Here is a 144,179-nt window from a genome sequence, read left to right on the forward strand (position 1 = left end):
GGAATCCTGCCTTCTGCAGCCACCCTGCCCGCCAAAACCTGAGCCTCAGCCACCTCGTGCCTGACGGTAGAGGGGCGGGCCACCGCTGTTTCAGAATGATCCCCCGAAGAATGAGCCTGCTCTGATCCCAGGATGGGAATGAGTTCTGGCACTGCGCCTGTTGCTGGCATGCGGGGAAGCACTTTCGACCCCTTTGAGAGGTGTTTTGTTTTGTGTGTGGCTTTCCCCATAGCGGGCACACACTGCGGGACTTAAGGGGTTAATGAAAATGTGAATGGAAGGCTCCTGCTGGTAGTGACTGACAACGCTGTCTAATAAGCGGCTGGGCAAAGCAGGAAGATTAGAAGCGGTTGCCGCCGACCTGCTATGGCGTCTGCGCGTCTGCCCCCCCGCTATGGAGCAGGGAAAACGAAAGCCGCTTGAAAAGGGAGCGCGAAAATCCTAGGCGTGGGCCTGAGTTCCGAGCTCTGGTGAAAATCACCTCTAAGGCTAATGCTGCCGACGCTATGAGTTGATGACTAGAAGGAACGGTAGCGAATTCGGCCGGGAAGGGAGCCTGAAGAGGCCAGCGGTCCCAGGAGCCGTGGGGAGGGGCTGGATGCTCCTCGCCACTGAGAAAGATCAGGAGGAAAAGACACAAGGAGCTTTTTAAAAAAAAAAAAACTTTAAACTTTAAACAGCAGGGGAAGACAAAACATATACTGAGGGCAAGAAACAGCAATAACCAACGGGTAAGACTTAAAAGACAAACAATACAAGCCTGAACCCACGGAGACAGAGAGGAATCAACCAGATTCGGTGAAGGCAAAAGAGAAAACTGCGGACGGAGCAGGCGCAGACTAGGAACGGACCTACAGTAAAACGTCAGCAGTACTCTTTTGCCTTCAACCACTAGGTGGAGCTAGTTACCCACCTGATATCATCTTTCCACGCACAGGAGAAGAGTCTGGGCACATGTAGCAATCTGGGCTTTCACTTCCCAGTGCAAGTATCCAGAACAAAAACAGACAGTTGTTTACACACTGACAGAAAGAATAATGAACGAAGTGTGTTTCCAAACAGTCCGCTTATTTAGAATATAGGAATTTGAAATATTACTCACCCCCGTTTAGACATAGTTATGGCAATAGTCTGGAAGAAAAATAACCAACTTTCTTCCATTTACAGTGTCTTGCAAAAGTATTCAGACCCCTGACCAATGCCCTCATATTACTGAATTACAAACAGTACATTGTAATTTCATTTTCTGTATCTTATTTTGAAATACTGAAACTCAGAATCAATTATTGTAAGGTGACATTGGTTTTATGCTGGGAAAGGTTTGTAAGAAACATAAAAAACTGAAACATGTTGCTGGCATAAGTATTCAACCCCTGTGCTGTGGAAGCTCCCAGGTTACACAGATGAAAAAAATTGCCCTATCGAGGACACAATTACCTTACCATTGGCCTCCACCTGTGAACCATTAAAGTTGCTGTCACATTGCAGGATAAAAACCCCACTGTTGAAGGATCATTGGTCAGGCTGTGGATTGGAAGGAAAATGGAGACCAAAGAGCATTCTGCAGAAGTGAGAGAGAATGTAATACAAATGCATAGATTAGGAAAAGGGTACAAAATAATATCCAAGTGTTTGGATATCCCAGTGAATACAGCTGGATCAATAATCAGGAAGTGGAAGCTGCATCACACCACCCAGGCACTGCCAAGAAAAGGCTGTCCCTCAAAATTCAGCACTCGAACAGGAAGGAGCCTTGTGAGAGAAGCCAGAGAGGCCAACAATCACTTTGAAGGAGCTACACAGTTCAGTGGCTGGGACTGGAGTAATGGTGCACCAGTCACCATATAAAGAGCTCTGCAATAACACTGGCTTGTATGGGAGGGTGGCAAGAAAGAAGCTGAAAGTACCATCAGAAAGCATGTCTGGAGTTTGCCAGAAAGCATGAGAGCACCCCAGCTGCAATGTGGGAAAAGGTTTTGTGGTCTTATGAGACCAAGATAGAGCTTTTTGGCCAAAATGCAAAAGCACTATGTGTGGTGCAAACCTAACACCGCCCATCCTTCAAGACACACCATCCCTGCAGTGAAGTATGGTGGTGGCAGCATCATGCTGTGGGGATGCTTCTCATCAGCAGGGACTGGATATCTTGTTAAAACTGAAGGAACAACGGATGGAGCAAATACAGGGAAATACTGCAAGAGAACTTGCTGCACTCTACTAAAAGGTGAAGCATGGGAGGAAATTCACTTTTCAGCAGGACAATGATCCCAAGCACAAGGCCAAAGCAATATTAGAGTGGCTCAAGAACAAAAACGTGAATGTCCTACAGTGGCCCAGTCAAAGTCCTGATCTCAATCTCATTGAGAATCTTTGAAAATTGCAGTCCACAAGCGATGTCCAACAAACCTGAACGACCTGGAGTGAATTTGCCGAGAAGAATCAGCCAAAATCCCTCCGACACTGTGTGCAAAGCTGGTACATACCTACCCCAAGAGACTTAAAGCTGTTATTGCAGCAAAAGGTGGCTCTACCAAGTATTAATGTGTGTGAGTTGAATACTTATGCAAGCAACATTTCAGTTTTTTGTTTCTTACAAACATTTCCCCACATAAAACCAATGTCACCTTACAATAATTGATTTTGAGTTTTAGTGTTTCAAAATAAAATATCATACAGAACGAAATTACCATGTACCATTTGTAATTCAGTAATATGAGAGCATTGGTCAGGGGTCTGATTACTTTTGCAAGACACTGTATGTAGACTTCCCCTTCCGGAAACCATGTTTACTTCCTATAAGCAACTAGGGGATTACAAACCTGGGGTAAACATGACACAAATATTAAGAATAAAAATAAATAAAAATATAAAAGTATTTATTGAACACATATGTATTTACACTATTAAACATCCTCACATATCCAAGTCTTATATTACACAATCATAATTTGAAAAGGTCTTACTGACAAAGACAACACTACATACTGAACTGAGCTCATTAGTATGATAAATACTGCTTTAAAATGATTTTAGTAAGTTATATACAACAGAAATCGAAAGGAAAGAACATGACATGCACGTACAAAGTTTACACTAGAATGTACAGTCTTGAAAAGTTGTGGTTGCTGTGTTTAATCCAGTTTAAACTATTATTAATCACATGTACTAAGCAACAACTATTTGGAAATGAACTTTTCAGAAAGTGGATTCCACAAACATGATTTGTGTACTATTAATTTTACTTGTGATCCTGCTGTGAACACAGCAGCTCTGGACGCATAAACAAATTCACGCACAGGTGTATTCCATAACAAAGGTCCCATGGCGATCGGCGAATGGCGACGGGAGCAGAACTGTGAAATCCAGAAGCCCCTAGTCATGAACTGGTACATCGGCGGTGGATACAGATTCAGACAGATCCTTTGTAAAAGACTTTATTTTGGAAGACGATCTTACTCGGTCATGAGTGATCGCCAAGAAGAAGAAGAAGTCTGTGCTTACTTGGAGATTGGGATTGTGGCCCCTGACTAATCCAACATTAAATCCCATTTAAATTGATTAAATGCTTGCTTCAGGGCTAGATTTTAAGCCAGCCCTGTTGCAAGCACCAAATCCCATTGTTCAAATTTTGATATTTCATACTGTTTTCACAATGCTGACTAGCAGCTGCCTTGAGAATTATTGCCAGTCACATGTTCCTAAGGCAAGAAACTAGGCCCACTAAATCTGAGAAAGCAGTTCTTTTCACTTTGCAACTTAACTATCACACTCTGTTGAAATCCTTCCCTTACAAAGATTGACAAAGCACTTATAGCCAGTAGAGTTACAGTTACAAGCTTCTGGAGATCAGAATAATGTCAACCACAGAAAAGTCCAATTGCAAGATACTATACTAAGAACAGTCTATTTTAATTTTAAAAAACCTGTATGATATTCATCAAGACAAATTTAGCTATGAACATATTAAATATTCTGGCATGGCTTGGAATAAACTGTTGTAGCTACAAGCACGTAATGATTTTCAGTATGATACAATTCGTGCCCACTGGATGAAAATTTTTGTCTTAAAAGTCTTCCATGAGCACGTATATACTGGACTGCAGGTAAGCAAACCCTGAGTAATTTGTTCCACTCGGAGCCAATTAGTACAATGACTTACTGGCCTGAAACTTCCCAGCTCTGAAACTGGTATCTAAATCAGATTCCCAAAAGGGAAAAGCAGATCAGCTGGAGTGTAAAGCCAAGACCAATTTTAGCTGCCTAGATCACATGTAATATGATCTGACAGACAAACACAATTCAAAGTACTATCAGACTCTGGATGGTATTCAATGCTTGTCCTTCTCAGAATAGTCCAATTGAAGTTCACACAACCAATTTTGGTTCATTCACTTCAATTGAGTAGCACTTGGTTGAATACAACCCACAGTATGTAACTGAAAAGTATTTGGTACTGATTTTTTTGTAATTTAATCATTACCTCATTTTATATGTCCAGATTCAATTACTATTGTTCTTGTGTATGTATATACCTATGGGCATGGTACTCCTGATACTTTTATTTATGTGGAAGAGATGGCAGAATCACTGTGGAAACATATACGATGCTAATAAAAGTCATTTGTATTGTTGTGTAACTCAAGACTATTTGCATATGGAAACTGCACCACAACTGGTAAAGCAGAATTTTATTCAACTGTACAGGGGGAAATCTTATACAGGTACCTATAGAGACATCTCAATGATTCAACTCTAATCATTAAGACAGCTTGCACAGTTTTAGAGAATGGGCCCACACCTGCGGCTTTTTGGATTGGCTACAACATGTACTTCAAGGTCCTACCCTTCCCTGAATCAAGAGTAAGAAAAAGGGTTGCATGCCAGTGTCTTTAAGGGCTTCTGCTTGACTCTCCAAGTCACACTAGACTAGGATATAACTAGCAACATTTTGCGGTGGGGGGAGATTGTGAGTGGGGACTCCTGTACACTGCTGCTTGTACGCTACTTATTCCTGAAGAAATGCAAAGACCTTTCAGTGAACATGTATGGATTTTCTGTAGGCAAATAGAGCATATCAAATCCATTTTTTAAGTCATAAGTTGATCCAGAACAAAGTATCCATTTTCATATTCAATAAAAAGCACACTCTCTATAAATTCTTCTGCACTGTTTATATGTTCAAATTAATTTAACAAGCATTACAGGCCTTGAAGTAGCTGGATATATCAGACATCTTCAGCAATCATAGTATTAAAAATCCGATAGCAAAGTTGCTGCTCTCTTCCATCCTGGACATAGTAAGATTTGATAAAGCATTCCAACCACGGGAAGTTATCTACAAATCAAAAGCAAATGGTTAGTTTTCATATGCATTTCTATACGTCAGTGTCAAGAATTGTAACCATGACCAAAAAACCAAAACAGAAACACTTTTAAGGTCGGAAACATTAAGCACAACTCCAAATCCAAGGTGAGGGGACAGATACAGTAGTACATACCAAACAGCTATCGTCACAAGGGTATTTATGTCATGCTGATGCAATGCCCTAACCATTAAATGGACACTACTTAAGAAAGGTGATAATCCTGTTGAAATCACTTGAAAATAAGATGTAGTAGATGGGCAAGTGAGTATTACCTTTCTCAGGGTTAGAGATCGCTTTAGCTAGAGTTGCTTTGCTACTTCAAAAGCTAATGTATAGAATCAGAATAAGAGTTCCGGCAAATGTGAAGATACTGTAGTTCTGATCAGCAACTAGTGTTGCTGGAGTCACTTTCAGAAAGAAGTGAGAGAACATCTGCCAAGACCCCATTCCTTGACCTTCCACATGGCCTGCTGCCAAATACTGTAACTAGATAACTGCTAAACCACACTTCTTTTTCCTCTGAGATTAGAAATGGGGAGTGGGAGGGAATTGGCAACCTTCAGGCATTTGGATTTGGCTCAGGTGTTGCCTGTTGCTGACCCCTATAGCAGAGCCAATGAATTGTACAGCACATACTATTACCTTTTTAAAAAAGTACAAGGCAAGCTTAGCATTAAACACATACATATCTAAGATGCCAAAGAAAACATGTAATATTACTCAACTTGAAACAAAAACCTGTATTAGAAAAGTCTTTAAAAATTCAGCTTGTCTTGTCTTAAGCACTCTCCCCATCTAAAATGTCACTTACACATGAACCACTGCCAAGTGGAATCAATGTTTCTATGATTACTAGAATAGGAGATATTCCTTTTCTCTCATTTTTGCAAACTCAGCATCAAATCCATAAAGCTTCATGGTTGTTGCTGATCTGATCAGATATTTACATCATGTGCAGTTAACTTCTGAAGGGCAAGACCCATTTTCTGAATTCTATTAATGAGACATAATCTGAAAACAATCCAGTCATCCAGTAAATGTGGGCTCAGCAATACACAGGGACAAAAAGCTAGCATTTGTCTTTAACAAACCCAAACCGTTTTAATTCAGAAAAATATATAGGCAGTCATATTCTCATATCAGTAGAGGCCACTTTAAACTATTTGCACAGCAGATTTATTTATTTATAAAAATACGTGTATACCGCAATTTCATTTAAAAAAATTGTAGGGAAATGGCTTTGGGTCACCCTGTTGGATAACGCCCATCGGGAGACAAGATGGGGAGTGAGATGTTTAGATCGCTTGTCCAGGCTGAAAACTGGGGATAGTGCTCTGCCATGCTCTTCTGATACTTCCAGAAAATCTGTCTGGAGTTTTCTGCTCCACCTGACAGCAGCTGCTTTGTGAGGTTCCATAAGGTTTTCTACATGACAACCAGTGGGCAAACAAAGAACCTGAGCTGACAGTAGTTGAGGGGGGGCTTTTCCATTTATGAAAGCAGCATATGATATATAATCTCAGAGGAGCATTATTATCTACATCAGGAGTGGGGGACCTGAGGCCCTCCAGATGTTGCTGGACCACAGCTCCCATCATCCCTGACTGCTGGCTGATGAAAGTTGGAGTTCAACATCTGGAGGGCTACAGGTTCCCCACCCCTGCTCTACATAAACCCTGTAGTTCACTGTCAGAAACATTCATACAACAGATATATTATGCAGAGCTCCGTGCAAATTGTGTTGTTTCTGAGGTAAATAAGGATTCATGTCAGCCCACCATTTGGCTTACTGAAGATGAAAATAGCCACACCTGCATCATGTTCCTTCCAAAGCCGTGACTCTGATTGAGGGTGAGTGGCAATCAAAGGGCCCAATACTTCTTTTGCAAACTTGCACTTAGTCTCAATCCACAAGTAGTGTTTTCTGCATCCCTGTTTGGATGGAGGAACACCACCTAAGGATATGATTCCAAATTGGTTCCCAGTTCCTTCCCTCCCATTTTTCTTATGCTCTCTGTCTTCTTACTTCACACGAACATATTATTTGCCACTCATTTCATGTCTCCCCACCTCGATGAGCCAACCACAACCTCATATCTTTATGACAGTTCCTTCTGCCTAGATCCCAAACCAGTCGTACAATCATGAATAATAAAATCCACAGCTTTCTTCCCCCCCCCTCAAACTTCAGCTTCAAAGCCTTTCCTGCAGTTGCAACTGGAACCAGATTTTGCCTGCATTCTGACCAATGGCAGCAATCTGCAACTATCATAATCTCAGGCTGTACTTGGTCAGAAAGATATCTATTGGTGGCAAATTCCCCTATGGATTGCAATTAGCGGAAAAACTGGCATACAGAGGAGTTATCCTTTGCACAAAATTCTTACATGACTATTGCAGCCAATGGGGAAATGATACATGCAGGACTTTTTTGTTTTGTTTCACAGCTGGAAAATATGCAAATTAATTATCTTTCCTACAGATTGTAGAGTTAAAATGATAAATTATAATTATAATACATATGTGTGTGTGTATGTTTGTATACACACACAGAGAGAGTTATAATCAATGTATATTTATTCAACATATGCTCAAAACAAGTGTCTCACCTAGATTTTTTCCTGTAGGGCAAAGTTTATTCATGATCCTCTCCATGTTCTCTTGTAAAATATTACTGAGCAGGACTTCAGAAGCTGGAATTTGGAAGAAATCTTTCTGGAGATGGAAAATATAATGCAGAAATAATTACAGTGGCTGTAGACGTTTGGTAAAGAACTGAACATTTCAGGTAACAAAAGGGTCCATGTTTTTAACATAATGCAAATAAAGAAAAACCAAAGGAGGTAATATTGTGTATTTCACGGCTTTGAGTACATATTTAAAATGTAAATCTATTTTAGACATTCTGGTATAAAACAAAAAGGGAGATCCCTAAAAAAGCATCTTCACTTTTATCCAGTTCATAAGTGGATCTAAAGTTAATTAACCCTCTATGCTAGCTTTAGCCTTATTAAAATTCATAGCTAAAATAGAAATAATCTAACACCTTTGTACAGACATGAACTTAATAAGACATTAATGTATGCCTCAGGTGTATGATGAGCAATTTTTACCATCAATATGCAGTTAACTCACAAAAAACTCTCTAGTTTTCCTTTTTTGTTTAGAATGTAACTGGAATGTACATTTTGCCATTCCGCTGTGTGTGGGTTGGCTGTCTTTCTATCTCTCTTTATTTTAGCTTAACAAGAACAAATTTATCTCTCTTGTTTTTATGATTCAGCTTTGCTAAAGTTCTAATTTGTGATTGTATTCTTTTTTTAGGGAGAGTTTAAAATCATGGAATGTTGGTCACATATATTAAGTTGGCTTAAAATGTAATTTATTTTTCAGTTGAAGCCTTGGACAAAAATTGCTGCTCATACAAAAAAAAGCAAACACAACCTCACAGATTTTAAGGATTTAGGAACAGACGGGAAAGCGCACTGACTTTGCCAAACATAGAGAAAAAAGAGGAATTATATTGCCCCAAGGTTCACTGAAGAAGTTCTGGGGAACCCTCCAAAGCCAAAACACCAAAACAAGAGGTCCAGGCCCAAGCAGTCAAAGCCAGCATTTAGAGTTGGTAGCAGGCCCTTCCCTGACACCGGACCTGGTGCATCAGTGTACCATCTTTTTATCGTTTTAATGTAAAAGTCAAGGCTTGGAAATTGTTCTTTTCATCCAATTTTACATGTAGTTAGCCAATGCATTTTAATCTACTGCACAATTATTTCTCCTTAGAAAGCTGCTTTATACTGAGTCACGTCATTGGCCCATCAAGCTCAGTACTGTTGACACAGACTGGCACCGGCTCTTCAGGGTTTCAGGCACGAGTCTCTTTCAGCCCGACCTGGAACGAACCTGAGACCTTCTGCATGCAAAGCACATGTCCTGGCCCTTAGAGTTGTTCCCCAACTTCACCCCTGCCTTCTTCTCTTTGCCTGAGAGAACAGCTGTATACAAGCACAAATGTATATTCAAGCTACATATTTTCAGAATACAATAATCTCATCGCTTACACAGTCCATGAGATACACATCTAGTGTTCCGGTCCCATCATCCAGAGTAAACGTCATCACAAAGACGTATTGGAGGGGTACAATTCCTAATGCTAAGCAGGAGGAAAATAAGTAGTTCTATTTAAAGATTACTCAATACAAGAGCAATATAAAAGTTAAAACATAAAAAAGTTATAGGATGAGATACAGACAACACGAATATCACTTTACAGTGTTTTACTGCTACTGTAGCAGACTCCAATGTGAATGAACAGCCCCCCAACTAAATTGCTCTCTCAGTTAAAATGAAAGGGGTACTTGGCATGTGCAAAAGCCCATTTGCCCAGTGATGTGCACGCAAAACATCTATGTTGCACCATAGTTACAGTCAGTGCTTTTTTTTTTTGGTAAAATAAGGTGCCAGTGCTCATACTTTGTCAAAAGTACCATGGGTGCCAGCACAACATGGTTATCATTTGCTGCCCTGGGCTCCTTCTAGGAAGGGCAGGATATCATGGGCAGCAAAAAAACAGAACAAAAAAGGTGCTGGTGCTCTGTACTTCACACACATACAAAAGCCCTGGCTATACCATGAAAAGTTAGTATAACTTATACCAAACTCAAACGGCATTGCTGTAGATGATGCTCAAAAGCATTTACATACAGAATGACATCCAACAAAGTAATTTTAATTTAGTGTAGGTTTTAGGAGATATTGCCCAACAGCTATTTCTTATGCTGTAGAACTCCTGCCATTATTACTGTGGATTCATTTTGTTTAACCAGTTTTATTCCTAATGAAGTCTGCAGGGAAAATATGACTGGTTCTTTGGCAAAAGAATGGTCCCCTGCAGAGAATCCCTGCAGCATATACCACTGTAAAAAAACAACCCACCAATTTACTTTGCATAGCTTAAATTCTTAAAGTAGAGTCCAGTGAAGATACAAATAGTGTTAAAAGTGTTTTTTCTTATTAGTCAGCCTCTGAATTAGTTTTCTGGTTCCAGGTTAGTCACACATGCTTCTGGTTTCATTTTTGTTGCTGCTGCTGAGAAAGATGACAGAGGGGATGGGGAAATAGAAAGTTGCTGCCAGGACAAGATTCATGTAAGTGAACCCAGAGCAGGCACGGATTAAGAGTGGTAGAGCTTCTCTTGTCTGCTCAAATACATCTCTCTTGAAAGGTAAATGCTGTGCAAATAGAGAAAGCCAATATTTGTTCTCATTTACATAAAATCAAGATCAAGATCATTTCTCAAGGATGGAAGCGACCCTAAATAGAACCTGTAAAAATGTGTGAATAACTGCATAAATCAACAATCAAAATCAGATCTTCTCGCACATATTGTGCATGATAATGTCAATTAGGCTTTATTCTATTCCAGAAATCAGGGGATTCGCACCACACACATCCAAGAGAATGCAGTGACATGCACAAGAACAGCAGTACAAAATGCTAACTCCTCTTGAAACCGAGCTCTTCTTGGCAGTGCCCTTACAAAAAAATACTACTACTTACCATTTTGCTCTGGCTATGAGGATTGCAGAAAAGCCCTATTACTTCATTCAAATGATTCTAAAGGGGGCTTTTTGTGGTTTTTGGAGAATAAAACTGAACTTAGCTCTATATAACCTAAATGCTACATATTTATATTTCCTAACTGTCCTATGCATAAGATGTCAGACCAATACACATCAGATTTAGATTTAGCTGTTCTTTTCTATGAAATGGACCATTGGTCTCACCTGAAGGGTGATTTTCCTATGAGTCCGGACATCACAGCGGGTATTAGCTCCACCTATCGTGCGAAGGCAAGAATGTCTTTGAAGTCAAGACTAGGGGCGTCAGGCCCCTCCCACTCTCCAGTTCATTCGCAGCGAGTCTAAGGAGAGATATCTAAAAATACAAGAACAAGGCCAACAGGCCTGGCAGCAGGAAAATAACACAACAGTACCATGCATAGTAACATGACTCCAACATAGCGGTATAACAGAACTAGAAGTCTTGACTTCACTTTTAAATTTAAATATAATAGCATAACAGTAATATAGAACACATTAGAAAATATATAGTCATCCTCCAACTGGGAGGGTCGTGATGTCCGGACTCATAGGAAAATCACCCTTCAGGTGAGACCAATGGTCCATTTTCCCTATGAGTCCGGCCATCACAGCGGGATGTACCAAAGCAGCCCATACAGGGTGGGACCGGATGCTAATCCTCATTAAGAACCTGTTGCAACACTCATCTGCCAAAAGATACGTCAGCAGTGGCATAGCGATCAATTTTATAATGCCTTATAAACGAGTGTGGGGTAGACCAGACTGCAGCCCTACAAATATTGGCAACAGGACCATTAGTGGCAAAAGCAGCCGAAGTGGCAGCTGACCTGGCAGAATGAGCCGTTATACTAGCTGGAACTAACAGCTTCAGAGACTCATATGCTAAAGTAATACATGCCCTCTACCAACGGGATAAGGTAGGATTGGATACTTTATGCCCCATAAACCTTGGATGAAAGGATACAAACAGAGACTCCGTTCGTCGAATCTCTTGGGTCCTAGACAGGTAGGTCTTGAGAGCCCTCCAGACATCTAATGAATGCCAAGACTTCTCGAGAGGATGGGTAGGATTCGGGCAAAAGGAAGGCAAAACAATGTCCTGGTTGCAATGAAAAACTGAATCGACCTTGGGACGAAAGGAAGGATCAGTCTTCAGCACAACAGAGTCCTTATGGAAGACGCAGAGGTGTTGAGCAGAAGACAATGCGCCCAACTCCGAAACGCGTCTGGCAGATGTGATTGCGATCAGAAACAAGACCTTGAAGGACAGCATACGTAGGGGCACAGTCCTGATGGGTTCAAACGGAGGGCGTTGCAAAGCCTGCAGAACTTTCGGCAAACTCCATGAGGGAAACCGATGGACAAAAGCCGGAGAGCGAAGGGCGACTCCCCTCAAAAAACATTTGATGAACGGATGTGAGGAAATAGGAGCTCCAGGGGAGGACACTGAGAGAATGGACGACAGAGTGGACGCATGTCGACGTAGAGTGTTGGGTCGAAGTCCCATCATAAAGCTGCTATGGAGAAATTGCAGCACCTGATGCACAGTGGCCTGGGATGGATCATGGTGGTGGGACTGACACCACTTGGAGAAAGCCACCCAGGTATGTTGATAAATACGAGTAGTGGATGGTCTTCTCGAGGCCAAAATAATATCAATCACAGCGTCAGACAGTCCAGCTGACCTCAAATGTCCCCGTTGAAACGCCACGCTGTTAGATTGAGCCAAGTAGGGTCCTGGTGTAGTACTGGACCCTGGGATAGGAGGTCTGGCCTGATTGGAAGTGTCCAAGGATCCATCATCGACATTGCCAGAAGATCTGAGAACCACGGTCGGCGTGGCCAAAATGGTGCTATCAGAACCAGCTGTGCCCTCTCGGCTCACGCCTTCCTCAAGGTTTTGGCTAACAATGGTATGGGAGGAAAGGCGTACAAGAGACCGTCTGGCTACGGTATTGTCAGAGCATCCATTGCTTCCGCTGTTGAATCCAGGTATCGGGCAAGGTACCTGGGAAGCTGGCAATTGCGACTGGAGGCAAACAGGTCGATTGAGCATTCGCCGAACCGACTCTGAAGACGATGGAAAATGGCTGAGTGAAGTTTCCATTCCCCCGGAAACACCTGTTGTCTGCTGAGCCAGTCTGCTGTCACATTCCAAATCCGTCTGAGATGTTCTGCTTTCAGGGATTGTAGATGTTGTTCTGCACAGACGAAGGTGAGGGAGGGTAAGTCCTGCAGAGGACGAGACCTGGTGCCCCCCTGTCTGTTCAAATGTGATTTTACACGCGTGTTGTCCGTTCGAATGAGGACATGGTCCAAAGGGAACAGAGACTGAAAATGAATTAGAGCTAAATGTACAGCTTTTAGCTCCACCCAGTTGATGCTTTGAGTCTGCTCCGTGGTGGACCAAACCCCCTGAACGTACTGGGAGTTGCAGTGGGCTCCCCAGTCTATGAGGCTGGCATCTGTGGTTACAACAGATCTGTGTGGTTCTCTGAACGGCGTGCCCTTGGAGAGGTGTTGGGACCTCGTCCACCAGCGGAATGATAGGCGCAGTGCGGGGATCAAGCGAACTTTGCAATGGTTGGAGCTGGCAATGTCCTGTTGAAAGGGCAGTAAAGTCCATTGCAGATGCCGAGTGTGGGCTCGAGCCCATGGCACAATATGGATTGTAGAAATGAACATTCCGAGCGCCCTGGCTAGAAGCATGACGTCTGCTGATGTTTGTTACATCAGGGACCTTGCGATGCTTGTGATGGCAGTGATGCGATCTGGAGCCAGGAATACCATTGTCTGCAGGGTATCCAACATTGCCCCTAGATGTAGTAGGCGTTGGGTTGGTTAGAGATGGCTTTTGTCGACGTTGACAAGCCAGCCGTAGGTCTCTGCCCTGGAAGCGTCGGTTCCAGGAGCCCCTGGATGAATTGGGGTCATAGAATCTGACATTGTGGCCTCGTCCTCCTGGCCGCGTTCCTCGAAAGGGCTGGTTAGTACGGAAGGAAGGAAAGCGCCTGGAAGGCCTATGGTCGATGTTCTGGACAATGGCCAGAACCGGTTTGTGGGCGTCTTTGGGATCAACCAGCACTGCCTTTAGAGCTTCCTCGCCGAAGAGTAACGATCTGGAGTAAGGAGACCTGGCCAGATTCATTCTGGCCGCTGAATCAGCCTGCCAGTGGCGAAGCCAGAGGGTCCCTCGAGTGACTGTCTGAGCCGTCATGGCTCGTGCCCCCAAATGAGTGGCATCCAAGGTGGCATCGGGCACAAAAGCTGCTGTCTTACGCAACTGTACCAATGACCTTCTGAGGGCGACAGGATCAGGGTTAGTGTCCTCTAGAAGACCATCCAGCCACATCATAGCTGCTCTGTAGAAAATGGAGGCTGAAGCGGAGGCACGCGTGGATAGGGCAGTGGCCTCGTGGTTTTTGCGGAGGGTGAAGTCTATTCGACGCTCAGTAGTGTCCTTTAGTTGGGATTCCCCTTCCCTGGGCAAAAGGGATCGTGAAACGAGGCGAGCAATTGGTTTGTCTATGCCAGGGACGTGTAACTTGGTGGCAAAGTCCGGAGCTAGGGCGTAAAGCCTGTCAGCCAGGTTCTGGAAGTGGCGAGATTGAAATGGTTGAGCCCATTCTTCAGATACCAATTTGGCAATTGGGTCCGGCACCGGGATATAGTGTTCAATAAGTGCAGGAGATTTGAGAACCTTGGCCCCTTTGATGGCTGGTGCGGAAGAAGTTGAAGGCGCAGTCTGTAGACCAAGGGTATTAACTACCCTGCGTGCCAGGGGCTGATAGTCTGAGGCATTAAACAAGCGATACGATGTATCCTCCTCATGATCTGAATCGTCGTTCCAGTCACCTCCTTCAACGTGGTCAGTGAAGGTTGACTCCTCCGCATACGAGGCTTCGTCAATACATCTGCCTCTGGCTATATCGAAGGGATTTGGTGAGCAGGAAGGATGAGCTTCATGACACGCACGTTGGTCCATGTTGAGTTGAGGTATGGCCGGAACTTGTGGTAGTGACTGCATTTGGGTGATAAATGCCAGCATGGCTTGAAGTTGGGAGAAGAAATCAGGGGACAGCTGCAGCCCGGTTGTGGCAGATGTTTGTGCCTGAGCCGGTATTGGAGCAGATGTTTGGGGCGGTAAAACGGAGGGAAACTGGTTAGGTGAAAGCTGAGTGGAAAAGCCAGCAAAAACCTCCTCGTCAGAGAAAGCAGCAGGGGAATGAAGTATATCGTTTATGTGTGCCTGAGTTGCTGTGGTAGTGGTGGTGGTTGGCACAGAGGCATAGCGTGGCCGCTTTGGTTTGTTATGGCTGGAAATATGTTTTGTCTTAGCCATTACTTTAACATGCTTAGACTTAGTCACCTTGGAGTGTTGTGGCTGGGCTGTTTGTGACATGCCTGGCTGATCTGGCATCATATTGGCTGATTGCGACATGCCTGGCTGTTCTGCCATCTTATATTAACTTGGGTGCAGTACACTGCCACGGAGGGGGCAGGATGTAAAGACCCGAACTGGCACAGCGTACGACCACGGAGGGGGTAGAATACACTGGCAGATGGCTAAGTGCACTGCCACAGAGGGGGCAGAATGCACTGTGGTATCAGCGTTAGTATAATATAGGCTGTATTTTAGGTTTGGTACACGGCCACAGAGGGGGCAGGATGTACAAAATATAGTTCAGATAAGTGCTGTAGGCTGGATTTCAGGCGTGGTACACGCCAACAGAAGGAGCAGGATGTACTGAATATAATTCGGATTTAGTACAAGTCAGCACTGATATTAAGGCTCCAGCCTTGATGATACTGAATATAATTCAAATTTATTACCAGTCAGCCACTGATATTAAAGCTCCAGCCTTGATAATACTGAATATGATTCAGATTTAGTGCAAGTCAGCCACTGATATTAAAGCTCCAGCCTTGATAACACTGAATATAATTCAGATTTAGTACAGGTCAGCCACTGATATTAAAGCTCTAGCCTTGATAATACTGAATATAATTCAGTTAGTAGAAGTCAGCCACTGATATCAAAGCTCCAGCCTTGATGATATTGAATATAATTCAAATTTAGTACAAGTCAACCACTGATCTTAAAGCTCCAGCCTTGATAATACTGAATATAATTCAGATTTAGTACGAGTCAGCCACTGATATTAAAGCTCCAGTCTTGATAATACTGAATATAATTCAGATTTAGTACAGGTCAGCCACTGATTTAAAGCTCCAGCCTTGATGGTACTGAATATAATTCAAATTTAGTACAAGTCAGCCACTGTATTAAAACTCCAGCCTTGATGATACAGTCACAGTAATTTTGTGTGTGAGGAAGCCCTGTGTAACTCTGTCTACAACACACAGACAACACACATACAGATAGCTTGCAGGGAAGGTATCCGATGGTTAATAAAGGGGTAACAAAAAAGGCGGGAAATTTGAATTCAACAAAAATGGCGGGAAAAAATGATCTAAAAATGGAGGAGAAAGACAGAGCAATGGCGGCCGCCTGGTAACAAACTGGGGGAAGGGTAGCTCAGCACAGCCTCGCAGGGGGAGCCGCGGGGCCGATAGCCGCACTAGCGGCTCCAAGAAAACCCCCAAGAAGAAAGAGCAGATAGAAGCTTGTGCGGGATAAGGCAGCAGTAGGCAAGCCACTGCCGCCGCCGGGAGCAGGACTCTCCGCGGCGAAATCAAAGTGCCGAGAGAAGCCTGTGAGGGATGAGGCAGCAGGAGGCAAGCCGCTGCCGCCGCCGGGAGCAGGGCTCTCCGCGGCAAAATTAAAGTTGCGGAGAGAGAGCCGGATCACCAGGCTCTAGGGAGGCAGAACCCCGGCAGGTAAAAAAAGGTTGGAAAAAAGGCAGGGAGCCACAGCCGCAGGCTCCCGCCTGGGAGAGAACCACAGCCGCGGCCTCTCCAAGGGCTCCACAGAGCGCGGCTTGAGACAGGGAAAAACCGCTACGGGAGAGAAAGAGCTGCGATCTCCCGAAGCTCAAAACGGCCAGAAAACCACAGAACACCGCAGCCGTGGTCTCTGTGGGGGTCCTCAAACAAGCAAGAGAATAAACGAAAAATAAAAGGTTAAAGACCAATCAGGGAGAACCTCAGCCGCGGTCTCTGAGGAAAGAACCTCAAACAAGCAACAGAGATAAATGACATTTAAACACAAAGTAAACAAATACGAAAACAACTTAGCTAAATTCTACGCTATAGGATCTCAATGATAGGATTTCAATCTTGTTCGCAGGAAGGCAAGAATGAACTGGAGAGTGGGAGGTGCCTGACGCCCCTAGTCTTGACTTCAAAGACATTCTTGCCTTCGCACGATAGGTGGAGCTAATACCCGCTGTGATGGCCGGACTCATAGGGAAAAGCTCCATATGCTAAAGTCAATCTGCCTCTTGCATGCATGATGTCCTTATCCTTATAAACAAGAAGAGGGAGCCCTTGCACACAGGGGAACTTTGGACACTGTCCAATGTGCTGCTACAAGTACCTTTTGTCAACCTGATACTAGATTGTTTTTTTAGATGGCAGAATAGTTGCCTGGAATTTTTCTCAAATGATACAAAAAGGAACCACTATATAACTGGGTGATCAGTAAATCAACAGATGTCAGAGACCCTTTATGCAACCTGGCATGACTTTGTTCACATATGTGAACAATATACAAAACAACAAGAGAGGCTGCTTCACATTACACTTTTTTCCAAAGCAATTTATAAGTCTTCCTCTCTTTCATGGGTTTAATCGTAGAATCATGGAATAGTAGAGTTTGAAGGGGCCTACAAGACCACTGAGTCCAACCCCCAGCTCAATACAGGAATCCAAGTTAAAGCATATCCGGCAGGTGGCTGTCCAGCTGCCTCCTGAATGCCTCCAGTGTTGGAGAGCCCACCACCTCCCTTGATAAAAAAAAAAATCACTTTTTTTTGTTCTTCCGATGGTCTTCGAAAAGTGGCTCTTCTTATTGTAGTTTTGCCGTTTGGGTACTGCTTGGGCCCGTGCTATTTAGGTTAGCCCACTGACTAACAGAATTAGTCCAGGAGCTGCATTTCACACCCAAGTCATGTTCTGAGAACCTTCAGATTCACGCAACTTTCTCCATATGTGCACATACTACCACATTTGAGTGAAATTATTTGCTGGTTTCATTTACACTGAAGATTTATGAATAAAAATACTGCATCAGTGAATGGCAGAAGAGCATAATCTTACCTTGTGCTATTACGGCAGGCTCCCATGACGGATCTTCCTGTGCAGCAAGAGGACTCAGACTTGACATCACCTTTGAGTTTGAACAATGTTTACACCTAACATGAGAAACAAAAGAATGGGGTCAAACTTCTGAATATTTAGCTTTCCTCAAAATCAAACTTGTCAGTGGGACGTTTTCCTGCTGCTTTAGAGACAAAAGTAAACTTGTGATGCCTTTTATAAATCACTGTCAACAAAAATAAATTCCTTGGTCAGTCTAATTGCAGAGGAATGACACATAACTGCGCATCAATATATTCATAAATCTTATGAATATATGCTAAGCATATATTTTTGAAATACAACTTTTTGCTGTTTAATGATACAAAACTGCTTCACAATAGAAGAAATAAATCTGGCACTACAACAGGATGGAATTGATAATTTACCCATGCCCTAACACGTAAGTAATTTTATTTAGTTCTTCAGCGCTGTAAAAAAAGCACTCAGAGAACATTTCTGTTACAGTGAAAAGGATCAACATAAAATTGTGCTTGTAGGTCTAAAGAGAATATTGCAATAGAACTAAGTTTTCTGTTCAGAAAAATATGTAAATACTTGCATATCATATTTACAACATTAAAGACATCTGTAAAGTTTTTATGACTGTATAAAGTCAACCAAGTGTTGTTAGTGTAGAGAAAGTGATTAATATTGTGCAATATAATAGGCTATAATTCAAGATAAATTAGAATGGCAATTCTAAACTTGGTTTCGTTAGTTCCATTGATTTCCACAGTATGTAGTTATAAATGGGATCTTGCACTAAATTTGTGTGTCTGCGTATCTGTGTGAGCCTGTGGCCCACCAGAGGTTGTTGGACTCCAACGCCTATCAGTCCCAGCCAGCATGGCCAATGGCAAAGGATTATGGGAGCTGTAATCCAGCAACAGTAGTTACAAATTGTCAATGCAATTATTAGTTCATACTATTATTAAATCAGTGCAATTACCATGATTAGTTTATGCCATTATTACACCATAGATTTTTATCTCAATTGTATTGATTCAAGTTGCTTTATTTTCTGCAAATTTCATAATACACCAATAAACAGATTGATTGATTTCATGCAGAAACTGTTTTTTTTAAATCACTGGTTATGGTTTGCTATCTGTCTCACTGGGTTCCTACTGAGTAAATTCAACCTGATTGGAGGACTTAATCAGCTTTGGTGCATTGGCCAGGAATTGACATAGTATGCACTAGCATTGACTGGCTCCCCAAATTAATGCAGCATAGCTCTGGACTAGGGGGAAATATTACCATTCAGGTAAACCATTTTTTTTTAGGTTGAACAACCTGAACAGAAAAAATATAAGTGTGGGGTAGCAGTTAGAAGTGCTGCATCTGAATTTGTACTAGGAAGATTGGTTGGTGTGGAACTCACTGAGTGACCCTGGGCCAGATGGATTTTCCTAAGATCTACAGAGCTGTTGAGATAAAATGTGACTCCCATGTATGCCACACTGAATCATAGTTTTCATAATAATGCTACTTCTATCTGTGTACACACACCCTAAAAATGGAGATATACACTAGCATATAGCTACTGTTTGATTCCCATTCACATTACTGTCTTATCTTCTTGTTTTATGTAACTTTAATCCTGCTACAGGGACTGATAATGTAATTTTCCAAAGATCTAACTACCCATCAAAGGTTTCAGCATCAGAATCTGAGCAAAGGAAAGAAATCAGATTTACTATGCATTCATTGCAATCTATTCTTTTTTCTTTGTTAGATTTACCCATAGTACTGCATATTCCCTTGCCAAAGAAACGGAGCTGAAAGGTCCAGCAACACAAGATTGTCTTCTGTGGATCTCACGGGTATAATTCCTTTAAATTTTTTTGAGAGCTTCAAAATTTCCTGCAGCATCCCTCCTATTGATAAAAAAGGAAGACAGTTAAGATAAGTTAATACTCTGATAACTTGGCTCAACAGGTTATTTATTGGGCTATCAGGTATATATATATATAGATATAGATATAGATAGATAGATAGATTCAGGAGACAGTGGGAGGTAACCTGGCAGGCAAAGACCACCTGAAAGTCTGCTCCAGCTGGACTTTCGCCTCTCCACCTGGTGCCATCTATCACCAAACGCCCTGTGGGAAGGTTTTCAGTAGAGACAAGGAACCACATGACGAAGACATCAGGGCCTGCTCAGCTGGTCCATGACCCCCCTACTACTACCGGGCCTTCTACCACCACCTGCCCTGAAGAAAGAAACTGCCCTGATGAAATTGCTATATTTTAATATAGTTACTGTGGTATTATTAATTTAGCTTTGTTACTTGTAAGCTGCCTTCGAAGGATTTGTTGCCTGAAAGGTGGGATTTAAAAATTGTAATAAAAATATACTTCACACTATGCATAGAATACAAGGCTAACAATGCATAAACTTCAGAAGAGGCTCATAGGACTTTATAAACCAGCAAAAACGTTAAAACGTTTTTCATGGAAGATACCAGTGGGTTGTATGTTGCCTGTTTATTATTTATTTATTATTTATATTAGTTAGTTGCTTTTCTCACCAAGGTGACCCAAAGCAACTTAAACTGTTTTAAGACTCAACAACCCAACGTCTGTAATATCATTTTAACCAAAGAAGACTGACCAATTAATTATTACTGTTAATATTAAGGGATACAGTTAGCCTTATCTTTGCCTGTGTATAAAGCAATCCCAACAGGGTACAAAGTTCTGTAATGTCAGTTTCAGCAAGGTTTCAGCATCAGAATCTGAGCAATCAAAAGCCAAATGTTCACTGCAAATATTCACTGCAATCTATTCATGTTTTCAGCAGAAATAATAAAGTGGCAAAACAAGCAAAGCCAAAGATGCCCTTTCTCAAGGTGCAGAAAGAAAACTTGAGAAACAGTTGCCTAAGCAAGGTTGGTTTAGCTGCTTGCTGCCTAAATTTGCAAAAGGGGAGGGGTTGTGGATCTTCCAGGGAAGGGACTTCCACAATATGAGCACTGTTGTGAAAAAGGCCCAGTTTGTCACTGTGTTTGTCACCTCACAGGGCAGTGGGACAAGCAGCAATAACACCTAGCACCATAAACTGAGCCAGGGAGCCAACTCACTCAATACAGTATTGGTGTTGTATAGTCAAAGGACTGAGTTTCCATCAGCCGCTGCATTTTGCAGCAATGAAGCTTTTAGACACTTGTCAAGGGCAGTCTCATGTCAAGAGCATTATTGTAATCTAATCTTGACATGGTCAAGACATGTGTAGCTGTGGCAAGAACAGCCTTCTATAGAAAAGGTCACAGCTGGCACACCAGATTAAGTTGGGCAAAACATCTCACAGTTATAGCCACTATCTATTTATCCAGGGTAAAGCTAGATCCAGGAGAAGAAAATGCACCTCTGTTCTTTCAGGAAAAGTACAACCCTATCAAAAACATGCTTCACACCTGTACTCAGGTCTGCCTTTCCTATTGTTAGCACTTCCATCTTGTCCAGATTACCCTTTGGTTAATTAGTCCACATCCAGTCCTTCAATGACCTGAGAACCAATTCAGAACTTCCACAGATTCCCTGTAGAATATAGCTGTGTACATACTAGTGACACTGCACCTCTAAAAATTTAATGACCTCTCCCAGCAGAACACCACCAGAGGTAAGATGGAATCTTGTGGGACCCCAAACACAAGGAGACAAACAGTGCCTCATTCCCACCTTCTGAGATGAGTCCTTCAGGAACCATCACACACACCATGACATTGCACTTCCAATACCCACAGCTGTCAGGTAGCCTAGAAAGATTCCACAGGTGATGGCATCAACAGTTGCTGACAGATCCAACAGAACCAGTAGGAACACACTGTCTCTGTCTAGCTTCAAGCATATATCAATATGCTTGTCCACGTACAAGCAAGCCCACAGAGTTGTTTTAAAGTGTAAAGCGGTTTTAACCTGATGATTTTGTATATTATGCTTTTATGGTATTTTTGAATGCCACCTTGGAAGGGTGATTGTGCCCTGAAATGTGATTTATAAATTATTACAGCAGCCTTTCCCAACCAGTGTGCCTCCAGATGTTGTTGGACCACAACTCCCATCAGCCTCAGCCAGCATTGCCAATGGTCAGGAAAGATGGGAGTTGTGGTCCAACAACATCTGGAGGCACACTGGTTGGGAAAGGCTGTATTACAGGAATAAAAAGCAAATCTGTTTCAAACATTATTACTTGTATTTTCCACAAACATACAGCTTCTGGACCAAAAATTTGTTGTTTAAAAAGCTAAAACAGAAGCAGATAGGCATAGTCCACCAAGAGGTTCTCTTGCAAAAACCCACAAAATGAACGGGAGCTGAGCAATCCATTGTCTTGGGGCAATGCCACTTATTTCAGACACTTGTGACCAAGCCACAAAAGATACATGGCTCTTTAAAGAAAAAATAAAACAAAACATGACTAGCCTACTGCTTTTTTACACTAACACAGTTTTATCTATGTGAAAACACTGACATCCAGAGGATGGCTAAGTTAAAAGTACATTTGCAGCAAGAGACATTTGCCACCCTATATTTTATCCAGCTAGAAGAAAAGCAAGACTTTTTAGAGGACAGAATATGAATTCCAATTACAAATGGAGCCAAAGACAGGTTGTACAAGATTTGTAAAACAACAAAGCCTCCAATTTATTATTTAGTGCCTCATTCACATTTACTAATCCTCTTCTCATGTTTAAATGTATTTCCCAGATTCACATCAAGGAGACCAATGTCTGAGTGCTACCTAAATTTCCTTCTTATTTTTCCCTTTTATATTTTCCCAGACAAAGCACTAAGCATTTTGCAGGACAGTAAGAAGGATATGGAGGATGCAGTGTTAATTCTGGAGCAAAATCCAAGCTAAGATTCTGAAGCAGAGACTTCTTGGGCATGGTCCGGAGCCCTGTTGTTTCTGCATGGGGATGGCTATGTGTACAGGGGCTTGTCAATTTCCAACTATTCCACAATTCACAGAAATGACCAAAGGCCAGGGATGATGTGCACTGTAGTTCAGCAACATCTGGAGGGCAAAAGGTTCCCCACACCTGCATGGAATTTCCAAACAGAAGGAAAAAATGGTCCCAAATGTGTACATGGATTTGAAAACAGAACATGCAGAGATGCTCCACACATTTTCATCTCGTGAAGATTTTCTTGTTTAGTGCCATCACATGAGGGTAACAGTTGGAGGCAGTCAGATCGGAAAGTTGGGACTTACCATGAAGTGTCATGGTCAGTGGAGAGTGGAGCAGACAGGAATGGGTTAACTCTTCTGGAGGCAGGGTCAGCACTATAACACCAGTTTAGCTGGTGGTGTGCTGGAAGGGGAGGAACAGGTTCAGAGGAGGGCAACAAGGATGATCAGGGGACTAGAAACAAAGCCCTATGAGGAGAGACTGAAAGAACTGGGCATGTTTAGCCTGGAGAAGACTGAGGGGATATATGATAGCACTCTTCAAGTACATGAAAGGTTGTCACACAGCAGCCATGTGACAATGGAAAAACTCTCAAGAGATGAGCCAGTGCATTTTGTAAAAAAGAAGAACAGAGATATGATTTTACAACAATATTTCAGCAACTTATTCAGAATCGATGGCAAGAAAATATTTGGGATAGAGGAAATTCCCATCAGACTCTTATTATATGACTATGGCAATGACAGCAAGATTATTATGGAATACTGATAATGGAAGATTGGACACTGAAATTACTGGACTTAACAGGACTATTGAAGATGGAAGATGGAATTAATATTGATAATGGAATAATGGCTATTGAAATTATTGGACCTAACAGATTTGATGAGATGGGTTAATCGATACGTTTATTTGGACTATGGTTATGACAACAAGATTGTTATTATTATTAACGAGATGGATTAATCGACGTGTTCATTTGGAGAAAAATTGATAGATATATTTCTTAAAGAATTGAAACCTCTCTTTGACTTTTTGTGGAAAGAATAAAGTAATGTTTATGAGATTTGATGATTAATTAAGATAACTACTGGAGGAAAGTGATTTTATAATATAATTTAAGAGACAGGATTGTTATATATTGTAGACCTATAACTGATCTGCGACAAATGGGAAGTCAACATTTTATTTTTTTGTTTAATCATTTTTGTTTTGTTTTGTTTTTTTGTCTTGGAATGTTTTATGACTTTGTTTTGTTTGTTTTATGAAAATTTGAATAAAAATTATTGTAAAAAAAAGAAGAAGAAAGGTTGTCACACAGAGGAGGGCTGGGATTTCTTCTCGATCGTCCCAGAGTGGAGGACACGGAATAATGGGCTCAAGCTGCAGGAAGCCAGATTTCGACTGGACATCAGGAAAAACTTCCTGACTGTTAGAGCCATACGACAATGGAACCAATTACCTAGAGAGGTAGTGGGCTCTCTGACACTGGAGACATTCAAGAGGCAGCTGGACAGCCGTCTGTTGGGAATGCTTTGATTTGGATTCCTGCATTGAGCAGGGGGTTGGACTTTATGGCCTTATAGGCCCCTTCCAACTCTACTATTCTATGATTCCCGTTCTCGTTTGTGACACAGCTGTAAAAACCCAAGTACTGAGCAGCCGGCCACTCCACCTACATGAACTTGAAATTTGAACAGAGGACAGAACAAGAACAAGCGTTAACAAATCAGCACACAGTGCCAGGAAGGGATGAAGGGAGCTCTTACTACTTTATCCAGAGGGTGAGCGTTCAATAAGGGACAGCAGGGGGAGGCACGAGACAGATCCCGGCCTCCGCTGCTTCCAGCGCCTCTTCAGAAAGAACAATTCCTCTCTTCCTCCCTCCAATCTGGCTATTCAGTGAGGGCGGGAAGTGAAAGAAGAGAAGCAGAAGTCTGTGCGCTTCGACTGCAGTTGATAAACTCTCTGAGAAGAGCAGAGAAAATAGCTAACTGTTCTTGAATCCCTTATGGGGACCCAGGAGGAATAGGCTGACTCTGTTGCCCGCTGAAGGCAGAGTCAAAAACTGGAGAATGGGAGAAGGTTCCTCCCCTTCCAGCCGGCCACCAGCTAAACCTCTGTGTTATAGTGCTGACCCTGCCTCCAGGAAAGTTAACCCATTCCTGTCTACTCCACTCCTCTGCTGACCGAGAAAAATGTTTTCAGGATTAAAGCCTATTTTTACAGCATGGCATCAGATATATTATGTACAATTCTATTAACCAACCTTCTATCAAAACCAAACTGTGTTCTGGAACTTGAAGCAGTTCATTATGCTGTACAAAATGAATAACTACATGTCGGTCTCCTTGGTTTTCAGTATCCCACACCACAGATTCGCAGAAGGATGCACTTTGAAAATCTGGGCTTGGACAAGTAGCTGAAGCCTCTCGTATGACTAAATCAAGCTCGGTCCTATCTGGAACTTCTTGCCTGAAAATGATGACAGCCTGAAGTGAACAGAAGCTTGACCAAAACAATATGGTGGACTATATTAAGTATGTCAACAAAACATGGAAATCAGGAGCAGCTTGCCCACTGGGCAGAAGGCAGCAATAGCTGCCCAGCAGTGGAGTCACTGCCTTTTACCAGTAAGGGCGAGGTGAGGTCAGAGACATGTGGGTGCACAAGATGGAGTGCTGGATTTGCTCTGCTGGCATTCATGCAACCCTAATCTTGCCGCCACCTCACCCGTCCTTGTAAGGGCTAGCGACTTTGCTGCCAAGAGGATACTGCTGTGGCTCCACACCTCTGGGCATGCCACTCCCGATAAATCCTGTAACTATGGTTGCTAGACTTTTCCACATCCATGTTTGACACAAGGTAATTGACAAAAACAGGCTGCAGCCATTTAAGAAAGAGAACAGGCTTAGGAATAACCTTGTTCTAAACATTTGAACTTAAAAACTACTTTTAAACAAGTTGTAAGAGCCAATTTTATGCTCTTCTCGTCTCTACAATGAATAGGCAAGGTGACACTCCCTCAATATGTACAAGGCTACCAATAGTAGGTAAGCTAGTAGTCCAGATTTTCAGAACAAGGTGTTTCTGAATGTAGAGAATCTGCAAGCTTTTAAAGCTCCTGAAGAAGGAAGATTTCAGTCCAAAATGTACCATTGGTCTCACCTGAAAGGTGATTTTCATAGGAAGGGGCCATCACCGTGGGGATAGTTCCACCTATCGTGCGAAGGCAAGAATGTTTTTGAAGTCAAGACTAGGGGCGTCATGCCCCTCCCACTCTCCAGTTCATTCGTAGCGAGTCTAAAAGAGATATCTAAAAATACAAGAACAAGGCCAACAGGCCCGCCAGGAAAATAACATAATAGTTACATGCATAACAACATGACTCTAACCTAACTTCATAAGATAACAGAACTAAAGGTCTTGACTTCACTCTTACATTTAAATATAATATGGAAAAAATAACATGTAACCCATTGATAAAATCACTAGTCATCCTCCAACTGGGAGGGTCGTGATGGCCCCTTCCTATGAAAATCACCTTTCAGGTGAGACCAATGGTACATTTTCCATAGGAAGTGGGCCATCACCGTGGGATGTACCAAAGCAACCCATATAGGGAGGGACCACCCACATGTTAATCCTCATTAAGAACCTGTTGCAACACTCGTCTGCCAAAAGAAGCATCAGCAGAGGCATAACGATCAATTTTATAATGTCTTATAAACGAGTGTGGGGAAGACCAGACTGCGGCCCTACAAATATCGGCAACAGGAACATTAGTAGCAAAAGCAGCCGAAGTGGCAGCTGACCTAGTAGAATGAGCTGTTATACTAGCAGGAACTGGCAGCTTCAGGGACTCATATGCTAAGGTAATGCATGCCCTTAACCAACGGGATAAGGTAGGATTGGATACTTTATGCCCCATAGACCCTGGATGAAAGGATACAAACAGAGACTCCGTTCGTCGAATCTCTTGGGTCCTAGACAGGTAGGTCTTGAGAGCCCTCCGGACATCCAACGAATGCCAAGCCTTCTCGAGAGGATGGGTAGGATTCGGGCAAAAGGAAGGCAAAACAATGTCCTGGTTGCAATGAAAAACTGAATCGACCTTGGGACGAAAGGAAGGGTCAGTCTTCAGCACAACAGAGTCCTTATGGAAGACGCAGAGGTGTCTAGCGGAAGACAATGCGCCCAACTCCGAAACGCGTCTGGCAGATGTGATTGCAATCAGAAACAGGACCTTGAAGGACAGAATACGTAGGGGCACAGTTCTGATGGGTTCAAACGGAGGGCGTTGCAAAGCCTGCAGAACTTTCGGCAAACTCCATGAGGGGAACCGATGGACAACAGCCGGAGAGCGTAGGGCGACTCCCCTCAAAAAACGTTTGATGAACGGATGTGAGGAAATATGATCTCCAGGAGAGGACACTGAGAGAATGGATGACAGAGTAGACGCATGTCGACGTAGGGTGTTGGGTCGAAGTCCCATCATAAAGCCACTATGGAGAAATTGGAGCACCTGGTGCACATTGGCCTGGGATGGATCGTGGTGGTGGGACTGACACCACTTGGAGAAAGCCACCCAGGTATGTTGATAAATGCGAGTGGTAGATGGTCTTCTCGAGGCCAAAATAATATCAATCACAGCGTCAGACAGTCCAGCTGACCTCAAGTGTCTCCGTTCAAACGCCACGCTGTTAGATTGAGCCAAGTAGGGTCCTGGTGCAGTACTGGACCCTGGGATAAGAGGTCTGGCGTTACTGGAAGTGTCCAAGGGTCCATCATTGACATTGCCAGAAGATCTGAGAACCACGGACGGCGTGGCCAAAATGGTGCTATCAGAACCAGCTGTGCCCTTTCGGTTCGCGCCTTCCTCAAGGTTTTGGCTAACAATGGTATGGGAGGAAAGGCGTACAATAGACCGTCTGGCCACGGTGTTGTCAGAGCATCCACTGCTTCTGCTGTTGAGTCCAGGTATCGGGCAAAGTACCTGGGAAGCTGGCAATTGTGACTGGAAGCAAACAGGTCGACTGAGAGGGCGCCGAACCGACACTGGAGACGATGGAAAATGGCAGGATGAAGTTTCCATTCTCCCGGGAAGACCTGTTGTCTGCTGAGCCAGTCTGCTGTCACATTCAAAATCCCTTTGAGGTGCTCTGCTTTCAGGGATTGTAGATGTTGTTCTGCCCAGACAAAGATGAGGGAGGCTAAGTCCTGCAGAGGACGAGACCTGGTGCCCCCTTGTCTGTTCAAATGTGATTTTACACACGTGTTGTCTGTTCGAATGAGCACATGATGCAAAGGGAACAGAGACTGAAAATGACATAGAGCCAAGTGGACAGCCTTTAGTTCCAGCCAGTTGATGCTTCGAGCTCGCTCTGCGTTGGGCCAAACCCCCTGAACATATTGGGAGTTGCAGTGGGCTCCCCAACCTATGAGGCTGGCGTCTGTGGTCACGACGGTTCTGCGGGGTTCTCTGAACGACGTGCCCTTGGAGAGGTGTTGAACCTTGGTCCACCAGAGGAAGGAGAGGCGCAGAGCGGGGCTCAAACGAACTTTGCGATGGTTGGAGCTGGCAATGTCTTTTTGAAAAGGCAACAGAGTCCACTGAAGGGGCCGAGTGTGAGCTCGAGCCCAGGGTACAATGTGGATTGTGGAGATAAACATCCCGAGTGCTCTGGCGAGAAGCATGACGTCTGCGGATGTTTGTTGCATCAGGGACCTTGCGATGCTTGTGATGGCAGTGATGCGATCTGGAGACAGGAAGGCCATTGCCTGCAGGGTGTCCAACATTGCCCCAAGATGTAGTAGGCGTTGGGTTGGTTGGAGATGGCTTTTGTCGAAGTTGACCAGCCAGCCGTAGGTCTGCAAAACATTGAGGGTGATCATTAAATGATGATGAGCCAGCTCTTCAGATTTGGCCCGTATAAGCAGATCGTCCAAATATGGGTAGATATGAACCCCTTGGGTCCGAAGGTAAGCCACTAGGATGAGTAGCACCTTGGAAAATACTCTTGGAGCAGAGGAGAGGCCAAATGGCATCGCTCTGTATTGAAAATGTTGGTGGCCGAAGGCAAACCGAAGAAACTTTCTGTGGGCTATGCAAATGGGTACATGGAGATACGCTTCCTTAAGGTCGATGGAAGCCAGGAAGTCTCCTTCATGCAGACTCTCGGTAATGGAATGGAGAGATTCCATTTTGAACCTGCGGTATGTTACAAAACGGTTGACAAACTTGAGGTCCAATACCGCCCTCCAAGATAAATCTCGTTTTGGCACAGCAAATAGGAGGGAGTACACCCCTTCCGATCTCTCAGTTGTGGGAACTGGCTCTATTGCCGCTATGTGCAAGAGGTGATGTATAGCTGTCTGCATGATGTTGTGCCTGGCTGGTGCCCTTGGGCAAGGAGACGGGTGGAATCTGTCTGACGGGGTTGCCCAGAACTCTATGGTATAGCCATAAGTGAAGAGGTCCCTGATCCAGGGGACCGTAGTAAGGCGCAGCCATCGATCTCCAAAATTAAGTAATCTGCCACCTATGGGGATGGCGTTAATACTACTTGTGTAGGCGAGGACCTCCCCTATATGAGGACGATGAGTTGCCCCTGCGCCCTTGGTACTGACCTCTGCCCTGGGGGCGTCGGTTCCAGGAGCCCCTGAATGCGTTGGAATCATAGGGTCTGAAATCGCGGCCTCGTCCTCCTGGTCGCGTTCCTCGAAAGGGCTGGTTAGAACGAAAGGATGGAAATCGCCTGAAGGGCCTGTGGTCGATGTTCTTGACTGTGGCTAGAACCGGTTTGTGGGCGTCTTTTGGGTCAACCAGAACTGCCTTTAGAGCTTCCTCACCGAAGAGAAGAGATCCGGAGTAAGGAGCCTTGGACAGGTTCAATCTGGCCGCTGAATCAGCTTGCCAGTGACGAAGCCAGAGGGTGCGACGAGCGACTATTTGAGTCGTCATGGCTCGTGCCCCTAATTGGGTGGCATCCAAAGTGGCGTCGGCCACAAAGGCTGCTGTCTTACGTAGTTTCAATAGTGCTCTTTTAAAGGCGACAGGATCAGGGTTATCATCCTCTAGAAGGTCATCCAGCCACATCATAGATGCTCTGGAGAAAATGGAGGCTGAAGCGGAGGCACGCATGGATAGGGCAGTGGCCTCGTGGTTCTTGCGGAGGGCGAAGTCTATTCGACGTTCAGTAGTATCTTTTAGGTGGGATTCCCCTTCCCTGGGCAAGATAGATCGCGAAACGAGGCGAGCGATCGGTTCGTCTATGCCAGGGACATCTAACTTGGTGGCGAAGTCTGGGGCTAGGGCGTAAAGTCTGTCAGCCGTGTTCTTGAAGCGTCGAGCTTTGAGTGGGTGGGCCCATTCTTCGGAAGCTAATTTGGCAATTGGGTCCGGCACCGGGATGTAGTGTTCAGTAGGTGCAGGGGATTTGAGGACCTTGGCCCCTTTGAGAGTTGGGGCGGACGAAGTTGAAGGCGCAGTCTGGAGACCAAGGGTATGAAGTACCCTACGTGCGAGCGGTTGGTAATCTGAGGTATTGAACAAGCGATACGATGTATCCTCCTCATGATCTGAATAGTCGCTCCAGTCGTCTCCTTCAACATGGTCAGTGAAAGTTAACTCCTCCGCATACGAGGCTTCATCCGTACATCTGCCTCTGGCTACATCGAAAGGATCTGGTGAGCAGGAAGGATGAGCAGCATGGGACGCACGTTGGTCCATGTTGAGTGGGGGTATGGCAGGAACCTGTGGTAGTGACTGCATTCGTGTGAAATAAGCCAGCATGGCTTGGAGTTGAGAGAGGAAATCAGGAGACAGCTGCAGACCAGATGTGTGAGATGTATGTGCCTGGTGGGCTATTGGAACAGATGTCTGAGGCGGTAAGCCAGAGGTAGGTTCGTTAGGCGAACCGTGAGGGGGAAAGCCAACAAACTCTTCCTCGTCAGAGGCAGTAGCAGGAGAATGGAAAATATCACTTATGTGTGTCTGTGCTGTGTTGGTTGTTGGCACAGAAACATAACGAGGGCGCTTTGGTTTACTATGGCTGGAAAGATGTTTTGTCTTAGCCAGTGCTTTGGCATGTCTGGTCTTAGACGTGTTAGTATGTTGTGGCTTGGCTGATTGTGGCATGTCTGGCTGATCTGGCACCATGTGTGTTGATGGTGACATGCCTGGCTGTTCTGCCATCTTATATGAACCTGGGTGCAGTACACTGCCACGGAGGGGGCAGGATGTAAAGACCCGAACTGGCACAGCGTACTACCACGGAGGGGGTAGAATACACTGGCAGATGGCGAATGCACTGCCACGGAGGGGGCAGAATGCACAGAGGTATCAGCGTTAATATAATATAGGCTGTTTAGAGTAGGCACACTCAGATTAGTGCTGTAGGCTGGGTTTTTTGGCTTGTTCACGGCCCCATAGGGGGTAGGATACTTAATGTAAATCAGATTTAATACAAATCAGCCACTGATATTAAAGCTCCAGCCTTGATAATGTAATCCAGCCACTAGGATTAAAGTTCCAGCCTTGATAATGTAATCCAGCCACTAGGATTAAAACTCCAGCCTTGATAATGTAATCCAGCCACTAGGATTAAAGCTCCAGCCTTAATAATACAATCCAGCCCACTAGGATTGGAGCTCCAGCCTTGATAGTACAATTCAGCCACTATGATTACAGCCACAGTAATGTGTGTAAATCAGTCGTGTGTAAATTAGTCAGCAGCACATATACACACACGTACGGATAGATAGTCTGCAGGGGAGGTATCCGATAATAAGGGGAACAAAAAGGGCGGGAAATTCGAATTCTGAAAGAAAAAATGGCGCCCGGAAAAAAGGAGCGGGAAAAAAAATGACAGAGAGGGAAGAAGCAATGGCGGCCGTCGGAGGCGAACTGGGGGAAGGGCTGCCCAGCACGATCTCGCCCAAAACCGCAGTAGCGGCTCCAAAAAATCCCTGGAGAAAACAGGTAGGGGAAAACGGCCGCCAAAACCCGCAGTAGCGGCTCCAAAAAAAATCCGTGGAGAAAACAGGAAGGGGAAAACGGCCGCCACCGCAGAGAGAGCCGCGGTCGCGGTCTGAAAAGCCCTCAGTGGGATTTAAGCCACGTTGCAAGGGCGATCTGAGGCAGAGGGTTAACGGCGGGAGCCGCAGCTGCGAGCTCCCGCTGAGATCGGATAAGCCGCAGCCGCGGCAACCGATCAGGGGGGGGAGGTTAACGCGATCAGAAGCGATCAAAAGGGGAGAACCGCAGCCGCGGTCCTTGAGGAAGCCCCCTGGCTAGAGAGACAACTGAGCGGGGGTGGGGTGGGGGCTAGAAACTACCAAAAAGAAGAGAGCCGCAGCCGCGGTCTCAGAGGGAGCCCCCAATCAAGTTAATAAAATGGATTGAATAGCTCTGAGGGAAGGGTGAGGAAGCCGCAGCCGCGGTTCCTGAGGGAACCCTCAGAGGCTAAACACACACAGAAAAAGAGAAAAGATTTAAGGACAAATACGGGACTTAGCTAAATGCTATGTGAAATTCCAATCTTGTTCGTACGAAGGCAAGAATGAACTGGAGAGTGGGAGGGGCATGACGCCCCTAGTCTTGACTTCAAAAACATTCTTGCCTTCGCACGATAGGTGGAACTATCCCCACGGTGATGGCCCACTTCCTATGGAAAATGTGTAGAACCAAAATAAAAGCCTTGCACCATTAAGTACCAGAGCCTGTTCTCCTTTTTGTTTTGATTCTTTGTCGTGCTTCCCCTCGCCCTAATTTTGCATGCTGCTTGCAATTTAAAGCCTTGATGTTACTCAGTACTGGGGCATATTAATTTTTTTCTAAAAAAGGAAGCAAGGACTAGACAGGCTTTCCATGAGCACACAAATCGATCACCCCGGCTTCATCTGCATTTGGTTAAAAGTGATAGAAAAGAATATTATAAAACATTCAACTATCAATCTCCTTTGTTATCACTTAAGCTTATTAATACAGGTAGAGTAATTAAGAAGTCAAGTCTATATTAGGGATTGAGGAATCAGTCTATTTCCCACCCAGGGCACTGGCTCTCAGCACCTAGCTTGTGGCTCCAGCAGGGGTGACGTCCACCTTTCTTTCTACCACCCACTGCTGCCATGAGGCTCTGTCTGGCATTGCTATTGCCAAGGCTGCCCCTTCCTGGACCCCTCAGCAGCCAGGTACTCCTCCTGCATGATCTCACACAGTGGTATCTCTGGAGGGGACCTAACTGGCTGCTGAGGTCCAACCTGCATTGGGCAGCCACCATCTTATATATCCCAAAATACAATGCTCATCGGGCAGATAACTAAGTTCCGATCCACACATGAATCCAGGAGGTGCAGATCAGGTCAGTTCATAATTGGAATTTGCTGGGATTGCATTCCTCAAGTGTTCCTCGTCCATTATCCCTCTTTTTCTCATATATGTACATAAAGCATCTTGAAATGCTTGTCAGCTTCGCCTGTCTGGTTGATTTTGTAAAGGTTACCTACTACACAATCAAGCAAACATTCCTCACTGAGTAAAAGCAGAGTACAGTATAACATGAGCCATTTCTGCAAGGGCATAATTAAACATGGGTTAATAATGAACAAACCTATATTGTCCACATTCCATTTTAGCAGTAATGACTTTTCAAGGTGCTGATGTGCTGTTCTTTATTCAGACAGGCACTTCAATAGTTTTAGGGTGGAATATAAAACAGTATAAAAATAGGCACTGAACATTACAGCACATTTTTTTAAAGGTGTCTTGAAAGCTTTTTTAAAAAACATGTTTTTAAAGATGTTTTGTTTTAATGTATTTTAAAATCTGTTTTTATGATGTTTTAAACTGTTTTTAGTGCTTTTGCTTGCTGCCCTGGGCTCCTGCTGGAGGAAGGGTGGGATATAAATCAAATAATAAATAAATAAATACAGCCTTAAATTGCACTGAGACAAAAATCTAGTTTAACTTAAACTACGCTCTGCAAGAAACATCTCCAAAACAGCACAAGCAGCTTATAAGAAAAAAAAAGTATCAGGGTACTTACAACAAATTGCACTGAGGACAATGAAGTTTAACAGACTGATGAAGCTTCTCAGGTTCAAATTGCCTCAGTTTAGCTCTGATGCGATATGGCTGAGGAATCCTGCTGTTCAAAATAGTACTCAGTGCTGTTATATCCAAATGCTGGTGATCTGTTAGCACTGCAAAACATGAAAATATCAAGATTTGGATTGAAAGGAACATATGTAAGGTGAGTGGAAAGATCCACACAGATATAAATTTAAACAATGGTTTGTTAGTTTGTTCAAATTTCTCAATTCATTCCATGGTCTTTAAATGGCAATTTTAAATATATACGTATGTGAATATCCACTTCATATTTTGAAGTTGTATGTTTTAAATCTGTATCTACGTGTCTTGTTCTTTGCCAAATTATCAGTAAGCAGATTTTAAAACACTTGCCCACCCCAACTGATGGCCTGACAAGCAGAAATATGAAGGGCTTGGACAAGTAATAGATGAACAAATTAATTTCAGTCCTGTGTCACTTTTGCATGTGTTCCCTCATAAGTCCATATCTGCATTTATCTGTGATTTTTAATCCCCCCCAAAACTGCATTTAAGTATTTCAAACTTTTTTCTCTCAGAATATGCATTTTTAAAATATATTTTGATACATGCTTTGAAAAGAGAACTGTGTTGGAATATTTGGAAAGTGCAAAATTCAGTGGATAATTTTGATCTGCATGTTTGTCTGGGAGATGTGGAGCAGGTCACTACATATCAGAATTCATGAAGATTGAATTTCTCAAGCTTTCCTAAAATGAATACACAGGTGCGTTAGCTAAGCAGAAAGTTAGTTCTGCTAGTTTTGTGTCCCGCTGCAGCATCCGATGCCACACTCCATGCCATTTCACAGGGCCCCAACCTGAAAAAGTGGTCCTGGGTGGGACATAGAAGACTGCAGTGAAGAAGATAGTGCAAGAAATCCCACTCTGCAGCAGAGCTTCTTTGGATCATAGATATATTACCCCCGAGATACCTACCTGTAACAGATAACTGCTGACATCTTTCTAAACAGGATCCTACTTAAAAAAGAAAAAGGGGAATTAATCCTGCTTCAGTTTTCACATATTTCTACGAACTGCAAAAAAGATAACAATATGCCATCATGAATTTTAAAATAAAGACTGAAATATCTTGTTTTAAGATGGCAAGAAGTTGTATGTGTGAGCAATAACACCCATGAGCTTTGACTACCTATGGAGTTTTCACAATTGTTATTGTTATTGAAATTAATAAATTTCCAATTTGAACATATCATAAAACAATCACCAAATAACCTTTTTATATATGATTGGTCACACCTCATATGTAGATTACATTTTATACCAACTGGCATAGGTTTCCCAAATAACACGGTCTGAGGTATAAAATTTTACCAATCTACCTTGACTGTCACTTCATCTACCTATAATCTTAGGATACTTTTTCTTACTTGAGAAGGCAGAGCAAGCAATATTGTGCATAAATGAAGAGAACAAAATAGTTTTGCCTAATACAGCCATTTTTTTAATCTGCTATGAGACCAAAGAGGTCAACAACTGATTGTGGCTCATGTTTACATTTTTTAGGATCTCCTCAATATTTTTAGCTTGCTTTAAAAAGAAACTGTAATACCCCCATAAAAATAACACAAAGAGCCATATCATGAAGTGAAAAGGACAGGTGTAGGTATGGTTGTTTTCAGGTTCTTACATGTAAAGTAAGCACTGCTGTCATGTTCTGGAGAAGAAGGTCTTTCTGAACACTCATCTTCTGTCAAGTCTACAGAGTTCAGGAATCTGAAATTGAAAAAGCTTTTTAAAAAATGAGCAAAACACTGACGTAAATGAATAAATGGCCTTGTGGGCAATTAAAATGGCAGATGGGATTTTGGCTAACCCAAATGAAATCCATTGCTTGTGCTTCTCACTAACTCTATTGTGATGGGGCAACATTAAATAACTACAGGATTTGACCACGCTGCAGTGACTACTTTATCCCTGAATTCACATGCTAATACTGCCAGTGAATTAGGGTTGCTGGGCCTACATTGTAACAATACAAAATATTTTGGTACTAGCATGTGTTGTATACAAGAATGTGAAAGAAATAAAGAGAACTTAATTTTTAGAGATGTAATGTGGAATAAGCATTGTCAAAATGTAAATGTACTGTCTTCAAGTCGATTCCAATTGATGGCGACCCTACGAATAGGGTTTTCATGAGGCTGAGAGGCAGTGACTGGCCCAAGGTCACCCAGTGAGCTTCATGGCTATGTGGGGTTTCGAACCCTGGTCTCCCAAGTTGTAGTCCAACACCTTAACCACTACACCACACTGGCTCTCGTTGTCAAATATCTTTTATGTTAAGACAATCTCATACACGATATATCTGGATTATTGAAATGGATGTTAATATCTCGCTTTGAGCCAAGGTTGAGTTATACTCTTTCTGTAGAAATACAAGAAATATAGTGCTAAGTACAGCTTGCAAATTTAATTATAGTTAAGGCCTCCTTAAGTCTATGGCTAACATTAAATAAAAGTATTTACAGAGCAATGTTTACTTAGAAGTACATCCCATTGTGCTCAGCAGAATTTACTCAGCAGTAAGCATGTTTAGGATTGCACCCTTAATGTTTCAAATAAATGTTCTGGAGATGCAATATTTCCAGAATATTTGTCTGAAGTGTTTCACTGTAACATTATCAGCCTTTGAACACATTCTAGTTCAGCTTCTAGCAAGCTGAGCTGCATGGAAGGCACGATCAAGTATTCTATCAGGCATTTGTGATCGCTGAAATTATGTTGTGTTTATATAGTCTAAAATGCTAGCATCCCCCTAACAGACAGTGCCTCTAAACACTATTAAGTTTCTGGGCTGAACCATAGTCTGAAACGTTGCATGATTCCCATTCTATGCATGGACATCCATCATGGTGGTACTTATGCCTATTGGTTCATTAGAACAACATTTAGCATATATATAGCATTTTGAAGACACCATCATTCCAGGAACTGGCTGACCATTTGTACTATGGAGGAACTGTCTCATTCCCCATTTCAAGAGACAGTTTTAATTTTTTTTACTCACGCCTTTAGATCCTCAACATCGGTGTGGTTTTCTGGCAGGACAGTAATCCCACGGCCATATATGGTGCCACCATGAAGATGAAACTGTATATATGCAACATCAGGCTTGCCTTCGGGACTTTGGGTTTTTGCATGCAAACTGTATAATCTAATAAAGTTTCCAACCTAAAAACATGTAAATGTATAAAACAGTCATTTCAGAAAGCAAAACAGGACTCCTTTGGTTTCACCTATAGAAGAGAGGTAAGGGTTGTAGGAGAGAGGTAAGAGAGACAGTACAGTGCAACTAACCCATACTGGTTCATAGACAACCACTCTCCCAGAGAACGGTGGCTGTATTAACCTGCTGCAGATAACACAACAAACAGTCTTGTGGCACCTCAGAGACTAACAAATCTATTGTGGCATTAGCTTTTCTTAACTAAAGTCCACTTCATCAAACACATGAAATGTAATCCTCAGTTGGAAAACACACACACACACGTTTAAGGGAAAAATACCATAGAAGTTGGAATTAAATGACAACAAAATGCAAAAAAGTACAGCCTCTGACAATTAAATTATAGCTTAAACGTATGTAAGATAGGCAAAGTACCCTTCACAACAGCAGTAACTGGTGAGAACACAATTATCTAAAGAGATCATGAGGACTCTCATCTCTTGAAAGGTTCTTGTAGCAAATTATTGTTGTAGCTTAGACACAGAACTTTATTATACTTCTGATGTATTCCTTGTCACTTGCAGTTAATTAGAGCTTGCTGGATGGGTACAGGATGTGGTGAGACTGCATCATTCAGGAAGGATGAGGACTTGCTGCCTTAAGGAGATGGTGGTCTTCCTGCTTCTAAAGAAGTCCACCTTGTACCTGGATGATTATAAGAACTACTGCCTGTTCACTAACATCCCATTATTAGGGAAGGTGCTTGAGAAGGTGGTGGCTGTGTAGCTCCAGGCATTTTTGAAGGAAACCGATTATTCAGACCCTTTCTAATCTGGACCCAAGTCTGGTTATGGGACTGAATCATGCTACCAGATTATTTTTATTGAGAAAAAAGGCAGGAAGAATGCAACCTTGGTCATTCTTGATCTCTCTGCAGCTTTTGATACCATTGACCATAGTATCCTCCTGCATGTTGGGAGTTGGAGGCAGATAATAGCACTGGGTGATGTTAGCACCATGGCAGTAGTGCTGTGGAATGCCACAAGGTTCTGCCCCTAATGCTATTGATCATCTATATGAAGCCACAGGGTGTGGTCACTTGGAGATTTGGAGTGAAGCATCATCAGTATGCTGATGATACATAACTCATTTTTCTGTGACATCAAAGTCAGGAGAGGCTGTGCAGGTCCTTGAACAGTACCGGGATTCAGTGGCAAGCTAGCTGAGAGCCAATAAACTGAGACTGAATCCTCACAGGCAGAGGTACTGAGAGGGGGCAGTTCCTATGTCTGGGAATTGGGTAGGTGGCTTGCTCTGGATAGAGTTACGCTCCCCCTTAAGGAGCAGGTACATAGTCTGGAGGTAGTCCTAGATTCAATATTGTTAGTAGAAGCACAACTTGCCTCCAAGGTGAAGAATATCTTTTATCAGTTCACCTGGACAGGACAACTTGGTCATAGTGGTCCATGCACTGGGAACTTCACAAGTGGATGACTGCACTGTGCTTTATGTGGGATGGTCTTTGGGCTTGGTTCAGAAGCTGCAGCTGGTTGCAAAGTTCATGAGCAGGATGGCTAGCTATGAACTGGTAACAAAACTTGCAAAGGTACTGCACTGGCTGCCAGGTAGTTACTGACCCAGGTTCAAGGTGCTGATGTTGACATACTGTATAAAGCCCTATACAGCTTAAGATCTTGAATTTGTTGGACTGCCTATACTTCTATATACCAGTCTGACCCTTGAGATTAAGTGGAAACACTCTCTTAACGTTGTTGGACTTCTTCTTTTTTTTTCAATTAATTTTTATTCAAATTTTCAAAACCAAAACAATACAAAAAGAAAAAACACAAATAAATAACTAATACAATAAAAAAAAAGAAAAAGAAAAAAAGAAAACAAAACCTATTGACTTCCGATTTGTCGTAGTTCAGCTATAAGTCTATAATATATAACGTTGTTGGACTTCTTGATGGTGCAATATGCAGTATCATGGGAGAGAGTGTTCTTACAGTGGTGACCTGATTGTGGAATGCTCTTTCCACACTAAATGGGTTGATAGCAACCCTCATGTTTTTTAGATATTGTGCAAAGGCATATCTGTTTATGTTAGCTGATCTGAAATGTTTTGTTACCCTGGTGATGCTGTGATGCAATGTTGATTTATTGTTGGTTTGTTTTTTAGACTACTTAATGTTGTTATAGATCCTCCGTGGTGCAGAGTGGTAAGTGGCGGTAACGCAGCCGAAGCTCTGCTCACGGCCGGAGTTCGATTCCAATGGAAGGAGGAAGTCGAATCTCCGGTAAAAGGGGTTGAGGTCCACTCAGCCTTCCATCCATCCGTGGTCGGTAAAATGAGTACCCGGCGTATGCTGGGGGGTAAAGAAAGGCCGGGGACGGAACTGGCAATCCCAACCCATATATATGGTCTGCCTAGTAAACATCGCAAGACGTCACCCTAAGAGTCGGAAACGACTCGCACTACAAGTGCGTGGACACCTTTACCTTTTTTTAATGTTGTTATGCAATATTTATTTATTTATTGTTGTACCCTTCTCTGAGATTGATTTTAATGAAGAGTTGGTTATAAGTAATCCAACTAAATATATAATGCAGAAGATTCCTAGTTTCTATCAGCCAAGGGAATTCTCTCTCTAAAAGCTATTGCTCTTCCTTTAATATCCATTAGATGGTGTTAATATATCACAGACCCTTCCTTCATTTTAGTGAGAGTATAAACCCTTGCCTTGCAGAGATAAAGCCACATAAAAATAAGGACTGTTGTCTTTTAAGCAACTCATCTATCATATAAAAATCCTATTTGATGGAAAATTTCCTCAGCAAAACAGAAGGAACAGTCTTAAAGGACAATCTTTATAACAACTGGGCAGGCTTTCAAAAATGTAAATTGATACCGTGAATTTCTATTAGCAGATTAGGTTGGAGGACGTTCAGTTGAAAGGATGATGCTTCCCTCTGGACATGATAGGCAGGGGTTTTAGAGCTTTTTGCCTCCTCTTTGCTTTTTGTCATCCTGCCCTCCAATACTAATTGACAGAGCAAAGAACCACTCCTTGACCCCAAAAAGAAAGGAAACATAGATCAATCAGATGCACGGGAAAAAATGAAAAATAAACCAACAACACAACTATAAAGAAGCGGGAAGACAAGGACACCAATCATGTGCGGTATGTAAGGGGCAGGAAGAAGATGGGAAACCCAACTGTGTTGTTCCCTTCCGGAACACTTGAGGGTTGAGTTGCCATTCCACCTCCTTGACTGACATACAGCTGAGCCAGTCCGCCATCATGTTGTTGACACCTGCCAGATGTTCCGCCTTGAGCGAAGCTACATGTCTCTCTGCCCAACCAAACAACATGCTCGCCTTGGCTATCAGTGCTTTTGACCAACTGCCACTCTGCTTGTTGACATACGATTTGGCCGATATGTTGTCTGTTCTGATCAGTAGGTGCGCCCTCTGAAGGTCTGAAGCAAATGCCTTCAGTGCCAACCCATGTGGGCTCCCCATCTGCAGAGGCTCACGTCCGTGGTCACAACTACCTGATGAGGCTCCTCTAGAGGCATCCCCTCTAAGAGCCATTGGGGATCTGCCCATCACCGGAGTGCCTTCTTCAGGGAATGGGGGACCTTGGCCAACAGTCGTTTCCAAAGATTATCAGATTTTGGAGAGGCAGCAGAAAATATTGTAGCTTTCGAGAATCAAATTGTGCCCAGTCAATGACATCATAGGTGGAGACCCAGACCCTCCAGATATGCCAGCAGCATCAGTTCTGCCACTTCCACACTCTGTATGTGAGACAGCATATCCTGAATGGAAGAGACCCTCTCTGGTGTGAGATACACTTGAAATGGTGCCATATCCAGGAGAACTCCCAGATGAGTAATCACCTGCGAGGGGGAAAGAGAGCTCTTGTCCTGATTGATAACAACCCCAGTTTCGGAAAGCAGGCCAGGGTGGTGCTTGTGTCCCTTTGACAGCTATCCTCTGATGGAGCCCGCATGAAGATGTTGTCCAATAGGAATGGATCCAAATGCTCCTGGTGCAGGGGTGAGCTATGATCACCACCAGAACCTTGGTGAAGACCCTCAGCACCAAAGAGAGGCCAAAGGGCAACGCACTGTACTGTAGTTATTGCCGTTGTAATTGAACTGGAGAAATCTCCAGTGGGCCTGCCGAACTGGGATGTGGAGATATGCCTTGGAGAGATCTATTGAGGGCATCCAATCTCCCTCAGTGCCACCTCATTAGACCATAGGCTCTCCATCTTGAAGTGTTTTTTCATGACCCATTGGCAGAGCCATTTTAGGTCTAAAATGGCCTGAATAACATTGTTATTTTTGGGCACCAAGAAAAAAATTGAATAAACCCCTGATCTCTGCATTGAGGGTGGCACAGGTTCTATGACCTTCATCTACAATAGGTGTTGAATGGCCCACAAGTAATTTTGGTGCTTGTCTGATTTCCTTGACCAAGAGGTAGGTACAAACAAGTTGTGTGGTATTTTGGAGAATTCCAGGGCGTAACCCCAAGACACGGTCTCCAGAACTGACCTGTCCATGGTGATTCCCCACTACAGGTGAGCATAGTGCAACAGTCTTGCCCCTACTGGAAACCACCTCAGACTCCTGGAGTAGTTAAGCTGATGGTTGTTTCTTCCTCCTCCCCCCCCCGGAACTTGGAGGATCCAAAGGAAGAGTGCCGCCCCCCTTCTGTGGCTGGCCCTCCCCAGCGAGGCCTGTAGGATACGAAAGCCCTGCCACCAAAAAACTGCTTGGGGGAATGAGAAAACTGGGACTGTTTTACCCTTCTAATTATCCTTTTTGGCTGTCGGAAGTGCCTTTTTTTTGTCTCTGGTTTCAATGAGATGAGCTTCGAGAGGCTCTCCAAAGAGTTTCGCCCCAGAGAAAGGAAGAATGACTAGCTGAACTTGGGACCCAGAGTCCATCTCCTACTGTTTTAGCCAAATGTTCCCACATGCCACAGTGGTGGGGGCCATACAGTATGCCCCATACTGGAAACCATCAAAAGACGCGTCGGCTGCAAGGGCCACAGCGTGGAAAATTTTCTTGAGACTGTCCTTTACCTCCTTAGGGAGATCTCCCCTAGTGCCCAGTTGTTCTGCTGACATGAATGCTGCTCATGAAAACACTGAAGCCTGCACAGAACACCACTGCACGCACTGCAAAACTTCTCTGGACAGCCCCCTTAACCTTTTTATCACAGGGGTCCTTAGGGCTTCCCTCCCCTTCCCAAGAAATAACTGCTGGGCAGACCAAGGCCACAACAGGCAGGTCAATGACAGGAAAACTCAGCTGCTGCATTATGCTATCCAAAAGTGTGTAGTGCTTTCTTGCTAGCTTGGAAACCAACTTTGCCTTGCTCAGATTGGCCCATCCAGCCTTCCAAGCTGCCTCAAATTACTTTGGAAAGGGTACGTTGAGTGGTGTAGAAACCATAGTAGGGAAGGCCTTCTTAGCCCCCACAGCACCAGAGAGAGAAGGGGGAAGAGGAGAGGACTCCCCCTCCTCTGTCAGCTGTAAAATTCTGTGTGCCTTCACCAGGAAGGGGTGGAATATCTCAGGGGGAAAAAGATTGATTGAGTTTATTTATATGCCACCGTTCCACGGCAAGCTGTGCCCAAAGTGGCTTACAACAAAGAGAAGTCAGTTTACAAAACATAATAAAATCCAAGCAGGACAAAACCCAACAATGTAAAAAGATAAAATAAATTCAGTATTGGGGATGCGATTGTGCTGCCTCAGCTCCTTGTCCAATAACATCCCTTCCTCTGAAACCAACTTTGAGATCCAGAGTCCCCCCACTCCAAGTTCCCCCACATGAGCAGCATTAGGGTTACTGACCATGGGTGTAGCTCCTGGAGAGACAGGGTATGACATAAGTGAAGAAGCCAGTGTTGGCTCTGGCTTTGGTTGCGTGGCCAAAGTTGGCAGGCCTTGAGGCAAAGGAGCCAAATGAGTAGCATGCACCTGTGCTTTGGTCACCACCTGGCTCTGCGTAGCTTGCGCATCCATCCTGGACGGTTTTGCAACAGGAGAGTGACTGCCATAGGAATAAGGCCTGTCAAGAGTGGGCCGAAGGGTGGGCCGAGTGAGACCCGTCAGAGCCACTAGAAGGACTGTAGCGCCTCCCCCTCTCTTGCCTCTTAGATTCATGTTTCTTTGAGCCATGTTTGCATTTGGTTTGTTTCTTGTGATGTCTTCTGGAGAAGGACCGCCTGTCCCTGCCCCCATGACCAGACCCAAGGGCACCATGGACGTCCAGAGAAACAGAAGATGTAATCTAGCCAAGAAATTCAGGGAACTCATCCCTGCTGGAAAAGCCCCCAATAGACTGAAGAAAGGTTGGATTATTCACCTCCTCATCTATCACACTGGGTGAGGGCAATATATTATGCTCCTGTTGCCTGAGATCCTCCAGGGCAGAATCCTCTAACTCTGAATAGTGCCTCAAGTGAGAGATAGATGGATGAGAGGCTATAGATGAGGCAGGGGAAACCATGGTAAGAAAAAAGCTGCTCTCCTCACCACTACGGTAACAAAAAAGGGCACGAAACAACGCCCCCACTGGCATGCTTCGCTAGACATTAGGAGCAAGGCCACTGCAGTTCTCCCAGGCCATTGCACACCCAATATCCATGGAAGCAATACAGTCCATAACGCACCAACCCCGCCAAAAGAGGGCGCTAGGGAGGGGCCAGGGAGTGACAATAGAGGCGATACCACTTGGAACAGAGCAGTTGCAGGATCTCGCCTCAAAAGGACCTAACAACCATGCGGGAATGGTGCTGAGCACCCAAATAAATTGGCGGTCCTGCCTGATGGTGTTTGCAGGACCCACCAACGTTCCAAGGGTAGCCGGCAAAAGGGCGCTCATACAAGTAGGCAATCCTGCCTGATGGTGTTTGCAGGACTCGTCAAAGTTGCGGAGCCAGACAGGAAAATGGTGCTAGGTGCCTGAATGGGCAGTCCTGTCTGATGGTGACTGCAGGACCCGCCAAACCCCAAGGCCAACAGATAAATGGGGCTGGTTGCCCAAAAAGTGGTCCCACCTGATGTTGTTTGTGGGGCCCTCCTTGGCTCTGATGCTGACACAAACCCTGAGCCAAACTGCGGGGATGAACTGGTGCTCAGAATGGAGCAGCAAACCTGCCTAATGCTGGAACCCGCCAAACCCTTCTCCCAGGTACCCCACAAGGGCATCTGGATACCATTAGGCAACGGGGATCTGAAAAACTTCCCCTCCATGCTGCCCTGACAAACCCAGGGGAAGGGGAAAGCGTTCAAAGAAAACTTTTTTTTAAAAATATAAAGGTTAGACAAATAGGAAGGAAGAGCAGAGGAGAGAGATCAAACTCACAAAAGAAGGCTCAGACACAGGATTTTCTCCTGAGAAGACCCTACTACACACCACCGTAGGCAGGGTAGAACTGGCGGATGGGACGACTCCTCCCCTGGAAGAGGAGGCAAAAGGCTCTAAAGACCCTGCCTATCATGTCCAGAGGGAGGCATCATCCTCTCAGTTGAATGTCCTCCAACTTAATCTGGCAAATGTCTCTTGAAACCAAGATTTCAAAAGCAATGTGGCATGGGTTTCTGCCACTCAAAAAGGAAAAAAAAAGAGATGCCCTCCTGGTCCCTGGATAGTGAGGATAACTTCCCTGACTCTGAAGGGGTAACCCTCAGGAGTTGCAGGCCAACAAAATCTGATCAGTCTCAGACAACGTGACTAATGGTCAGGGTTGGAGTTGTAATCCATCAACATTGGGGGACATCATTTTGGCTGCCCCTGGCAAAAATAATCCTTTGGATGCTCACTTGTAGAAACACATCGGTCAATATATAAAGAGCTTAACCACATCCAGTAGGCCTTTTTAACTTGCTCCTTTTAAATGGCGGAATCTCCGCAATACAAACAGCTTTTGAAACTCCACCCATGCAACACTGGAGACAGGGAGAGACGCAAGGTCCCTTGAGAATCAACAGTTATTAGGGATAACATTTCAACTATTAAATTATATTTTATTTTTTAACCAAGCTTTGTTTCATAACTATTAATTTTTTGGCTAGGAGTTGTTTAAGTAAACAAAGCTGATGCAATCAGATTTAAAAAGATGTACACAATCTCCTACCACCTAACACTGCAACCCAATATTGCAGCCATGAAGCAATATGTGTGATATCTGATCTTTTCCTTTAGAGGGCAGCATTGTATGCTGTTATTTTCTGGCTTGCGAAGAACAAATTCTAATGTTCTTCACAATATGCACGCACATAAAAATCAAAATACTTTTATGTTTAAAAAATCCATTTAAAAATTGGGTTGGTTATGAAGAAAAGAACCACTAGCACTATTCCACAAATGCGTGCATAAATGCTAGGCAAAAGTTAGCTCTGAATGTCACTACAGTTAAACAAATGAGACGTCAGACAAAACGTTACGGTGTGACGTGAGCCTGTTCGCTATTCTAGTCATCCAGCTATGTTCTCCTCCAGGATTCTCTATTCTATTTCCCCTCTACCTGCTTTTCTGTCCCCAAACCCAAAAGTCAGCCCAATAAGCACGTTCTACCCCAAATGGTCTGTTTTTGGAATCCCCCCCCCCTTCCTGGGGTTTGTTTTAAGTTTTTTGTACTTCTGCAAACTTTGAATCCCTCCCCTCACCCTTCCCAGCCTGTCAATACCTCCCTGTTGTACATTAATAGTGCTGTTTTGGCTGAGTTTGCTAGTAGTATATATGATGAAAGGGAACATGATTTTTAGTTTTCACAACAGAGTACCTACCACTTTTTTTAAAAAATGCCAAAACATACTGATATTAGAACAGAACAAAATAAACTCATACCAATCCACTGCTTATTCTGTAGAAACATTTTTTTAAAATATCCAACATGGAACACATGTATGTGTGTATGTTGTATTTCTGCAAATCTGTGTGTTTGCAGAAGTAAAAGCCCCAAAGAGAACTCATGCACACAAAGCAGCCAAAGGAGCACTGAGCGTGTCAGCAGGAATGGAATGCTGACCGACTGTGGGGTCGGGAGTGGTGGAATGGAATAGGCGGAATGCTGAGCAAGAGCACCACACACTGCAACATTTAGTTGCAGAGTTTACTCATAAAACATAGTTACAGTGCCTGGACCCGGTGAAGCAAATAAATGCTAAAACACTGGCTCACAAATTATCACTGAGGCATGCCACAACTGTCACCAGTGTTCTTCTCATCTCAACTCCATGTAATCCTCTTCACACTATTGTGTGAAGTCTGAAAGATGTATTTACCTTGGGAGGAAGGCACAGATATTTTCAAGACCCCTTTATTTAAAATCCTTGGCAAACCTGTGCAGCTCGTGTATCTTACACTGTCTTGTGTTATGGGTCAAGAGCAGACATGCAGAAACACTTGAGTTTCAAGTATGTGCAATATGGAAAGCAGCTACCAGGGCTAAAGTTCAAAAAAAAGATGTCTTGGTGTAACCCAAGAATCGCCAACCTGGCACCAGCAGGCACCAGTGGTGCCTGCAAAGCCATTCACCTCTGGGATGAACCATAATCCCCAGATTCTGCGATTTCATCTTAAAAATCTAAGTGAGAGAGGGAGGTGTGCATGAAAGTAAAGTCTGTTTGCGAGAGAAGGAGAGATGTTCTTGGGCAGAAAAAGAGGGAGATGTATATGCGAAGTGTGAAAGTGACTGAAAGAGATACATGCGTATCTGTGGTCTGTATGTGTATGAAGGGTTTATGCATGTGTGTGAGTGCAGTGTGACCACCTTATATATTTTTCCGGATACTGGGGAATGGTCCCTATTGTTATTAGTCAGCATCACCATGTGAAAAATCAATATTGTGTGATCTCGACATTCAGGACCAGAAGGACACAGCTAAATTCCTATGGTAACCCTGAGGCTGTACTGGGTAGGGTGGGGAAATTAGCAATGAGTGTACTCTCTCTAAGTTTGTGTTATGCTATGTCCCCCATGGCAGTTTGTGATTGGTGCCCACAGCACTTACTGAAATTATGAAATGTGCCCACTGGTCCAAAAAGGTTGGTGATCCCTGGTCTAACCATTTGCTTCTGCCTATACTGGGGTAGGCAATTTGGTGCCATCCAACTGTTATAGACAGCAAGTCTCATCATTCCTGACCACTGGCCATGCCGACTGTGGCTGATGGGAGTTGGGAGTCCAAAACACTTGGACAGCACCACATCGGCTAACTCTGGCCTGTACCAGAGATGCATAAATGCCAACATCTACACACATCACCTACGCATATGCCTACAAATTCTATAAAAAAACAAATAGATATTGTGATGCACAGAATATACAGGCACCATGCAACACACAGTTGGAAAACATACGATAAGACCTGAAATGTAAATATAGTCATCAATACAACACAATAGATTACCAAACCTATTTTTATCAGTAGCAAATAAAAGGCAGCACCATAATTTACTATTCAAGTAGCATGTAATTTAGTGAAATTGAAGTTTTATATTGCATTCAAGGGAAAAATATACAGTGTTTTAAGACAAACTGCTGTTGGCAGGAGTGCAGCAATATAAATTTCACACTGTGCTCTTCTTAAGTGAAACATAATGTACTTCTACAACCCAGTTTCCCAATATATTCTACTTCCTATATGCATTCACACTGAGCGCCATGTGTTCAAATATGTGTAATTTAAAAATAAAATTAAACTTGTCATTTTCATACAGACTTTGCTATTGAATTTTGTGGCAGCAAGACAGCACAAAGGAGATTTATACATTAAACCACCATTTTCAAACGCCAGCTGTTACTGTAAAAATGAACATAATGCTATTGAAGAGGAACTTGCCATTTCACCAGCCATTTACATGGCAACACAATCTGAAGAAATTTCAAAAGCAGGTTAAAATCACCCCTATAGCTCTGGCCTTTATCCAGGAAAATAGCTTAACGGTCATATGCCAGTTTGGAAACTCACTACAAAAGCACGACAGAGCCTTCCTTCAAAGCAATCCCACCATGCAAGAACTACGCCCCACCCCTGCAATAAACAGAAAAGGCTGGAGGGGACAGAAACATGCTGCTTCCCAAGTCCTAGGCAGCTATGTATAACAACAAGCAGCGATGTAAGGCTGGTATTAGTATCAGGCATGGCGTGGTAGACGTTGAGGCCCACTGGGGTTGATGCTGACATCCTGCGTGCACGAGTGTTTAACTTTAGACCCTGGCACCCAAACAGGAAGTGCTGAGCTTGGCGGCTGCAAGAGTTTATGTCCACCAACAAAGTGACATTGTGCCGGTGCCCAGAGTTGTGGGGGAACGAAGATGGTGGTGCCTGCAGTCACCTGTCTCTAATGTTTTATTTTTTAAAAAACTGCTACCACTCAATGTTGCCTGGTCCTGCACAGTAGCCTACTGAGGGGAGGGGGAATGCAGCTGCTAGACTGATGTCGGGACTTGCCAGAGTGGCACTGTCGGAGCCACCTGGGCAACTCGCCTAAGGCCCCCTCAAACCTGAGAGAAGACGAGTGGCTAGAGAAAGGCAGCCAGTGGCTTCTTTCACTGTGTGTATAATTTCTCTCTCTTCCAGCATTCTCCGCCTGTGTTCAGAATTCTTAACACAGAGCTCTCACATGGTGAGCGTAATGTGCAGAGGGCAAGCAGCTTACATAAATCATAAGGAAAATCTATACATAGGATATAGTTATATGGAATAATGAGTTAGGTAAGACTGCAACAAAATAAAGAGGATCTTAGTCATCGGCCCAGCTAAGATTAGAATCATTTTTCCTGGTTTAAAATTAGCCTTGGTAAAAGTGCCCTTAAGAGTGAGGGTTGACAATCTACCAAGCTGTCAATGTGATGTTAGGTTTACAAGAATCAGAGAAGTTCTTTATAAGCAGAATTTATGTATTTTTGTTTATAAAATGTGTACCTGTTTTTCATATGTAACCCCCCCACCCTTGGCTACACATTTGTTCCTTCGGAGGCAGTGCAACCCTGCCTGGAATAGGCAACTTCCTAATTCCCAGACAAGGAATTGTCTATCTGTCTTGGTCAGGATTCAGCTTCCGCTTATTGGTCCTCATCCATCCTATCACTGTGTTCAGATACCAGTCCAGGGCATGCACAGTCTCTTCTGACACAGATGATTCAAAGAAACAGAGTTGGGTATCATCAGTGTACTAATGGCACTTCTCTCCAAATCTCCTAACGAGTGCGCCAATAGCTGCATATAGATGAATAGCCCTTGGGGGCAGAATGGATTCCTATGGAACCTCACGGTTTATATGCCATGGAGCAGGGGTGTAGTCACTCAATCTACCCTCTGCAAATGACCTTGTACTTATGATGGCATAATGTGGGGGGTTTCAATACAAAACTAGCTAGCTTCACTATAGCAAAATACAATTTAATCCACTTGACCCACCAATAATGTAACCTAGTCTAGCAGGCAGGGGCAGGGTCTAGTTCTCTTTTCATTACCTATTAATAAAATCTACAAGCTTTTACCTACCATCTCTTTATAATCTGCCAAGCATTTATCAGTGAAGTGTGATTTTTATAGTGAGGTTTAAGATTTAATATGGCTAGGTAAATACACATCTAACAGCTTATTTGCCTGATTATTCTGATTACAAAGATTTTTATATGGGAGCAACAGTAGATAACAACCTTAGTTAAAACCGTTCTCTCTTACCATGAGAATTATCAACACTGCACAGCAACCAGAGAAATAGAATGGATTGCACAACAAAACAGCCGTTAATGGCAGCTTTCGCAGGCAATACCCTTCTAAAGAGTATACAAAATTGCTTATAATGGGGACTACAAGTTAAACTTTAATGTATCTCATTTACAAGAAAGAATTTGAAGTCACAGACATCAGCTATTTTGCGTATGTTCTCACAATTGCATGATACCATAGTATCCGGAATAAGGTTGCTTGGTTAGGAGACCACTTATACATGGCATATTAAAGCAATTAGTCTTGTTCAGTTGTTTAGAAGATTTGGTTAGCCAAGAGGTTTAAATAGGATAATCATGGGAAAGTACACAATTTAAATAAATGCAGACCTGGGCAGCTAGCTTTTGGTGACATCACAAATATAAAGTAAAACAAAACTTGCAAGAAGAGCCATATTAGAATTGCAGAGAAGTTTAATTACCTTCAGTGATTTTGCCAACCGGACATGATTATCGTAAACTACAACATCCACTGACAGTTGTTTTAGTTGACAGATGAGAACACTATCCCCTTCAAGGTCATCTTCTTTAACGAGCACCTTCCAAGAGGGGAAAGGACATTTTGTGCCATCCCACACCTGTCGTGAAACAAAGCATCATTCCCCCTTTAAAAATTGGCAATATAAGATTGTACAAATTTATTATTCCAGATGAAATGTGGAATTCTAAGAACATTTGCTAAAACGTTTGACTAAAGCCAATTCTATTATAATCTACAGCACCTCTGCATCTTCAGAGTCATAAAGACCAAGAATCCAAATACATGAAATATAGGACATAAGCCCGCCAGGTGCTAATGTGAACATTGTGCCTGCCCAAGGACCAAAATGTGTGCACATAGACTTAAAGTGCTTCCGTGCACATGTGGGAAATTTCCCTTTGTTCATCTTCTGATTGTAGGCCCTGGGCAGTTCCCGAGGATCTTCTTTCATGATCCAAGGTGGTCCTACAGGAAAGAGGGGTCATGGTGGTGGTGAGAAGTCCCAGGGAACACATGGAAGCAAACATATGGCCCTGTGAATCTCATCCTGAAAAGGAAGCCTAAGTGGTAACTAGAACATGCAGGAAAAAAACGGGGGGAAAGTATTTCAAACTATTTTTTAAATCTTGCTACTGATAATAGTAGTTTTTAATAAGTTCCATTTTCAAAGGAAAGGGAAGGTTATTATCTCACTGAGCATTACAATATTTCAATTTACCAGTTCAAGCAAAGTACAATAGGACTATCCAGCACTGTGATGGGAATGAACCGACATAAGCTTTTAATCACATTACCTTTAGTTTGTGAAAAATTAACTAATCAGGTTTCACGGGTTGCTCTCCCCTGCCCCCCTTTATTACCTCTTTGAGATACCATTAGTATTTATAAATTTTCTGCTGTTTGTTCCATAGCAGTTCACTTGGAACAAGCAGCTGCTTGTTTGATCTCCTTTCTATTTTTTCCACATTCACTAGAATGGTAACTTGTTTCAGAATAAAAACATCTGTGCACACAAATGGTATAAAACTCTAATAGCAATCTAAATAGTTCCTCTGTTAACAATGCAGCATTTGGGACATGACAGCTTTTAGTTTTAAGAGCCCAGCAATGTATTCCTTTCCTATTAATAATTAAGGTGTCCTTGCTTTGGTGAACCCAGGTGTGCAGAAGTATGTAACTTGTTTTAACACACACACCCCAAAACCCCCCCGAAGAGCTCAGTGAAGACTGAGCGTTCAAGAGCCTCAGAATGTTGAGGGTCAGTTGGAAAAGAAAAACAGAAAACTGAGAGGGTGGGTGGGTGAATTGGTCTAATCAAATACCTTACACACAACTTTAGGGAGGACTATAGCTTAGTGGCAGACCATATGCATTCCAAGCCGAAGATCCTAGGTTCAACCCTTGGCATCTCTAGATAGCACTGAGAAGACTCCCTGACTGAAACTGCCAATCAGGGTAGACAATACTGAGCTAGATGGACTCACTATAAGGCAGCTTATTTATTTTTATTTTATTTGTTAAATTTCTATACTGCCCGACTAGCATAGCTCTCTGGGCGGTGTACAACAAAGAAATAATACAACATATAAATATACACAGTATATAAGTAGCCAAACAATAATAATAAACAAACTAATGAAAACATATCAATAAATATACAATTAAGCAATCCCCACACACTTCACAACAGTGTCTAACAAAAATATGCTGTAGTCCAAATAACAGCAAAAATGAATCTCCAAAATTAAATCTTGACCCCAAAAACAACTAAAAAACAACTAACCCCAGTAGTCTATAGACATCCCAAGCAGCAGGTTCACGCGCACATACACACACACGGTCTCTGGCCCCTTCAGCAGTTGCTGCTTTTGTAGCTGGAGAGAGACAGGGCCCCACCCTTCCAGGCCAGGTGGAAATCAGCCGGAAATGCAGGGAGCAGGTCTTGCAGAAACTCACACAGGTAGATGGTCTGTGGCCCCTTCAGCAGTTGCTGCTTTTGTAGCTGGAGAGAGACAGCTTCATATGTCCCTATGTAAGGCATGGTTGGCTGGCTGAATAGGAGCATTCCAGGGGTGGGAAACCTTTTTGTTACCCAAGGGTCAGATGAAGAACTGGCCCACCCTCTGTGAAATATTTTTGACAGGTGAGGAGGAGCCACCCATTTATCCATTGTTTGACGCTATTATGATGTCAGGTGACAACTTCGAAAGAGGCTTGCTGTCAGAGCCAATCAGCTGATTGGCACCGACAGCAAGCCCCTTTGAAGTTGTGCGGTATGGATTCGAACCATGGCAGCAAATGTACATTTTTCCTTTACAATGATATCAGGGATGGAGCACATGGACGAAACATGGCTTTGCAGACCAAATTAGGACCACTGGCCATAGGTTCTCCATTGCTGCCTCAGCGGATAAGAAGGCGCTGCAACATTTTCTTACATGTCCCACTTGTGGTCAGCTGAATCTCCATGCTCTTTCCCTACTCTGTCACTCTGCTCCTTGCCAAACCCTCCCCAAATTATTTGAATATATGAACTTGGAAGTTAAATATGCAAAATGCAGCACATACGTACAAATTTATCTCACCAATCTAATCACAGTGTTTGAATTTCAAGATTAGGATTCAAGAGCTCTAGCAGTACAAAGTAAGATTCGTCTGGTTCTTGGCAGCGTTGATGAAATAAGGAGAAGAGAGAAAGCCTATTGTGCATTGAATATGGCGCACTGTCTCAATACTAACATGCAACAGCTTGTGCATTAAAACATTACTGAGGGTGTGGGGAGAGCAGCGTACCTTGAGGAGATAGGAAGATCCATCCACTTTTGCTTTCCCTACTAGCTGGCAAGTGAGATCAAAAAACACAGGTGGCTGGATGCCACACAATTTTGCTGCCAGTGCAGAGTTTGAAAGATTAGTTGCCACCCAAACGCGCAAGTCTTCGACTGTTTTTTTGTCTTCATCTGTAAATGTGAATAATTTGCTAGATGTTCGGGGAACCACTGGTGCTCCTACAGTGCCATCAAATGTAAGGGATGCAAACCCACTATTGGTAATCCCTTGCAACTGGCCACCGAATTCTTTGATCTAGAAAACAAGGACAAAAAGGCAATACCGAAAAGGAAAAATAAGTGTACTAGTTTTTGAACTCATCCAAAAAAAGACAATATATAGCATATCTATCCTATACATCTGAAGAGATCACAAATTACAAAATGAAACAAACGTAATGGCTTAAGGAAACAATCAAATGCCAGTCAATTATTTGAATTCATTGTTTTATAACATGCATGAACTTGAAAAGGCTGACTCTCGACATTCAACAGATGGGACTGACAAGGGTGAGGGTGATGGGGTGTATCGACTGGAATCCAACCATACAAGCCAGAGGTTAATCTCAACCGTAAAATGAACACATATGACCCTAATTAAAAACACTGTTATCTTATTTGGTGTGGAGCTCTTGCCATTTCTTCAAGATCCAGACACATGGCATGGGCTACTTAGGAGAAATAAAAAGATCCTTTGCCAGGCAGTACAGAATGCTAGGATGAGCTGGCCCCAAGCAGATGAGTGCCAACACAAAGGGCTAGCCAGACTTCAGAAGGTGGGTATTCCTGAATTAAACATGAACAATAAACATTTGTTCAGAACATTTTAATTTTGCAACTTGATGCTAAAACAACAACAAAGCATCAAAGGTGTTACTTGAGGAAACACAGCAGTTTCAAAATTAAATACAGTACTTCCTAGGCAAAATAAACTTTCTCCCCTACTCCCAATCTCTGACGTAGTAAAAAAAAATCAGCTTCTCTAACAAATACCATGAAGCTGTGATAAATAGGTAGCTTTCGGATCTTCAGTTGACTTCAGCAACATATTCTGTTACAGCTCAGGAGTGCATACTAACCAAGGAGAAGCAAAGTCTTATTTCATCAGCTTTACATATTTATTTGTGACAATCAGGTTTCAAATACATTGCCATGTACTGTACTTTGTCTCCTTCCAATGATTCCCCCTTGCTGCCTCATGTTTTGAACTGTTTCCCCAGCGTAGTGCCACATCTCTCTCAAAATTCTTGTCAAATGTCAAAACTCACACCTTTGGCACAATCCCCTATGGAAATTAATAAGCATGTTATAAGAAGGGCTGCAAGTCAGTGGTAGAGCATCTGCTGCGTATGCAGAAGGTCCCCGGCTCAATCCCCGGCATCTCCAAGTAGGGCTGAGAGAGACCCCTCTGAAATCTTGAAGAGCTGCTGCCAGTCAGTGAAGACCATACTGAGCTAGATGGACCAACAGTCTGCCTCAATGTACAGCAGTGTAAGAAATTTCTTAGTTACATTCTTAAAATTAGAAAGGAGGAACACAGGTTCAGGCTCGACAGTTAACACCCCAGCAGTGACACTTCTGAAGTCCTTACCCCACCCCACAGATCAGGCAAACATAATTCTCTTCTGATCCAAGAAGGAACACCAAATTGGTTTTAGGTTTTACTTCATTTTCTCAGACCATAATTTTAGCATTTATTTTCTTTTTACACCAATTTCTTTTTATAGTGCCAATTTAATCTTAGGGTCTGGGTCCAATAAAATTTCAAAATTACTTCAGCTGAACATAAAAAATACATTGTACTGCAGGTGTGGTACATTTAGCCCTCCAGACAATGCTGAACTACAACTCCCATCAACCCCTGGAAACATGGCCAATGGCCAAGGATGAAGGGAGTTTTAGATCAGCAATATCTAAAAGGCCAAAGGTTCCTCACACCTGTTTTACTGGTATCACATTCCAACAACACTGTCTAACACAAAAGCGTATGGGGTTACAACTGGATCCCACAATGTTAATTTGAATTTCTCACTGGAAAATCCTGGAGAATACAGAAGAGGTAAAATATGAAGCTCATAATAGAAAACAAAACAGAAACCAAAAATGTCTTGACAAAATACTGGGCTCATAGTAAGTAAAGGGGCTGAATGTAATCAATACCCCCCCCAATACAGCACATGGAGAAATCAGTGCTGCAAATGTGCTCTAGTATAGAAGGGCCAGAACTCAGTGGTGGAGCATCTGCCTTGCCTGCAGAAGGTCACAGGTTCAAGCCCCAGCATCTCCAGGAAGGGCTGGGAGAGACCTCTGCCTGAAACCCCAGAGAGCTGCTACCAGTCAGTTTTGACAATACTGAGCTAGATGAACCAATGGGTCTGACTCAGTATAAGGCAGCTTCCTATGTTCCTAGCATGAACACATGAACTACATGACACCACCTCCATTACTTATGCTTTATGAACACACTTAAAACAAAGGAGGAAAACTGAATGACAGGATACCAGCTTTACATGCAGATGGCCCCAGCATTAATCCTTGGCATATCTCCAGGTAGGGGCTGGAAAAGATTCTTATCTGAAACCATGCAAAGCTGTTGTCAGTCAGTGTGGACAGTACTGAGCTAGATGGACCAACGACCTCACTTGGTATAAGGCAGCTTCCTATGTTGCTACTGTAAAGTATTTGCTAGAATTTTCTAATGTGCAGGAACAACTCTCATAGTCAAATCAGGGCAACCAAAACAGTATAACTAAGATGGGCTTTTAAAAAAATAAATAAATCGTAAAACATTACAAAATATATGCCCTAGAAGACAACGTACACTTATTATTTTTCACACAAAGAAAAATGTTATGAATAAATTGGATGCAACTTTATAATGAGATTAGGATTAACATATTTAAATCTATATATCTGAAAACTATATAGCACTCCAATTTATGCACCTTTAAAACACAGTATTTTACTCTAATTACAATTAATTGTCTTAATTTCATTTATGATCATGCAGGAGTACTTAAAATCCTCTCCTTTTATAAACTTTATATATTCTCATTTTATCATAATTGAATTTTTTGCAAGAGAATGTGTGATAATAGGATAAGAAGATATTCTATTACAGAAAAAGTTTTGGAAGTACATGAATTAACTGAAATAATGGGTGCACATTCCACATGTAACTTTCAAGCACTGAAAAGCAGGAAAATTATAATAATTTAGGCAGCTTAAAACTATAATGTTTAAGTAGCTTAATTAAACTTTTACTATTCTAAATTTGCTTGCCAGTTGAACCCTGACCATAGCTAAATTGGATTCTCAGATAAATGGCTGCAAGTTACTTACCCAACTGTAAGATCCCTGAAGTGACCAAAGCCACACATTCAGAAACATAGGAGAGCGCTGGCAAATGCTTTTATTTTCTCCACATACTCTTAATGGAACAAATACATTCCTTGAGGTAATGCGTGGATCACTATTTATTTTGTAAAAAGATTGCTGCCAGCAGATTTCTTATAAAGAATACGCACATGCGAATAGGAATAGCAACTTGATAAAAAAGTCAAATTTGCACAGAGACTTCACTGTTCCATTGTGCCTTAAAGCATATCACAGCTTCTAAAACAGGACACCAATAATGATGCCCGATATTTTCACTCTGATTTCAAGTTTTGTGTGTTTCCTTCCACTTGAGGAACAGTAAAAAATTGTGGGTCTTCCCGTTCCTTCCTCTTGCGGCTCCAAGAAGTACTGGGAGGGGGGTACTGAATATTGTGGGCTGTGTCTTATAGGGCTGCAGGGGGTGAGAAGATTGACCAAAATCAGGCGGAGAAACCTTATGCTCAGCTGGCACAGCCCACAATGTGTATTACTTCTCTGACCAACTGGACAAGCTTTTCAGCGGGTAAGAAGAGAAAGCTCTGTTGTACCAGCTGCCTTCTGCTTCCACAGTGTTGGATACAACCCTCTAGGGCAGAAGCGGGAAACCTCAGGCCTAGGTCCAGGCCTTCCAGTTTGGCTCCCCTGATTGCCCCCAGGCCAGACCTTCTTTACTTGTGTCTGGCTGGAATGCGTCTTTAAACTGGGATAATGCTCATCTGGAAGGAGGATGAAAGACAGGGGTGTGTGTTTGTGTAAGTCTCTGATTTATGCATGGCTGGGATGCAATCTAATGTACCAAGGTAAGAGTTACATCCATTGCTCTGCCCACTTTTGCATCTGGTCCCACTCAGCAGCCCCTGGAAGGTTGCCCATAAAAGAATGTGTCCTTGGGCTGAAAAAAATCATCCACCTGCTGCTCTAGGATGCTCAAGACTGAAAAATCCATCATAAAGAGGGACTCTGTGGAGGGGAAACACACACTTAGCATACACCAAAACCTTAATTGCTGTACGGAAAGCATGATTTGCGGATCTCAACCTTACTTCTTTTGGATGGGTGTCCACATCAGTAACAAATAGGACATTTGCCTTTAGGAGGGTTTTGACAGGCTCTCTGTATTTCAATGAAAGAGGAAGTGTTGCTGACTGCAACTTGGCACCCACTGCCTGGAGTCAAGGAAGCCTGGAAAACTTGGCTCAGGATTTCACTAATGGAGATGAGCATGGTGGATCTAAGGAGAACAGAAGTTCTGCATTCTACAGAAATTTCGTAAAGGGATAGATTTATCTTAAGAGCCCTGAAGAGACTTAGGGTGCCATCCTAACTCTGTCGCCTGAAAATACTCAACAGAGCAGTGGGGCCACTACCACATCCTCAGCCCTGCCAGTCACAGTGGCTGGGTCAGAAGCCTGGAGCTGGTGCAATGTTCAGGCCTGATGCCATCAAACGGCAGGAGCAGGGGCAGTTCAGGATCCAGCGCAACCCAAGCCAGCTCAGCTCTTTCCTGGAGCAGGCTTTTTGCTGACTGCTCTTAGCAGGAAGCTACCAGTGGCATTTCCACCTGCCCGCCTGTTCAGCAGGCAGAAGGGGGAGCTGCGAACTGCTGGAGTGACACTGTTGACACTCTGCAGGTGGAAGTCGGGAGGGCTGTGCAGAGGAACACTTGCACCCAATCCAACCCACCACCCCAGTGCAAAGTGGGTTTCGGTTGCATCTGGGAGTATCAATTTGAGCAAAGGGGGACTGATGTCTGAACACACATGCACAGGTTGTACTGAAAACTCTACTCTGCAACCACTCCAGCTGCAAAAATGTCAACACTGGATGAATAAATGTTAAACAGTGGGGAAAGACTGAGAAGAGTTACGAGGTTCTGGGACTGTGGAAGATCTGCCCAGATAACAGCAGGAAAAAAGGGCTCTACTAATGAAGGAGGAAAGGTGGGGCAGAGCAGACCAGTGGCCAAGAAAAGGGGCAGCTGAAGATAATCTCTAGATGAATTTTGTGAAGGTCTGTACTTCTTTAACGAGGTAAAATCTTTTATAGAGAAAAGCCTGGAAAGGGAATGCTCAACAGGAACAACAGGTAACCTGCGACGGTCTTTGAACAATTGTAACAGACCACACAAAAATGCACATGACAGGACTTTACTCAAAGGCTCTTCTAATGAGGCTTCAGCATAGCTGGGCTCAAGAACTACAGGGAAATTTCTCTTTACTGACAACCATACAGGAAAGAGACACATGCCTCTTTCTCTCCCATGAGCAACAGTGGTCTACACATGGAAGTCTATCTCACCAAGGTGAAGAATGGACAGTTTTGTTTACTTCGAGTGCCCTTCAGCTCAGCTTCCTCCCCACAATTAATGGTAAATACAGTAAAATTACCTTTATTCTGTGAAACCGAACAATGTCACCATTTTTGTAGATTTTTGGAAGTGCATCTCTGTTTGCATTAAAAAGTGAGCATATCAGCTTGGTGTTCGATTGGTCCACAATGGTTATCACTGAACAATAATCTGTAAAGGATAAAACATAGATGTGAAAAAGAGAACACCAGCTTGCCAAAGATATGAATTAATACACAAAGGATCATATTCTCTCTATATATAGTGACTAGATTATAGGATTCCACATGACTTTAGGAAAACACAATTTCCTGAGGAGAGCTGCAAGTCAGAAATTTTACATCTACCTCCATTAAAAAAAATAATCATGAGTTCTCAGTCATCTGTGACACATAGACAGATGTGAACCGGACTGAGACTGCTATAAAATTACTAACAGGAAACTTTAACTTTGAAGAGGAAGCTGTTTTTTTGTTGTTGTTTTGAAGTATTCAAAGGTCCAATAGCAAGCAGAATGGTCAGCCACCCTATTATCAACCAACACTGACATTGCCACTCTGTTCTCAGAAGAATGATGGTGTAGCGTGCAGAAACGAAGTCTAATTTTCATTCAGTATTTCTCTGTTTTGTCGCATCTGCTTTACGTTTTAACCTCTACTGGAAAAGTCTGCAGAGCTAATAAATGTCAGTTGTGTGATCAGCCTTGCTCTTACTTAAACAGCTTAAACAATCAGATTGAAAGGAAAAGTGGCTAAAGCCATTTCCCACCCACACAGAGGACGAAGAGCAAGAAGCAACAGACTGTAAACATTAGACAGAAGTTGCAAATAAAAAACCCAACTTAATTGGAAACACCCAATGACTGCGATTATGAACTAGCAGCACCCAAATCTAGAACACGTTTGAAGTACAAGGTCGTTGATGCACATTTTCAGCCCCCTTAAGGCGGCCAGTAAGAAGCCACATGTATATTCTGTGAATTATTAAATAAATAAATAAATACAATTTATATCCCACCCTTCCACCCAAAGAAGCCCAGGGTGACAAACACATCAGTGATAAAACTATACAATTAATGATAAAATAAGGCCTATTTCAAAAATCTAAAAGCACATTATAACATTTATATCCCACCTTTCCCCCAAGGAGCTCAAGGTGATATACATGGTTCTCCCCTTCCCCATTTTATTCTTACAACAGCCCTGGGAGGTGGGTTAGGCTGAGAGATAGTGACTGGACCAAGATTACCCAGTGATCTTCATAGCAGAGTGGAGGTTTGAACCCTGATCTCTCAGGTTCTAGTCCAATACTCTAACCAGTACACCACACTGGAACTAATGGCCAGTTTATATTAGCCTAAGCTACCTGTTACCAAAACTGGACAACCTCTCCCCTCCCCCACATGATCTCTTTAATACAACTGCTCACTCACACTGCCGCCAAATTGGTTACATATATTGAGGATTGCATGGGTAGAATTAACAATGGATTTCTGCAAGTTTGGTAGACTCTGTTGTGTTTCATCAGCACTCCCTGTTGTGTCAGCTCTTATCGGCAACTCATGCCCAAGCTATGGTACTTATTTCCAGAGGATGTTGTGGATCAGAACAATGCTGTTTTCTGGTACACATCAGGACTAGACACTTCTACAGAGGCTACACCACACTGAAAGCTATGACATTCAGAAGGATCAAAAAATTGAAAAAATCGTAAGACATAGTGAAATATCAAAGGATAATCTATTTTTTAAATTCTGTAATAGTGTTGAGTATCAATGCCAATTTTGATACTCAGGACATGATCTTGAAAAATAGTGAATTTCCAATGCAAAGGACAAATATGTTCTGTTTATAGGTGTTAGGAAAAAATAGATAGCAAATGACAGGCAGAAAAAACATAGCATTTGGTCTAACACACAATCATGGTTCAATGTAATTTGCTAGATTTGCCCATCAGAGTGGAAATCATTTACATTTTTAGATTAAATAGTGCTAATTTGATTTTAACACATAACAGATGAAAACTTAAACTCCCTGTTAGGCATTAAAAACAATACTGAGCAATTCACCTTTACTGTATGATTAAGTGCAAATTGCCTTGGAGTTTTATTGTAAGGCCTTGCTAGTGTTTCCAAGACAAGCCTTTAATTAAAGAAGCCTTGAATATAACAGTATATCGTATCTGTTATAAATACTTAAACATGATTTTCTGACACTGTTGCAGAATGCCCTCTTTAGATTATGGTTTAAATTAGTTAACTTTGAAGCAGAAATGACATGTTCAACAAACAGTTGGGGAATTGTCCCAGTCAGATGTTTTAAACCAATAGCTGAGGATACAGAACTATTCTTAGTTAACCAAGTTATAAAGATGATTTTCAAGATACTTTCAATGTAATGCCAGGCGCCTCTCATGATCTCTATCTATGACATTTCAGAAGAGTCCCAGTACTGCACCCTTAATGGAATGAATCAGAATAAGCTCGGCTTTCAGAGATACTGTATAGGTGAACATGATTGTAGCAAATAGCAAAGTCCTGAAAAGCAGCTGTAAGTCACACCTCTGTCACTATGGACCTCCTACAGAACAGTAGAAGAACAGCTAACATCTGCTGATACAAGCAAGACTGCATCATAGACTTGTAAAAGGAACTAGGAGACAGTTCTAACTTATTTGTGAGCAACCCTTTAAAACGCCAATTGCAGCATGGGCTGATTTTCATTGTCATCATGGCTGGGGAGGGATCCTCCCCATGTGCTGCAGTCCCGATGAACATAATCTGCTGTCCAATTAAACAAACGAGACACAGTGATGGCCAGCAACGCCTTTAGCCTCATGTCTAGTAATAGAGGTGTGTCTACAATTTCCAGCAAAAGATGTGGCAAGACCCCATCCATTGCTATCACTAGTTGCAAGAAGCTTGCTTAGCATGTAGCATTTTGAAAAGAGCAACCTGCATTCTGCATATTCTAACAATTCAGTTTCGCGCAATAAGGGCATCATCCAAAGCACTTGTTCCATCAGTGCAAGGCATTATGCATGCACAACAGAATTTCCCCCTCCTGTCCCTGTGCACTCCCCAAGTCTTCTCCAGAAGGTTGACAGATTTAGAGGTCAAGCAGGGGAAATGCTGTTGTGCAAGTGTAAATCCTCGTGCTAATGGAACAAGTGACTTAGCTCTAGTTTGGATAAAAGCTAATGAGAGCAGTCGCCCCACGGGAATGGGAAGGCCTGCCCAGAGCTTGCTGTTTATAGGTCTGCTTTGATACCACAACACTGAAAATTCTGTGTGCTTTAAAACTCTGGTTATAAAGAACAATTTGAACAGGTTATCCTACTAAAGTAAATGTCCATGGCTACAGCCCTATACCCATGTACCTGGGAGAAAGTTCCACTAAATTCAAGGGAACTTACTTCTGAGTAGCCCTGCGTAAGATTTATTTATTAAGGTTTCTTACCCACCCTTTACCATAAGGTCCTAGGTGTGTCACAACAATAAAATATACCAGAATAAAAACAAATAAAACAATTATAAAACTAAAAAGTGTAAACACAATTAAAAACATATTGAAAATATATTCCATATACAAAAACAGTTAAAAATAGTTCCAATGCAGATGCAGACTGGGATAAAGATGTCCACTTAAAAGGCTTGTTGAAAGAGGAAGGTCTTTAGTAGGTGACAAAGACAAGAGAGACAGCACCTGTCTAATATGTAATGGTAGGGAATTCCAAAGGGTGAGTGCCACACATTAAAGGACCGATTCAGTTATTGTACAGAAAGGTCCTCCCGATAAGATGGGTGAGATGTTCTTTCAGGTATCCTGGTCTCAAGCTGTATAGGGCTTTGTACACCAATATAGCAACTTGAACTTAGCTCAGAAACTAATTGGCAGCCAGTGCAATTCTTTCAACAGTGGCATAACATAGTGGTGGTATCCTGGCCCAGTGAGCAGTCGAGATGTCACTTTTTGCACTAGCTTCAACTTCCGGGCCAACTTCAAGGGCAGCCCCACACTGTAATCATCCAACTCTTACAATAATCCAATCTGGAGTTTATCAGCATATGAATGAAAATGGTCAGGGCTATTCCGGTCCAGAAATGGTCATAGTTGTCCCAAAGTTGGTAAAAGGAATTTTGAGCCACTTAGACCTACTCTAGTGACAAAGATGGATCATGAAGCACCCCCAGACTACTAACCTGCTCCTTCAGGGGGAGTCCAACTCTACCCAAAATTGCATTGTAAAGTTCTTAAATTCCAGTAATTTTTTTTTTTTTTACTTACTGAAGAATTTAAAATACAACATTTAATTTTTTTTTTAATTTTCAGCTGGGGCAGGCAATGTGTTTAATAAAAAAAGTACTTTATAACTATTTAACTACTTCAGAAGTTGTTACAGAAGGAGGTCTAATTATCTTTACTAAAGCACAGTTAACTAGCAACTTAAAAACTTTACAAGTAGTATAGATAAACTACTTCTAAAATAATGACTAGTGTGAAGAAATTACTTTTCAGTCATTAAAGTTTTCTCAAAGAAATAATCCTGAGAAATATGGCCTAATAAGCATGATGCTGTAAATTAGCCAATCGTTTAACTTTGTGAAATGATAATCAAATAGCATAAAATGACATTAGTTTTGAAGAGGTGGTAATTTTTCCATTGGCTTCAAAACTATTTTCATGAAGAGATATCACTATTTTTTTCCCTGTGGCTGGAACCTGCTGTTTGGAAATGGGGATAAAGTTGAGGACTTTTTAATTTCCATTTTTGTGAAATTAATGAGAACTTTAATTTGATAACTATGGAATTATGGAACAATCTCCCTATGGAGGTACGCCTGGCGCCAACATTATTATCTTTTCAATGCCAGGTAAAAACATTCCTTTTCTCCCAGGCATTTTAATAATTTTAATTCTAATTTTTAACAATATTTTAACATCTCAATTTATTTTTAGCATTTTAGTATGCTAGTATATTTGTATTTTAGTGTGTTTAAATTGTTCTATAAGTGGTTTTAATTGTATTTTGATGTCTTGCTTGTTGTGAACCGCCCAGAGAGCTTCGGCTATGGGGCGGTATAGAAATTTAATAAATAAATAAATAATAATAAATAAATTAAAGTACAGTATTTATTTATTACATTTATATACCGCCCCATAGCTGAAGCTCTCTGGGCAGTTTACAGCAATTAAGTCTGCCGTAGAGGAGGTGTAAAAAGCAGATAGGAAAAATACATTTTGATTTCTCTATATGCATTTCTAAACAGCTTAATATTAGATAGATAGATAGTTTATTACAACCATATGGTCAGCAAAGCTTAATATTAAAAAAAAATCTTTAAGTGGTATTTGTTATGTGCCTTCAAGTTGATCACGACTTATGGTGACCCTATGAATCAGAGACCTCTAATAGCATATGTCGTGAATCACCCTGTTCAGATCTTGTAAGTTTAAGTGGTATATACTATGTACAATATAAAAATATCCATTAAAACAAAAATTTTGGGGCACCACCCTGTGATATTTTGTAGGCTGTGCTGCCACAAATAGGATTTCTCCAGATGATCTACGTAATCTTACAGGTCTCTACAGAAGCAGGAGGTCTTTCAGATAACCTGGTACCAAGTTGTTCAGGGCTCTATGTGTGAACACCAAGACCTTGAATATAGCCTGGTAGCTAACTGACAGCCACTGCTGTTCTCTTCCCTCAACACAGGTGTAATACGTGCACATCCAGGTGCTCCACCCAACAATTCTATCCTACTTGCAGCTTCCAGACCAGGCCCAAGGGAAGCCCCACACAGAACGTATTACAGTAGTCCAATAGTGACAATAACAACCTCATCAAAATCTGACAGCTGAAAAGTTCTAAGGTAACTCAAATTTAATTTTCATATTTTCAAAATTAGAAAAAAATATTGGCTGCTTAAATTTACAGCTCTACGGGGTTATCTCAGTTCAAGCAAGCAATACCGTACACACAGTGTAAAACACTGATGAAATATGAGATCACACACTGCTTAAGGACAGAGGTTCTGCCAGTTCAACAGTGCAAAACTAATGCTAATACATCCTCATGGATTATCAGAGCCTGCCATTGAAGTACAACCAATGCTTATAAAAATCCACGGTACCATAATAACATGTTGGGCAGAATGCTTTTCTCCAAGGTGACTTTCTTTCTACGGCCTGAAGGCTGTTCCTAGCACTCTATTGCAAATATAAACTTTAAACAAAGTGCCTGTATGGCTCACAGACCTGAAACTGAATTAAAAAACCCCACAAATTTATATTGTTCTCAAACTTTTAACTGTTGGTTAAAAAATTTGTCTTGAGTGGTATGTGCTGTTTTATACTGTACTGTTATTTGTATACCAAAAATGAAATAAAACATTTTTGGGGTGGGGGAGAAGAACCTGTCTCATGATTTTGCATATAGGGAGTTAGCCTGACAGAGGTACTTGATCATACCAGTTGGTTGGAATATTAAGATGATATGAAGGGTTTTGGTACTGTTATCAATTTTCTAGAACTCTTATTGCACATTAAATGGTACTGACTCCCCCTTCTATGATGATATGCTGAATGTTAAAAGTATCTTGACCCATACCAAATTACTGCAATTTAAAGGGAAAGTAAGCAAAATATACTAACAGCAGTCCGCTTCACTTAGAGTGCAATCCTATATATCTCTACTCAGAAGAATGTTCAATTATGTTCAATGGAGCTTACTCCCAGGTAAATGGGTACAGGATTGCAGCCTGAATGGAAAAGTGCCTTCATACGTGTGGAGGAAAATCTGATCCACTGCCTTGTTACAGAAATTTGATGCATTGGCTATGTGCTTGATGCTTGCATATAGAGCTCTTTACAATGTGTAATATGAACATAATACAGTTTACTTAATTACTTTATTTTACTATCAGGGGTTGGCAGCCTTTGGGGACCAAGGGACACATTTAGAATTTTGAGGGCTTGCTGAGGGTACCAGTCACAAAATGGCTGCCATGGGGTACACAAAATGTGTGTGTGTGTGAGGGAGGCAGGGAGAAAGAGTACAGGCACTGCTGGGTGGAGCAATATGGAGCTACTATGCAAGCTTCCCTAAGATCCTCCATGGCACAGAGTGGTAAGTGGCGGTAACGCATCCGAAGCTCTGCTCAAGCCGGAGTTCAATTCCAATGGAAGGAGTGTGATGTTCCTGTATTAATGTATATATGGTAAGTGCTGTTTGTATAGAAGATATGTGGTAAGTGGAATGAAAGAGGAAGGGGGAGTAAATGAGCAGTAGAATGCTGGATGATTGGCTGAGTGTTTGGATGGCTGAGAGTATAAATGGAAGGATGACAGTTGAATCTGGGTGGACGTGAGTGGGTTGTTTTGGTGGAGTTTGGAGGTGGGTGTGAGTTGGTGTATGTCAGGAGAGTGTGGAGAAAGAGGGAGGTGGAGTTCGGATTAGTAATAAGTCAAATATCACAGTAATAGATGAAACCATAAGCTTGTAGATCATTATCAAAGTTATCTTGTTATTAATGTTATTTAATAAATACTATTTTGGTTTACCGAAGGCCTGATCCTTGGCTGGGGTTTCACAGACCAGAAGGGAGGGTAAGGTAATAACCAAGGCTGAAGGGAAACAGTAACAAATGGTGGCAGCGGTGAAGAGGAGAAGATAACATTATAAGTATCCAGAGCAACCCCGAGTTATGAGTTATCTGCATTGATACAAGGGGGTTGAGAACAGCATAGGCACGCAGTCACGAATGTAACCGGATAGAGAGACTCAGGCAAGGTCTCTGGGAACATTGGTTGTAGAACGTGACTGGTGGTGCTGCCTAGCAGGGGGATCTATTGAGATCTGTGCTAGAGCGGAGAGAGAAACCATAAAAAAGGACAGTCCGGACTGGTGGAGTCCCTGGTGGTGCCTAGTGAAAGGCAGTAGCCACGAGCAGGTAGGAACCTGACAGGGAGAGCCAGGGAAGGGCGTCACAAGGAGGAAGTCAAATCTCCAGTAAAAGGGGTAGAGGTCCACTCAGCCTTCAATCCATCCATGGTCGGTAAAATGAGTACCCGGCCTATGCTGGGGGGTAAAGAAAGGCCGGGGATGGAACTGGTAATCCCACCCCATATATACGGTCTGCCTAACGTCACAAGACATCACCCTAAGAGTCGGAAACAACTCGCACTATAAGTGCAGGGACACCTTCACCTTCATGCAAGCTTCCCAAGTGGGTCACTGCTGTTTACTGGGGTGGGAATGGGGGGAAACAGTGGGATGGGCAAGGTGGTGAGAGGTTGGAGAGGTGCAAATGCACCGGCAGGAGGCCCAGATTGGCTCTGCTAGTGTATTTGCACCATGCTAACTTCCCATCGCCTCACCCTCCTGGTACGCAATAGCAAACCACCTACTGGGAAATCATCAGATCAGGCCCAGCCCCTCCGGTGAGCCACTTCTGATGTACCTATTTTTACCAATCAATCAGAGAGAAGTGAGTGTTCATCTCTATTATTTATCTCAGCTTTCTGCTTGGGTCACTGAAACCCTTTTATTTAGAGCTGTACACTTTGTACACATAACAGGTGTGGAGTTCCAGGTTATACATTGGTGACTTAGCTTAATGGAGTTAGGTTAGCTGATTTTGTAATAAGTTTGCAAACGTATGACACCATGAAATAATGCAACTGTATGACTTTTGTTTCAGAATAGCAAAAAACATTGGCATGATACCAAGCAGCAAGTTGTAACACCTGACAAAATTTGAAAGTCTGAGCAACATGAATTCACATGCATTTTTTTAAGTGTCCTCCACACTTGAGAGCACATAACACACTACTTAATAGCTACTATGAGCTTGCTTGGCTTAACAGCAAAAAAGGTAACAGGGAAATGTTAAACCCACAGCAGTAGTTGGATCCACAGCTACTTCTGTGTCATTAGAGACCCTAGCCTGCATCCAATTGCCATTTCATGGGTTACATTTTCTATCATCAGCTGTAAAGTCTTCAGATATCTTAATAGGGGTTTGCTAGGCTTAAATTTCCATTTGATATCTTCAGATGAGAAGTGCCCTTTCTTCAAGTGCTTCACTGTCTATATGCCCTTTGGGTTTTGACCAATTTTTTAAAGCTATAACCAGTATGGGAAGAGAAATAAGAGAATATCTCCCTCTCTAGAAATAACATTTTAAAAATCAGTAACACACCTCCTGCAACATCTTTAAGGATAGAAAAATCAATCTTTTGGGCTCTCTACAGCTCTCCAGAAGGAGAAAAAATTATCCCTATTAAAATTAAGGGATGAAAATCTCACAGTGAATGCAGTTTTCTCAACCATACAGACCCAGCACAACTAAGCATCAAAAGATGCTGAAGCATAAGAATCTAAAAGTTTCATCTTAGCTACAGGAAGAAGATATCTGCATAGAAAGAAGTAGAAAATATTAGCAAATATTAAAATAACTTATATCAAAATTATATTTGGTTTCACATGCAAGAACTCATTTATCATCATTTTACTTTCCTGTTACAATAAGTCAATAATGGTCAAATTTAAGATGTTTGTAAAACACATACTCTACACAAGTGGTGCTGTTGATCCATAACATCCTGGCAAAGGTAGTAACACATTACTGACATAAACATTAGCATGAAATACATGCTAGACATATGACATTCCACAGAACAGAAAGAAATTAGTTTGTATCAATTCCATTTTTAAAATCGTATTGCATGAATATGAAAATCTGCACCAGCCTTGCACAATATTAGTGTATGCATAGAAATAAAACCTTCCAAAGATGGCTTCTGAATCCTCACAAACGATATTCTCTCTTAGCCCAGGTCCTCATGATCACTTTTCTCTCTTCATTCCTATTTACCCAGGTTTGCTCCACCATTTTTATGCTCCTTCCTCTATCTATTCTGAAGGCTACTTGCCCGGCATCGGTCTCTGTTCTCTTTCAACACTTTTCACACACTAATCACTTTCAGGGACATGGAGGTGTTTTCCCAATACTACAGAAAACATTTCAAAACTTTACATAAGACTGACTAGAAAAGCTAGCAGGGTGCCACTGCTATAGGTGTAGCTGGTGGGGCTCATACACATCTGGAGTAGCTCTTGGGGTCAGATGCTCTACAGTCTAAACCAGACAGAATTCTACTTTTGTTTAAGAAGAATGTCTTTTCAGATTCATGGTTCAGGAATGTTATCAGTTAAATGTTTTTAAGGCTGCAATCCAATATATGTCTACTCAGAAGTCAGTTCCAATGAGTTCAGTAGGACTTACTCCCAGGTAAGTGTGTACCGAATTGCAACCTAAATGTCTAGGAATGTTTGATCAGATAAAAGAGTAAGTATTTCATAAACATATGCTCTTTCCCTGCTTCTCTCTCATACACAGAAAGACAGACACTGTCCTCCAGATGTTTCAAATTACAACTCTCCTCAGCCCCAGCCAGCATGGCCAGGGATCAGGGATGATGCAAGTTGTAGACCATAATATCTGGAGATCACCAGGCTGGGAGAACCTGCTCTAGATGTTTATCCCAGAAGGTTTCACTTTTTTAAAAAAACATTTAGGCTTTCTGAGGACTGTGGATAACGTTTAATTTGGACTGACAGACTGTTTACAGAAGGCTTTCCTTCATAGAAAGAAAATGGTCAACTTCTTTCTTAATGCTATAAAATGATGATCCTGATGACGCCAGGCTGTAGCAGTAATAAAAATTATTTCTCACAAAAATGATAACCAATAGGCAAACTGCTCCATTTCAATCAAAGGTACCAAAATATATATACACACACAGAGAGGGAGAGAGACAGACAGACAGACATTTTCCTGGTTCATGCCTACAATATAATTTTAGTTTATAAGTGAATATAAGATGAAACTAATGATATTCATTTTAATTTCATTTTGCGGAATAGACAAAGCATATGGCATAATATCTATAATAACAGATGGACCATTACAAGCTCTTGATACCAAATTTAATTACCCACATCCATTTTTTAAAGGTTTGACATATAAATAATTGTACGTCATGGTGCTTTATTCATAATTTTTCTTAACTGAGATGTGAAAACACTTACCTTTCAATACTTCAACAGCTTTCTCTTTAAGAGCCATTACCACAGACTATCTTGAGTTTGAGTACTTATGTTTAAAGTCTTTTGCAATCTTAAACAAAATAATTGAAGGAAGCAGACCCATTTTCAAACTCTGTTTACCATGAACAAGGACTGTGTTCCTCTATTTGTCCATCCCAGATAGAGAAAATCCACTTGAGTTTCTCATTGTTGCATCAAATTACATGTATAATGCAGCGGTCACTCAAAACCTATTCACCCAATTAATTGTAATGTCTAAATCGCTTCCAATCACGCTGAATAAAGCAGCAGTATATAGGGTAGGTAGCTGGCATATCAGAGAAAAAGAAGGAATTAATAAGCTAAAAACAGGCCAGACTGAAGAGCTAGGCAGGAAAAACAAACTGACACTCCTAGGGGGAGGTATTGGAAAACTTCCTTTGGAGTGTTAACTCTTTCATGCCTTAAACAATGAGGAACATATTACTCACTTGGGGGTGTCCCAGTGCCCACTAGAGAAAAGGAGATTTCCAAGGCTATGCCACATCAATAAAAAAAGTATGGCTGATGAAGACTATGGGTATTCAATGCCAGTCCTACTCAGAGTAGACCCAATGAAGTTAACAGACATGGCTAGCTTAGGTCCATTAATTTCAATGGGCCTACTCTCAAGTAAGACTTGAATATAACCCATTATGTGGCCTCTCCTAACCAGGTGAGCCTTCTTTTTCATCTTTCATGTGTGAATTTCTTTCATTTTCACAGCTCACCATGGTCAGAGTTACATCTGCAGTAACCACATATGGTTGCCAGGTTCATGGCCTGAGACTGATCCTGTATCTTTAGGAGAAGAGAAAGTCAGCCAAGTACAGGTGTTCTTGCAACTCTGTAATGGGAAAACCCACAAGGTGGAATTGTCCCTTCCCCCTGCACAACTTTTAAAGATACAGAAGACCTCTTGGTTGCCAGGCCCGGCCTCCAAGAGGTCTTCTGTATCTTTAAAAGTTGTGCAGGGGGAAGGGACAATTCCACCTTGTGGGTTTTCCCATTACAGAGTTGCAAGAACACCTGCACTTGGCTGACTTTCTCTTCTCCTAAAGATACAGGATCAGTCTTAGGCCCTGAGCCTGGCAACCCTAAACCACTATTAAGTTCCAAATCACAGTACCACAAGCTCACTTTAATCATATTTGGAGCTGGGGTTGATGCTGACCGCTACGGGCTCATCCCGCTGCTCCTTCCCCCTCACACCAATCCCCTACTTTCCTTTTTGGACCTTACCACAGTTAGGGTTACAACAGCAGTGGGATTATCATTAACCATGGTAAGCTCAAAGCCAGAGTTTTAGAAATACTTTAAAAATAATTTAAAATACCTTAAATAACAAAATCTTTCCAGAAGACATTGGAATGAAGGCAGCTGCCTTATATCATCAAGCTATCAGTTCAGTATTGTTTCCTGACTAGACTCAACTGTCCAGGGTTTCAAAAAGAAATCTTTTCTGGCTCTACTTGGAAATGCTGTGGACTGAACCTGGGGCCTTTTCCCAGTGAGCTATGGGCCTTCCCCACAATTAATATGTGCTGATTGTTCCCAACTATGCATACTTGTTTAAGAATTTTTAAAACACTTTGGTGGATCACATGAACTGCCATCTAGTCCAGCATTCTTTGCAGGAATCCAAGCAACCAGGGGGCACTGGGTTAATCAGAAATCAGGCAATGGCCCTGGTCTATAATCTACTCTTGCTCACATTGGCTAAAAATAAATTGTTTTAAAAGCTGAATACTTTTTGTGAATTTTGTATCTTCAATCATACATACCAGTTCCTTTGCACATATATGGAGGCTTGAAGAATTTCACAGCACCATAGAGATTGACAACAGTCCCATCTTTAAGATGATTCAGAAGGGTATATGTGTACTTCGGAGCAACAGGCTAGCAAGACACAACAGAGAAGGATCACATGAGCAAAAAGTTCTGTGGAAAGCTATTTTAAAGGAGGGGGTTGGTCAAAACCGTTCTTTCTTTACCAGGCTTTATAAACAGGACATGGATATCTGATCCATTATGAACATCAGACAAATCCTTTTTCTTTGCCACTCAAAGTTGGTTTGGACACAGGTGTTCCTTCCTTCTATCAAAATACTGCTTCCACCTTTGGAAGATTACATTTGGGGCTTTTTAACTGAGGAAAAAAGGTGAGTAATGGGGGAGACATGACAGAGGTTGCTCCCTCTCTCATAGTAGAAACTGGGGCCATCCAATGAAACTGATTGTTATAAAATCCAGGACAGATAAAAGAAAGGACTGCTTTACACAGTGCACAATTAAACTATGGGATTTGGTCCCACAAGACAAAATGATAGCCACCACTTCGGATGGCTTTAGAAGGTTGTTAGTCAAATTTATGGAGAATAAGGCTATCAATGGCTATGAGCCATGACTGTTACATACTACCTCTGCGTTTTTGGTCTGATCCAGCAGGGCTCTTCTTATCAGGAAGGAAACCTTTGGATCCAGACCCCTACTCTGCTTACAACAAGTGGCATTTCTTGGCAAAGGGCATGAATGCATTTTGCCCGTTAGCTGAAATGGTCATGGACAATTAGTATTTGATTATTCTGGGAACACCAGTTATTTCTTTTTCTTCTATATTTTAAACAGAACATCTGCAGAATTAAAATTATACAATGTATGCAAGACCAAATACAAACTTGCATTTTATTTCAAAAAGGAGTAGCAAAAGGGAAAAAGGGGGGGAAAAGGCAACAATCTACATAATAAACATTGTTAAATTTAAATCCTAATTCCTATTCTTCCTCCCAAAGGAATCCATGACAGCCTGTGAAAATAGAACGTCATAATTTAACCATCCTCGCTAAACCCAACTTCAAAACAGTGTAAAACCACAATATATTTTGATTAACCCTAAGCCCTTGCCATATTTAATCAATGCCTGTAAATTTGTTGCAATTTTATCTCATGTTTGTTCTCTTTAAATCTGACATAATGAGTTAGTCTGGCCATTGAAGCAAATTTCCACACTTTTTCTCTCCATTGATTAATAGTTGATATTGTTGCTGAACTCCTCTATTTTTGCAAACAGAATTCTTCCTGCCAGCACCATAAAAACCCCATTGTATCTAATGGTATCCTAAACATAGAGTATAAACTTGCTACAATGTGGGGGTCAGGGGAGAAAGGATGCCCTCGTGTTTATAGGGCTTCCATGTTATAATGAAAACTGCTCTGCATGGGTTAAAGCTGGCAAGTACTGGTTCCTAGAGAGGCAAAAAAACCCTGCTGCAACTGAGCAGGAAGGAAAAGGCAGAGTGGGAAAAAAGTTTAAAAGTTTAAGTTTAAAAAAACCTCCTCAGACAGTACCCTAAAACCTGAAGAAGGCTTGAGAGATAAGCATTACTTAGGAGAATAACCACTAGGATGGAAAAGAGCACGAGGGAGGGGACGTTAGGAAACAGGTTTTTAACAATACTGAGAGGAAAAAAGACTCAGAAACACCCAGGGGAAGCAAATGGAATGTTCACCAAGGAGAAGGAGCACAGACGGCGAAAAAAGGGTCTACAGTATTGTACTCGGGGGACATGGTTACACCTACAATGTATCCAATTCTGCAATACACTGAGGTACATTATACAGGCATACCCCGCTTTAACGTACGCAATGGGATCGGAGCGTGTATGTAAAGTGAAAATGTACTTAAAGTGAAGCAATTATCTATGCATGTACTGCACTGCAATCGCCACTAGATGGCAGTGGCGTCATGCTATTAAGTGCCCGTACTTGCGAAGCGCATACGTTAAAGTGGGGTATGGTGGCATATGGAGCATGTCCGTTATAGCGAGGCGACGTTAAGCGGGGTATGCCTGTAGTGAGGTTCTACTGTATCTAATATTTGAATCTTGATTAATTTTCAGATTTTTCCATCAGCATTGATCCCCACCAACCATTTCACAGAATGTTTTTTAAAAACTCCATTTGCAGGACATATTCTATGGTTGGACTAAGTGTGTAAGATACTTGCATGAGCAAAGAAAACACATGGTTCCAATATGTGAGAAAGAAAATCCACCCCAAATGATTTTTAACAATCTGGCGGCCCTTTGCAGTATATAATCTTGCCAACCAGTTGAATGCATGTCAGAAAATCTGCATTGTTTGCCCTCTCTTGATATGGCAAATTTGCTTTAATAAAGTTTTGGAAAAGCTGCTGGGACATAAATATTTGTACTTTTCCCAGCAATGAGCAGATGGTGCCACAGGCGTTCTAATTATTTCTGTCATCACCTTGTTCTGCTGGCTAGCCTAATAACAGCCATAATACTTCCAGGCCACCTCCAACAATTTAACGTGTTCAGGAAAATAGCACACTTGCCAGAGTTTCTGAGCCTGCACAGTTTAATTTACTAGGGTTGCTTTAAAAAGGAATTTTCTATATTATTAGAAAAATTAAAATAGCGGGAAAGCACATTATAAAGCATTCCTGGCCCTCATTGTAGAAAGTGATGTCCAAAGGAGAAAATATAGCATGTCTTTGGATTTGCTCAAAATTCATCAACAACCATTCTTGGCCTTATTTATTTTATTTTATTTATTATTACTTATTATTTTATTTATTTATTATTTATTTATTTCATTCCATTTCTATACCGCCCTTAGCCAATGGCTCTCTGGGCGGTTCACAGCAAGGAATAAAATACAATACAGTAAAAATCAGATAAAATCCCTAAAACAGACAACTTAAGCATTTAACAACATGAAATAAAGTAACTAACATAACACAATTAAAATGCCTGGGAGAATAAAAAGGGTTTGACCTGGTGCCGAAAAGACAGAAGAGTAGGCGCCAGGCGCACCTCATCGGGGAGACTATTCCATAATTCGGGAGCCACTACTGAAAAGGCCCTAGATCTAGTAACAGCCCTCCGAGCTTCCGCATGGGACGGGACTCGGAGGAGGGCCTTAGATGTTGATAGTAGTGAGTGGGTAGGTTCATAGCGAGAGAGGCGTTCTGCAAGGTATTGTGGTCCCGCACCGTGTAAGGCTTTATAAGTCAAAACTAGCACTTTGAATCTGGCCCGGAAACAAATAGGTAGCCAGTGCAAACGTGCCAAGACAGGTGTTATATGTGCTGACTGTCTGGTCCTCGTCAGCAGTCTAGCTGCTGCGTTTTGCACTAGCTGTAGTTTCCGAATCGTCTTCAAAGGCAGCCCCAGGTACTCTTTTTCTCACTTGCCATGTTCCTGGTCTGGACAACGGCATGGCTGATGCCCAGTTTCACAATCAGATGTCACATTTTCGGGAGTTGGCCCCTTTGGCCAGGCTTCAACCAGAGCTGATGCCAGTGACATTGTGGGAACTTGGCAGCTTGAAGCTGAGAAGGCCATAATGCAGTCCCTTGCCACCAGCACAAGAAATTCCTATTTGAGAGCAGGTAGGGAGTTTCATAGTTTTTGTTTTAGCAAAAGGTATTCTTTTACCTGGCCCATACCAGTGGACCGGTTGATGGAATTTTGCGTGGCTCTGCACCGCCAAGGGCTCTCAGTGAAGACCATTAGGGGTAAGTTGGCGGGAATGGGATTTCTGGCTAAAATGAGGGATGTGGTTGATTCATCCACGGACTTTCGGATAAGGAAGATGCTGGAAGGGTGGTCTAGGGTCTACCCTCCTGCACCGGACACTTGTAGCCCCATCACACCTGATATTTTGTTGGGTTTTCATGGGCTTTGACCATACTTGTGTAGTTCTAGTTATGAGGCAGCTTTGTTTCATGCAGTTGCTGTTTTAGCATTTTGGGGGGCTTTTCGTATGGGAGAATTGCTTGCTTCCGCAAGGACCAACAGGTCCAGTTGAGTGATGGAGGTAGGAGATTTGATGGTGGAGGATGATAGTGTGCCGATTCATCTACACAGGTCAAAGACTGACCAGAGGGGGTGAGGAGCTGTTATTATGTTGGTCTCTTATGTTATTATGTTGCGGGCTTCCCCCAGGCACCTGGTTGGCCACTGTGAGAACAGGATGCTGGACTAGATGGGCCACTGGCCTGATCCAGAAGTCTCTTCTTATGTTCTTATGTTCTTCCTCGGTAGGTGGGCTGTGTCCAGGCCAAACTTTGGGTTTGTTTTTGCGAGTCAGGGGTAAGGCTGGGGGCATCCTGTTTTGTCATCAGGATGGTCAGTTTTTGACTAAGTTTCAGTTCTGGTCCATCACCAGAAGAGCCTTGTTAGGTTTGGGTCTGGATTTTTATATCCTGCTCTTCCTCCCAGGAGGAGCCCAGGACTGCAAACAAAAGCACTAAAAACACTCTAAAACATCATAAAAACAGACTTCTAAAAACATATTAAAACAAAACATCTTTAAAACCATCTTTTTTTAAAAAAGCTTCAAAATCATATTAAAAAGCAATTCCAACACAGATGCAGACTATATTTCTTTTACAATGATGTTTCCTTACAGAAGCTACCCAATGCAGAACAATTATAAGATCTATAGCTCTTTCTATCCATCTTAAAGGTGTTGTAAAACTGGTTTCAGACGTTGATCTTGCAACACCTTCTTTATTTTCAAAATCCAAAACAAACAAACTTACCATGGCCACAGTTTCTGAAGCAGTCATTGTCCGGGGTGACCTAGTACAAACCTGAAGAGGAAGACTGTTAGCACTGTAAGACAACAGGGGAGATTTCAATCTTCTTAATCCAATTTTTAAAATGGACTTAAACAATAAATTAAATACCATGCCTAGTTTTCAAACAGCCCACTTTAAACTAGTGTAATAAATAGTACTGTGACTGTATGAATTACTTTAAAAATAACAGTTGTGCTAATAGTCATACTTATAAGCTAGTATGATATACTTAGGTCTTTAAGTCTAAACCACATTTTTCCTTAGCAGTAGCAACCAACATATGTGCTTTCTTCAGGCTGCTTATTGGCTATATTTCTGGACAAGTCTTTAAAAAAAAGCTCATGAAGACTCCCATATTAAAGAAGAATGACGACAGCCTTCCCTAACCTAGTGCCCTCAAAATGTTCTGGACTACAAATCCCATCATCCTTGACCATTGGCTATGCTGGCTGTGGATGTTGAGAGTTGTAGTCCAAAACATCTGGAGGGCACCAGGCTGGGAAGTAGAGTTTCCACTCATTTCTCTGACAATAGCAGCATGTTTCCCCTAAATTCAACAGGTGATGCTTTTGCACCATGGTTATGAAATGTTGAGGGAGTTTCGCCAGTTGACATTCTGACTGTCACATACCTCATAAAGGCACGTGGTAACCATATAATAATTACAGTTAGCTGGCTAACACATTGTTCATGATAACCACATCATAATTAACTAGACAACAAACAGTTTGAGAGAATGTGTGAAAATAGTAAGAGAATTACGCAGGCTTCCAATGCAGAACTAGTTGCATAGCTGTCACATATGAGTTGCCTTTCAATCTGGTAAATATTCTACGGAAATGACAAATCCTGTCCTTCACATGCTACAAGGAAAGTTTATGCTAGCATGACTTTTTGAGACCAGAGAGAAAATCTCTCCACTCTAGAAATATCTGCTCTCTTATCTGTCCTCCAGAATAAGGCTATAACTATGTAAATAGATTTACAGCATATTTACTATCCCAGAGAAATGACAGGATGTATCAAAAGATATGCTTCACTCTGTCTGTTTAGCAAGAACTTCCAACTTTCCAGGCCAGTGTCAATTCAGTACTAATATTATTGGAAATTTGGCCTTTGCCCCTTAAATAAAGTAGCAATGATGTAGATTACTACTACTTTAATGCAGAACGCTTCGATTTATGGGCTTCGGACATAACAGTAAGGAGTTGCATCCAACCTAGTACCAAGCTACAGTCCCTCAGTGCAAGCATTTGTCTTTGCACAGCAGGACTTCCTCCCCCCACGTGTCCCCTAATCTATTCTAGGGGTTCCCCCAACCCTCTAGGGCAGATTTGGGGAGGGTGCAGGGCGTATGCAGGGAGGACAGAGGGGAAGTCCCACTGCACAAGTGGAAATACTTGAGCTGACAGGACATCTTAGTTGAATACTGCCCTAGGATTCCAACAGCAATATCCAATACAGTCAGAGGTTTGTGTGTATGTATTAGTGTGCTTCGGTGGATACCTAAAGTAGTAAAAGGAGTTGACGCATTTCCAAAAAACCCGTACAGACACTGCTGAAGAGATAGAGTGGTTAGGTTTAAAAGCATTTTGAATAGCACTGAATTTTCTTCCCCTTGGGCAGCAGCCCACATGGTCTATCAAAGTGCTATGAAAGCCTGCTCAGTAAGTACCAACGATGGTTTTCCACATGCTATGGAGGGCTGCTTTTTGAACACACGCTCACACACTTAAGACCAACCCCCCCTTAAGCCTGCAGCATTACTCGAATGGTTTATTTGGATCCTAGTTGAAGGGACCGTTCTTAAATGTGCAGACACGTCAAGGTTCTCTATCTTTATCCAACATTCTCTGTCCATTAGCACAAGCAGAGAGAGGAGCTTTAATGTTGCACAACAGAGGAATCCAATGGAACTGCTGAGCTAGTGGAAACATGTTGTGCAACCGATTGCACAATCTATTCTACAACTAAGTTACCAGCACCCTGCTTATGCATTGTCGCATAGTGGAGAGGAGAGTCCAGAGTCTCTGAGTTCAAATCCCCACTCGTGTCTCCTGGGTGTAAAGGGCCAACTAAAGATCACCCCCACAGTGAGTGGCTCAGGGGTTACGTGCCCTGCCACCTGTGGGCAAACTGCATAGTGCCAAGGAGCCCAGTTGCCCCCCAGCTGATAGTTGCGGACAAGGAAGAGGCTGGCTTGTGCAGCTGTGGCAAGCTGAGCAGGCCCTAGCCAGCTGGGGAGGACTAGCCTCAGAGGGAGGCAATGGTAACCCCCTCTGGATATCGCTTACCATGAACACCCTATTCATAGGGTAGCCATAAGTCAGGATCGACTTGAAGGAAGTCCATTTCCATTTTGCGCAATAACATTTTGCTGGTGCAAAACATTTCGTTAGTGGAACAAGTATACCGCTTAACTTAGCACTACACTGGATACAATCCTAAGTAGCCCTCATTTTTTAAAAAAATTAACAGCCTTTCAATCTCTCTTACACTTATATTCTTATCATGTAATTCCACTACAGATTTTGGGGGCGAGAGAAGAAAAATTTGCACAACTTACATAAATAGTTGACCCAGCTTCATCAGACACCTCTAGCCGACAGCAACGTTCATCATCTTCATTGGTGGACTTAGCCACACTGAATCCAGCTACCACCATAATGTCCTATTGGAAGCAAAAATGCATCATTAATCTTATCCGTTATTTATTTATTACATTTAAAACCCACCTTTCTTTCATCACAGAACCCAAGGCGGCACACATGTAGTTCCCATGCAGTCTCTCATCTAGATCCTGACCAGACCCAGACCTGCTTAGCTTCAGCAAAGTGTTGGCCTCATGTGCCATCAGACCATAGCCTGGGACTGATATTTTTGCCTACAGCAGTCCTTAGAGATTACATCATTTTTCACAAAGAAACATTTTCCAAGATGTTCAGGAAATACGACAAATCCCTGCTCATTAGGCCTCTTAAAAAACCAATTCAAAACACGAAGGCATGATGCAACCAAAATTTCAATATGAAAAATTTATGTACATATTTTAACAGTTCGACTGAAATGTGTTTTTAAGTTTGACTGGATATTGTTTAGGATAGATAAAGGCCTTTAGTGATCTCTGTCTAAATAATTGAATTAAAGAATGACACTGGGTGATATCTAATATTGGTCATATTAAAATCAATATGAAGGAAGGGTGGGATATAAATACAATAATAAATAAAGAAAATATTGGATGGCATTAAAAATAAATTCTTGGTACTACAGATTTTAGCATATATAGGTGTTCCAGCAATCTGCAGTTCATCAGTGGACTGAGTGCTGCTGGAAGTTCTTGAGTGTGTTTTAGATGTTGCATTATGAAAACTTACAACGCATCTTTCCAATGACTGGAGCAAAGGTGCAACCATCAGAGTAGTTAAATGTTTGTAACAGATAAAACAAAAAGTCAAGAATGGAACTCACAACTAAAAAATGGCACTTTTTGAAAAATGCACTGAAAACCGTTTTTTCAGATAGATTTCTGACTACTGGGTTGAGCAAAATAGCCTTTTCAGGACTGTGAAGATAAAGGCAGAAAAACAGCTCCACTAACACAACAAGAGTAGCAAGGTGAAGAATTCAAAGACTGAAATGTGCAAGTATCAATGTGATGAACAATATAAGTCATTTATATATAGTATTTGGTATATTTTTTAGATGAGTGCAGAATTCAATTCTAAAAGGTCTCATTACCATTTTGTGTGCATAAATCAGAAAGAAAAATAAGTTACTGCAGTCTCTCTGCTTGATCCTATACAAATAAGGCACATACTTAACAGTCAAACTGACATAATGTCAAAGATGCCATTTTATGAAGATTGAGTTTTGCAGTGGCACTTTCTATTACATGATTTTTAAATAGTTCATCTAAAAAAAAAGTCAGTGATTTGAAATCTGCACTGAAGCAATGGAATAATACTTGCATGAAACAGTCCCAGTTGGGGGGTGGTGATGTACTGACTGCTGGCTTGTCAAAATAAGAAGCATAGAAAGTTATTAATCAAACAGGAAAAGTTAAAAAAAGATTTCTGCAGGAAAGTGACAGAAGATAAACTATTTCTGTGGTTGTTTTAACTTACACAATGTTTGAGGCAAATGTCGAAAGGGGATGTAAGCGACAATACATTAGGTATAGGAACCCCACTGAAGTTAATAGAATTTAACATGCACAGTTAAATATTCAAGTCTGACTGATTTCAGTACAATGTAGTCAAAATTCACTTTCTCCCATTTGTGCCCTGAATTAGGAAGAACAGTTGATAAATCACTTTTCCTTAGCTTGTGATTTTTTGAGTTCCATCCCAAACCCACTAAACATAGTTAAGGAATCAGGAGTGTTGCACACACTGGAAGTTGTGGATTTTTAGTTTAAAACAAAAAGACAAGAGGGAGTATGATAGAGGTTCATGAAATGATGCAAGGAGTGGAGAAAGTGGATATAGGCAAGTTTTTCCTCCATCTTAACACGAGAATTCAGGGTTCATCCAGTGAAATTGCTAGATTGTAGATTTAAATGAGAATTTTTTTTTAATGGGATTAGGCAAATTCATGGAGAATAAGTAGATCAATGGCAACTAGACATAATAGCTAGATGGAATCTTCAGGTTCAGAAGCATGACACTGAATTAGCAACATGCTACTGGACAAACTTCCATTTATATAAGGGTCTTGTTTCAATTTACAAGTTTCAGCTGCACGGCTCATATCCGCCAGGAGCCATTCATTCAGCATTGTGGGCCCAATTTCATGGAACTCCCTTCCAGTTGAGGTCAGACAGGCCCCCTCCCTATTGAACTTCCAGCACCAACTGAAGAATTGTTTTATTCCAGCAGGCATTTTAAATGAAGTCTGATTTTATAGTTTTAACCAATTTTTACTTCCTTTGTATTGTATTCCTCATACACCACTTAGAGAGAATTGTAGTTAAGACCTATAGAAATCGGAAGACCAGGCAGTGCCTGAGGAGAGAGGGAGAACACTACTGGATCAGACCAAAGATTCATCTATCCATTATGCTGCTTTCCAGAGTGGCCAAGCCTTCAGGAAGCCCACAAACAGAGCTTGCATCCCATGCTAAGTATGTACATTACTCCATTTCCATTTTTTTCCAAACACTGAACAACAGAAGGCTTTTGATGAAACTAAAGATAACTAAATGATTTTGATATTAAAACTTCACTCTGTGTAAAAAAAAAAGGGGGGAGGGAGAACTCTAGCAGTTTGTGCCTTTTTGAAATGCCCAAGTTAGTTTATATGTATTCATTAAGACACCTCATGAAATAAATTGTCAATGAGTTGTACAGAAAAAAGAAACAAAGCCATGAAACAATGTTATAGTAAAAATCTACAATAAGCTTAAAAATCCATTCAACATAAAAGCCAAATACAAAAGAACAGCAGAATAAAATACAATAAAGTGCACAGAAGCTAAAGCCACAATGCAACATAGGAGCTAAAAAATCACCAGCTATACCATAGAGACTGAAAAAACAAGGTATTTCAAGGGCTGGGAGTACAAAAGTCTTGGTCTGGTGTTAAAAAGGTCAACAATGTTGACCTACAAATTTCCACAGTAAGAACATTCCACAGCATTGGGCGGGCACCACTAGAGATGTGAAGGCCCGGAAAAAACCCAGAAAAATTCAGAAAAACACCATTTTTTTCTGAAGCCTTTTTTGTTTTGTTTTTCTGAAAAATTGGAGAAATTAAAAAAATAAATAAATAAAAAATTGATTATGGAGTGTTTTATTTTAGCATGATGAATAAAATGTTCCATTGAATCTTGGTGTCCCCCTTTTTTCCTCAGTTCATTTTATGGGAATGGATGCTTTATGTCTGCTTGACACTGTGGAGGACTAGCGCAGACAAATAATTTTGTTATTAATGTTGATGGTTTCTTCTATTTTTTAAATTTTTTTTGCCTGCTCCTCATAAACTGGCAAAACGAAAGAGGTTCCTTACAGTCCAGGATCTTGTAGATCCATTTGTTACAAAAAAGGGGAAAACATTTAAAAAAGTAAATTCAATTTGTAATAATTGTTTGAATAAAATGTACTTTTAATATACCAAATGTGATAATTTTATGCCAAACCAACTTGTACATAATTACATTTGATGAGTAACAAAGTGACTTTCTATCTGTAAAAAGTGCTAATACATTTTTTTCAATTTTTCCAAAAATTTGTTTTTTAAAAAATGGTTTTTTCCCATGGCTTCAAAATATCCAGAAATTTTACATCTTTAGCCACCACAAAAAAGGGCTTCTCTCATGGCCACAGTCCAAACTTCAGATTGGGGAGTACATATTATTATTTATATATAGATGTTGACCTGGTGTTTGATGGGGTGAAACTGCCCCTACAGGACTAGGTCCGCAGCCTCAGGGTTGTTCTTGATTCCAGGCTGTCCATGGAGGCTCAGATTTCGGCTGTGAGCCGGGCAGCTTGGTATCAATTACACCTTATACATAGGCTGCAACCCTACCTCCCTGTTCAACAGCTTCCACTCGTGGTGCATGCCCTGGTCACCTCTCGTCTGGACTACTGTAATGCGCTCTACGTGGGGTTACGCTTGAAAACGACCCGGAAATTACAACTTGTACAGAATGCAGCGGCGCGCTTACTTACCAACAGCCGCTGCCGGGACCACATAACGCCAGTATTATTTGATCTACACTGGCTACCGGTTGCTTTCCGGGCCCGATTCAAGGTGTTGGTTTTAACCTTTAAAACCCTGTACGGTTTCGGCCCAGCTTACCTGAAAGAGCGCCTCCACCGCCACCAACTATGCCGCCCAACTAGATCAGCCACACAAGGCCTTCTCTCAATCCCGCCAACCAAAATAGTTAGGTTGGTGGGTACTAGGGAAAGAGCCTTTTCCGTGGTGGCCCCCACTCTCTGGAACTCCCTCCCATGTGATCTTCGACATGCCCCTTCCCTAGAGGTATTCCGCAAGGCCCTGAAGACGTGGCTATTCCAACAGGCCTTTGAGGTCCTTGGGAAGGGTAAATCTCCATCTATTGTATGCTGATAATATAACTGTTTTTAAGTATTGATGACTGTTCAGTATTTTATTATTGTTATTAATATGACTGCATTTGTTATTGTTGTATTTTATCTCATTTTAATGTACGTCGCCTAGAGTGGCTATTTGCCAGATAGGCGACAAACAAATTAAATATATTATTATTATTATATTATTATAAGGGTGTTAATAAACCACCAACTTATAAGATACTATGGCAGCTTACACCAAACTAAATGGTATTTACTTACACCATAGGAATTTTTTTTTTATCATACTTCACATTTATTTTTCCGGGGAAAAAAAAATGAAAATCTCTCTCATGGGATTCAGCTGGTATTTTGCCATAACTTGGTATTTCAGAGTCACTTTTTTTTTTGCTATAAAGCATTTTGAATAAGCTTTACTTTCAAACGATGTGGTGCAAACAAAGTTTGGAAAAGTTACTTTTTAAAACTACAACTCCCATCAGCCCCAGCCAACATGGCCACTGGATTGGGCTGGTGGGAGTTGTAGTTCAAAAAAGTAACTTTTCCAAACTCTGGGTGCAAACTATGAGTCCTGATGTCAAGTGAAGTCATGATTTTTTTAAGGTGGAAATCTGGACTATGGGGATCTAAAACAAAAATGACCTCCACATTGCTTTCTGCCAGTAATTCCACTCAATTTATAAGCAGAACATACAAAGAACAGATCACATCTGCTATGTTAAAATGAACAACATTAAGCAGCCATCTTACTAAGATATTTCTTGACTAATTTTTACAAGAATAAGAAAGGAAAATATCCACCCACTATCTAAAGCAAGGGCGGACACCTTGTGCTCTCCAGATCTTGCTGGACTCTGTCAGACCAGCCAGTATCCTCTTGACAAGTATTATCAATATAGCACTCTCAAAGATTGAAGTGCTGGAACAATTAAAAACTGATGTAGTAGTGTATATCATTTATATCAATGATATTGGGAATTAATAAATAATAAACTGCAAATTATTAAACCAAAACATCATTTAAATAGACTTGACTATGAAGATCAGGATGAGGAACTTGTCCTCCAAATGTTCTTGGACTCCAACTCCCATCAGCCCCAGGCAACAATGTTCAGGGATGATGGGAATTGTAGTCCGCTAATGTCCAGAAGGCCACAGGTGATCTAAAACAGAATGTGTAGAGAATAAAATATATATTTATAGTCCTTGTCCTAAGAAACAGGTACATAATGTTCAAAAGGAACTCCCAAAAACTTGATTATTGCAGAAAGATCTTGGTTTCTTGGCACAAAATCTATTAGAAAATTATCTTGCACAAACACCCACTGCAAGTTTTGCAGCAGGACACTACATTCATTTTAGCTTAGCTTGCACAAGAGAAATTCCTGACAGGGCAGGCATTTGGTCCTTGCTACATTTATGACACTGTATGTGAACTACACCTTTTTTGGTGTCTGCCTTCTTTGCTAGAAAAGCAATTATACAGCAGGGTATCAAACTGCTGAAATACTGTTTCATTGCCTGCTTGTTCTGTCCAAACACACTGCTTTATTAATCCCTTTTGCTTCAAAAGAGAATCGTAGCAACAATGTCATTTGTAGCCAACTCAAGCCAGGCTACGTGAAGAACCTCTCTAGTTAGTAGCTGGATATAGGCATATCCCTCGCCTCTTGCACAGTCAAATGTAAGATGCTCCAGTTTCACAACATCTTCAGTGCTGGCTGAGATCCAGCTGCTTGCTCTGAGTGAGCAGCTGGATATGTCTCAGTTCTGAAGATGTTAGGTATTGGATTTTTCAACACAAAGCACTTGCCATCAAAGATAACAGATGTCAGCAGCTATCAGACAGTTAGAAGCCAGGTTAAAGAGAACAAGTAAAAGGTAACTATCCACATTGCCTCGTGTCCCACAGTTTATTACCCAGCAAGCTCCTAAGGAAACAGGGAGGGAAAAAAGAAAAGGTTGATAGACTGCACTACTGACAGGCAGGGAAACTAAACGAGATAGCTGAGAAAATGAAATTGCGCACAGGGAATTGCAATGTAAGTTAAAGGCTCATTTGCTTTAGTTAATTCTGGCATTGTCTGAATTTTAAAGCACCATCTCAATTTTGCTCATGCCCTCTAAGTACCTTCAGATGGATGTGCTCTTACCGAGAAGCATTTTAGCCTCAGAACCTCTTCCTCTGCATTCAATCTTATACCAACAACACACCCATTAGCTTTTACTGCATGCCTTTTGTTCATGTGTTTATTTGATTACACTAAATAAAAGAGCTTTCTGATTAAAGTGGACAGTTTTTAGCAAAATGCGGCAGTATGATTGCTCTTTTTGCTACTTCAGCAGTCTCTGACAATATTCTTCTAAATGACTGAAAATCCCAAATCTTAATGTTTTCGGGGGGGGAGGGGGAGAAGACTGCTAACTTAAGTGATACAGACAGATTCAATTGTTTTAGAAAAAGGATGAAAACAAGGTTTAATGCACAAAGGAATTACCAGGGAGTGATTAATGATGCTCTGTACCACAACTGGGGAATATGTTAGTTATGCCACTGCTCCATCTTTCTTTCTCAATAAAAATTGAGAAATAACCCTACTGATAAAATAAAACAATTAAAATATTGACAGGTAAAATTTCTTGACATGAAACATAAGGTGCTTTTAAGACATGGAGAGGAAAAACCTTAAGCACCTATGGATGGCTTTCATTAAAGTTCTCAAAAGGCACCTAACTCAACCACAATTTCCCTGATTGTCAATAAAACTATTGTAAGTTGTCTTCTGCTTAACAATATCCTACCAGATCAGATTACGGCTGCAACCCTGTACCCATTTACCCTGGAAAAATCTCCAACAAACTCAATAGGACTTACTTCTGAGCAGCCTCACATAGGATTGCACTTGAAGCTCGCGGTTCTAAAATTGCAGTAAAATAAGCCATAAAATGCAAAACAAAAAGACAAACAAGAGAGCTATGCTCCTGGATATTTTAGTTCTGTTTCGATATTGTACGAGATTACTGAATGCACAAGTGATTTTGGAGCTTGGTTGCCAAGCCAGGGTTAGACTTACAACTAACTGAACATTCTTAATCTCTTTACTGGGAAGAAATTTTAGACTAGTGCAGACTCAAGAAGGTAAGCTAATCACAACTTGTCCTTACAATTTAAGCAGAAAAGGGATATTTTTAAGCACTACATTATGAATGGCACAAATCACTCCTATTACAAAAATTCTTCTACATATGCCTAATATGCAAGCATCAAGCAAATTTGGCACTATATAAGTTTTAGAAAACAGCAGTATTTTTAGTAGTAGCAATAGTATACATATACTCTTTCTGTTATAGTTTATGTCTCCTGTTGAGAAACCCCAGTTCCTTAAATCTCCATTTACTATTTACATCCATAACTTTTTTCAAAAAAAGAAAAAGAAAAAAAGAATTTTTTTTAAATAGGCTTGCTAAAATGACCAGATCATACAAAGTTAAAAGAAAATAACTGCTATCATATTCACAGTAAGCTTTCTGAAAATCACACACACGCCTAAGTCCATATAACCACATCCCACGTCACAAGAGAGGTTTGAACACTCTGATGCTAGTTCAACTCTGTTTGAAGTTTCCCGCTCAAGGGCTGTAGTTTCTAGCTCAGGTCCTCAGTACTGATGTCAGTGAAATCCTAATTGACACTTCAGGCCTTGTTTTACCACGTCTCTTTTTATGAAGAAGGGCACAAGCCGCTAATTAAATTTCAGACCCTTTAAATAATATGGTAGAAGAGCTGATATAGTAAACTGAAATAATTTCTCATTGCTCAGTCTATACTATAATACTGGAATGCAGACCACCATGTGGACTTTTTTACACATCTTCTGATGTGCAGGGAAAGAAGAAAGCCAGCAAACAAATCTGCTCATTTCAAATGGAATGAAACTTGCTGAGCTTTTTGAGAGACAAAGGATGGCAGGCAATTACCATATGTTACAAGTGGGCATATAACTGTACCCTTAAGATGTTTATCTATATAGGACATTTAGGAACATGGCTCATACCAGAAAAAAAGACAAAATAGATATCCAGCCAATTAAATTTATAGCTGGAGAATAGCTTTAAAGGAACATCTGGCAAACAATGCAAAAGCTATTTTTGTATCATATGGTACAGCCTACCTAAAAAGGTTTCAACTTATTCTCTATAATAAGGGGCAGCAAAGGCTCTGGTCTAACTCCAAAATGTTTAGAATTGTTTACAAATCAGTCCATAAAACAGACCATAAAAAAGAGTTCTCCAACACTGCAAGCAGCAAGACAAACTCATAACAACATACTTTAAAAGCAGGTAATCATTATTAATTTGACTGTACTTCCCAAATTAATATCTAGTCCAGTTAACACAATGGCTATTTTTATTGGTCATAGAGCCAGTGTGGTATAGTGGTTAAGGTGTTGTACTATGACCTGGGAGACCAGGGTTTGAATCTCCACACAGCCATGAAGCTCACTGGGTGACCTTGGGCCAGTCACTCCCTCTCAGCCTTGGAGGAAGGCAATGGTAAAACCACCTCTGAACATAGCTTACCATGAAAACCCTATTCATAGGGTCACCCATAAGTCAGAATTGACCTGAAGGCAGTCCATTTCATTTTCATGCATTCTTAGCTTTACAGCAATTTCTTGAACAGAAGGGAGAGGAAGGCCTAACTCAAATACTTTCATTTCCTCCCTATTTGTACCTACTGCATTTTTCAATAACGTGTAAGCAAGCTGAGCCTCGAGCCCTTCCGTTTAGATCTGCTAAGTCAAGCTGTCTGTAATGCAATGAACAGCCTACTCACAGAGCTGACTGCCTGGGTATTATTCTGTGTAAGTAACTTATGTTTGCTCATAACACATATACCAAATGAAGCCATTTTACATTTAGAAGATTACTACTAGAAGTCTGGTGTGAGAAAAGTATTATTTCACTTATATCATGACTCAGCTTACACTCATAGTAGAGAGAGCCATTTAGGCTGCAACTGTAGTCATTTACCAGGGAGTAAGTGTCGTTGAAAGCAATTGGGCTTAATTTACTTGAGCTATTTAAAATTGTCCGAGGGCTTTTACACTCTAGTCCTCAGGACATTATAGAACCGTCGGAAACCCGCTGTAACGAGTTCGCTGGGCACTTCCAAGATAAAATCTCATGCATCCGCCAGGACTTAGACTCCAGTATTATGGCAGCTGAACCTAATGAGGTATCCGGAGCACGGTCTTGTCCTCATTTATTGGATGAGTTTCAGTTGGTACAGCTCGAGGACGTTGGCAAGGTGCTTGGACTGGTGCATGCAACCACTTCTGTACTGGATCCTTGCCCCTCTTGGCTAGTGAAAGCTGGCAGGGTTGGAACAGCCGGCTGGGCCAGGGAAGTGATAAATGCCTCCTTGAGAGAGGGAGTGGTCCCTAGTCGCTTAAAAGAGTCGGTAGTGAGACCACTCCTGAAGAAACCTTCCCTGGACCCAGATAATTTGAACAACTATAGACCGGTAGCGAACGTCCCATTCCTGGGCAAGGTCTTAGAACGGGTGGTTGCCAGCCAGCTCCAGGTGCTCTTGGATGAAACCGATTATCTAGATCCGCTTCAATCCGATTTTAGGCCCGGTTTTGGCACAGAAACAGCCTTGGTCGCCCTGTATGTCGGGAGAGGGACAGAGGGAGTGTTACTCTGTTGATTCTCCTTGATCTCTCAGCTGCTTTTGATACCATCGACCATGGTATCCTTCTGGGGAGACTCACGGAGTTGGGAGTTGGTGGTACTGCTTGGCAGTGGCTCCGCTCCTACGTGGTGGACCGTCTCCAGAAGGTAGGGCTTGGGGAACATTGTTCGATACCCTGGACTCTCCATTGTGGAGTTCCGCAGGGATCGGTTCTGTCCCCTATGCTTTTTAACATCTACATGAAGCCGCTGGGTGCGGTCATCAGGAGCTTTGGAGTGCGTTGTCACCAGTATGCTGATGACACGCAACTCTATTTCTCCTTCTCATCTTCTTCAGGTGAGGCTGCTGATGTGCTGAACCGTTGCCTGGCCGCGATAATGGACTGAATGAGAGCTAATAAACTGAGGCTCAATCCTGACAAGACTGAGACGCTGTTGGTGAGTGCCTTCTCTGCCCAGATGGTGGATGTTCAACCTGTTCTAGATGGGGTTACACTCCCCCTGAAGGAACAGGTTCGTAGCTTGGGGGTTCTTTTCGATCCATTCCTGTCTCTCGAGGCTCAGGTGGCCTCGGTGGCACGGAATGCGTTCTATCACCTTTGGTTGGTAGCCCAGCTACGTCCCTATCTGGAAAGCGACGACCTCGCTTCAGTTGTGCATGCTCTGGTAACCTCTAGATTGGATTACTGCAATGCGCTGTACATGGGGCTGCCTTTGAAGACAGTTCGGAAACTACAGCTAGTGCAAAACACAGCAGCTAGACTGTTGACAAGGACAGTTCCTGTCTTTAAAAACACGCACACTAAATTCACCCATCCATATTCATAGGATTGGATCCAGGGAAGCGGAACAGAGTTTTGGAAGAGGGCTTTCCTGCCTCTTCTCCTTACTGCAGCTCCTTTGTGCCCCAAGAATATGATCAATGGTTGAGAGATCCTCCAGAATGGCACAGAATGTGGCTGCAGCGGTAGGGGGAATTAGTGGAATTTGAGAGCCACCGCATATTATAAAGCATGGGTTCCTAAACTGTGGTCCCTGTACCACCAGTGGTCCACAAGCTTCATTCAGGTGCTCTGAGACATCTCCACATTAAATATTCACATTGATTCTAATTGTACTTTTATTGCTTCTTTAAGTTCTTATATTGTATTTTATTCTATGTAATTCAACTGTAGTACAATAAAATACAGAAACTATTAAAATTCAGTTAAGATTATACCAGACAGTACATTGCAATTGCCACAACAGGCAGAACAATGATCAAGTGGTCCGCCAAGACCCTCAGAAATGTTCAAGTAGTGTGCAGGAAAAAAGTTGGGGAACCACTGCTATAGAGCAAGGATGGGGAACCTGTAGCCCTCCGGATGTTGTTGGACTACAACTCTCACCATCCCTGATCATCAACCAAGCTGGCTGGGGTTGATGGGAGCTGGAGTCCCAACAGCCTTCGCATCCCTGCATGAGGGGAAACGCCTTTCCAGTTTCAGAAGGCACCTCTGGACCTATCCCACTGAAAAGTAACTGAAGATGCCGACATAGCATAAATTATCAAACTATTTTTTTGTTTTAAAATTAAAATGTTTTGAGTCTCTTCCAAAAAGAGGCTATTTTCAAGAGGTGTTTCTTTATATTTTGCCATTAGGTGATGCCATAGTGCTGCCTGAGCAAATAGTACTATTGTAGATTCCAGTGAAGGAAAAGAAACATAAATACAACAAAAGAATACATCCTCAAATACATGGGTGAATAGTACACAAGGGTTTCAGCCCAGAGAGGCTAGTCGTTTAAATGCTAGTCAGCATCCTAACCCAGTCAGAAAGGCAACCACATGCACTGATTGTGTAAACACACTTAGGTCAAGAAGATCAGTAGAAAAACAGTTCACAAGAAGAAAAACATCTAAGAATGAGAGAAATAAAAGCATTTACCCCTTGATGGATGACTCCGGCACAATCCTCTGCCAGCTTCCCAAGCACTGAAGTATTGATAGTGTCAGACTTGGAACATAGGCTTTCTGATTCTGGAAAGACACACAGGAACAGTGGTACTGCAACATTTATCTAAATATACTAAAGGAAAGCCTCGCAGCGGTGAGTTGACTGGAGTATCACGAATGCTGACAGGCCAGGGACATTAAAATCCACTCACCCCTGTGAGCAATGAAACAAAGAAAAACACACATCTCTGTGCATTGTAAGGCTCCCAATAAGCCAGAGTAGGATTCATGGAATAAGCTCTATTCTGTCAGGCCATAAGGGAAGCTCTCGGCAGTACAATGTATCATGCAAGTCTAGGTAACCCTGCTGATGATTGGGACTGCACAATTTTAATAAGTGTAGGGTTGTTGTGTTGTTTTTGTTTGTTTCTTGCAGAAGAAGACAGAATACCTATTTGACTTTACAATTCCAGATAATGTCTTCTCAAATAAATTTCTCTTCCATTTTCCCACTTCACTTTAGATCTTGCACTATTGTCTGTTCTCATCCCTCTTTATTTCCCTCCCACAGTGTTTGCCTTCGGCACATGGCTAGTACAACTGAGAACGTTATGCTTAAATACCTTGAAGTACAATCTTCAAGAAAGATGTCCCATTTCCCAATCTACTTAATGGATAGGAAGTAACAACCGTTCCCTGAAATGGGAGGAAGAAAAAAATCTAATTAATGACTTAGAAACTTTTTCAATAAACATTATCAATCATATACAATACATAACCCAAACCTTTCATATATGTGTCATCATTATCTTGCCTTACATTATCTCTGTAACAGCAGCATTGTATCAGGTTTTATAGTGGCAGAACAACTAACAAAGCACTTCTAAACACATACAAACAAATAATCTGTATCTATCAACCTATTAGTAATCTTGAGGAGCAGTCAATCATCATTCTGATTTTACAAACAGGGAGACAGGATGAAAGCGCCTCCTCCTCAAGCCTATGTTGACATCCAAGGCTCCTACCTGAATGTTGTAACAAAACTGTTGTTGCAAACCAGAGAGCCCTGCGGCACTCAAGAACTACCAAATTAATTGCAATATTCACTTTTATGGTCTTAAGATGACCAATTAGAAGCTAAGCTTCCAGATGCATATTGGTCACTCTTACTCCAACTAGATCTTATATTCATTTATGCTCTTCAGGTATTCAGCCTAAACATGTGAGAGCAAAAAGTATGTAGGGGCTGGAAGTATTCTTCCTACCTCAGCCCCAATGTTGTAGTGCATACTGGCCCCGCCCCCTCCACTCTCAACCTATGTGCCAGACCCATGCCCCTACATCCCTGGGAGGAAGTCTGAAGCGGTCTTCTATGCACATTTGCTTGCATATGCTTAGAAAAGAGGTGAGGAACCTGTGGCCCTCCAGATGTTGATGAACAGTTGCCGTCAGTCCCAATCAATGACCAAGGATAACAGGAGCTGTAGTTCGGCAATATCTGGAGGGCCATAAGTTCCCCACACCTGGCTTAGAAGCTTCTCCACCACTAGGGATTCTGTATTAACAGAGTTATTGATTGTGAACAAGCTTCTAAACCTACTTAGCAGATGTGCTTTGAAGCCCACTTCACACCTTCCCACTGAGAGCAGGATGGTTTGAGTGGCAGGGGCACACTCTGGGATGTTAGGCTGTGGAGCTGTTGCATGAGTCTTCAGCAGTCTACACTTTTGACCCTAGCATTTTCAGGCTGAATGCCTGAAGAGGGCTCTACTGCCTCACTCTCTCAGGATAATCTCATGCATATAAAAAAATATGATCCAACTGATCAAAAGCTAAGCCACAATGAATCTGGTAGTGTTTAAGGTGCAACTATTAAAGATTCTGACATTTTTAATTCAGCAAATATTTATTTACATGAACTTTACATAGGTTCTAATGCACCCAAACATTTTCTCAAACTGTGAAACAATATAGTGTTTCAATATTGCTACAGCAAAAATCTTCCCACTGTGTTGGACCTAGAGTTGCTGTTCCATGAATGGAAAGCCTCCTTCCGTTTGCGGAAGGAACTTTGATCCAGCAGATCTCACCAGAGGAAGTCAAGGGGAGGAAGGTTTTTTGCAATTCCCTATGCAGCCCTTAACACAACTTAACATGCTGTTCTAGAGGGTCCCCAACCCTCCAGAGCTGTTTTTTGGACCAGGAAGGAAAAACTGGCAAAAATCACATCCCCTTTCTCTAGCAGATCATCACATGAATGCAGCTCCTCAAAGTTTGGGGCCAAACCTTTACATTTTACATTTCTGGGAGGAAGGGTGGGATATAAATTTAATAAATAATAAATAAAATTTCTCAGGATGCAGAAACTGAGATCCATACTATCAAGCTTGCCATGGTGAGTGATAAACTGCCCTCTGAGGAGCCCCAGCCTTTCTCCCAATCTTAGAACAGCAGAGGGGGCAGAGACTGCCCCTGCAGCTGAGCCGCACTTTGCATTTGGGAGTATTTCCAAAGCACAATGCACCTGTGGGAATGATCCTTGGCTCTTCCCAGCTCCAAAGCTGGGAGGAAGGCTAGGGCTTCTCTTGTGCTGCATTCCCGAGGTGCTTCAAGCTACCTAATTTAGAATGTGTCCCACGTATGGAAACAATTCTTCCATATGGTTTGCCTCTCTCAAGAAGAAACAGTGGAACTTCTTGAACACTGAATGTTAGGCACAGCTGGAGGAGTCAGGTGTAGCTAACAACCTGGCATGTTAAACTGCCTGAATTGCAACTTGTCTTTCTCCTCTAGCATCTCTGCTTGTACACTGATATATTTGTCTGTTCTGAGCCTATGTATTACAGCAATCACACTTGAACAACAGTAAATATGCAGTACAACAACTACTGTGATCATAATAATGTATTTGAAAGTTGCTTCTAGGTGGAAAGCAGATGTGGATCCTCCAGAGCAATCCCTGGCACACTGGCAGATGCCCCAATAACAGCTTCTGTCAAATTAACAAGAGCTAGTTTCCTTGTTAACAGCGTTTTTTTTTGTGCCAGCCTTTCAGTCACCTGGTTTGTTTGCTTCTTCAGGCTGTACTAAATTCTCTCCTCACTATGAGGCAAGTTTCCTCTGAGGAAATTATCTATCACAATAGAATGGAATGCTGAACATTCATTTTACACTGATACCATAACACAGGAAATGCTCCCTTTGTATAAAAACAGATTGTGGCAATGATCTTTAACAGTTTAAAAACCATTTTCCCCACACTCTGCCTTCATGTTCATTTGAGGAATCAGTAGCAGATCAGATTCCTGTGTCACATTGGACATCAACTGATGGGTCAGAACCCACTACTGGGTCATGGCCTGATCTATGGAGGGTTGCAACCACATTACTAATACCATATAAACATATGGTAAAAAAGTAAGAAACAGGTCTCCAAATGCATGTTTGACTTGAAGGCGAGTCCTGAGTCTGAAAAGACTGAAGACCACTGCTTACCACAATGGCTTTGGTAACACTACAACTCCTGAGAGAAAGTATAAAGCCTTAAAACAGGAATGGGGAAACTGTAGTGGTCTAATTGTTAGGCTACTATGGCTATCATGCCTGACCATTGGTCAGGCTGGCTGGGGCTGATAGAAGTCCAACGGCATCTGGAGGGCCATACTTTCCATCAGTGCCTTAAATGGAAGCTGGGTGACAAAATCTGTTTCTCTACATGTAAATGCCAGGGATGGGTGGGTGGCACACATTTCTGAAACATTTCCTTACACGTGATCTGACAGGGAGTGAAGAACTTGCTTCGCCTCCGCTCACTGTCAGATCAAGCTGCAAGGCAAGCTGGTTTGCGTGGTGTGGACTGTTCATATATGAAATGGGTCGTCACACCCAATTTTTCTGCACACTCTTTTACTTTGGACACACACCCTCTGCTGGCGTGTGACACACCCCTCCCTCAGGTGGCTAAGAGCAAATATGGCTCTTGGGCCAAGAAAGGGTACCCCCTCCTGCAATACAGGCTCACGCGAAAGTAAGCCCTATTGAACTCTATGGAACTGCAACGGAAGCTGGTTTGTGGTGTGGATTGCACATGTGTGAAATGGGTGGCACTGTTAGCAGAATCTATGGGTAGAAGGCGCACTGTGCACCCCGCCACCATTCTCCATGCCCTCCTGCATTCTTCCCTTGGAGCAGGGAACCAAGAACCTCATCCCAGCTTTAGTCCCTTGGACAACTGCCACTTCCAGAGCATTCAGCAATGATCTCCAGCACTCAGGGATGCGTGCTGTCGGAAACTGCCATGTGCTCTGGAAGCATTCATACAATTCCCAAGGAAGCATTCAGGAAGGTGGATGTGCAGCAGAAACAACACGGAGATGATGCTATGGTCACCCTAAACTGCAGCTTATTAATAGAAAACAGATGCTAAAGCTTAGACCTCCATGCAAACCTGGCCATGTAGAGCATCTCCCAAAACAGTGTATTCAAGTAATGTCTCCAACACATGAAGATAACTACTGTGATTTTCATGTGCTAGAGATAAAAATGTATCCCAGGAGAAAAGGATGCGAGTCAAGAATATTGGATATCACAGCAGTTGGCAAATCTTTTCGACCTCCATTTTACCCTATGTAAAAATCCAAAGATTGCACTGAGCTTCTAGTGTGCTTTTCCAGAAGACTTGATCCTTTCCTTCAGTGACACTGTCCATCAATATGCTATTTCCAACTTGGGGGGAGGAGGGACCTCAGACAATAAAATGTGGCCTATTAGATTAAATGTAGTCCTTTGCTTTAAAAAGGAATTCAACTTTTGCAAGACAGGTTTTCTAGGGTTCCCCTCACCCTTATTTTTCTTTTGTAATCCTCAGTTCACTGATCAGATCAGAAAAGAGAACACATCATCTTTGGTTTTATGCTGCACATACACACAGGCAAAGTCAGGAAGACAGAATTGCAAGCTTTCTGCAAAGTTTGTTCCTTAGCCAGCAGTATTGAACAGTACTCTTCTTAGCTTTTATCCCCAAGTAATGAGAAAAGACTTTAAAATTAAGTTCATCATCAACACCAGATTAAAGCAAACATGTTGAGAAAGACTAGCCTTGGGTTCTAGTCTGTTTAGTAAAGAGTTTATGCAACAGACCTAATGCACTGCAGCTACTAGCAGCAAGCACTCAAAATGAGAGCATACTCCTCGTGACAGATGGAGCAGCACAATGTATTTTCCTGGTTCTGGAATCACTAATACACACCAGAAAATTACTGCTGCAAACTGTGTCAATTTTATGTTGAGCAAGTAAAAAAGAAAAGTTACAATGCGTCCCTCCAGTTTTTAAAAAAATGTTCATGAATCTGGGAGACTATTGATTCTTTTACAACAAAAAGAACTCCATTAAGTCACCAGACTGGAAATTTTTTATCACAATGCTGTTTTGTTATGTCTTAAATGAAAAACTCCCAAACTCTAGCTTACCAAGGGCTCAAATAATAAAAAGGAATTGTTTCAAAAGCCCTACTACAATAATGCTTTATAAACAAAGATCTAGGATTCTTTTTTATTAAGTGTAAACTCAAGTAAATTTGTTTAGCAACCGGCTTTAAGAGTAGGGCTGCCAGGTCTCCAAAAAGGAAATAAGGCACAAAAATAGCAAAGCAAAACATGTCCTATTTCTTACTCACAAGCAACTTTAACTTGTACCTTTTTAAACTGATGATTAAGACAGTGCACTTAAAATTACCACTATGTGCTTAAATGTCTATGAATGGAACTTCTACTGAAACGGGGGCTGGTATGCATATGGGGATCTTCGCACCCTTAGGGATAACAGCCATAAAATATTGTTTTTAAAAAACACAACCCTGGATCTGCACCTGTGATATGAGAGTTAGCAAGCTTTCTTCTTATACAGAACTAAATCTACATTTAGGGGGAAGGGCTACAGTGGGAATGCATCTGCATTGTATGCAGAAGGTCCCAGGTTCAATCTCCAACATCTTCCCATGTGAAACCCTGGAGAGTCGTTGGGAGCCAATACAAACAAAACTGAGCGAGATGGACCAACAGTCTCACTCAGTTTAAGGCAGCTTCCTACAGCAGGCAGAAGAGAAGCGCAAGTCCATTCACAGCTACAAGGAGCTGCCTTTCCTTTCTGTCCACGCCAACAGTACAACGTTTATTCTACTGTATTCAAGGATCTGTTTAGGATAGCCGCGTAAGCCAATTCGAAAACATGCGTCATCCTACCTACACCGAGCAGCCATCCTCCTAAGCACCCTCTGGTGAATACGGAAAATGCAATTAAGTCAGATGAAAGAGGGGAAGGCAATCACTTTTGGGGACTAACTTTTCCGTAGCTAGTCATCACCATTCTACCAGCTAACAGGGAAGACGCGAAGAAACATCCGGGCACTTTTATTGTTTTCTTTTCTTTTAAAAAAAGTTGATTAAGGTAAGTTTACCTGAAAATATTTGTTGGTATAGTCACAGCCCAGTTGCAAATGCTCGAAATCGACTTTTTGGAGATTTCTTGGGAGATAATTTTTAAGCACCCTAAGGGATCCTTTTATCACTTCAAGAGGCATAACGCCTATTGGAAATCCAGGTTTGTTTGCTTGCTTTAAAAAAAGACTAGCACCCACATGAATAAGATCGTACGGAAGAACTCGCAGAAGAGATGTTTACTGTCTTGGTAAAAGGGCCAACTTACAAAGTTACCGGGTGCTAAGAGCGTTAACGTTACTTGACTTCCAATTGCGCGTGCGCACTACCGCATTCGTCTCTGGTTCACGGCGACCCCACAACCCGGAAGTTACTGCGCAGCGAACAAGCGCATGCGCGATGTACGAACTGAAGCTCTGGGAGCACTGCGCCAGACAGTGACGTTTTACGATTCGAGCGGGAAAATGGTTGATCTGATTGTTCGACGGGAGGGTTAAAATGGTGCATACAGAGGCTAGAATACTATCTACAAGGGAGCAAGTTCCATTGAAGTCAGTGGGACTTTTGAGTCGATATACCTCGGATTGTATTATGAAAGAGATGCAGGAAGACGGTGATATATTTATGTATTTCTTTTATGATCTTGGGAGAAGTCATTCATTGGCTATCACTCGTGGCCGAGTAAGATTGGCTTCCAGGGAGAAGTAGCAAGGAGTCTGTATTAAGAAATCTTCATGCTTGGGAAAAAAAAAGGCTAGCTTTAGGAAAGATTAGTTTTTCAGCCTTGAAGAGAATACAGTGAAATCCTATACACGCTTACTGAAAAGTACCTCCCACTATGATTATTGCGATTTACACAGCTATAAGTCTGAGCCACAGCCTCCAATCGTATGAGAATAATCCCCACTGAAGGCAATGGCATTTGCTTACTATTAGATATGGTTTAGGACACATGATTCTTTTTGCCTGTCTCAGCAACTTTCAACAGATTACCGTGAGTGAGGACTATGCAAGGGCTCTCAAACACATGGCTGGTTAGATTAAGGAAGAGGACAGCCATTTTAACTTGTTTTTCATATATAATTAGTTGGTGTTTGACAGGATCTTTCTACGATCCAATACCTATTTGTCCGCAGTGCTCTTTTGTTCCTTTTAAGACATATCTGCCCTATCCCAAGGCGGTGGGTGAATTATAGAAGCTATGAAAGAAGTGGAAGAGTTTCTGTTCCTTGAAGACCACATGATCTAAGTATTGTAATTAAGCCAGTGGTTCCCAGCCTTTATGAGCACGGGACCCCCTTTATAAGCTGAATAAAATTCATGACCCCCTCCCCCCAGGGAGGCAGTCTGGCTGCCAGGAAGGAAGGGGGAAAGCAGCCTTTCTTTGCAGGCTTGCTTCTTTTTGCTTCACAAAAAGCCCTCTCTTCTCATTCTAAGTAAGGGTGCTGTCAGTAGCGGCAGTGCAAGGAGACGGGAATCAGTGATAGTAATCCCCTCTTCTTCCTGGTAGCTCCACCCTCAGCCTCCTTTGGCATCTGCCATGTATTTTATAGGCAGATGCCTGCACTTAGTGCACCTGAAAGACGCTTCTGGCGCTTCAGCAAAAGGCCTCCCCTCTCATTTGGAGCAAGGGGGAGGTGTCATCTGCAGCGCCAGTGGGAAGCATACAGTGTCGAGGGAGTGAAGACTTCTTTAAATAATAATAATAAATAATTCATTTATTTACTGTTCACGGCCCCCTCTGGATTACTTTGCGGCCCCGGTCCTGGCCCCCAGGTTGGGAACCACTGAATTAAGTCATGCCAAGAAATCTATAATGCTGCATAGATTTTACACATTTCAAAAGCTCCAGATTTGGGAGGTCAAAGATTAAGGAAAAACAGATTCCCTGTGTCCAAGCTATTTTTGAAGTATGGCTAAAATAAAACAAAAAAAATTCTCTGGAAACATTCCCTTTTATTTTGTACATATAATGAACATATAAAAATGTAAATATGCTGCCTTCAAGCCGATTCCAACTTATGGTGACCCTATGGGTCTTCATGAGGCTGAGAGGCAGTGACTGGCCCAAGGTCACCCAGTGAGCTTCATAGCTATGTGGGGATTCAAACCCTGGTCTCCCAGATTATAGTCCAACACCTTAACCACTACACTACACTGGCTCTCAATGAACATATAAGACAGAAGGAAATGGGGAATATGTTAAATGGGGGGAAACAAGGCTTCTGTACATTAAAAGACATTTTGAACAGTAATAATGATTTGATTTGGATATTCCTCAAAGATATAAGTACTTCCAGAAAATATGGAACAAAACCTCTAAAACAAGAAATATACAGCTCAGAAGACAAGGGGTGTGGTTGGCAAAATTTTCCAAATTACTTTTTAAAACATTAAAAAAATGAAAAGATTTGAAAGTTAATCGAAGACCTTGAAAGTGAATCATTGTAAGACATTACACCTTCTAAACTAAACTGTCTCATGACAATTGTTGGACATGTGAAGACCCCCGTGCGGATTATGTACACAGCTTTTGGACGTGTTGAAAGATTTAACATTTTTGACACAAGTCTTAGAATACATAAAACAAATTGCAGGATACAGAATTCCAAATAACCCAAAAAATACACTTTTGAATTATTTGGGAAGGATATGTGGAAAATGCAGATGTGAAAATGGTCAGAAATCACCAGAGAGCAGCAAAAATGTTGATTTCAGGAAATATGGGATCTGGCACATACAAATTAAGTTATTGTGTCCAATTGTGTCATCTAATCCAGTGCCCATTGCCATATTTTATTTATGTATACTGCTTGGATATATTAATGTTTTGTGGTCTAATGTTATTGTGTAATGAACTATTACTAGTAATATTAAATTCAAGCTTCAAGCTCACATTTAACTGAACATTATTTTCTATAAACACCCAGGTGACCTCAAATTCTGAATCTTCACAATTATTTACAAAAATGTCAATTAAAGCTGTACATCCAAACACACTTACTAGGACATTGGTGGGGAAACTTTTGGCTCCATGGGCCAGATCCTTATCAGGATTTTCCTCATGGGCCAAATTTCACAGGTGGGTGGGGCTACCCACCTGTCAATCACATTATGTCATGACATCATCTGCCAAAATCCTGTGTGCTTTCCTTTTAAATCTCCTAGATCAGGGACTTAAAAGAAAAAGTGAGATAGATAATGAGCAGGGTACCACAGGGCTCGGTTCTGGGCCATGTGCTCTTCAATGTTTTCATTAATGCAGCCTTTCCCAACAAGTGTGCCTCCAGATATTGTTGGACCAAAACTCCCATCTTCCTGACCATTGGCAATGCTGGCTGAGGCTGATGGGAGTTGTGGTCCAACAACATCTGAAGGCACACTGGTTGGGAAAGGCTGCATTAATGAGTTGGATGAGGAGGTACAGGGAATGCTTATCAAATTTGCAGATGATACAAAATTGGGAGGGATAGCCTAGAGGACAGAAGCAAAATTCAAAGTGATCTTGACAAGCTGGAGCATTGGGCTGGAAACAACAGAATTCAGTTTAACAGGGATAAGTGCAAAGCTCTACACCTAGGAAAAAGAAACCAAATGCAGAGTTTTAAAATGGGAGATACTTGGCTCAGCAATACTACATGTGAGAAGGTTCTTGGAATTGTTGTTGATCACAAACTGAATATGATCCAAAAGTGCAATGTGTCTTCAAAAAAGGCAAGTGCTATTTTAGGCTGCATTAACAGAAGTATAGTTTCCAAATTGCGTGAAGTACTAGTTCCTCTCTATTCTGCACTAGTTAGGCGTCACCTTGAGTACTGTGTCTAGTTCTGGTCACCACACTTTCAGAAGGATGCAGACAAACTGGAACAGGTTCAGAGAGGGCAAGAAGGATAATCAGAGAACTGGAAACAAAGCCCTATGAGGAGAGACTGAAAGCACTGGGCATGTTTAACCTTGAGAAGAGAAGACTGAGGGGAGATATGATAGCACTCTTCCAGTACTTGAAAGGTTGTCACTCAGAGGAGGGCCAGGATCTCTTCTCCAGCATCCTAGAGTACAGGACATGGAATAATGGGCTCAAGTTACAGGAGGCCAGATTTCCACTGAACATCAGGAAAAACCTCCTGTTAGAGCGATACGACAATAGAACCAATTACCTAGGGAGGTGGTAGACATTCCATCCCTGGAGGTGTTCAAGAGGCAGATGGATAGCCACCTTTTGGGTATGCTTTAATTTGAATTCCTGCATTGAGCAGGGGGTTTGACTCAATGGCCTTACAGGCCCCTTCCAACTCTACTATTCTGTGATTATAAAACAAAAGTGCAGGAAAGCTTGGAAGAGGCTTTTGCCAGACTCTCTCCCTGTACCCCTTTAAGTCCCCAATCTCAGGAGACTTAAAAGGAAAGCACAGAGAGACTGGGAAAAGGCATTAAGACAGTCCCTGTTCTCTTGTTTGAGCAAATGGGAGTGCAGGAGCTGTTTTAAAGGCTTTGCAAAAGCCGCTGTGGAGTAGGTTGTGTGCAATCTGCTTCCATGGGCACTTTTGCTCAGATGATGAATGGGGATTAAATCCAGCTGCTTTGGCTGTGTGATCTTGTACCGTGCAGGGAACAGGATAGTACAGTCAATGCATGCAGGGAACAGGATAGTACAGTCAATGCAGGATTAAACCCTGCCCTCCTGCCCATCAGCTGATGTCACAAGTGGCATCAGCTGATGGGCAGATAGGTGTGGTTTGGGGAGAATGGCCTTGTGGGCCAAATGGGACCCGCTGAAGGGCTATAATTAGCCTGGAGATGGAGGTTCCCCACCCCTGTAAACATATACAGGATTGTGCTATAAACACCCTTATCTAATGAAGGCTTCAATCCCATGCACTAGGAGTAGGGATGTAAGAACGTATTGCTTTTCATTCCACCATGTATTTATATGCAGCATTGTTTCTGTTTTGCTGCTGTTCACCTTCCACAAAAAACTTACTGCTGTCCACTGTGGCAAAACTATGTAACTTGCATAAATTATATTGTCATTACATTATTCCCTGCATTTCAGTGCAAAGGAAACAATACAAATGGAGGAAAAACATAATCAATTACATATTGTTTGTGGACTGAAAGCAACAATAACAGCGAATACCAATCGTATTTGCTGGATGATTATTGGATGAATAAGTGAATGTTGGCAATTTCTACTCCCATGTGTTTTGGAATTTTCTGACATCTTACCTGGGATTAATATATAGGATTATGCTGCTTCCCAGAAACAACCAAATTATATACTGTTAGATAAAGTTACACATAATATTTAACATTTTTATAGTGCAATTTACTGCTTACAGAGCATCAAACATTACATTTAACATTCAAAATAGAATTAATAAAATAGATGCACAAGAAAATTGTGGATCACTGCTGAACTATTTAATGCTGCTCTTTTGCACCCACTAACCTGGAAGTAAGTCCCATTGAAGTCAATGTGGCTTATTTCTGAGTAAAGATGGATAGGATTTCACTGTAAGATACTATGAAAAATCCCTTTTCTTACAAGAATGTGATAGTTAAAGTGATACAGTATGAAATCTTTTGGGAGCTGAATTCTATTTTTTACCCAGAGTCTATGGCTCCAAAGAACTTAAATGTTTAATATGTCTAGTTCTCCTTCTAGTTCTCCTTTTCTACCAGTTAGGAATTAAATCAGTTGTTTCACTCAGCACTGAAACTTAGTTTCATGGTCTGTGACTACAGGGGCTGAAGGTAGAGAGCCTAGGGTCGAATTGTCAACAGTTATTTTTCAGCTGTTATTTCATTCACAATGGTGAAACACAAGTAAAGTAAACACAAGTAAAATCGGTAGAGGAATTGTCCTACTAAGTTTCATACCAGAACACAGAGACCCAATATCAGGTAATCATTTCTAACAAGTTGATTAGAAATCATCTTATTGCAAAAGATTCCTGTCAAAAAGTTCTATAAACGTTTATACTTTTCATTTTTATTAAGAGAAATCTCTTGTCATGAATGCTTGTAACTAAAAATCATTCAATTTTTTTTTTAAAAAAAGCACAGAGGCATTTCAAATGTCCAGATTAATTCACAAAATCATGTGTTTTAGTGTGAGCATATTTGTTTGAGTAGTTGGTTCTGGGAAGCTTGAAAGCCCTGTATTCTAATAATTCAAAAACTAAATTTAAGAAAGGACCGTTAAACTAAATCAATCTAATGTGGTGAGGTGGAAACTAATAGGTTTGATTAATGAATGTGACAAAACCATCCCTAACACAACCCTTAGGGTAAAGTCTGAAGGCACAGGAGCTGAAGATAAGTCGGTCTGGTTAATGAGGGACCTGGGAACTACACATTCAATATATACTGGGGAAGGAAAAAAGGTAATTGGTGTAGGCAAATATTATGAATAATAGAGATGGCCATGACAGAGCATCTTAATGTGTTCTCAAAAGCTTTTCTGGATACCATTCTTGTGCTGGAAGAATCGAGTAGTGATTTGAGTAGCTGAATAATGTAGACTCAGTAAGTATCCTTTTTGTAAGGGAATCCTTGTTTGTCAACACTGATTCCTCAGCCTCATACGCTGACTGGCACACAGTGATTCCTGACCCTCCACTTGACTGACTTGTAAGTCATCGCAGGATAGAAGGCTACACTAGTGTTGCAGACAGCTTTTGGATCATCCCTGTGCTGTCAGTGAGAGAGATATGATGAATTTTTCCTTTATCCATGCTATTTTTGGAAACTCTGGCTGATGAAAATAATGTTTCTGAGTACAAATGCTGGTTCTGCACAGCCAACAAATCATAAGCTTAATCTTCAGTGTTTTCTGCCAAGGCTACAGCACATCAGGAGAGAACCTGATAGACAGCATGCTACTGAACTTTTGCTGGGGAACAATAATGTGAGAGGTCTGTGTTGCCTTCATGTCCTGCTTTTGGTTTTCCCATAGGCATCTGGCTGGCCACAGGGGAAAACAGGATGCTAGACTAGGAAGACATATAATTTGATCCTGCAGGATTCTTCCTATGTTCTTTTGATGTTCATATGATATTACTACTGTAATATTGGCAATGTTCACAACAAGCAGGGAACCCAAGTTCACATCAGGCATGGATTGTTCCCTACAATTTCTCAACCCCCCCTTTTTTGTCAAACTAGATATAAATTGTAGCCTATTTCTACCCCAGTGCTAACTCTTTTTTCTTTCACTCTGAGTTCTTTCTTTCAGAGAAATACATACCCAACTGATTACTGCATTCCACAGGCGAGGGTATCCTGCAGATAATATCCTCTCCGGAGGTCCGTTCCTCCCAACGTTGGAATTGGGCCTTTAGTGTTGGGGCATCTACCCCTTGAAACTCCCCCAACACACATCAGACAGGTGCCTTCTCTATTGCCTTCGTTGACAGGTAAATATGTTCCTTTTTCAACAAGCCTTCCAATGTCTTTATCTGTCTTAGATTTGGATTGTATATATGTGGTGCTGTTGTTTTAAACTTTTTATATTTATAATTGTTTTTATATATGCAATTGATTGAGTTGTTTTTATATATGTATCTGTTTTATATATATTTTAAATCGCTTCAGGATGCCTCATGGGAAACGATTCATAAATGAAATAAATACATTTCTATGCTATTTTAAGTATTCTTGAAAGCAAGTGACTAAAAAAATACAGCAGTATTTTGTGTTACTTAACAGAAGAAAAGGTTCTGCTTTGATTGTCATGTTGATTTGTTCTATGATCTCGACTGACACATACCAGAAAGAAAGGTGCATAAATTCATATGCGGACATCTGAACAATAACATTATTCATTCATCAGCATAACTCAAAGTCAGGCTTTTAGTGGAATATCATACATAATATAGTATGGATTTCGGAGTTTAGTTCTGGATAAGATTTTGAAAACTGGACTTAGGACAACCCCTTTAAAAGCGAGAACACTAAAGGAAAATACATTGTCTGCCATCTCTAACAAAATTCTGATAACCATGGATTTATTGTGTGGAGAGAAATACACTGTGCGGGTAGTTTGATTATTAATAATCAGTGTTGCCAAAACTCTGGCTGTCCCATCCAAAAGGACAACTATTGACTTTCATGGTATAACGTCAACACAAGAAAAGCCCTGCTGGGTCATACCAACGGTCCATCTAGTTAATATTCTCTTCTTCTTGTTAATTTGATTGCTTATCCACTCTTCACCATAAGGAACCAGAGCAGGTTACACACAGCAATTTAAAAATACAGTATTAAATTATTACCCACATTGGCCAGCCAGCGCCACCAAGAAATCCATTTGCAGTACTTGAAGCAACAGTCCTCTATTGCCCCACCCCTCAGCAACTGGCATTGAGGAGCACTTTGCCACTGAACACTTTCAACAAATCAGAGCCTCATGAACATACCTGGATTCACAGGAAACACAATACAGTGTGTTTTGGAAATGCACAACAAAGCATTTGATGCATAATGGTTGGACTGTAGAATGGAGTTCAGAATCAAAAGTGTTGGGAAAAGAAAGCAACCATTTCTATTTGCTGAGAACATGCTGCTTGAGTACAAATACATAGCAATGTCTAAAAGTCTAAAAGCTTCAACCTACCACGGAATTAGACTTAGCTGAATCATGCTGAATTTTGGTGCCTGCTTAAAGCATTTTTGTTTAGGCAAGCTTCTCCAGACACATAGTTGTTGATGTGTTTTAGTCTCTTTTTAGTCTTTTGCTCTTCTAATTGTTTTTGAAATGTTTTAATTACTTGTTTTTAACTGTTTTTATTGATTATTTTAATGTTTTTGTAAACCGCCTAGAGGTTTTCTATAGTCAAGTGGTATATACATTTTGTAAAATAAATAAATTCTTAACTCTGTATTAAATTAATGTCATTAGACTTTAGATCATTGTTGTAGCAAGAGATACCTTTATTTGAATTTGAGCTGCTAATTTGGAATTTGTATCTGGTATTAGTATGCATAAAATTTACATCTTGCTATAACTATTCATGACATATTGTTAATTGTTTCTGATTATTGTGTATATCTGAACTATATGTATTTTTAAGAATCAGAAATGGTTAAAAAGATAAAATTGGCGAGATAGCTGTATGTTAATTGTTCTCTACTTTTGGAGAGATCTGTCATTGCTTGGCATTTATTGTGCACTGCCGTTCTGTGTGGTACAGGCTGGCCAGCTGGAAAGATTTATCTTGGAAAATCAGCCACATTTTCTGAAGCTAATAAATGACTGAGTGTTGGCACAGAACTACAGAATTAGAGAACACTTCTATGGCAGATAAAAAATTATATATAGATAGACTTAAGGTTATTAACCCAGGAAAGGCATTACAGGATCTAAAGCCAGAGTCAACAGAGGTATATTTAACTTCTCTTTAAAATGAAGTCTCTCTTTTTTGGCCCTTTATTTATTTAAATGTATCACACATGGAAGCAATTTAAGGGAGATATTTCTGGTTAATTGATTATATAAATAAGCATATGCAGTCCTTTTGCAAATATATTTCATTTTCATGAAGTGAAGATGTTTCAGCAAGAGAAACTATCCACAACTAGATAGAACATGAGAAATCATATTTAAATCACAAGTGTCTGTATCCAACCTAGGAAAAACTCCCCTTGAACTCAGTGAGACTTATCTTTGACTAAACACTTACGTTTGGGCTGCAGTTCTTATTTAAATAATCAACCTAAAATCAAAACACTAGCTCAGGAGTGGGGAACCTCAGGTCCTGGTGCCAAATGTGGCCCTCTATGCCTCCTTATCTGGGTCTTGGGCTTCTCCCCACCCTTCCCTGGCTCTGCTTTGCACTCTAAATGGTTTTTTGGGGGGCCAGAATGTGTCCTTGAACTCTGATAATATCTTTTACTTGCCTAGATGGAAAATAGTGTCATGAGCCCTGTAGAAAACTCTTGGCAGAGTTGTTCCAAAGAGGGGGAGTACTGGGAAGCAGGGGAGGGGCCCAGTGGTCTGAACCGAGTGGTCAACGAAACTGAGGAGAAGCTCAGTGATCTGCCAGCCAATAGCCCCTCCCTGAGATGCTGATGACCTATGAGGAAGGGGAACCAGATACAGCCTGTTCTCCCACTCAAGTCCCAGTATACTCTCCGCCTCCTGCTCCCACCCCTGCTCCACTTACATCAGTTGATGTATCTTCAGATAAAGAGGTGCACTCATAGGTGGAGCCTGAGAGTGAACTGGCCAAGGCGTCTCCACCTCTGTTGCCAAGGCCACACCACCGTTTGCGCAATACAAGCAGACCAAGCCCATTCATCAACCTACCCATAGGAGTGCCCACTTGCTTGCCCAGTCCTGATCCAAAATGCCCGCCCTGACTCTTCACAAGGGGTTCCTCAGGGGTGTATTCTTTGTTGCAACAATGTGTTCGCTTGAGAAGCCATACCTAGCAGTGCCTTTCAGAGACCAGGAGTCTGATCGTTATACCAGTCATGCACCAAGATGTGGATTAAAGCCTTTGGCAATAATCAAGCCATGGGTCCTGAGTCTGATTCTTGAGGGAGGGGGGGGCTTGCCAGGACAGAAAAAGAGGGGTGTTTGTGTGTAGAAACTAGCCTACTGTACAAAAGGTAAAATGTACATTTATTGCCCTGTCTACCACTGAAAAAGTTTCCCCACCCCTGCATTAGCCCTTAATGTGCTTCCATGTATAACCTAAGGAATGTTCAAATAGCCCTCCTCATTTATTTATTGACTACATATGGGGGCAGCAGGTTCATATGACAGCTATGCATTCACTGTATAGGTGAAGGTATCCCATATGTACACATGGGGAAGAGCACCTGCATTCATACACCTGTACATGCGTAAGGCCCCTGCATACTAATGCCAAATGTGTAGCCACCTGGTGAGTGGCCGGGGGGGGGGCATCAGGGGGTGGGACTAGTGGGCCTGATTCCATTTCCACTCGTGGGGATGTTATGTGAACACTCCTACTGTTCCTTGATTAGAGAGGGAACTGAAATAAAGAGGAGAAACCCCTGGATAATCTGCTGCACCTGTTTTTCATTTTACTACAAGTATATCTTTTCAAGACCATGTGACTCCATGCTCTTGGAAGCAAAGGTTGATTCAGAGGAAAAACTCTGAATCAACAACTTCTAGATACTCTTGGATCATATAATCAGTATCTACAGAGGGAAAGGATATAGGGAGATTTTGACATTTCTTATATTTTTGGTGGGTTTTTTTTAAAATGCCTTAGGATCTAATATTTAACAAAAGCAAACACTCAGTTTTAAAATACAGATCCAATGCACATAATCGGTTTGGCACTGTATAGATTCCCCCTTAGAATGAATGTTACCTTGGGAGTTAGTTGAAATAGAAATTTAAAACACAGACTAAAATCTCTTTTTAAAAACCTGTACTTTGAACAGAATTAATTTCATTCAGTTAAGAGTTGCTAGAAGAAAATCAAATGTAGAAAACGGTTTGGTTTTCCACATACCTACCCCAAGCAGAGCCAGCCCTCGTCTACCTAGCTGCTATTATTGATGTTAGTATTTTGCTCTCCAAATTTCTGTGCATGGTCCAATTTTCTTCTATTATGGTAAGGCAAAGATCAATTCTTCTAAAACTGATGTAATTTGTTGCCCATTTGATTCAGTACACTTCACATAAGCCAAAAGCAAATGTATAAGAATGACAGGAATGATTAGAGGGCAAATGTTTAATCATATTTAAATGTAGTTCCATGGGGAAAAATGTCCCTGTAAATATGCTGCATGCATTATTAATAAATAAAAACTTAGATGATGCTTGTAAGCCATTCAATTCAATAATGTGTATTCTGCTCATTGTAAATAGCAGTAAAAGTAATGAAAACTTGTCCTGTATTTGCAGAGCTATAGCTAGACTTGTTGGTTGTTATGCTGCCCTAAAGACTCCCAATCAGGATTCAGGGGAGGAGCTAGTCTGCAGGGGTGAAACTGTGTTGGGACCATCAAGGGGCAAGCTTTTCCGCCTGCTCTGCCCCCCACCCCTGCTCTTAGTGACATTTTTCTGGGAACTGCCCTTTACCAGGAAGATGAATGCTTTTAGTTTGCTGTTCTTGTTTTTTAGAAATGTTAGGATTTTGTTAGTTTGATTTTTTTTTTGTAAATTGTATTGTTTTTATTTGTACATTGTATTTGTATTTTTATTTGTGTTTAAGCCGCCTTGGGGGCCTATTTGGCCAAAAGGCAGCCTAGAAATAAAACAAAACATAACATAACATCTTTATGTCCCCTGCTTACTTCTGAGAAGACATCCAGACCCACATGAAAGATGGCAGTTGTTGTTGTGTTTGTACCTCTACAGTAGGGCCCCACTCATATGGTGGGTTATGTTCCGGACCCCCACCGAAAAGCGCTGAAAAGCGGAACTCATTGAATAGAATGGTGTGCGACGCCCAAAAACTGCCGTAAAAGCGGAACAAGCGCCGTATGAGTGGGGCTTTAGTCTAATTGCATTTAATTGAGACCGCAGCATTAGTGAAGTGCCGTAAAGCGAAGTGCCATAAAGTGGGGCCCTACTGTATAGGAAAATACTCAGTGCTATCTATATCCTACTGCTCCAATCTGAAGACCCCTTGAAGGAACAAGGTGAGCTTGTCAGTGACCCCTGACCGGTGAATTTTTTTTGTTATATTTGCCTTATGCCTTTCTTCTAAGGAATTTAAGGCTGCATATAAAGAATCACAAAACACTCTGTGACAGGTTAAATGGAAAGATAGGCCGCCCAGTGAATGTCGTAGCTGAATGGGATTTGAAGGTACATTTTCTGAAGTAAACCAACTCTACCAGTGCGCAAGAATGACTTGTGTGAACATCCACCTATCTACAAACATGTAATGGTTAAATTAAATATTGGGTATGGATAATAAGTAGCCAAAACAATTCTTAATATGTTGGAGTATTGTGTAACATACCTTCCCGAAGTGTTTCAGTACACACACACACTTATATGTGGCATCACAAAAGCAATTTTTCAAATTATGCTAACTACATGCATAGGATATACAAAAGCACTTCAGCCAACCAGCCCACAGTGGCCACACCCAAGGATTTTGAAGTGCCATTTAATTTTGATGGAAGGGCTAAGCATGTACTTCAAACTGTTCTGTTGAAATAAATGGGAGCTGAGAGTGGTTAGCTTTGATTCAATGATACTGAATGGATTCAAAACCAGTAGGGGTTCTTTTGAGTTCATTAGATTTGGGATCAAGTCCTTTAGGAGAGTTAGGAAACATTAATTTAAAATCTGAAAATGCCTTTTCCGTTGCACACTAAGGCTGTATCAATGTCTTTGTTTAAAATGAGATATCTCCTTTGCTAAATTAATACACTTGCTAATTATCCTCCAGTTGCCATTCGGTACTTACCTAATTAGTTTAGCTGTGTCATCCTATTGTCAAACTTGCAAATGATTCAATTAATCTTATCTTGTCTCCCAATAGCTCTCTGCTAAAATGAACAATAGCCGAGTATTTGTTTGTATCTATCTTTGGGTATAATAACTGTTCTGAAATCTTTTGTAATCCTTGCTGAGAAGATATTTTTGTATAGATCTTTGTACTAAAACCTCAGCTGTGACAGTAGTTTGTGGTTTTGTCACTGATGAAACAACCTTAGTCCTTAAATTGGTTACTGAAACCACTGGAAATATATATATATTGGATGATTTCCTATTGAGCAAATGTTTCTGTGTGATACATATCCTGGGATTACAATAACGGAACGAAGAAAACAGTTTATTTTATTTTTTTTTACAATAATTTTTATTCAAATTTTCATAAAACATACAAAACAAAATAATAAAACATTCAAAGACAAAAAACAAAACAAAACAAAAATGATTAAACAAAAAAATAAAATGTTGACTTCCCATTTGTCGCAGATCAAATCAGTTATAGGTCTACAATATATAACAATCCTGTCTCTTAAATTATATTATAAAATCACTTTCCTCCAGTAGTTATCTTAATTAATCATCAAATCTCATAAACATTACTTTATTCTTTCCACAAAAAGTCAAAGAGAGGTTTCAATTCTTTAAGAAATATATCTATCAATTTTTCTCCAAATAAACATGTCGATTAATCCATCTCGTTAATAATAATAATAATCTTATTGTCATAACCATAGTCCAAATAAACATATCGATTAATCCATCTCATCAAAATCTGTTAGGTCCAATAATTTCAATAGCCATTATTCCATTATCCCTATTAATTCCATCTTCCATCTTCAATAGTCCTGTTAAGTCCAGTAATTTCAGTGTCCAATCTTCCATTATCAGTATTCCATAATAATCTTGCTGTCATAGCCATAGTCATATAATAAGAGTCTGATGGGAATTTCCTCTATCCCAAATATTTTCTTGCCATCAATTCTGAATAAGTTGCTGAAATATTGTTGTAAAGTCATATCTCTGTTCTTCTTTTTTACAAAATGCACTGGTTCATCTCTTGACAGTTTTTCCATTGTCACATGGCTGCTGTTAATTCCATAGATTTTCTCTATATCAAGCTCCATCACGTCATTCCAGTCCAGAAGATTATCCAAGCCATTGATAACTTTATCTCTAATATCTTCATTAATTTCTTCAGAGATAACGTTAAATTCCAAACAGTAGATTTTATTTCTAATATCCATAAACTCCAGATCTTTTTCCAATTCCACATTTGTTCCAATCTCCAGGGCTTGTATCTTCCCTTTATTTTTTCTTTTCTCATCTCTGATCTCATTCTCCTCTCTCACAGGATCCCCTATTTCTTTAAGCTCCTGCGTCATTTTGCTCAGTTCAATTTTCAGCTCCTTACTGCCCTGTCGCAGGGTTTGTTTCGTTATCTCAATCTCATCCATTATTTTCTGAAACATAATTACTTCCAGATTCTCAGCCACTTTCTTGATTGCCATTTTTTAAAACCACGAAAACAAAGCAAAACAAAAATAAAGAAGAACCACTTCTTATTTCAGCAACAATTGGGTTAATATTCCAGGCTTGATGACATCACAGTATAAACAGAGCAGCCTGCCTTATCTCTCTATGTTCAAGAATACAAAACAAATTTAGTTTCCAGCATCAAAACAGTTAGCGGCGTCGTGAAGAAGCAGATTCGTCAAAATAACATAGACCAAAAAGAGAATAGTCCCAGACAATATAATGTTCCTCGGAATAGAAATCCCTCTTCTGTGTATATCTTTAGAATGCACTTCCAGGACAGCTTTTTGCAATAGAAACAGAGATAAGCTGTTAATTTCGTGAATAACAGAGAAGAGTTATAGCTCACCCAGAAGCTCTTTAAAGCTGATTAAATTGACAAATCTCTTTTTGCTGCAACGATTTAAACCAAGTAAAAAAAATAATAGAAAGAAGGGTGCTTGCCTGTTAGTCTGTTTTCTCTTTGAAGAAAAGATAAACGTATCGCATTAAACAGATAGAGCTTGTTCGGAAGTCCGTCCGGCATTGCTGGCTGGACCTTTTCTCATAAATTAATGAAATCCAGTCCTCCCAACAAAAACAGGCTTTTGAGGTTGATCTCTACGTTTCTCCCTGCCCGGGAGAAATTTCATCAGTCAAAAAAAAAAATGTTCTGACTGATTTATATCTGAATAAGCTTCTTTTGAGGCAGGAGCCCGTCTCAAAAGCAGGCACAAGCGAAGTCACCCTTCCCGGAAGTCCACGAAGAAAACAGTTTAGAAGCAATGAATTCTTTATTTCCTTGCAAACTCAGGAATAAGTGTAGCACCACTATATACAAGCGAATTAAAATCAAAATGATATTACAGAATATATCTAATATTTAACATTCCTGTATAGAACAGTGGTGCATTCATTATTATGACAGATGTTTATGGCATGAGACATGTAGCAAGTATATGCAGGTAGTAAAGTGCAGTAAATGAAAGCCTCAGAATAAATTTGTTAAAGTGCTACAGTATACACATAAGAATATACTCTCTCCCCACCCCGCCCCCATAAAGGGCTATTTAAATGTTAGTCCTCCCCCCTCCCAAATATGGATGGTTTTCCACCATTTAGTTCTCTGGCTGGTCAATTGACCGTAATAAATCTAATGAATGAATGAACCATTTAGTTCTGTATTTAATAATGGAACAGCTAGGAGGATCTGTGTATTTTCTTGATAACTATAGGTCTGTCCAAATGTCAGATTCCCAGTGACAGTAGTGTTCAAATGGAATGGCATAATAATCCATTCAAGAACTTTTAAGACTTATTAATTTCAACTGAAGAGTTTCAAGCGTGTGCTTAACTCTCCCATTGAAATCTGTGCAACCTAAAAGTGTTTGGCTTATGAAGTGGAGGATAGGGTGGATTCCCTCCCCCACATATTTATCAAGACATGCTGGTTTGCGGTGAGAATTCTAATCCATAGTAGCATGTTAAGGGCAGAAAACCCACAGATGATTCCCCTGTCTGCCCTCAATGGTTTTCAGAACTTTTTTCCCCGGTGTTGAGACTGTGCCAATCCACAACCTTCAACCAAAGTTCTCAAAACTTTCCTGTGGTTCAGAATACAGTGGTTGCTCATCAGGGGAGAAAATATTAAATTCTCATTGGGACGAAAATGTAGTATACCATGATCAGCACATAGAAGAGACATATCTGTATTAACGAACATTTGAGATATATGACCTAATAGAAGGGAAGGAGACTCTGACAGTATGAGCCTGCCATGGCTTGGGAATGCTGGATGGTATGTGTGGTTTAGTAGTCAATTGCATAATCTAAAATTTAAGTGCACAATACAGTTTAGCAATAAGATAATCAAATCTTGATCACTGAATAAGATACTTTCCAGTCATAACTACTTACACATTCAGGACTTTTAGATGCTTGATTAGGGGGAAGGAGAGGATTGGGGAGAGGGGAGGGCAGGTTTGATCATTTGCATGCTTATAGAGTCCAATGGTATTTACTTCCATGCAATCATGCTTAAAATAGGTAAAACTGGCCATGGGGAGGGGCAGGAAGGGGAAGGGGAGGGAGGGGCATAGGAAGGGGAGGGGATAGGAGGGAGGAGAAGGGAGGGTGGGTTTGATCATTTGCATACTTTTTGAGTTCAGTGGGATTTACTCCCGTGCAATCATGCACGGTTTATTTCTGTGCAATCATGTTTGAAAATGGAAATGGACTGCCTTCAAGTTGATCCTGACTTATGGCGACCCTATGAATAGGGTTTTCATAGTAAACGGTATTCAGAAGTGGTTTTACCATTGCCTTCCTCTGAGGCTGAGGCAGTGACTGGCCCAAGGTCACCCAGTCAGCTTCATGGCTATGTGGGGATTCGAATCCTGGTCTCCCAGGTAGTAGTCCAACACTGACCCAGGGAGGGGGGGAGGAGATTGGGTGGTTGGGCATGGGAAGCAGGAAAGCCCCTCCTTTCTAAAAGGAAAACATTGAGAACAGTATCATTGCTTTTCAGAGTCCCCCCCTTTTTATTTTACAGCAGGCACATGTAGCCTCCCACCCAAATTGAAACCAAAGCTGGCCCTGGCTACATCCACACCAGGCCTTTAGTTCACTTTGGACAGTCATGGCTTCTCTCAAAGAATCCTGGGAAGTGTAGTTAGTGAAGGTTGCTGAGAGTTGCTAGGAGATGCCCTGTTCCCCTCAGACCTTCAATCAGAGTGGCTGACTGTTAAACCAATCTGGCCACTGGAGCTCTGTCAGTGGAACAGGAGTCTCCTTTCAGCACCCTTCACAAACTACACTTCCCAGGATTCTTTGGGGGAAGCCAGGACTGTCTCAAGTGAAATCAAAGTCTGGTGTGGGTGTGGCCCCCTGATTAGGCAAGCCCAGCGGCTGTGAGTCTGACTTTTAGAACTCTGACAGTTAACTGTTGGTTCTTACTGATCATCCGCGACACTATCGTTCAGTTCGATGCAAAATTTATTAAATTATGCAAAATTTATTAAATTAATTAAAAGTCAGCCAGGCATTTTTTAAATAGCAGAAGATGAAGGTCAGAGTACGGGGCAAGGTCAATAATAGGATTACAGGTACTCTGTGAACATGTCTGATTTTTAATTAATTTCAACAGATTATGAGAACTCTGACAGAAAAAAGTCCAAAAGGGATCTGGGTTTTCTCTCTCTCTCTCTCTCTTTTTACACTTTGAACTCTCTATTCTCTGACTGTTTTGTGTATTGCCATGAAAATTTAGAGGGTTGTTAAGGAAGCATTTCTGAGTTCAGGACTGTAAGTTTTGTAAGGTTTTATTTTGAAATGAGCTTATGGGAAGCATTAGAATGGCATGGGGTTATTTTCAATTTAACATTGCGGAATGTGAAAAATCTATGCTGGCTATAGTATACAGCCACTCTTGTGGCTGTATAAGCTGCAGTGTAGAATCTACATAGTTGCTTGGCTGGTGCGCAAATATTGCACATAAATGGGCTGGCATCAGAAACATTTATATGGAACCAACATAAGTAAGGCTGCAGTCCTGTAGTCACTTAGCTGAGTGTGAGTTCCATTGTATTCAATGAGTTTACTTCTGAGTATCAGTGTTTCTAGCAGACTTCCCATACAGTACACATACGCAAACCCTGAAAATTCTTTTTTATGTATCAGTTTTGGCAGATATTTGATTGGCAAGAAATTTATTAATATTTTCATAAAGGATTATTCACCTAAGAATTATTTTGGCTCTGCCTCAATGGATTTTCTGACTCTGAAGTGTCAAACATATATAGCTCTCTTCCTTAAAAGGTCTTCACTGGTGTGAAATTCATCTTGGTAAATATAATGGCTATGCTAAGTCAAGCCATAGGCTTTGCAGCTAGATTTCTTAAAAGTGTGTTTTCAGCAATGTCCTAGAAATCAGCCAGCTGGGAATCTGATGAAACTGCAAAGGTTGAAGAGTTCTTCAAAGCAGAATTCACTTGAAAGGTTTGCTTAGGGAAAGGTCAGGGGGCCAATGCTGGTGGCTTGATGGACCTCATCTGTGAGAACTCTCCATGCTTGTGTGTGTGCTCTGTTGTTTAGGTGTGATTAGGACTGACACCTTTCTAGGACATGAGGCCATTCACTTTACTAGATACGTGACAGGCATAAATCAAGAGCTGGTGCTTCCTTAGAACCATATCTCCATGACTGAGGGAGAAATTCTTCTTCTGTTAAAAGGTATATATATATAGGTATATAAAGTGTCATCATTATAAATTTTGCACAGCATACATTCCTAGTGCATTGTGCCAAGATGAAACTATGCCTGATATAAATATCATAGAAATGTCTCTGCAAAACATCTATAATACAAATATGCACAAAGACAAACTAAATCTTACAAAAAAAGGCAGAGCTGTTACCAAAAATGGCAACTCCAAGTTGGTCCACCCCACCAACTCGCTCTATTTGACACAACATGCGAAATAGCATTATTCTTTTCAGTTCCCTACTCCCGCTCAACATCACTGACTGTCACAGCAAAGCACTCAGCATAATGGCCCCCCTGAGACTGGTGTTTTATTGTGGGTGTAATCTGGAACAGGTTGCAGAAGTGGTGGATTTATTCTGCTTTATTTTGCTCTGTGATGCTTCCCTAATGCTACCATATTACTATCTGGAGGGGCTATAGTGCAATAAAAGAGAAAAATAAACCAGAACATGTATGGTATAAAAAGTTTGGGGATTTCAGCAGGAAGTTATAGGAGATGCACTGTTTGGAAATGAAGCAGCGTCACCACCCCAAAGCTTTAGCAAGCACAAACAGTATTGAGCATCGGATTGCATATGACCACTCTAATAGCATCATGAGTACAAATAACTATGACTGGGCAATAAAAGGACATCTGGAGGTTCCCAGTGACATTAAAACATGTGATATATTGTAATCAAGGGAGAAAGTGCAACTCACCATGGGGCTGCCATTTTCAGTGGCATCCCTGTCTGAATATATGAAGTTACCTTATACTGAATCAGATCATTGGTGCATTTAGATGGGTATTGTCGACTCTGACAGTGGCTCTCCTTTTAATTGGATATGCTGGGAGTGAACCTGGAAACTTCTGCATGCAAAAAGCATATGTTCTGCTATTGAGATATGGCTCCTTTCCACTTTTCCCCTTGCAACATTTAGCTATGTCATTAGCATTGGTTATGTAGTGTGTGCTGTGGAAGCCCTTATTCTGGAGACTTTTCAAAACTTGTGAATGAGCAGTGTCTGTCTTTTTTAAAAATTCCACCGGCTTTTGGTTGCCATGGATTGAGTGTGATGAAAATGCAGTTTTAAATGAATTACTTACATAATATAGATACAAAGTTAGATAAATTATGTACACATAAGTTTATAGATATATATTATTGGAAGTGGGGGGGGAATCATACCACTCTTGCACAAAGGTATGAATTTGAATGATTAAATTCTTCAAGTAGCAATAGATTAACAGTAAAGGGATATTGATCATTTAAGAAGTAAAATCCCCATAGTAGGCTTTAAAATTTTATAAACCTGGCATGAAAGCTAACAGATGTTAACAGCTGGTGGGCCTTGTGAGACATCAGAGTGGGCTGAATGTCTGATTGAGATAATACCTTTCCTTTAAATCAATGTAAAAGTAATTATATTCTCCTTAACTATATTTAAAAAGCCTCCACCAAGATTCAGAGAAGGAAGATCACATCCACCCCTGCTGCAAAACAGATGAATGTGACAAACAGTGGAATACCCTTGATTACATAGTTCAGTCCTTCTCTCATAATGTGCTGGAGCTAAATAAAAAAATTGTTGCTGCATGATTGCCTGATGAGCTCTATAAGCTTTTTTGCACAAGCTTCTGTAGTCAATTGTTGGACATGGATTACATCCATGCATTCAAAGCCATGCTTAGCCATGATGACCAAGACCGTTGGGCAAATCATAACTGCAAGGCCACCTCATACATTGTATACAGAAGTTACTTTCCATGTGGAAAACAGTATAAATGTCAGTTACCAGTAGATGCATGCGGAGCCAATATAATGTATCCATCGTCACAGCTGCAAGGGGTCCCAAACCACTCAAAGAATAAGGACCCAATTTCAGTTCCTGGTATCTCCAAGTAGAGCTCAGAAAGACTCCTGCCTGAAATCTGGAGAGTTACTACCAGTCAGCATCAATAATAATGAGCTTGGCGGACAACCATCTAACTTAGTCTAGAGCAGCTTCCCATGTTCCTTCCTTGCTTCTTTCAGGAGTGCAAACAGCACTCCCTTCTCTGCCTTCCAGTCAGACCAGAGAAGCTCTGTTCACCATGGGGGAAGTAGCTAACTCCACTATTGGTTCTATTTATCCTCCTTCAGCAGGCAATCTTTACTTGCATAAAAGAAAAGATCTGTGTGGGGCATCCTGCTGCTTTTAATCAATAGAAGAATTGCTGTAGGTTTCAGTGGAGCCATGATTCTACCCATACAAGTCTTTTCTCTAGTCATTTAATTTCTACTTTGGCTTGTGTGCTAATTCAGCCAACAAAAAGGCCAGAAGAAAGAGCTCTATATACTAAGGATTCTATTACCCTGGTTCCTTGGTCAGTGTGTGTTGGCTCCTTCAGTCTCTCTAGCAAGCCTCCTTTGCTGCAATGAGCCTTCTGCAATATTGTCTGTATCTACAGTATATCTGTGAGATATACAAGCCCATAACTGAAAATATGTTGCATCTCTTAATGCGTTTCTCTGTGGCACATCTGAGTTATTTCTCATAGCAACAGCTGACCCATATAATGCCAGAAGACATTATAACTCAGTGTTGCCTGGCAGAGGAATGTGCTTGGAGGATGCGGTAAAAAAAGTTGCTCCCAGCATCAATCTGCATGTGTCTGTGTGTAAGCTATGTGGCAATCCAGTCCTTATTGCTATCTGAGGAAGGCAAGTACAGAGGGCTCCTTCAGATGACCTGTTTATTGAACATTAATCCTGATTCGTTTGATGATAGTTAGATGATATCTGCTTAGGTATTAGATGGTATTAGATATTTGATAGATATTAGAAGTTAGATGATATCTGCTTTTTATAGAGGATTTGTTCATATTTGTTTTCAGGGTGGTTATATGACAATGAGCCTTCATCCTGCATTTATCCTGATTTGCTTATGGAGTGTTTATACATCTTCCTGTTAGTCATTTGTTCATCCCACATTTTTCAGTGCATTTCCCTGTCACTTTCCAAACCATAAAGAGTCCAATTTGGATTTGTTGGGCTATGGTAACAGAGCGCTTTAATCCACTTTAATTGTGCAAATGTAAAGTTCCAGTACTAGGGTTGCCAGTACTGATCCTGTATCTTTAAGAGAAGAGAAAGTCAGCCAAGTGCAGGTGTTCTTGTAACCCTGTAATAGGAAAAACCACAAGGTGGAATTCTCCCTTCCCCCTGCACAACTTTTAAAGATGCAAAAGTCCTCTTGGTTGCCAGGCCCAGCCTCTAAGAGGTCTTTGTATCTTTAAAAGTTGTGCAGGGGGAAGGGAGAATTCCACCTGGTGGCTTTTCCCATTACAGGGTTGCAGGAACACATGCACTTGGCTGACTTTCTTTTCACCTAAAGATACAGTCTCAGTCTCAGGGATTGAACTTGGCAACCATATCCAGTACCCACTTGAATCCTGGCTGCAAAATAGTGACAGTCTGGAGCTGTGGTCATTAGTAATGTGTTACAAAGGTCCTAGCTGGGGTGATCAGCATCTCTCCATCACTGCCAGTAGTCTGATTGCTAACCCGCAAAGACTCCTATATGTAACTGATGCTATTTGCTGAGCTATAGATTTATTTGGTGTGTTCCCCCCAATAATTGCCATAATCAGTGGAATTTGGGTTATACTAGGGTAGGCAACATGGTGCCCTCCAGATGTTGTGGATTGTAACTTCCAGCATCCCTGACCATTGGCCATGATGGTTGGGGCTGATGGAAGTTGTATTCCACAGCATCAACTCACCATGTTGCCTACCCCTGGGTTATATGAACTTAGTATCGAAGTCCTTAAGCCTAATGGAGTTGACCTATTATGTGATATGCCTTAAGGCTTAAGGTGTACCATGTAATAGATCAACTCAGTAAGCACGGTGTCCTGTAAAGCCAGCGTGATAGCAAGGATGACTTTTGTCTTGGATCTGCTGAACTGCATCCAGCAGCAGTTTTTGAAGCAGCATTTAGAGATCAGAGCTGACAGGAGTTCTTATAACACAACCAGCATTTTATCCTTGAGTAACGTTGACCAGTACATCTTCAGAAAAAGTTCTGTCAGCTTGTCAAATGTTTCCCTGAAAATGGCTTTCACATGACTTCTTTTGTCAAACAATCTGACTTTATGTGCCAGTTCAGGCTTGATAAATTTGGCACTTTCTCCTGAGTTATCATACTCCATCAAACCAATGGTATTCTGCAGAAGCAACTACTGTTAGGCAACCCCCAAGGAAAAAACCCTGGTGGTGGGAGTATTTATATACCTTATTTAGAAATGCCAGGCACTCACCTTATGTCTTAAAGAAGCAAAAAGGTTGGAGGCCAACATGCTGCTCTTAGTATCGGCTGCCACTAGAGGGTTTGAGCACTATATCTGAAGATGTCCTTTTAGGTAAAGGTAATGCCTTTCTCCTCATGGAAAGATTAGAGCTTCAGAGAATTAGAATTGAAGAAATCAGTAGACGGCACCTGTGAATCAATATCAAATCAGGCTCTGATATGTTATTTAGCAGGCAGTATACAGATGGCAAATAGAGGATGTATTTTCAAAAGCCATGTCAGCTGTCAGACCGACAGCCCAGTCAGCTTGGTGCTCAGTCTCTAGCAATGGCAATGTTAATATGCTTGAAGAAGTTTATATTTCAAGATCTGATTAGAGGAATGGCTTAATTATTTAATAGAATGTAAATAAATTTGCCTATGGCAAACATTCAAAGAAAATGCTTTTGTTGAGGATCTTGAAGATAAGGGGCGGTTTCTCTTAAGCGCAGTAACTCACTCTTGATAGCAATCAAGAGGTGGGCATGCATGCACAAACAAGCCATAGTTCATACTGTGACGCTTAACTACTTTAAGAAAGAATCAATTATATGCAGATCACACCAGTTGTAGAGTGCTAAATGTTGGAGTGTAGGAGGTCACAGTGACAGGCTCCATATTTTATTTATTATTTATTTATTTATTGAATTTTTATACCGCCCCACTAGCATAGCTCTCTGGGCGGTGTACAACCATTACAATAAATACAATAGAATCACACAGAACAATACAAAAAATATAAATGCAAATCCACAATCTAAAACCAATTAAAACATGTTTAAGAAAAGCTAAAATGCCTGATAAAATAGGAAGGTTTTGACTTGGCGCCGAAAGGATAACAATGTCGGCGCCAAGCACACTTCTTCGGGAAGACTATTCCACAGTTCGGGGGCCACCACTGAGAAGGCCCTAGTCCTTGTTACCATCCGAGCCTCTCTATGAGTCGGAACTTGGAGGAGGGCCTTCGATGTTGAGCGTAGTGTACGGGCAGGTTCATATCGGGAGAGGCGTTCCGAAAGGTATTGTGGTCCCGCGCCGTATAAGGCTTTATAGGTTAAAACCAACACTTTGAATCTGGCCTGGAAGCATATAGGTAGCCAGTGCAAGTGGGCCAGAACAGGTGTTATATGTTCAGACTGCCTGGTCCTCGTTATTAGTCTGGCCGCCGCATTTTGCACCAGCTGTAGCTTCCGAACCGTCTTCAAAGGCAGCACTACGTAGAGCACATTGCAGTAGTCCAATCGAGAGGTTACCAGAGCATGAACAACTGAGGTGAGATCTTCTCTGTCCAGATAGGGACGTAGCTGGGCCACCAACCGAAGTTGGTAGAACGCATTCCGTGCCACCGAGGCTACTTGAGCCTCGAGTGACAGAGAAGCCCAGACTACGAACCTGCTCTTTCAGGGGGAGTGTAACCCCTTAGCCATATCCTCAAGGGAAGTAGAAAAATGCAAACAGCTATGTTGATCCATTATATTATATGCACATCCTTCCCTCAATAGGGCACCAATATACCACATAGCAAGCATAATATCCAATAATTAGGATCAGCTGACAGTCATAGAATAGTGTGCTGGCAAAGGATAATGTAACATGTTAGAATTTGGCTGGGACTTTGGTTCACATCTTTGATGAGCCATGGGATATGGCTGCAACCCTATGGTAAGTGCCACTGAACTCAGTGGTGCTTACTTCTAACTGCATAGGTTCCATTTGTAAAATACCTTGAGCTTTAACAAAACATTCAGTCAGTTGAAATACAACCTTTAGCTTTTAATTAGAAACAACTGTGCAAAGGAGTATTGCCATCTAAACTGCTAGCATGAAGTAGGTATGAACCCCATCAAAGAAAAGGAAGAATGTATCCGGCCTCGGCTTGACTGTTTTCCTCATTCGCTGACTTCCTTTGTGCTAATCTGTCACAATAGTAAAATTTGAAAGCCTCATTATCATTCCATTTACTTGGCAGAGCACTGCTGCATTCCAAACATTAGATCAGACTGACCCTTTTCAGATATACAGAGCAAAACAGAGAAAAGTGGTTCAGTGCTTGAATTATAGGGGAAATCAGCTTCCTACCTTTTGTGATATCTCCCCTTAGCTACTGCTTTAGAAGGCTATGAGGGGGATGATTTGGCCCTGTACCTCTATTCCAAAGCTTCACATGGCTTCCAGACACGAGTTTATTGTGCAATTAGCACAGCTCATGCACATATATTTTATGCAACGTCTACAGCACATTGTCATCATGCCAGCCCATACTTTCCCCCCGCTGAATCCAGATTTCCCCTTGCAAATTGCAGATTAGAAAATCCAATAACTAAAAATAATCCATCATGCATCTGCAATCGCTGCTGTGGAAACTTGTTAGTGTATTTTGGGGGTGAGTGGTTTCTTTTATGTGATATTTCACTGGGCGGCTTATAATACTACACCCCTAGTTCTCTTTCCTTGTCACCTGAACCCAACCTAGGGCTTATCCACATGGGAGCATTACTTTGTACTAAAGATACTGTTTTTACCTCCATTTTCTATTTGCAGCATCCACAGGAAGGGCTCGATCCCAGCTGCAAACCCGGTGTTTTCTGTTCACACTGAGAAGAAAGATCAATCATGCAGTTCCCTAAATACCATGGCCTCTAATTTAACATTTCCACTCCCTCTGGTTGCTTGGCAATTGAGCATGCTCAGTTTGTTCTACCAGCTGCAGTAGGTTCAATTAAAAAAAAAACAACCTCAGAAGTGCAATTATTTATATTTTCACTGGTACGATACAGCTGTAATACAATTTTTTGTTTGAACTGTGTTAGCTTTTGCACACAAGTTAGGGGGGGAAGAAAAATAATGGCACTGTTTGCAGCAACATAAAAAAGGCCAGCAGAATGGAGGAGAGCAACTGGAAGTTCCTTGTCAGCCTACAGGAAATGAAATGAAAGAAGGGAGGAGGAGATAGTGTGTGGGGAAAGAGGAATGATTGACACACCCACCTAAAAGCATCGGAGCAAAGCATCTGCAAGCACTAGACATAGAGTGAAGGCATTTTTTTCTTCTCTTTTCGTATTATCAGTGATTTGGAGTATGGATTTAGAGGGAGGAAACTGTGATAGCTTCTATTTGCTGGTAACATCATGTAAACTATGCGAATTAAAAGGAGATGTGAGTAGCACCAAACACACAGTAAATCACCATGTAGATGAGTCCCTGGTTCATAATTATCCACTATAAGTGTGATTTGTGTGTGTGCATACAAGGTAATCTCTGGCAGGATTCTGTGACTTCATTAGGCTCTCTTCACACATATTAGACATGTGAAGTGGGTCCATGTGTTTACAATAAAAGCAAGGCCTCGTTGCTGGCCTTGGACTGACAACACACGGCTTTCTTTGGCCCCGATATCCATGCATTAGGTGTGGATGTCTGCAGAAGGAAACCTGCATGTTTATGGGTAAAGACACACTATTGTGTCGGTTCCAGTGCATCTCCACCTCTCTTTTCTGAAAATGGGGTCACACGATACTAGTCAAACTGCCCCTTTTTACTTTAAAGCTCTGGTCAGATCAGCTTGAGTGCATTTTTTAAGAATTCAGCTTTAGGCACGTTTTGCAACTGATTCGTAGATCAACTCATTTGTCTTCCAGGTGTGGCCAATAGAAACGTTTTGCTGCATGGTCAGCAGAGACAGTGATTGGCCCAACACTTTGCTGTGGGTGGCCCTGAAAGACCCAAAGTCAGCAGTGGAAAGGGAGGTGTGGTCAGTCGAGCACAAAATAGCTTCAAAAAGCAGCCAGAAAAACCATTCTCGCTGCTTTTCAAGTGACTAGTGTGCCCATAGCCTATATCTGTGTGTGTGGGATAAGGGCTCCAGCTTCCAGTAAAGCCTATGCACATAGAGGTCTACATGCATAGACTTCCCTGTTCTAGATACCTAGCTCATGGATGTTAGGCCCATGGGGAAATTGTGTGATGTTGGCCATGTTATATGCATGATGTGCAGTTATACAGCTGCAAGATGCACATAAAGGGGGTTATCACTTCACAGTATGATGAAATTTTGTGCATTTCCATTCTTCTGTGCAGAATGTTCAGCAGGAGGAAGACATGGTATTTTATGCAACTTACTGTAACCATTATTAGATTCATCCATCACTAGTTCTGCTTTGAGGGCCACTTCATTTAATCCCTTATATGAGGTGCTGGGAAGATTTATTGAGCTTTTTTTTTTTTTAAGACATTGTGCCTTTTCCAAAAGAGCAAACTACAGAAATAGACAACAATAGATTTCACAGCCTTCTGTTTAAGGAGCTGTTGCAACAGATATGGCATTCCTTGACAAGTTAAAAATCTGGCTTATCAAGGGATGATTTCACAATATGGGGCGATGGCATCTTGCTAAAAATGAACCCAAATTTCAAATGTGGAAAGCATCACTATTGAAGGAACATTGGCTCAGTTGCCCCACTACATGTGCATGACATAGGAATTGTCCTGGAAATCATTTGTGTCTAAAATGTTCATACAAGCAAGTTTGACAATAGTGCTGGCTGGATGGACGGACAGACAGATAGATAGATAGATCACACACTAACCAGTTGACTTTCTATCTTTCAAAATGAAATTATGTGAATGTCTTGAAATCACATGCAGTGTCACGTGCCAAAGAACAGGGTTTATGCTTTCATACTTTTTCCTTGTGAACGCTTCCTAGAGATCTCAAAATGTCTACCATTTTCACATGAGCTTTTTGGAATTGAATTTGGGTATGGGTGCTAAATTCAAGTTCTGTACTGTTTTCCATTTTTGTGAAATGTTGTATTGCAAAACTTAAATTTGTTTCCTAAGTTTGTTTGCATAATATATGTTGAAGGAAGATATGGGAGCATGCAACCCATGGAGCAACAATGAAACAACAATGAAGATGGACTTTTCCTTCCACTTAGCTGTGTCTTTCTTCGGTCTAGTAGTGTTTATGAACCTTTTTCCATATTGTGTCATTTTTATATGCAAGAGTGACTTTGCAAGTAGTGGGGTGTGAACAGTGAGTTCTGTTGCTCAGTGGTGGAGCATCTGCTTTGCATGCAGAAGGTCCTCGGTTCAATCCCTGGCATCTCCAGATAGAGCTGGTAACATTCCCTGCCTGAAACCCCGGAGAGCCACTGCAAGCCAGTGTAGAAACCACTACGCTAGATGGACCAATGGTCTGACTCAATATAAGGCAGCTTCCTATATTCCAGTGGCCTAGTTCTCACTGTGTAGGTTATATGTAGCCAACAAAATAGCACCACAAAAGCTGCAAATAAAGGAAAAGACCATCAGAGGGGAAAGGGGTTCTTAACCCTTCCCTTTGTGTTAGATTGCCCCTCCCTCAAGAAATCTACCTCTGGCTGCTTTTTACCGTATATGGCAAAAGGATGGAGAGCCCCCTTTACTGGCCTGATGCTTTTATCTGCAGTCTCCGTGCTGTGGCTGTAAAAGACAAAAATGCCAGGAACAAATTACATGTGGCTATTTACCCCTCAGGCTGCATTTGGGGGTTTAGATACTTCTCTCTATATATAAAAAGGGTGTTTCTAGGTTCACTTCCTTTCCAATATGCCAGTTTTTAATGGAGATTTTAAAATATACAGTTAAAAAAATTGAAAAACACTCAATTACCTGAGCCCCTCCCTGCAGTTTGAAGTGGTTCCACAGTCCCTTTTTTCCTTTAATAATGATATGGTAGCTACAGAATTGGTTATTCTCAGTCACTTGGGGATATAATATAGACTAGGCAACACAGCACTATTTGGATATTTTTCTTTTTTTTTCAATTAATTTTTATTCAAATTTTCAAAACCAAAACAATACAAAAAGAAAAAACACAAATCCATAACTAATACAATAAAAAGAAAAAAAAAGAAAAAAAATTGACTTCCGATTTGTCGTAGTTCAGCTATAAGTCTATAATATATAACAAGCCTGTATCTTGATAGATTATAAAATCACCTTCCTCCAGCGGTTATCTTAATTGGTTACAAATCTCATTAACATCATATCATTTTATTCTTCCACAAAAAGTCAAAGAGAAGTTTCCAATCCTTGAGATATATGTCCATCAATTTTTTTCTAGATAAACATGTCAATTAATCCAACTCATCAAGTCTACTAAGTCCAGTAATTTCAAATCGTTCTTCTTCCATTATCCGTATTGGTTCCATCTTCCATCTTTACGCACCCAATAATCTTGCTGTCATAGTCATATAATAAGAGTCTGATAGGAATTTCCTTTATCACAGATATTTTCTTGCCATCAGTTCCGAACGTATCACTGAAATATTGTTGCAAAGCCGCATCTCTGTTCCTCTTTTTTATATGATACACTAGCACATCTCTTGAAGATTTTTCCATTGACACAAAACAGGGATTAATTCTGTTAGCTTTCTCCATTTCAAGTTCCATCAATTCCTTCCAGTCCAGGAATTTTTTTGAACCGATAATATCTTTATCTCCAATCTCTTCAATTCCTTCAGGGACAGCGCTGAGTTCCAAACCGTAATATTTGTCTCCAGGATCCATCACAGCCAGGAAATCCAAATCTTTTTCCATATCCATATTTAATCCAATCTCCATAGTTTGAACCTTGCCTTTAATTTCTCTTTCATCCTTTTTTGGTTTTCCAGATCCATCTTTATTCTCCTTTCTCATAGAATCCTGAATTTCTTTCAGCCCCTGTCTCATTTCGTCAAATTCAATTCTCAACGCTTGACTATTATTTCTCAGTTCTTGTTTTATTGAGTTAATCCCATTCATTATTTTCTGAAACATGTCTAAAGATAAAGTCCCTTCTTGTACATCCATGATCTTCTTAATTGTCATTCTTAAAGCCAAAGGAACAAAACTCCTTCAATTTTCAATGTCCCAAGCAAACAGCAGTTTATTTCTTTATCCAGTTACAAAGGAGTTAATCTTTCAAACCAACTGGCGTCACACTCTAGACAGCCCTTATCTCTTATATGCCCAGAAGTGCAAAAACAGCTTTAGTTCACAGCGTCCAAATCACTAGTAGCAGAAAAAATGAGCAGATTCGTCAAAAAAAAAGTAGACCAGAAAAAATAGTCCCAGACATATATTACACAAAAGTCTTATAGATCAAAAAGAAAACCCTCATCCGTTGTAATCTTTATAATGCTATTTTCCATGTCAGCTTTTTGCAATAAAAAAAGATAGGCTATTTTTATTTTCTTCCCCCTTAGTTCCGTGAGTAAAAGAGAAGGAAAGTTTTGGCTCACCCAGGTTTTCTTAATTGCTGGTTCTTTGACAAATCTCTTTAGCTGTGTAGATAAGAAAGTAATAAGCGTAGACAGGAGAATGCTTGCCTGTTAGACCATTTTTCTTTAAAGAAAAAAAAACGGGTCACTTTTTCAGCTGAGCTAGCTAGAAATCCTCGCTCCGTCCGAGCTGCTGGAAGACCTTCTTTCACAGACAATTCTGACGAATTCCAGTCTCCAACAATCACAACAAAGCTGTGTGGGAAATCTCACGTTTCTTCCTTATCCGGAAGAAATTATCCCCAGTCAAAAACGACCCTTCTGACTGGATTTAAAACTGAAAAAGTTTCATCCAAGACGGGAGCCGTCTCAGAGGCTGCACAGGCGGAGGGCTCCTCCTGGGAAGTCACTATTTGGATATTTTTCAAGGAGAAAGTACTTTAAGACATACTAGCAGGGCTGGCTCCAGGCATGCGGGGGCCCTTGGGCATCAGTTTGCCCTGGCCCCCCGGTGGGTGGGTGGGTGTGAACACACGCATGTGTGCACATGCACGCAGCCCCCCTGCTTGCCCAACCATGGCCCCCTACCTGTCTAGTCTTTACCATTGCCCTTAATGAAGATGGTGGCCGTGGTTTCCCGAAGGGGAATGAAGCCTTCGCCGCCATCTTTGTTGATGGCATGCGCGTGCTATGCGTGCACATCTCTGCCATCAACTAAGATGGCAACAGCGGCTTCAGTACCTTAGGAAAGCTGCGGCTGCCACCTTCATTAAGGGCAATGCTAAAAAGCCGGCTGACAGGTAAGTGGGGGGCGCGGATTGCGGAAGGGGAGCGGACGGCCCCTCAGGGGCTCCTGTAGTTCAAGGGTCCTCAGGCCAGTGCCCAACCTGGCCGCCCTTTAGAACCAGCCCTGCATACTAGGTCTTTTTACATGTCCATAAATTAAAAATAACAAGAACACATTAGCCCTTTTCACACATATATAAATGATAAACAAGTGGGATCTGCAATAAAATGTTGCAGTGTGAAATGGTCTTGTTTAGGGTGATACCAGATCTGCTAGTGCACCAATGCATAGGAGTTTTACATGTGTATTAGCTGAAAGGCTAGCACTTCTACTGTAGGGATCTTTCCTGGATACAATTTCACAGAAGCAAACAGAATTGCATCGCTTTGATAACCTTGTTTGATTTTGGGAATTTGGCACAGACCACTGTACTTGTTCTGGACAGCTAGTAATAAACAATCTGCAGCTGCAATTGTAATATTTATTTATAAATGAGTAAAGGTTTTAAGGTGATATAAATGATTTAGAAGCACCAAAAGCAGCTTTGTGCTTTGAAATGCCTCTACATAAAAATACAGAAAAGAATGGGTTAATAATGCATACACAGGCAAGCCCACCCACACATTGCCTAAACAATTTACTTAATTGCTGTTGCAGAGAAAGACTAGAGGCAGAGGATCACCTAGTAAAGCACTATGAGTGGGAGTCTTTAAAAACACAGAGTTCCCTCTGAACAGAGCAACTCATTAATAAGTGTGCCAGCCAGCCATGGCTTTTTGTCAAGATTCTCCTTTGCATTCACTCTCCACCATCCCAGTTTTCCCCTTCCAATACGTCAGCCAATATTCCTTGGCCAGTCCTCAATTACTTGTTTTTTTGAGGTCTGTCCCCAATTTGTTTTGTACTTCTGCAAACCCTGGAGATCCCCCAGTCCTGCTATTGCCTCCCTCTTGTGTGTAGATTAAGGGTGGCTAACTTGTGGGCCATGAGCCACATTCCCAACAATTTTGTAGGTGATAGTCTTTACACAATCTGTTTGAGAGTCTGAAAAGCTGATGAGTCAGAATGGATAGATCAGAGTCAGACTGGGCTAGATAGCCTGACCCATTTGGTAGCTTCCTATGTCCTGTGCTCCATGTGTTCATTGTCCCTGTGTGCACAGAAATTAGATCCACAGAGGTTATGTGCACGTTGCACGCAGTGTACATGCCACCTAGTACTCTGCAAATGCAGAGGACGCACATAGAAATTATGGAATTCCTTTCCTACTGGTAATAAGCAGATGTCAATAGTGCAAAGTTTGCTCTGAAAACATTTTTGTTTGAACACATTTTCCTAAAATGTGCTCCAGCCATGTGCCATTGATTTTGAGATGATTGCAGACCCAGATGGAATTTCACAGCTTCAATAACCTTGCTTAATTTGGGGGATTTCACACAGATCCATTTTACTCATTTCCAGAAGTATGAAAAATAATTTCTGAGCAAAAAGGTTGCTCATTCGGTTTGACTTTGTCATCTTTAAGAGCTGTTAACATCAAACCAAGTTAGCTAACTCTTCAGTAAAAACAAGTGCTTTTCACACATCCAAGACTCATTTCATTTAGTTATTAGCAGCAATGTAAGCTGGCAAGCTCTTGAGCAGGCCACAAAGGAATGCCATTTGATAGCCATAAAAATCAACAAAGTTCTTGAAGGATTTGTAGTGATGGAAAGGCTGGAAACGTGACTTGCAATTTTGGACACAATTGCTTCTGCCCAAGTGCCAGAGAATTAACCAGCATGCTTGGCATTACTGTATCAATTATGTGTCAAGAAGCCCAAATGTCACATGAAATCCTTTTTCTCCTGTTTCTGCTGTGCAAATGTTATTTCAGCCATTTTGACTTGTGCCACCATCACTGACATTTTCCTTTGCAGCACAGCGCAGCTACCCGCTTTAACAAATTCAACCCATTCTTGCTCAAAATATTTCACAGGAAGTTGGAAATCAATTCTGCTGCTTTGCCCAGCAGTTCTGTAAATACCAAAAGCTTGACATTCTGTCTTTGTGATGAAAAACAGAACAAAATGACAGAAATTCTTCTTGGTTCATGGCACCCACTATAATAGGAAATGACTTGTTCACAAAGGCTTCAGCCATTTCCTCTGAGACAAGAATCCAAACATTCTGCTGCTCATATTTTTAAAGCATAGGGCAACTCCTGGGAGTTCTGTGTTTTGTCTGAATGAGTAATACTGTCAGGGCTGGGCTGTGGGCAGCAGTCTCAAGAGAGAAGCTGTGGGATAACAAGCCAGAAATCAGCGTAGAAGAGCAGCTCAGAACTAGAGATGGACAAATCTGTCAATTTTGGTTCTCTCAGTTTGTCATTTTTCCAATCGCAGAATTCAGTTATCCTCATTTCTGCAGCAATCTATGATTTTTTTAAAAAAAATCCTCATGAAAGTTGTCCATGTTTTCGATTGAATTTCTCCCAATATACACGTTTTATATGGAGTTTTGACATGTACACATTTTTGCAAGCAAGTTTCCCCAGTATAATGCATTTAGGTATGTTATTTTCACTAATAGATGCATTTCCCTTTAATTCGGAGAGGAAGGATAGCTGTGTTTTTGTCCACATAGTGGTTCAAGAACTGCAAATTTGGTATTTCTCATTAAAATGCAAACAAAATGGACTTTCTCCCCAATCCCTACAAGCCAGGAAGCAGGATCGAGGAGCAAGTCAGAAGTCAGGACCAAAGAATAACCAAGGGGATAATCAACAGGAATCTGCCAGAGCACAGGAAGACATGTGTTCAGAGCTTGGAAGTAACTCGTTAGAAATAATGAGTTACTTGTAATTCATTACTTTTTTATGTAACGAGTGGGTAACTTCTTTACATTTTGCTAGTAATAGAACGACTAGTAGTTTCCCTACTTTTTAGCAGCAATGGTAACGTTTCCAGTGTTACCTTTGGATGTTACTTGGGGGGGGAGCAGGGGAAGACTTCTGCTCCTCTGATTGGTAGACGAAAGACATGTGCCTCAAACTGAGCTTCTGCACAGCATTGCTCTTCCTTCCCTCGTGCTCTGTGTTAGGAGGCATGAGGGAGGAAGTCGAGAGCCAGACCACGCCAGATGGCAAGGATAAAGGAGAAGGCAGCAGTAGCAGAATGGAGGTGAGTGATGATGTGTGTGTGTGTTACCCTTTCCAGCCCGCTTGCCCTGCCATCCCAAGCTCGTCCTGCCGCCCCCTCTGCTCGTCCTGTTGCCCCCCCCACTCGTCCTGCCACCCCCTCTGCTCGTCCCATTGCCTCCCCCGCTTGTCCTGTTCCCCCTCCGCTAGTCTCGCCAACCCCTCCGCTCATCCCATTGCCTCCCCTGCTCATCCCATTTCCCCCTCCGCTCGTCCCACCCCCTCCACTCTTCCTGTTGCCTTCCCTGCTCGTCCCGTTGCCTCACCTGCTTGTCCCGTTGCCTCCCTTGTTCGACCTGCTGCTGCTTCTCCACTTGTCCTGCTGCCCCCTGCTCATCCCGCTGCCCCTGCTCATCCCATTGTCTCCTCCGCTAATCCCATTGCCTCCCTGCTCATCCCACTGCCCCCCACTCATCCCCTCCCCGGCTAGTCCCATCGTCTCCCCCGCTCATTCCCTCCCCCACTCATCCCATCACCCCCTCCGCTCGTCCCATTGCCCCCCACTCGTCCTCTCCCCCACTCGCACCTGCACCCCCCGCCTGCTCACACAGGTCTTTCTGGTCCTGTGCATTTACCAAGCTGCTGCTTGCACAAAGTGTGGCGTCTGCACAGTTTTTAAAAAAGCATTCTCCGCCACCAAGGGGTGATCAGCTCCAGCCATCCACCAGCTGATACTTTTCAAAGCTGCTGTCCCTAATCTGGTAGCTCCCTCAACCCCCCCCCCTCATGTGCCTGCCAAGGCCTGCACTTACCTTTAAAAAATGAGCTTTTGGAGGAGGATTGACTATAATCTCCATTTTGTTTTGGAGTGCGTGTAGTTGCATTGCCTGTTACTGATTTTCTTCTGGGAAAATGGCATTGTATGGTGTCTAATGCTGTTTCTCTAAATGTGCCTCTGGCCCCATAAAGGTCGGAGACCCTTGCTATGAAGCTTTTTGATGTGGAATAACGTGACAATCAGTTATTAGTATGTGTATTTCATGTATCTCTTTTTAAAATCTCCAGCAATTCATCCTGTCAGCTATCAGTTCCTTGCAACAGAAACATATGCAGTGAACTCATTCAATCCCCAGATAAGCTTTGTCTACTCCATATAGTAACCCCCCTTGAGTGGGGGACTTTCCCCTTTGAAATCCACAATAATTTTCACCAATCAAAACTCACACATTTGCTCTATATGCATACATACACAGTCCCTTCCACCAGAGATAGAGCGCCTCTAGCACCCACAGTATGCTTTGGGCCATTCCAAAATCACACATGCAGGAGACTGCCCTCTGTGAAATGGCATTAAATCATGTCTGTTGTTTAGTAGGTGTTTAGTAACGTCTATTCCTAAAACTCTAATTTCCTTTGGTGAATGGCCTTTTTGAGATGGAGTCGAATCTTTCCTAGCTCAATGCTTATTTTGGTGCAGGATACTGTCAAACGTGGTACCCCATGAATAAGTTACTCTGGCAGATATTTTTGTATATTGGACTAGTATTAGATGGCAATATTCAGCAGTAGTAAGTCTGAATACATCTGTTCCTGTAATTGTGCCATCAAGGATGAATCAGTTTCTTATGTTTATATTATCAGATCAATTATATTTGCATCTGTAATTTCAGAGATTGTTAAAAACAATTTCTAAAATAAAGGTTACAGCAACATTAGTCTCAGTCAATTTTGAAACACCATCAGTTGCCCCTCTACCTCTTAAGTCCAATTTAAAGTGCTGGTGCTGACCTTTTTAAAGATCTGTGACATGGCTTGGTACCTGAAAGGCCACTGCCTTCTATATACCTGTCCATGCAGTAAGATTGGTATCAGAGGCCCTTCTCTTGGTGCTCATTGTTTGAGGATAGATGGAGAGCTGCATTCTATCTCGGGAACCCTGTCCCCATGGAAGCTTATGTGACTTCTACCTTTACGTCTCTTTGGTGTCAGGCAAACATTTTTATTTTGTCAAGCCTCTTAAATTTTAGTTGATTTTTTTTACCTCTATTGCCCCCCATGCTATTTAGTGTGAACCTCCAAGAGCATCTGTTATGAACCACCCTGTTCAGATCTTGTATGTTCAGGTCTGGAATCAATTCATGGAATCAATTCATCTCTTGTTTGGCCTTCCTCTTTTTCTACTTCCTTCTGTTTTTCCCAGCATTATTGTCTTTTCTAGTGAATCTTGTCTTTTCATTATGTGTCCAAAGTATGATAACCTCAGTTTCATCATTTTAGCTTCTAGTGACAGTTCTGGTTTAATTTGTTCTAACACCCAATTATTTCTCTTTCGCAGTCCATGGTATGCACAAAGCTCTCCTCCAACACCACATTTCAAATGAGTGGATTTTTCTCTTATCCACTTTTTTCACTGCCCAACTTTCACATCCATACATAGAGATTGAGAATACCATGGTCTGAATGCTCCTGACTTTAGTGTTCAGTGATACATCTTTGCATTTGATTAAAACTACTAGTAAATATTTTTAAATACCTCCAAAGTGTGCAGCAGTCAAGTACACTTTTGGATAACATTTGACTTTCTGCTTATTTTAGTTATCTAAACATCACATTTTAAATGCAGTTCTCATCTATTAAGTACAATCTACCTAATGCTGCTGTTTATTCTCTGATTATTTAAATGAGGTTTGTGCAAGAAGCACAGCCTTATCAACATGAGTTAATACTGCGTATTAGCACTGCTGGGTAGATTGCACCCTTCATTGGTAATTTATCCATCCTGTTATATCTTTGTAGCTTTCATTCAAATCTGTTTGTGCTGGCAGCACAAGAACATGATTTGTACACAGAAAAGGTATCCACAGCATTTGTTCACACTCTCCACTTTCACTTTGCTTAAAAATATTTTAATTTTTTTTATTAATACTGACAGCATGTTTAAACTATGCATATTTTGCAGGCAATATTAAAGCATGCTTATGCATAAAAATAGATTTGGAATATAACTGTACAGTAAGCTTTGATTGTAAATATTGTTGATCCTTAACAGAAAAAATAATGCCCCCCCAATTAAAGTCTTGAATTGAGCAAACATATTCCAATGTCCTAACATGAGATATATATATATTTTAAAGTAGTATAATAATGTAATATAATCTTAGAACTGATTTGCAGTTCTACTTTGATGAATTTTAATAAAGTTATTTTTATTATATATTTAAATTTATTTCTCACATGCAGTCAAGCATTCACATGGGACACCACAAGTTGTCTTCCCCTCCCTTTTCTCTCTCTCGATACAGTAGAATTGAGAATATTAGGGAGCATGGTAAAAATTTCAAGATGTATATCAATCTTGTGAGAGTCAGTGTGGCGTAGTGGTTAAGGTGCTGGACTACGACCTGTGAAACCAGGGTTCGAATCCCCACATAGCCATGAAGCTCACTGGGTGACCTTGGGCCAGTCACTGCCTCTCAGCAGCATTCATAGGGTCGCCATAAGTCGGAATCGGCTTGAAGGCAGTACATTTACATTACATCAATCTTGTATTTAAATGCTCACTTGGTCACCTTTGGTGACCAGGAATTCCAGATAGGTGAGTGGAATTTCTTCAAGGCGAGTGAGTAGGCTGGAAAGGGGAGGAGGCACTTTCCCAGCCCATAAGAGAGATATTTTAGTTCCTGAGGCTTGTGCTTGTACTGATAGAGCAAGCAATAAAGAGGTACTGCAGCAACCCACCTGGTATGGACTGACCGAGCAGTTTGCCAGCTGAGACATAACAGATGTCTTTTGAGACATAACAGAAATGTATTATAAAAGCAGCATTTCAAGTGTAAAATTTGATTTCAAGTGTTGGGGTATCATTGCTTGGGGGGGTTGAGGGGATATGAGATTCTATTACGCCATTCTGTTAATATTATGGATAAAAAATTATTCTACTATTCCGTGTTTGTGTGTGTGTGTTTATTTTTAATATTGTTTTAGGCTACTTAAATGTGCAGCAGCCAAGGCCAGCACCTTGTAGGCTTTTTTTAAAAAAAGTAACTGAAATGTAATTGTAGTGATTATTTTTGTGAAAAAGTAATCAATTACTTTCAGAGCAATTGTAATTGTAACGGTCTTTACTATTTGTTGGGGCCACGTAATTGTAACTGTAATTTATTACTTTTTAAAAGTAATCTTCCAAGCTCTGACTATGTTGCTTGAGCAAGAAGCAAGGCTGAACAGGAACAAGAAGCCCTTTATGCCTAGCCAGGATTGGGGAAACTCAGGCCCAGGGGCTAAAAGAGGCCCTCCAAGGCTCTCTATTTGTCTCCTGGGCCTCTTCCCAAGCCACCCCCCTCACTGGTCCTGCTTTGCATCCTCCTTGAGTGTTTTTTGCCTTGTTTGAATGTGTCCTTGACCTCTGATCATTCCCGTTGCTTGCCTGGATGGAGGAGAGCGAGGGATGCATGAGTGTGTGTAGAAACTAGCTGTGAGATTCCGACAGACCCTGTCACTAGTGTCCTATACAGATAAAAGGGCAGAATCTGAGAATATTCTGTCTTGGTCCCGCAGGGAGAACAGGGCATTTTTAAAAGAATTGTTACTGAGTGTTCTTGTTTTTCTTTTTTCTTTTTTGTTCAAATGGGTTGCACATGGAATCCTCTCTACCATGTATAAGCCCTGACATTTGGATTGAGGTCAAAGTGGTTCAAACTAAACAAACAAATAGGGAGTCTTGCAAATGCATTTACACAAGTTACTAGTCTAGCAAAATTCTTACTAGCCTGTCCACCCACGAGTAAATACATGAACTGAAAAGCATAATAATAATAATTAATAATTAATAACAATAATATCCTCTAAAACGCTAATTTCAGAACTTAGAAAAACTGATTAAAACCACAACTATTCTGATATTACAAAAATACATTTGGGATTTACTTTTGTTTTGCAGTAATTTAAACAAGATATTTAAAAAACTGCTTAGCACACAATAAAAACTAAAATCCCTGAATCCGCTAATGGCAGAACTTTAAGATCACTGAAAAGAAAATATTTGTTATTTCATTTATACATTTTGTAGTAAAAGCACAATTCTTTACTTTTCTGCAAGGAGGTTTTCTCTCCCCCCCATGGTCCCCAACATCTATCTAGAAGAGCAAGGCTTTGCAGCTGAAGCTGGACACAGAAAGAGAGAGAGAGACAAACACACGTGTGTGTGCGCACACACACACACACTGTATATCATTTTTCCCAAAACATGTATGGGCTTAATTCATGTTGGAGCAATGTGATTCCAATACCTAATTCTCACTAACAATAAAATCTCTCTGGACCCTCTAAGCATATTTGGAGGACAGGACCTTCCTTATCCCCCAAGTAAATACCCATAGACCTATTAGATCAAATTAAGCAGCAGGGTTTCTAAGGCAGATGGCATGGTCTTCAGGCAGCTTTAAACTTTTGAGACCTAACATTTTTCTTACAAATTAAGGCCTGGCCTCTGAGCATATATAGAATTCCCTTCCCATTTCATAGAAAGTAACCCTGACCAAAAAAGGAAAAAGCAACAACACAGGGGTGGGGAAGAATAGTTTTTTTTCTGGCCCACTTTTCATAGATCAGATAATCACTCATTTTTCAAACAAACAATACCTTACAATTTGGGAGGGTGATCATCAAAAAGACATCTGACCAAGAGACCAGCTGCCATAAGAGAGTTATAGGCCCCATCTGCCACTCCTACTGCTCAACCAGCAACTTAAGCCTTCAGTCTCTGAGTGCCCCCCAATGGCTGAAAGATGCATTAGTACCTCAATTGTGCTGTACAAAATGGGATTTTGCCTCTAGTCTGCCCTATGGATAAAATAGTATTGACTCTTCTCTTCTGGCTCTTTGGGACAAACAGTGGTATAGTCATCCAGGGTCTCAGGGGTCTTAGACCCCTTACTTTTTTGGGAGCAGGATCCCTATGTCTTCAGCATCTTATGAGCCAATTAGCATGAAAGGGGAGTGTGTTAGCCACTGAGAAGAGTCTTCTAACATGCTCCATTGTCCTTTTCTGCTGATTGGAGCTGCTCAGAGTGAAAGGAGATGAGTCAGCCACTGAGAAGACTCTTTTCAGTAGTTAACACTCCTCTTTCATGCTTATTGGCTCCTAGGGATATCTGTTGTTGTGCGAGAAGGCATTAACAAGGATTTCATTCTCAACCCAGCAGCAAAAAGGGAGGAGGGGAGTAGCTGTGACTATCATGAAGGGAACGTATACAATATGTATTGTATTTTATGTATTTTAATTGCATTTTATGTATTTTAATTTATTTTAATGTTTTTGTGATCTTTATTGTGTATAATTTTTATTATGTACATGTTCGATTTTATTGTAAGCTGCCCTGAGTGCCCTATTATAGGGTAGAAGGGCGGGATAGAAATATTTTAAATAAATAAATAATAAATAAATAAACATGCAGTTCTGAATTTGCCACTACACTACAGAATCAACTAAGCGGCCATAGCTTGTAAGGTTACAAGTGCAATACTGACAATATAAAGCATTCAGATTTGAGTGACTTGGACAAGAAGAAAACGCAAAACTGTGGAAAGATGCTCAACAAACACTCCAGCAGAAAATTACCTTATTTACCTGCACACTGCTGCCTCTGCAGCACCTAAGCCCAAATCAGACACAAAATCATCAGTACCACCTCATATTTCTCCAGAATAGGGATGTGCTAGAATTCCACCCAATTTGGATTTGGTACCAAATTTTCCATTAATTTCCTTACACACTATCGTTGCTGATCATATTTTTATGTAGTGATTTTCTGCAGTCATTTTTAGAAACGGATTTTTTTGGGGGGGGAACCATGTGTAAAAGATTGATATTAGTATTAATATTTTATTGATATTTCCATCAATTAATTGATATTTCCTTTTAAAATATTAATATAATTTTTTTCTGAGGAGAAAAAATGGATCAGTAATAGCAGCAGCTTGCGGACAAATAACAAACTTGAATCAATACCAGCCTGTTAGGTTGATGGAATGCTTGTGAATTGGTACTGGCCAATGGATCCCAGCCCTACTCCAGAACCCACTTCAGAGAAAACCACCATTGCTGCAATTTCTTGTGATCTACAGCCGCAGGCTGAAGCATTATCTGTAGATGTTCCGTGTAAGGGGTTGATCTGTTCAGATACTAATGAAACTAAGCTTAAGTCTCAGTCAACTGTTGCTTCACATGCAAAGAAGGCTAACGTTTTCATCCATACAGGAAATGAGTTTATTTCACTGAATAGCATAGGAACTGCTAATTATGATCCACATTCAACTGTACCAGAATTCTTAGGGGGGAAAATCCACTAAGATACAGAGAACAAGACATCAAGTGTACAGGGGGAGAGATTTTATTAAGTTTTTCAGAAAGACTGGTGGTTTATAAGAACCCAAAGAATTATTGTGTAATGTGCCCCTATGTTCTACTGTTTTTATTCAATTTCACTAAAATTTCATACCTCTAGACAGTGTTTCAGTGGCTCCCAATCTGTGTTCTTGGTTCATTGATTAAATTTTATGTGTCCATTTGTGACCACTGGATGTCAAAAAACTGGGTGGCCATTTGGACACACAACTGAAACTTAAAAAGTGCCTTGAGGGAGAAGGAGAAGGAGGGGGACAGGCGCTACAGAGAAGAAATACAGAAGAAGCAAAGAAATCAGAAAGGTTTGGAGGGCGAAGGATGGTTTCTGAGGAAAGTAGAAGGAACACATAGAAAAAAAAGAGGTGAGCTGCAAAATGAATTTGTGCTGCCTCAGCAAAGAGCAATATAGCAAAAGGAGCTGGGGCTGTCATTCCTAGTGGCTACTCAGAATGCAGGGGAGGTGTGAAAAGGCAGCTGGGAGGGGACATTGCACACTTGGAGTGAGGAGAAGAACTGTATAAGGGAAGATGAGGTGAGAAAGCATTGTGTATAAAACAAAACAGAGTGGAGTCCTGTGCTGAAAGTGAACAGTGAGACTCTTTGAATAAGTTCCCCACCAGGGGGCTACCTGACACTAGCCTACTGTACAAAGATTACATTTTCATTGAATGCTCTGCCCATTTTTGCCTCTTGCCCTGCACATTAAGAACATAAGAAGAGCCTGCTGGATCAGGCCAGTGGCCCATCTAGTCCAGCATCCTGTTCTCACAGTGGCCAACCAGGTGCCTGGGGGAAGCCCACAAGCAGGACCCGAGTGCAAGAACACTCTACCCTCCTGAGGCTTCCGGCAACTACTGGCTTGTGGGCCCCAGAAGGTTGCCCAGAGGGAAATGTAGCCCTCAGACTGAAAGAAAGCCTAGGAAAATGCAGTGACCAGCAGGGCTGGCACCAGAGGGTGGCCAGGTCGGGCCCTGGCTGAGGGCCTCTGGGTCCCAAGGGCCCCCGAAGGGCCCCTCCTTAGGGTGGGTGGGTAGTGATCCCTTCCGTCATCTGCGGCAGCATCGGCTCCCGACCCTGCCACAGATTGCAAGAGACAGCTCCCAGGCACCCCGCTACTGCTGCGCAGCCCTGCAATGCCCGTCTGCATGCTCCACCTACCTCTCCCTTGACGTAAATGCTGGTTGTGCTGCAGGCACAAGTGTGCCATAACCAAGATGGTGGCCAAGGTTTCCCTAAGGGGTTGATGCCCCTGCCTCCATCTTGGTTGATGGCAGGGATACATGCTTGTAGCACTCATGCGTGCCATCAACCAAGATGGTGGAGGAGGCATCAGCCCCTTAGGGAAGCCTCAGCTGCCATCTTGGTTGATGGCAGGCATGTGCACACAGTGCGGGCAGCTTTCACCAAGGGAAAAGTAGGTAGGTGAGGCGTGCATGTGGGTGAAGGGACCCGGAGCAGGCTGGTGCCCAAGGACCCTGGCATGCCTGGCACCAGCCTGGGCAAGTGGAGTCTGTCCAGGGCCTGGGTTCCTGCTGGGAGGAAGGGCGGGATATACATCAAATAATAAGTAAAAATAAAATGGTACCTGCAGTTCTGTAGTTCACTACACATGCATACAGATCCAGTAGCTGCTGACAAATACTCTTGATAGAAGTGTAAAGTATTGGATGCTAGAAGTAGCTCTCAGAGCACTGATGTTTTTGGGAACCAGCTAGAGTAATACATGAAGAATATAAGAAGAATCCTGTTGGGTCAGGCAAAGGATCCATCTAAATCAGCACCTTGTTTTCAACAGTGGCTGGGAATATGTTTCCAAGAAGCTACAAAACAGGACTTAAACACTACAGTCTTCACCCTCTTGCCTGCCCCCCAGCAATTGATATTTTAGAGTTGGTACTTCTGAAGAATAAATGTGATGGTTTCTCGGTTTCTCATTTTTCCAGGCGTAAGTTCAGCTTTCAACATTCCCACATCTGTTTGCAAATTCTTTTTTTTAAAGTTCTCTTGAAAATTCATTAGGATTTTAGTGTTAATTTCTCCTAAGACACACATGGTTATATTTAATGTTGCCTAATGTGCAAATTTTTGCAAGCAATTTAGCCTAATTTGATGCATTTTGTATGCTATATGCAATAATTTGTACATGTTTATCATATGCATTTTTGTACACATAACTTGCTAGGACAACCGTGCTGCAAATTTCAGAGAAGTGTGAATTTTGAAGGTTGACTTTCGGTTAGTGTATTGTTTCAAAAAGTGCCAGTTAGGTAGATTCTCAGAGCTATGACAGAAATAGTACCGTGGAGATTAAATGAGGCCTAGTATATAGCCTTCCACAGCTGGTATAGCACAGTGGGGAGAGCCTAGCTGGGAGTCCAGAGTCTCTGAGTTCAAATCCCCTCTCATGTCACCTGGGTGTAAAGGGCCAGCTAAAGATCACCCCCACAGTGAGTGGCTCAGGGGTTACGTGCCCTGCCACCTGTGCAGCTGTGGGCAAGCTGCATAGTCCTAAGGAGCCCAATTGCCCCCCAGCTGGCAGTTGCGGACAAGGAAGGGGCTGGCTTGTGCAGCTGTGGCAAGCTGAGCAGGCCCTAGCCAGCTGGGGAGGACTCGCCTCAGAGGGAGGCAATGGTAAACCCCCTCTGAATACCGCTTACCATGAAAACCCTATCCATAGGGTAGCCAAAAGTCGGGATCGACTTGGAGGCAGTCCATTTTTTTCCACATAGCCTTCTAAAATAGAATTCTTCTGTTACCTCAGTTCCAGACCACCTTGTTTGATAAACCAAATAGGGCAAAACCATATATGATATTTTGAAGAAAGCAAAATGTGTATAATGAAGAGATACTCATATTCAGCAGTTTCTTTTTGGTTTCATATTCTTCCCTAGAATCCACTACAAAGAGCTTTCATTCTGGAGGTCACCTTTCTCCCTGCCTTCATCCTGCTGCACCAGAAACCACACAGGTGCTTTCCCCCTTTCATTAGGATTCTGTTCTGCTCTAAGTACAGGAGCTGGCAAGTTCAGAAGATATGCCATGAAAATCACATGAAAGTGACCTGAATGACATCTGAAAAGTATTTCCAAAAGCCTGTTTATAATTTCAAATAATGTTAGCGAATGGCATTTGGCCAAAGCGTTGCAAGAGTACCCCCATCACAAACCTCATGACCCGTATTGGATTGTTAATGAAATCTGCATCCACACCTAAAAATCTTTATAGTGTGTTGTAGTGGTAAGAGTGTCAGACAAGAACAGTGAAGGGCTAGATTAAAATCCTTACTTAGAGATAAAGCTCATTGGGTGACCTTGGGGCCATCACTAGCTCTAAGCCAAGCCTACCTCACAGGTTTGTTGTGAGGACAAAATGGAAGAGGGGAGAATCGGGTGTGCTCTTCTGAGCTCCTTGGAAGAAAGAAAGGATATAAATGTATTGCACTTATTGGAAATATAGTGAAAACTTGCAAAGTCCTTCATCAACTCAATTTAATAAACTTCTAACCTAAAAAAGTCTTGAATTAAAAACTGCATGCTATCCAGGGCTGGCTCCAGAAATGCCGGGGCCCTTGGGCATCAGCTTGCCATGGGCCCTGGTGTGTGTGTGTGTGTGTGCGTACACGCATGCACGCGCATGCACGCATGCAGCCCCTCCACCTACCTATCTGCTGTCTTTTACCATTGCCCTTAACGAAGATGGCGGCTGCAGTTTCCCTAAGGGGATGACGCCTCCGCCACCATCTTTGTTGATGGCACGCATGTGTGGTACATGCGCAAATCTCTGCCATCAACTAAGATGGCGGCAGGGGCTTCAGTACCTTAGGGAAACCGTGGCCACCATCTTCGTTAAGCGCAATGGTAAAAGACAGCAGACAGGTAGGGGGTGTGGGGGGGGCATGGATCGTGGAAGGGGATCGGAGGTGCAGCTGAGGGGCCCCCTGTAGCTCCAGGGTCATCTGGCCA

The 144,179-nt window shown here is 41.6% G+C and overlaps 1 protein-coding gene across 2 annotated transcripts; it reads right to left on the reverse strand.

The window, feature by feature from the left end:
• Window positions 1-5,154: 5,154 nt before the first annotated feature.
• POT1 (protection of telomeres 1) lies at window positions 5,155-98,526 on the reverse strand. 2 transcript variants are annotated; one of them, XM_061640174.1, is made up of 19 exons: window positions 98,159-98,526; window positions 92,324-92,396; window positions 91,693-91,784; window positions 79,573-79,677; window positions 76,968-77,018; window positions 72,181-72,295; window positions 59,304-59,434; window positions 53,504-53,794; window positions 50,652-50,807; window positions 37,295-37,458; window positions 35,915-36,000; window positions 35,203-35,244; window positions 34,200-34,356; window positions 25,421-25,626; window positions 19,977-20,112; window positions 18,191-18,285; window positions 9,428-9,519; window positions 7,976-8,081; window positions 5,155-5,335 (listed from the first exon to the last, which is right to left on the reverse strand). In XM_061640174.1, the coding sequence occupies exons 1-19, from the start codon at window positions 98,279-98,281 to the stop codon at window positions 5,226-5,228; spliced, it is 2,331 nt and encodes a 776-aa protein (XP_061496158.1). In that variant the 5' UTR covers window positions 98,282-98,526; the 3' UTR covers window positions 5,155-5,225. The 2 variants fall into 2 exon arrangements, 1 of the variants encoding a protein (XP_061496158.1); XR_009764473.1 differs by lacking the exons at window positions 5,155-5,335; window positions 7,976-8,081; window positions 9,428-9,519; ... (13 more) ...; window positions 92,324-92,396; window positions 98,159-98,526 and adding exons at window positions 26,320-29,022; window positions 29,782-34,183 and having other exon boundaries at window positions 25,557-25,626.
• Window positions 98,527-144,179: the final 45,653 nt, after the last annotated feature.

Source organism: Rhineura floridana, chromosome 8 (genome assembly GCF_030035675.1).
Source record: "Rhineura floridana isolate rRhiFlo1 chromosome 8, rRhiFlo1.hap2, whole genome shotgun sequence".
Lineage (NCBI taxonomy): Eukaryota > Metazoa > Chordata > Lepidosauria > Squamata > Rhineuridae > Rhineura > Rhineura floridana.

Bases quoted from the DNA above. Each gene is read 5' to 3' on its own strand.
- POT1 (XM_061640174.1), bottom strand. From the start codon at position 98,281: ATGCCTCTTGAAGTGATAAAAGGATCCCTTAGGGTGCTTAAAAATTAT. The intron at 77,019-79,572 runs GTAAGTTGTGCA...CTTCCTCTTCAG, and splicing joins AAGCTGGGTCAACTATTTAT to GTTTGTACTAGGTCACCCCG. The intron at 50,808-53,503 runs GTACGCTGCTCT...GTTTCACGACAG, and splicing joins GATCTTCCTATCTCCTCAAG to GTGTGGGATGGCACAAAATG.